The sequence below is a fragment of the Perissodus microlepis genome, chromosome 7 (genome assembly GCF_051167445.1).
Source record: "Perissodus microlepis isolate ML-2025 ecotype Zambia chromosome 7, ASM5116744v1, whole genome shotgun sequence".
NCBI lineage: Eukaryota > Metazoa > Chordata > Actinopteri > Cichliformes > Cichlidae > Perissodus > Perissodus microlepis.
In genome coordinates, this window is record NC_140467.1 from 45,035,108 (window position 1) to 45,179,286 (window position 144,179).

Below are 144,179 nucleotides of genomic sequence, written 5' to 3' on the forward strand. Positions count from 1 at the left end.
TTCAAACCAAACTAACGGGTGTCTTCACTGCATTTTTTTTTTTGCCCACACTTCCCTCTGGTCTGCATTCGCAAGGAATACTGATGCAAAGGAGGTGCCAGTGAGGAAGTGCTCCAGGTGTAGTGATGGTGGATAGAGAGGCCAAATGTTTACTTCACACCAAATAGCAAAACTACCTATTGAGGTGATATCCTGGCCTGCACAGATACATATATAAACATTTCCTGTAGGGGCCCTAGAGGCAGCCAGATCCTCTGAGAGAATGAGGGGCATCAATGCATCATGGTCCATTTCCTGGTACCATTATTACCAGTACTGGGTAGCACTTCTCGCGTATTCAAAAGAGGTGTGAATGGTTGGTCTCAGTAGACACAAGATACTTTTACATTATTATACATTAAATCTGTACACCAATATGTGATATGGGAAATACAACCTGCATTTCTGTGTCACTTTTGAAGTGGGTGATTTTATTAGTTATTACTGAAGGATATCACAACTCCATTTACATGCAATGCATTCCTTCAGTTAATAATGTTGTCAGTTTTGGAATTATTCTCAAATGGTACATGGCAATCTTAGGTGCATGCAAATACCAATATTCAAGAGAAAAGTTTAAAAACTGGAGTTTATCGTTTTGACTGCCGTTAACCCTGTTTTAGGAAAATGAGACTGAGCAGAAGAAGGCAGAACAGAAATACTCATCAAAAGAAACATTCAGGTACTGGAGTTGGCCATTGTGGGTGTTGAGGAGATGGGGGACCAGCACCCTTCTCCTGAATCATTTTCTCTTAGGCAACAGGAGCTAGTGCGCTTGGCACCCTCTCTGCAGTTGTCTTTAATTTTCTTCTTAGAAAAGCCTTGCCCAGCATCTCAAGAAAGAGAGTTTCCTCTTTTGCTTTTTCTGAAATATAGGATCCCAAAGAGATGTCTGTAGTAGTAAACCCAACACTTCTTAGGACTGAGTGCGGCTTAAATAAGATACAAGGGCTCCCTGGAGAAAGGACAATAATTACTGACTTCAATCAATTAAGGGTCTGTGACCTTTTAATAATTTGGCAGAAAGCATCGGCTGTCTGAGGTGGCCCAATTCCTCAGCAGTGTCAATATGACACTCAGTGTGGGATCTCACCAACAATGACATAAAGGTCATACACCCTGCTGTGCTCCAACAACTGAGCATCGTATAGATGAGACATCAGGCACATATCAGGCCACTTATTTTTCTTGGTCCCACATACAAATACAAGCACATTCAATGAAAATTATGTGCAACCTGGAGTTGGAAAATTAAGCAACCAAAATAACTTCAGTAACTACATCCATAACATTAAGGCTGCCTCTCCACAGTATTCAAATATTACAGTTAGAATCACAGTGTAGTCTTTTGTGACTTATTTAGACTGCTTTCTTAGAACTTATATATTCCTCGTTCAATTAGGTATAACCCAGAGAGACAGGAGGAAAGTGACTTAACCAAAATTACCTGGATATGTTTTTTTATGTTGACTTATTAATTTATGTATTTTTAATAAAGTAGCCTGGAATTTTCTGCGTGGCTTGAGTGCAAAGCTCTTTGGCGTGTGTCCTGTAACTGTTAGAACAGCTGCCTCACTTACATTGTATTTGAATCAAATTATCTTAAAAGCTTTCCTTCAGTTTCATTTTGTAAAACCTATCCTTTTAGTTCAAATCACTGACTAAGATGGCAGAACAATTTCTATAAAGGAACAACCTGTGGTGAATTAAACAAATAATATATTTTTTTGTTTAAAAACATGTCGTCCTTCCATACCTACTGAAATCTTGCAACGCAGAAATTAAAAAAAAAACAAAAAAAAAACGCGATTATGTGGATAGCAACTTTTAGAGTGGTTGTGTTAATTCGTTTTAAGATAATGACGATAGCTATAGGAAATATTTAAAAAAAAATGGCTATTCACACATTTTTTTGTGATTTCAAATCCGTTTTTATCTTTGCAGAATTTCTAACTCTCAGCAGGAAAGTTTTTCCTGACTGTAACTCTGTCCATCAAAAATAATTTTATTCCATTGGGTCTTCCATTCCAGAGTGAGATAAGTGACTAGGTGGGTAATTAAAAATGTCCAACTTTGAGGCAGCTACTCATTCATTGTCTGAGAGTGTGCAAAACTAGCTGTTGGTGGTGTAGATAAGACAGAGATTACAAAGCTGGAAAGCAAATGAGGCATTTTAGGCAGTTTTCTTTTCTATGTCTTTTCCTCTTGTGTGTGTAGGAAAAAACAACTTTGTGTGGAATTTAAGCTTGGCAACTTTGAAGACTTCTAGCATGCAGAAAACACAATAAACTAAATGTAAAGTGTCCCAAAGCAAACTATGGGCTCTTTAAACTTGGATTTTTTATTTTTTTTTAAGTCATGTTTACCAGTTGCTTTATGTGTACTGAAGTATATTAAAGACTATTATTATTACTCCTTTTTCTCTTAAAGTGAACCACTAAATGCAAGGACTTGGAGCCTATCACTAATTAGTTCTATGTTTAGAATTTTGTAAATATATGTATTTGTAATGCATTTTTACCCCGTGTCATATCACCTTTGACCTCTGACCTCTCTTTTAAGGTCAATAGATTGATATGATAACAAAGAGGTAATAATGCCATGTTTCTTACTACCATTCTTTGCAATGACAACATATAAGCACGTATAAGGGATGTATAAGGATTCTAAATATCATATTACTTTGAACTTTTTCTTAAAGGTCAAATGAAGTTAGACTTTCATAAAATGTCTTTATCCTTAAAACTATGCCTGAAGCACTATTGTCTTTATTTGTATTAGCATCATTTAGGAAATGATATAGCTATAGAGGAGTTTTAAATATCTCAAAAAGCTGCATTCAAATATCATGTTCCATTTGATCTCTGATTTCGCTTTTACATTTCACATCTGCCTTTCTTTCAAGATTATCACAGAATTTTTATTGTACTACAAAATTCTTAAAGTACTTTTAAAAGATCAAAGAAAACTAAATGAATATATACAAAATACAATACTATTCCCTTAAAAGTTTTTTTTCTTTTGAAATAAAAAGTGAGACTGCATCTTCTATGCTTTTGTGTGGTCTCACAGAGGCCTTTAACAAATCAAACCCAAAACATTTTCTACCAACTTTGTGTTAGCACCACTTTTAGCCACAGAATGCTTTTACAAAAACGTACAATTATTAAGTGGTTCAGCAGATGAACACACCAGTTTGATTTGTATGATAAGAGAAAAAAAACACTGAGGTCAAGCAACAAGCAAACAAAAAAAATAAAAATGTAGCCAAACAAATAACTTATTATCCAGCCATTCATTTACCATTGCAACTATGGCAAAACTAGGTTACTTTAAAGATGTGCAAAAAACTTCATATAGGAAATTTGTACAAACAAGCATTGCTCTTCTTATTAAATATAGCATTTTAATGAGAAATAGATTATTATATGAAACATTCATTTAAAATAAGCTGATAATGATCCCAAAAGAATAGCAAAATAAGTACATAGGCAAGGTATTAGGTGTAAAAATCATTATCAGACATATCCATGGATACATATACAATAAGCAACACTGTGGTAGCATAATGCCATACAAGAAAATGTGCTTGTTTTATGGATCTTGCAAGTGGTTCAAAACTAAATTTTAATATACACTTTGACAATATAAAAACAGTCATAAATGATCATGATTCTAATTAGATATATAAGACATGAGTGCCCTGTACTTTGTGCTAATGTACTCAAATGGAGGGCCTTTTTGAAGTAGTCTTTGTATTCCCTTTCAATACTGTTATATTTTATAATATTGTTACTGTAGCAGAGCAATGTTACTGTAACAGTGTTCATATTTACAGATATATTGTACAGCAGGAGACAATAAATATCCACCATTACTTTGAGTCATCTGTTGTCTCTGTCTGGTGGTCAGCTTTCCCACATGCGCACACCTGACGGCGTAGCTGCCAGGAGGACAATAAAAGAGTATATTTCAACATGTATGGTCTTAAATTCTGAAAGTAATTCAGTGTCATTCTTCTGTTTAATATCTCAAAGTTTTACTCCAGGTCTAAACATGTTAAAGGGATCAATAACAGGCACTTAATAATAATAATAATAATAATAATAATAATAATAATAATAATAATAATAATAATAATAATGAAATGGAGACAATTCATTTGGATAGTCCAATAATGATGCTAAACAATCAAGAAATGTGTATATATAGGGCCATTTTAGGGCATCACCTTGTCAGCCTCAGCTCTGTTTGATATTTGCCTAAAGTTTTCCACTTGCATGAAAATATGCCAATGATGATATTCTCCTGACATCACTGACAATCACAAATGGATGCCTAGTCCATTGTTGCTATGTATGGGCATCTGGAGTTATACGATTTAACTTCTTTTATACAGAAACTGAAAAAGTTAGATAAACCTTGGAGAACAGTAGACTGAATTATGGGATTCTGGTAAATTCTGAACATATGTGATTCTACTTGAGTTTGCTCTGAACACACCATTACCATGTGAACATGAACTAACTGACCTAATGCTACAGCACGCAACTTGTTTTTATGACACAGCCTCGATTAATTCACCAAAATAGAGCAAAGGCTGACAAGCTGAGCTGTTGTTATCCAAACTTATACAAATCAACCTATTCCGCTATTAACAATTATATCTCCTGAATGTAATTTTAGTTTGTAATAATGCTTTATAGTCAGTTGTGATTTAAAAAAACAAAAAAAAAGCACCTCCCAGGCAATAAACATGCTTCACAAGACTGGCAACATAATAAGAAAACATACGAGTAATCTTTGTAAAACAAAGTTAGATGAGATACTGATGCTATTCAAGAATTCTGACGCAGTGAAATCTGAAGCTGAGTAAGTGTAATGACATGTTAGTCCAGGGCTTGGTTTAGGAATTACACCTTCATTGTCGTTGTCACCCAGATGAAAATCATAACTCATTACCACTGTCTACACTTACGACTGACCCCATAGACTAGTGTCATTACAATGTAAGAACCAAGTTAGGTTAAAATAACATATAATTGAACTAAAGTACTAATACTGCTAAACTATCTACATCAAGAGACTAGCACATAAAAAAAAAGAATATTAATGTTGGCGGAACACTTGGAAAATATGGATTTTTGACAGCTTTTACACCGGGAGGAATGTGTTTTTCTGTTTTTGTTTTGTTTTACAGAGTTTGGCTTAGATGACAGCAACTACTCAATGTCCCCCGTTTTTTTTTTTTTTTTTAAAGTTTGAACTCCCGAAAATGGCCAGACCAACTTGGTTGTACAACATCTTTGTTAACAAACATCCAAGCAAAGGACTAGACCTACAAAAAGTTAACAGTAGTAGAAATATTTCAGCATTGGATTACCCAAATAAAGTTTGACCATTAATACACAGGTAGTGTTTTATATTTCATTTGGATGATGAGAGTTGTTGATGCTTCCAGCAACATGCAAAAAATGTTATTGATTTCATATCGCAAAAGGAAAACAGACATTTATACACATGGCCATCAAAAGCGTACAGATTAAACACTGCCAAAAGGGTATTTTATACTTTAGTATTCAACCATTTCTTCATATTTTTCTTTTTTTTTTTCCCCCTGTGTAACAACATGAAAAATCAATGGCTTTACAAGACATTCCTATTCAATATAATATACACTCTCCTCTGTCAACTTCCCTTTTGCTGTGCTCTTATCTGAAATCAGCTGAGGGACTAAAACAAAAACATATAACTTGAACATTTTTTTCATGTGTTATGAAGTGAATAAAGGTTATGAACTTACTTTACTTTATGTCTACCTCAGGGAAGTGTATGGCTTTAAATTGTCTTGCAAACGTGCCTGAATGATGAATGCTTACATTTTGCTCTTGGTGCTGAAAAGCTCCACAAATCAGCAGTCACAACATGTACATTTTGCAAAGCTGTACAAAATAGCATTGATTGTTAAATCTTCAGACCACAATATTGCACTCACGCACCAGGAGGTACTGCCTTGTGGAAAACACAGCTTGAATTTCAAACACGGGAAGAAGCGCTCCAAATGCAAGAATTAGCAAAGACTGGAGTCAATCTCAAATGACACATTCAATTAACAAACAGCAATAAGCATCAAGCCAAATAATAATAATAATAATAATAATAATAATAATAAGGATATACACAAGCGCACGCTCTCGCATACACACACATTCAACCACATATGTATATATAAACAGCTGGCTTTTGTTTTGACATGACTATCCATTACTGCCCTGCTGTGTGCCTTATGTGTCAGAACAATGACAGAGTGCCTCATAACTCACAAAGAGCAATGCAGATTCACCGTGGGTCTGAAATGTAATAAAGTCTATCAGTAATGTGTTGACTACTTACTTCACTAGGGATACTTAATCCTTACGATGTATAAACATTTTGAATATTAAACTGTCGTTTAGCTCATTAGCTAGAATGAAGCGATATCTGGTCTGCCCTTGTGTTATCATTTCTTTTAAAAATGTTTTTTTTTTCCTTTTTTTTCAATAAAGAATGGCAGTTTCAGATATAACCTTTGATCCCTCAGAGTAAAATCAAGGCCTCTTTTTTACCAGTACATAAATTTCATGTTTTTTGTTTTGTTTTGTTGTTTTTTTCTGTCTCTTTCTCATTTTAAGTTCTTTTAGGGATTTACAGACATGCTGGGACAAATATGATACAGTCCTTATAGTTGTTTCAGTATTCTTCTTTATATGCCAGAAAAGCTTTTCATCACTGCCTTTTCCTTTTTCTCTTTAAGAATTATGCTTACAAAGTTAATATTACATCAAAAGGCAGAAAAGGTCAAAAAATGAAAAAGAGAAAAAAAGTAAGAGTAATATACCCCCATAGTTCATTTGTCGGGTGTTTCTGTTAAATTTGCTGTCCTTATGTGAATGTTCAACAGAGTTTAGCAGTCAGGTGATCAGACTGTTTTAATATCTCTGTGCTGTACATGTCCAATGCATGATTCACTCGAATCATCTCGCTGTTGTTGAGCTTGAGCCTATGCTTTAGCATACAAGAGAAAAGGTCCAGCTGGGGTTTGCCAGGTGCAGAGGGAGGCGCTAGACGGTTTATCCGATCCCTAATGTCCAATAAGAGGAGCATAACAGATGAGGAGGAGTAAAACTGTGTACCTTGTGTGTATGACTGGTTAACCTGCTGCACAGCACTACGAAGCAAGTCTGCATTAAAGCGCAGGCTGTAACCAAAAACTTGGATATCGGAGATTTTTATGTAGATCTGGCGCTTGTTCGGGTCTGCAAGGTCCACCGGGCCCTGTCCTGTATCATTGCGGAGGCCAGATGGGACCTTGGCACGACTACGCAAATAAATGTGCACCGTCTCAAAGAAGGTCTTCCACCGGTTACCCAGTACAAGAGTCCAGTTGAAGCACTGGGAGTTCTGCAGCCGTACCTTTTCCCAGCGTGGGTAACCATGCTCACCAAAGGGCATGCTCCAGCCTTCAGAGTGGCTACCACTAAATGGGTTGACATAAACAAAGAACATGGGGTCAATGCTGCTGTTTCGCATCTGGCAGATCTTCATTGATAAACCAATTATCATGTGGAGGTAGTCCATCCTGTTTTTGTTACTTTTGAGAGTCAGGGACATGCGCTTACGCCAGCGTGGGTCAAAGAATGTCTCTAGTCGGATCTCATTACTAATGAAAGTAGTATGAATGTACAAACGTGAATCCATTTTCTGTAACAGGTATTTGAGTTCCAAGTCCTGAAAGTCCAGATCAGTTTCAAAGCTGATGAACTGCTCGCTACGTTCTGAGTCCACATTCTGAGGTTCACAGCGACCACGATACAACTTGTAGCCCTTGTTGCATGAGCCACATTGTGAGATGTTTGCCAGGCTGCACATGGCACAGCTGTTGTTTCCACCTATGACACATGGTATGGGTCGCTGGCACAGTGTGACACCTGTGTGGCACACACACGTCCTTTGGCTCTCCAGGAAGGTCCCCCAAAACCCATTCTCATTGCAGTACAGGAAAGACTGAACCCTGTTGAGCCACTGCATCACAGATCTAAAGAGGCAAAAGACAGAAAAAAGGCATAAGAGCATTAGCAGTGATCAGGAAATTTTAATCTCAATCTAGTGTGACAAGAACAGCGAAAAGAACGCACACCAGTAAATGCTTTTAAAGTTAAAATGTATACATGTTAAATTCTCATCAGGAAAAGAAAGTATATTTTCTCTCCAACAAAACGCCAGCATATTAAAGAGAACCCTGAGGAGTTGATGGAGTGAATGAGGCATGTGTGAGGCATAATTTCACCCTGGTAACTTGGGTTTGTCTTCCTCGGTAGGACTATTACTATTTTCACTTAATTTTGTATTACTGTTTGACTTCTACATTACATTTTCACTTGCTGTGATTAACTAAATGTACTTTTTTGGGTTGTGAAAAAGATCATTGCTAGAGTTAAAACAGATACATCCGTAATATTAATTCCAATTGATCTGATATAAGACTAGAAAATGTGTTTGCTTTGCAGCATAATTTACAGTGCCTTGGGGTTGGATAGGGACATAATTTTTAGTAGATAGGGCCGGTTATTTCCCTTTGGTGGAAAGCATTGCTTGATATTCCTGTCTTGTCTTTGCCCCCACCAGACATCCTTCCTTGTCATCCTGACAGTACTGGAACTTATTTTCTGACTGTAGAAGATGAAATCTGAATTTTGATTTGAGAAAGTATTGCTGGTCAAGGTTAGTTTGACAAGTAAATTATTTTAAGTACTGACAATGATATATGACATTGCCACAAGTGATACCATAACAAGAAAAGATCAACCAAAGAGAACAATGGAAGCACATACTTTGATTTCTCTATAATGAGCTCCAAACTGAGAGATAGATAGATAGATAGATAGATAGATAGACAGACAGACAGACAGACAGACAGACAGACAGACAGACAGACTGACTTTATGGCAATCCCTCATCAACATACAATGACACATAACATTTCTTTCCTGAAGAATGCTGTAGAGGCATGAACACAAAAGTAGGTGAATGGGTTAGACAAAGGCGAAAAGGAATAACAATATCCCGTCAGAGTAAAATAAAGAATAGAGGATATAATAAAGAATACTTCTGAATAGAGTCAGAAAACAAACCCAACAAAGACCATGCAGGTGGAAAACCCAGGATCTTCTTCAAAGCAGTGAATAAGCTGACTTGTCATTGCAATTCATACAGCATACTACTTCCTTGATGATGTTTGGCTGAATTTTTAAGCTCTCTTACTCACAAAATATTCTGCATGGTGAAAAAGGTTAGCTGAATCTGTGTTATTTTGATAAGAATGCCTTTGTTTTCCTAAAATACTATACCTGTGTCAAAAATCTGTATAAACTCTACATTTGTATATCGGAAAAAGTCCTTAGCAACTCTTCATTTCTTCACATTTTGCTTCCAAGAAAGCAGTCTTGAGCAACAGTTCTTCAGGCTTCCTGAAGGTCTTTCAAAGGTTTATCTGTAGACATTGCCTACTTTTTCGATCAATTTAGTACTTGGACCTTTATTTTATGTACCCATTTCAGAGAAATATTTCACTTTGTAACTGTCTACAGGAGATGAACAGCAGCTATAAGCCATGTCCCTAAGAAATAGGAAAAAATCCAGCAAAGACACAGGACCTGAGAGATGCATCTGGCCCTTCAGCTGATCCAGCTACTGGTCGCTGAAGCCTCATCAGAAATGGCCTCAGTGGAAGGGTGGCTGTCAAGAAGCCATTCTTCAGGAGGGAAACAGGGAGAAAAGGCTGAGGCATGCCAAATTACACAAGGTCGGTGGCAACAGGTCTGATGGAGTAATAAATCAAAATTTAAAATGTTTGATTCAAAGTGGAAATATGTAGAATGGTGGGTGTCTACAGCCATATGTAAAACACAGTGAAGGCTATGTCATGGTTTGCACCTCCAGGCAGCTGTTGTGATCTGGTGCTATATAAATAAAATTCAATTGAATCAAACTGAATGGCTTGGGGCTGCATTTCAGTCAGTGGTGTTGGGAATCTTGTCAAAAATTCCCCAACACCACAGAACACAAAAAAGCACCATCAGATTTTAATTCACCATTTAATACCATCTGAAAACATCTGACTGGCAACAGCTTCATTTTTCAGCATGACATTGATCCCAAACATACTGCTCATGCAGTAAAAGCATACCTGGATAGATAAACACACAATAGAACAGTCAAGGATTGGCCTCTCCAGAGCCGGACCTCAGAATTAGCAGTGTGGGAACAGCTTGACAGAAAATGGAACAAAAGGTAGCTGACATTCAAAGAAGAGCCTTGGAATTTCCTTCAGGAAGCCTGGAGGACTATTTTTGAAAACTGCTTAAACATTAGAAAACTTGCCAAGTTCAGGTTGTGTTAAAAAAAAACAAACTGTACAACAATACAAACTCTATTTTGCCTTGTTTACGGTATTTTTCATGTATGATTATACATGTTTCAATAAATGGTTCCAGGTGTTTCTTGTTTTCCAACCAAAATATAAACAAATGAGCGTTGGGTCAAAACTTTAGTACAGTATTGTATACTGCATAAACTCGTCATGTCAAATTAAAATCCTATCAGATATTCAGAATATCTGTAAGTATATGTTAATAAGAAATGAGATGTGTTCATTTTCCTGTCTTTGTATGTATAAATGTGTTTATTGTTTGGGTTTATGTAGCAAGCACTAGTAAAGGGACAACGCAGATCAAAATGTATAAAATTTTTTGGTAAGTTAATATTAACAAGTTTTTATTATCATTACTTGGACTCAGAAATAAGTATACCTTCATCCTTTCAGACTGATTATCACCAGCTATAGATAAATATTCCCCTCTCCTTTAAGTTATATATGTATGTGTTATGTTTGCATTTCTGCACTATGAATGTTTGCATGATCCCAAATTAGATTACAGATTTTACTTCACCTTTTCAAATCTAATCTCCTTTTCTCTCACTCCACCATATTGCAAAAAACACGCAGCCACAGCCTTCTCATAAATTACCGATCTAATATCATCTTTGTATTACATATTGGTATTTGCAGCTAAGATACTGATATTAGATTTGTCTTATTAGCGTTAACAAATCTAATGGAATGATTTCCCTTTCTCCCTTTCTAATCTTTGTTTCACTGAGATACTTGTAATTTAATAGCATTAACTCTGCTGTCACATTGCTGTATTTCTCCTTCCCAACAACAGGTAGCACCTCATAATGCTCAATATTAAAAAGTAGTTTATGAAACTTTTGTCAGTAGCGTGTCATTTGTTTTAATTGTTAACAGACAATAAAATGAGAATGAATGTTTAGTCATTTGTGATGTTCGAATTTATGCTTATTTGTTATATTTTATGATACAAATTTACATTCTTAATTATATATTATCAGTTATAATCAGTGTTGGGCAAGTTACTTTGAAAAAGTAATTAATTATAGTTACTAGTTACTTCTTCAAAAAAAGTAACTGAGTTACAAGATTCTAAAAGTAATTAATTACTTGAAAAGTAACTATTGCATTACTTTAAGAAAAATGTTTAACCCTCTGGGGTCCAGGGCAGGGGCGGAGCGTGGGGGTGGCTTACTGGGCTTAAGCCCGGGTTGTTTTGTCAGAAGCCCGGGGTCTTTTGGAGTGTAATTTTTTCATAGTTAGATGCCTGGCTGACAACTGTATAAAACAAAAAGTACACACAATATTCGAAGCACATAGTGCACACTGTGGGAATTTACGACTGTGCGTGAATTCCCCCCTGATATTGGTATGATCCGAGCTCAGGCACTAAGCGACTGAGCGAGAGGGCGGGGCAGCTGCTGCCTGTGAGTGCGCTGTTGGAGAAACGGAGAAAGCCATACTAAGGAGAGCTTAAGTTTGACCAGGTACCAAAGCAAATCATTCGTACCATACAAATAATGTAAATATGACGGTGTATCACGAAAGATTGATATCAAACTGATCACTTGACCAATATTACGTTACTTGCTCTTCAAGTGAATCAACAAATGGCGAAATGAAAAGCCGAACAAATGCTATTTTTTTAGAGAGTCTTAGCTTACGCGTGTTTATTTCATATTTTCAGTTCTTACCCTCCCCGACTAAATAGGTTTGAGTTATGTACTGAAATATAAGAATGGACATTAGAGGGTTCTTTCAAAGAAAAAACTCAGGTAAATGTTATTTTATATATTATGCTTTGTATGTTGTTCAGTATATTTCTATGCAAAACAAGAGGGATTTCAGTACACAGCAGGATATTCACATTGGTAACCAGATATTTACATACACTTTAGGGAGAAAACATAAAACATTTTTACTGTACAACATCAATTTAGAGTAAACTTTTGTTTTAGATAAATATTGAAATATCTTTTGAATTAGTTAAATGTCAGAATAAAGAGAGACAGAGCTGTCTATTTTTTATCACTTTGATCAAATTTAGGAGTACATGTACACTAAGTTTATTGTCCATGTGAGTAAATTGGTGGCACAGCTGTGGATGCATATAAGGCAAAACACAGAGCCTGTTTCTTTGAAATGGGAAAATCAAGAGATATCAACCAAAACACCAGAAAAAGAATCGTGGAGCTCCATAAGTGTGGCTCAATTTTGAATACAATTTGGTGCCATTTGTAATTAAGAAATACAGATAGTTTCTCTCTTTACTCTTAAAGTTAACAAATATGTTTTTTATATTTATCAATCTAAAAAAATAAACATTTAGTCTGATTTGATGTTACAATTAAAAAAGTGTTTGTGTTTTGATCTGAAGAGTGTGTAAATATCTGGTTTCAACTGTATATTTGATGATTGTCAGCACAAAGAGGGAGAGAGAGGAACAGAGAGGGAGATGGAGAATGAGGACAGCACAGAGATGGAACAAGAGCAGGTGAGACACACATGTTAGTCAAATGGTTGTTTACCAAAAGTATCACCGTATCATAGGTCCTCATGTATCTTGTACCTAGTGTTTCTTTTTAGGTTTGCTATTTTTCAAATTCTACATTTACTAAGTTATGCAGGCTTGTTTGCACAACAAGGCTAAATAATTATATAAACTTTTCTCAATCTAAATAGTGTACTTTGGTAGAATTAAAAAAACAAGTGTAGTACAGGTCTATGATGATTTTTAGTGCTACTATCATCTAGTTCTGATTCTGGTTCTGTCTTGGTTAAGTCCTCAGTAGTCCTGATTTTGAACTGTTGTAGTCCTGTTTTAATTCCGGATCAGTTCTTGGTCTGGTTGAATTGGGGTTTAGTCCTCGTGTCTTGATACAGCCCCGACTTTGTTCTGCCTTGCTGCTTAATTAAAAAACTAGTTTAAGGTGTCCTGCACATGTGATCTATATTTTTCCCTATATGAAGTCATTCTTTTTTGAACATAACTCAAAACAGAGCCTATTAATCTTTCAGTCATTTCTAACCCCCCCCCCCCCAAAAAAAAAAAAAAAAAAAATCCCACATGCATACTACCCTTTAGGGCTAAGCCCCGGGTGTTTCAAATGTCTGGCTCCGCCTCTGGTCCAGGGTATAATTTGCCATTTTTAGGTACTTTTGATTTGACCTCATTTCACCTTTACAAACTATTTACTTTGCCTTGTTTGGTATCATTCTTTTCAGCACAACCTCACGTGTCTGAATTTACAGTTATATTTTCATTTTGACATACTGTATTAACACAATTGATCTAAAATCAGGCAAAAAACATAAAATCCGAGTAGAAAGTTATATTTTTACTGTAACAACCACAAACATGTTTAATGAATCATATTTTATAACTTTAAATGTAAATATAAATTGTCAATTTTAAAATCCTATGCACAGGTTTTGCAAACAACAAAGTTGTTTGCAGCCATTTACCTTACCCTTTTTTAAATAACCATTTCAAACTATTTACAGAACAATCAGCTGTTCTGCATCAATAAGATGCCACACAAATTATTTGTGCCACTCCAAAAAATAATTTCTGTCCACTATAAAGGAGAACATCACAGCCTGATACCTGCAGGTCTGACAGCAGCAGGTGTATCACTCCTGTTTCTACCTGGAGACAGCAGTCGCTTCATTGTTCTGACACACAACACAAAACTATCCACAACACTACACACTAACTACACAAGACAACACATTAACTACACACTCCAAACACGCTGAACGTCACAAATCTCTCACATCTCCAAATTCACTCTCTCTCTTTTTCTGCTGTCTTTCTCTCTCTCTCTCTCTCTCTCTCTCGCCGTCACTCCTGAAACTTCCCCCTCTCCCTAAACAATGTCATGTTGCATTATAATTTTTTGATTGGTCGACATGGTGCATTTTTCCACCAACAGGAACGGGCTGTTTTTTGGTTCATTTTTTTAAAATTTTTTTGCTCATAAGCAGAGAGTGTCTGCTAGCGCTGTCCATAGACAGTAAAAGTGGCAAAACGATTGAGGAAAAAACGCCGCGTATATATTGTTTATCATGACTCTAGTTTTACGTCCACACAATTTAAAAACTGGTATATATCACCTTGTTGCTTTGTCATCTTGAAGTGGTCATGTGATTGGCTTACCACGACTACTTTATTCTTCCTCAGTCAAACAGCAGCACTCGTGCGATTGCTTTGGCCCCTAGCTCGAGGTGTTGTGCCAAAAAGTAATTGTCTGCCAGAAAGTGATAACTGCCCGCGGGAGCCCATGCAGCTGCTTAAAGCTGCAGCGTCCAGATTACTTACAGCTACTTCCGTGCAACTGATATAAAATGCGGTAAGCTGAAGACAGCTTCAACCGTCTGCTTGTTGAAAAATAGTAACGGACCGCATTTTCTTGTTAGTAACTGTAACAGCGTTGTAATAATAGAAATAGTAATTAGTTAGATTACTCGTTACTGAAAAAAAGTAACGCCGTTAGTAACGCCGTTACTTGTAACGCCGTTAGTAACGCCGTTACTTGTAACGCCGTTATTCCCATCACTGGTTACAATGTATCAGGTATTGCTTCATAATCCTGATAAGCGACAGTAACAATTACCTGAAGTATATTTTTTGTCAATTTTATGCATTTCACTGTTATTAAGGCTTCATAATGAAGACTTACATGGCATGACAAAGAACAAAAGTGAAGTCTGAATGCACTAGATAATCTTAAGCCATGCAGGGTTAAAAACCATTTACCATGATCTTTTCCTTAACCTAACCAAACAACTAAACTAAAGAAAAGCAAAAGTGAATCCTGACTAGATGTATATAAAAAAGAAATACAATAGTAGTGGAACAAGCAGTTCCAGGTTTATTCAGGTTCACAGTCCAGCCACCCGCTCATATGCTTTTAAACAATTGTAAACTTTAACTTAATATCAGCTGAAATAATGTTTATAGGATTTGTTAACCTTTCACAAACTATTAACTGTTAACCTTAATTTATCAGTTACATATTGATGATGGGTATTATCAAGGTTTACCTTTGTTACACTGAATCATAGTTTGGTAAGGTTAAAAACATTCTGGGTTAAAAGCAAGCTTGTACAAATACAATTCTTTCTTCAGTAAAATATCTCAGAGGTTGATGAACACAACTCTCAAAGTAGAATAATGCAAAGTAGCAAGTGGATCCTTCCCACTAGGGGTCTGATATACAGTATGAACTGGGGAGGGGCCAAATGATCTCTCACAAGGGATGTGTGTTGCTGTCATTTCGAATCCCGATGCACCAGTTTTTCATCTCTGGAACCAAGCAATATAGTTTTTTTTCACATCTTCATCAACTCACAGGCTCACTGACATGAAGATGCGTTGGAACACATCTTAAACACACAGGCCTTCAACTTTGCCTCAGTCTCTTCATTGACTGATTATCTATTATAGTTTGACTGGAAAAAATGGAAGGACTGGAGTCCTTGTTGGTAATATCTTAACGGAAAAGAAAATCTTAATGTTGTATGTATATATGAGGTGCAAATGCACACAGTTATAATAAAACCAAATAATTCCTCCATCTGATGCAAAGTTGTCTTACACAAGCAAGCAAATAAACATGCAGCTCTTATTTCCAGTGCCATCAGGCACTCTTGATGCATACTCCATGGACAGGGAAGCGCATACTGCAGCTCTTTGATAACACTTCAGAACAAACCTTTGCCAACTCTCACGCACAAATGTGGGTGTGCTCTTTTTCTGTCAGTGACAGTTGACAGCGGCTCATTTTCAGACCACTTAAATGAATATTTTACGGATTCTGTTTCCATTTATGTGGTGACATCCCCTACACATAACAGTTTTGGGGGTGTTTCATGTGGAAGCCAGGAACTTTGCATATTTTGCATAGTGTTTTCTGATATTTGCTAGAGTGGATGGTTGAAAATTCCTGGCATTTCATGCAGCGCTGACACAATGGCACATCCACAGCAAGGCTCTTAAGCTGCAACTGCAGTAGGTGGTGACAGATGTGTGCAATGACCTATCAAGAAAACTCCCACAGCTATTTTTTCCCCCCCTTTTAGATTGCAAAGTGAAATACAAGAGTGAGGTAGAGTGTTTTCGGCATGTGCAAGCCTCAGCACTAAGTTGACTTGATGGACAGAAACAACAGAACCATAAGTTAAAATGTATAATGGATGTCATCCTCACTGTGCACGCTTCAAGGAGCACCAAATAAAACAGAACCCATACATCAATCCAAAAGGGAAATTTCCCTGAAAGATGTCACTCCTCTGCAAGATACATTTTAATATCTTCTTTTACTTTTAAAAAAGCAGATATCCCAAAAATGTTAAGACCAGAAACAGCACCTTAGGCTTGTCCGAGTAAATTCATAGCTAATTTTGAACAGAACATTGAATTAAGTTTTTTTTTTTACCCACCTCTCCCTAGGCATCTGGTGGTTGGGATTGTGGTGACAGCGGATGCTGAGGCTGAAGAGCTTGCGGGCGGTGCGCTGGATCTTCAGTCGCTGCACCTCCAGGGAGCTCTGAAGAAGCCTGTAGCGGGCCTGCAAATCCCAGTCGCTGCCCCAGAGAAGATGCACACTGCTGATGGGGAGGAAATGAGTGGAGGGCAGCCTCTTCAGAAATGACTTGAACTCATCTAGGTGACAGAGAGGGAACCGTTAAAAGAACAAAAATAAACAAAAAAACAGCTGGAGACAACTGTTGTTGTAATATTTGCAACAAAGTACATTTTATAAGTTATAGTTTCCAAGTTTATATCTTCAAACGTGAATTTTGACATGGTTTTTTTCATGTCTGTACTGTGCTTTTTGTACTTCGACTGCTGTGAGTATCTGAAGAGAAATGAGACTCTCAGCGCAGTAAACACCCTCTCACTCTGTGCTCCCCGACACCTTTTCAAGATTGCTGCTTCAACAAATTTGTTCCAACCAGTGGTGATGATTGTCCTTGTGTCCCTCTTTCTGCCTCTAATAATTCTTGTTTGTCTCTTCCATAGACAACTGCTGTTTTCAACGATAGCTTCAATTTTTGGCAACAATGAGCATCAAGATGCTTGAAAAATACAAATGGACAAAAATACACATGGACAAAAAGGCTTTTATTTGGCGTGCTAATCAACTGAGTCAGTTAATTCAGATTAACTCATTGTTCATCCATCCTTAATACTAAGCTCATTAATTAAACATTTTAATTCCTACAGTTTAAACTGAATACAGTTCAAAAGTAGACGAACAACAAGAGCAATAATTTTGCATTTATAGTGTTTGTTATAAATGCAAAAAGTTTGTTAAAGCTATAAACTTGATGCAATAGTCTACCATGAAAAGTATGACATAAATATTATTGGACACAGTTAAAAACTGCTCCACTCTGTTCGTGAACAACAAATCCCATATTCAAGAGATGCAGTTGTACAGCTGAACCCTCCTGCAGTCCTCCTCAAGACAGTTTAACAGAATTAACCACAGTTGAGAACCCCTTTTCAACCATTGCCGTGAAATGTCAGAATTTCCTCCACCCTCCGCACAGGCATATCAGAGCTCCTTTCCTCTTCTTCTTCAAAGAAGCCAGATTTCTTCTCCTCCCCTGTTTTGAACTTGCCATATCCCTCCACCCAGCTTTCAGAGATGTCAGGTACCTCCCTTTTCCTAGAAAAGCCGGGTGTCTCCAGCACTCAGTATTCAGATATATCTGATTCTCCCACCAAAAAACATCGCTTTTATTGAGTCACTCCCAATGCCACTTTAATAGTTGCCAAGTCCTTTTATACAGGCTTCAAAGCCGTCAAGGACTCCTTCCTTGAAAGTGCTTCCACATAGTCCTTATCTTAAGCCATCCAGCACACCTTATCTAGAGATTAAAGCTCTCACAATGTAACCATACTTCACCCATTGTGCCATTACATTTCACTTTGTTGTTTTGTATCACATGTATTTTTCACCAGATTGTACGGATATCCTAAGATTTGTCAATGCTATTTGTATAAAAAAGTGAAAATAAAAAATAAAAATCTGAGACAATCAAAGAAAATCAATTGATGTGGCATTAGATAAACTAAACTATGCAGCAGCAGCTTGTAGATTTTAAAAAATGACCTTAAATTATAGTCAGATGTAGCACTTTATGGTACTGTAAAAAAGTATTTCCCCTCTTGTTGATTTTGTAGCTTTAATATATTTGTCACACTTAACTGTTTCAGATCACTGGGTAAGTATAATTATTATACACAGATAACCCAACTAAATTAAAAAAAAAAGTTTTTAATTCATGATTTCATTTATCAAAAGGAGGAAAAAAATATATCCAAACCTAACAAGCCCTACATTAAAAAAACAAACAAAATAAAAACCAAATGTCCCCCTTTCTAGCCAGATCCAGACCTGACCCTACCAGCACGTTGATTCAAAGAGTCAAATATAACCTGTCAGACAAAGTGAAGTAGATTTAAATGTCTCAAGAAGCAACACATCATGCCACAATTTAAAGAAACAGCGGAGAAGCAAAGTCATTGACATTGACATCTAACAATTTGAAAAGGGCTACAAGTCATTTCTAAGGTTTTTGGACTCAAGCAAACCATGATGACAGCCATTATCCACAAATGAAGAAAACAGTGGTGAAGCTTCCGAAGAGCGGCTGGCCTACTGAAAATATTCCAAGACTACATCAACAACTCATCCAGGAGGTCTTAAAAGGAACAGGTGTAACTTCGGGAATCACTGTAGCGAGCTAAATAAGTAGATAAACCAGTTTGGTCAGTGCTCTCACTCAGTGCTGAGGCAGTATATACATAGATAAACTACCTACATACTAACCACATACAGGCATTGTTTGATAGCCTGACTGTTGTTTTATATCTGAAAAAAAAACTATTGTAAAATCCAAGCATGTATTGCATAATTATGTTTTTCTTGACTAAGTTTAATGAGAGAAATTCACTGAATACATTCAACTACAAATGCAGCTGAGTCTGAGCAATATCAACAAAGCAACAGTCACAGCTTCAATGAGCATAAGCAGAGCAGCTGCACCTTTTCTCACAGCCAGTAATGTTATACTGCCACAGCTCTGTCTTTTGAAAGGAATGCTAAGCAATAAATGAATCATGTAGTGTCACATCAGCTCTCTTTTCTATAGTACCTACAGAACATTTCCACAAACCAATGTTGGTGTACCATTTAGTTTAAGCAGCAGAATACTCCAGTGCTGCAAATATTAGCAGGCACTGAATGTGCCCTGTCATTACGTTTACACATGCTGAATTATACAGATTGTCTATATCCTATGTCAATCTGATGCTTTGAGGTTTTTGAACCTGTTCTCAAGCATTTATTTTTCAAATGTTTAGCAGAGGCCGCACAACTCTTTGTGTTTTGGTCTGAAAAGAAGTTATGTTCTTTTATTTGGCTTCTTCCAGTGTTCTTTCTTTTCAAGTACTTCTTTGAAGATGTACTGCACTCAGTGACCTTCATGACTAACATTAACTTACCCCTATGGTGCATAAATATATTTATCTGTTGCTGGCAGGTTGTATCGAGACACTTTTATTTCGTATTAATAATAGATATACATGGTGCCTTGCCATAAAACAATAAGGCACAATATGTGTTTTTTCTCTGCTGTGTCCAAAATTCTACTGTCACCTTTGTGCCTGCATTTGCACTCACTTCTACAGATACCTTTACATTGTGTAATTAGCATCTGGTTACGTGATCATTTTGCTATTTACTGTCATTAAAAAAAAGAAGTCACAGTCCCGTGTGAGTGTTTTTCTGATCTCTTCCTAAATGTATCGATTTAGTTGAGGATGAAGACTGATCATCAAGATTGCCAAGGCTACTGACCCTTTGCAGCGGCATAATATAAATGTATGCTAGTTTTAAAGGTGCTCATTATTTTTCATTAATATGGGTTGGGGGGGGGGGTGGAAATAACACGGAGCTGCCTCAGCTTAAATTTTGATAAGCACTTCAGAATTAAAGGGTCTAAATGTATGACAGTTTGTCTCTCATAGAAAATTGTAAAACTGAACAAAACAAAAAAGAAGAAATTTTAAAAAGATTCATTTTTAAATGCATGGACATGCGATCTGATGATTCTTATCATATTTAGAAGGATATTCAAGCTTACCAGAGCTTTCAAAGTCTTTGTAGGAGGCTGCCCATGACTCATACATCCCCAGCAGGGTGTTCTCCATGATCTGGATGTCGGTTATAGGACAGTTGCATTGGGGATACTCCTCGGCACACTGACAGATGCATTGGTTGTTATGGCACACATATTCCCCCTCTCCATTGCACATAATGTAGCTCAGAGCTGACTGGACAAATTTCTCTTGCAGGTATTCTGGGAAAATAACCTGCAGGCCTGAAACACAGATAAATGTGAAACAATGGTTTAAAAAACATAATGGGATAATAAATAAGATACAGAAGAAAATATAATAGAAGAAACCATCTTGAAAAAGACAATATCTAGAAATATGCTGAAAAATATGAGGTAAATGTTGTCTGTCATGCTGCTGTATCTTGAGATGTATACGGCATCTCTCCACAGACCAAGTTACCAGAAAAGAGGGAAAAAGCAATGAAATGACTGACTGCTCTACTAAGATTGCTTTGTGTCATAAGTACTCATTTATTTTTTCTAAAGGATGTGCTCCAGCAATCTTCTCTGTTCAGCTAGAACTGCTTGTTCTATGGTGGGTCGCTCACGATGACAATGTATAAATCCTTGATTTATGCCTGCTCTTGTGTGTCATATTGGTTCGCATATAGCAGTGAATCTATCTCCCACAGCATTCGTTTTCTAGCATGCATGCATGTACTTTACTGTGTCTTACCATTCATACTTGCTTGTGGTTTGCATACCCAAACTATGCAGCATTCTGCTAATTATAGAGAAATCTCAATAGCTGAATGCGTGTTCTTCAGCCCAATTTAGAGCTGAAGCTGAACCTCTTCAGCCTTCACTATCACTGACAAGGTATTTATAATTTCTAGACTCCAAGCCAATCCATATCTCACCCTGGGGATCTCACACAACTGAAGCCTGGACAACTAACAGTACAGGCTTTCTCTTCAGTCCAAGCCTGGGGAAAATAAATCCCTAGCTCTACAAGCCACTGGATTGGAAAAGAACTAAATAGATTTTTTTCCTTCTTGTATGAAACAGAATCTTGGTGAGGCCATATTTTCTTAATGGCTTTTACTTGAGCACAAACAGCGCTTCAGCAGAAAATATGCAACCAGGAACCTGAACAAAACATGTTATTGAATGATGAATGATTGCATTATTTTTGCCACACACATATTATTTTCACCTTTCGGTGAAAACTGAAATCCATTTATGCAAAGTCAACATAATGTTGCTAAAATGAAAGGGAAAGTAAGCATATAATTTCATACTGTGCTCATGAATCATTTTCAATGTGTTGTCAGGGAGTCAAACAGTGTCCCTTATTATGTATGCACATGCAGCAATTAATCCTCCTTATTTCTACTTGCAACATACTCTACAATAAACGTATAACTGTGTGCAATTGAGAAACAGATTAAGGCCTTAATAAGTGGGATCTAAAACACAAGCTGATTTCAGGTAAAAGAATTAAAACTAATGCACGCTGTGTTTAGTTATTTCAATCTGCAGTGTTTTATAATTTGTATAAAGGTTGATATTCAGAGATATTTTTGTTTAGAAACATGATGCGAATGCAGTTAAATAAGATTATGTTACTTTAGATCAAATTTCAGGCTTCTGCAAGTATTTTTACCTTTTGCAACAATTTAATTACTCGCATATTCTTTGTCCTAGAGTCTGTACTTGTAATATGTACCTATTTAATAATAAGTGCCTTTCTCCTGCACAGCTCATCAGAACCACTGCCTATCAGGGAAGAGGAGAACAGAAGGAAGGAGGGATGGTGGGAATAAAGAGGATGAATAGATCATGTCTGACCACAAAAGAGCTGGGTTGCACAGGGCTTTTTCTCCATCAGGCCTGTCTGGATCCAATATTCATTTAGCTTGATGTATTCCTGGGCTTGAAACTTTAATGTGATTTGTGGGAAAATCCAGATGGCAAGTTCACGGATCAACGCTGCTCACTGACAGTGCTGGTGCCAGCGGCCGGGTGCACAATAACACCGAGTGCCTCAGCCCTCCCCCCTTCCCTCGTCTGTCTAACCATACCTCATACCTCAATCTCTGCATCAACATGTACATATTTTCTTTTTCCGATATCACTCTTGCAACAGGACAATTGCAGCAGGAACTATTTGTCTTACAGTTTCTTGTTTTCCAGTCTCTTCTTTCACTGTTTATGTCCCGTTCTCTCTGCCTCCCATAGATCTCCACTGTCTTACTTCATTACACTCACTCCTACTGGCCACACACACATGCACATACCCTTTGACTCTTCTCCATCATCCTTTGGCTCGCATTCACTCCATCAATCACTCTCCTCATTCCCGTTTCTTCACCTCGTCTGCTCTCCTCTACATTCTCGCACTGAGCATACACTCAAGAATTGGAAATGTGGTGTCTTGTCCTTCTACTCGTGTGCAGAATGATGTCATGAACAGAAAGTAAATCCATCAGCGTTTGTTAGTGCATTGCAGAATGAGAGAGAGAATTAAAACCTGCAGGCCAAAAATGAAATGAGAAACTAATCAGAGTAAAAACATTTATCTTTGTGACTTACTCGGCTTCGCTGTGTTAGTGCAACACCACGTGAATGCACTCAAAATGAATGAGGTTTAAACCTTCTCTCTATGTGGCTCTAAGGCAGGTGCATGTCAAGGAAAACACTACATACTGGAGCTACACTTACCATGATTAAGGAGAAGATGCTGAAATGAAACTGTACTGTATTGGAATTCCTGTGCAGCTCTTTGATAACCCCCAACTTCATGCTCTGTCAGTGCAAATAATTCCCTGCAACCCATGTGCCTGGCTTGCTCTAAATAAATAAATAGCACCTCAAAATGGCAGTTAATCTCATTGCATACATCCGAGGCTGATATATTTTCTTCACGTAGTTTGGAAGATATAGGCCCGCTACCATTACATGAATGCTAAAATCTGAGACTCTGCAAGTGTGACTTCGCCTTTTCATTGTGTCTTTTTCGAGAGTGCTCTATTTTTACATGGTGATAGATAGGGTGTGTAGGCCGCAACTGAGGCTTGTAACTGCTTTGGCAAGCAGTTGCCTGCTTATTGGAAAGCCACGCTCCGCCTCATAAGTTACAGTTTCATTAAAGATTAATTGACCATTGTGTGGCCACAATTTCACAAAATAATCATTACTTAATCCACTGGTGCAATAAAGTGCATTACTTCAATGGAGGCATTAAATTACCATTGGAGGTTATCGGTACAGCCATGATACAAAACCAAAGACCTCTGAACTGGATAAGAGTCTGTTTCTCCTCAGTCTAGGCCTACCCAGCCATTCTTGCTGATCCTATATACTTAATACACCATATGAGATTTGCTGCGTTTGCCTATTTCTTAGCAAGCTATGAGGTAAAGGTGCAGCTGAAGTAGCTATTTATCCACTTTTCATTTCTTTGCATAAAGCGCTTTAGGTCTCTGCCTCTGTGTGTGTAGGTGTATGTGTGTGTTGGGCCTGACAGAGGATAACATGTTCCACTGGAGCTATTCTAAGCTCTCAGAATATGTTAGCATTTTTTAAAGTTCTGAATGAGGTGTACTTAGCATTCAAATGGATAATGTGTTGGTGTATCTTTGGTGAGTAGATTATCGCAGATTATCGTAAGTGTTCTAAGCACTTTAGAGGGAAGCAGCTTGAGATGTCAAAATTTAGCATTACAGTAAGTTTAAAAAAAAAATGTTGTGGATAATAATTGTTTGTGACAGTTTAATTAGTATTTACACATTTAAAATGTTTTTTCCTCCCTTTCCTGTGGTTTTTGTGGTACAGAAGTATACAATAAAATGTGTATATTTGAAATAGCAAAAAAAAAAAAGATATTTCATGAAATGACAACATATCTCATGATGTACTGAGATGCAAGAGCCTGCAAATCCATGATATGTGTCCGTGAAAAGACCAAACATATGTCCCACATAATATCTCTATATAAGTTTAGCTTTGATGAAAAGCCACCAATTTAATTTTAACACAAAAAGCAGGCAAGGACGCAGGTGCAGCAATCATTGTAAAAGCATAAATTACTTATAAAAATGGTCTTGGCCTTCAGAGCTCGCTGTCCCTGCTATCTGAAAAAAGAGGAATTGCTGAAATTGCATGCTGAAGCAGTTGCTGAATTGAGCAGGGCAGGCGGTCTAGAGAGGTGGATGAGCTCGACATGATGCTGAATTATTGTCAGTTGTGCTGCACACAGCACACAGATATACATGATGGGTCAGAGTAAAAAGTAATTTGGTGATTGCTTTTCTCTGCCCACCTTTGACTTTGTAAACCATCACAACAGGACACCAATGCAGACTTGTAGTGTTTCTTTTTTTTTCACTTTAACACTTTAACAGTGTTCATCCATTTAAGTAGAATTTAGAAATGATTTTTAGTCCTAATACAAAATCGGCTTCAGCAAGTAATTAGATAGGTGGTTGCTGTTGGCTGCATGTGCACTTCAGCTGCGCTGTTCAAGCTGTTCTGTCATGTGCTGCCTTGTATCCCTGCACAGCAGTTGTAGTAGTAGGCTTCGGCTGGTGAGATATTGTATTAGTCACACAATCGTGCGCATGCACACAGAGAAACGCATACGCCCATGTACATGCGCACGTGCACACCCTTTGCAGACTCTTGCAGAAATCACATGTTTTACAAGAACCCCAGAGAGGAGGGGGGGCAGACATATGACAAGCTCTGACATTCCCATTTCAGTTATAAAACATACAACTGCCCTCAAAGTGTCACGATGGGCTGTGTACACACATCAGGTCAAAAGTCCAAATTTTACATCAAACGTCCCTAAACGCAGACATATTTTTCATCTATTTGTATTGAGAAATGCCTTTTTGCTTTACACTCTTCTTATTATAAATAAATCTGCTGAATTCTAGACAATCTACTGTACAATAACTTAAATGAGCCATGTGTTTTCAGGGCTGTATTTTAATTATTTCAAGACAGCTTTCAAGACAGCCGAGATAATATCAGGAAAATTACAGTTATATGTACTCCTAATAGTCTAACAGCATTAACACCAATGGACAATGCAGTTTCTGACTTCATAGGAAATCATTTAAAGTGTTCCTCATTATTATAAAGTAACTACTTTTCTGTAAATGCACATCAACATTTCTTTCCATTTGAGCAAATACAAAAAGTGTTTGCAAAAGCACTTCCCGTGCTGCATGGGTCTTTCCAAATGCAATAATAAATAAATAAATGAATAAATATATACATAAAATTCTAACCGAACTGATGAGAAAAATTCTTTTTAAAAGAATGACTGTGTGGAAAACCACAGCATTTTCAAAAGCGGCAGCTAGCAAGACTAAGCAGAAAAGAAAAAGAGATTTATGATCATGCTGGCCCAAATTGAAACTTTCTCCTGAATGGCCACTTCCAATTGAAAGCTGACCTCCAGGTCAACATGGAAAGATTTCATCAGGTTTGGGGTTTTAGCATGTTAGAGAGAAGTGAAAAACGTGTTCGCAGCCATCCACTTTTAAAATGATCCTATGTTATAGCTTGTCTTGCCAAGAAGCATGTGTGTTTTAACAAAGGGGAGAGTTGCCTCAGGAAAAATGCATGGGTCCTTCTGAGAGGCAATTCAACAGACATTCGTGACAAACCATGGGGTATAGCCAAAGTTACCCTGTAATTTCTAAACGTCGTCAAATAATTTTAGTTTTGCAGGACCCAGCGAGAAAGAGATGAATGTAGCAGGACTACTATCTCTGTGCGTACAGAAAAAGAAGCAGAGCAAAGAGAGAGAGGCTGACTGAGTTGGGGGGGAAGATGATGAAAACGCCTCTGTAGATTTATTGTTGTGCTCCTCTCTCTTTATGATTTACATCAGATATTTTTCTTTAGTAAATTATTCACTGGTAACCAGAACAGTGTGTTTACTAATACACTTATAGTCCCCAAATCAATTTCTCAACAAGTCCATCATCAAAAAAACTTAATTGATTTGTATGCTTGTTTGTCTTTCCCCGTTTGCAGCATTTTCACTTGAAAAGAGGGACAGGCATCGAGCGACAGAGCAATGAGTATCTAATTCATCACTCGGTGCACGACTTGCCTACAGGGCCAGTTTAATTTATTTTCACTTCACCACTTTGAAAACTGTTGGCTCAGGCTATTCTAACATATTCATAAATCTTCCAAGATAGGCTCATGGCTCTTCCAATTTAGGCTCTTGAGGAAACCGGAGAAAGAGAAAAGCATGCAGTGGGGACTGAAAGAGGCAAATTAGTTTGCTTTTGTTTTGGTGCTAATTTATGACAGCCATACTGGAGGTGATTGGATCCTTGCAGGGTAATGGGTTGTGGAGGTTGCTGGGCCTTTTATCGTTCGTTGATGCAGTTAATATAAGTTACCAATTTGCAATTTTCAGCCCCAGTACACGTTTTGTCGCTCTGTGTAGGATATCACATTGCACAAACAATATTCTATGACTTTGCCCTAATGCATTTAAAGCTCCTACTGGTTTGCCACTTAAAAATACATTTTCTAAATTAATAAACTATAAATACTATCAGATGGCAGGGAATAGATTTGTTATTCCTGTCTCGCTACCTGAAACACACTCTGCAAGAGTTTAAGAAAACCATTCAAATCTAGACTATTTACCTACCATGTGTTAATCCCCTCTTTCATTTAATTCTCATTCCTCGGTAAGCTATTTTTACTTCTAGGTCCCAGAGGAGGCTGAAAGTGAGAATTCAGCCAAAACCAATATCATCAGGTTTTTAAGCGTTAGCCTAGAGAGAGGATGAACAAATAAAAAACAAATTGATGAGGAAGAATAAAAGCATATTTAACTCCCAGCTGTAGTAAAACTAAATAGTGTGCATCTTTCAGTCAGATCTAAAATTTAAAAAAAAAACAAGCCAATTCCTAAAAAGTGTATGTTCCAATCATTCAAAAGATTCATTAAAGGTGAAAGCCTTTGTAGGTTTTATGTTATAATATTATTATTAATTATAATTGATTAGGTTGTAACAAAAAATACAACTGTATCATGCCAAATATTATCACTGGCTGCAACTTAATACCATAATTTATGTTGAATCTATGATTTCATCATGGGTGTCTAGAAAAAACACTTTTTTTTATAACTCGTCCTCCAAGGACTGCCAGTAAAATACTCCATATAGCATGCACTCAGATGCCAAACCAGGCAAAATGTAATACTGAAACCTTCACAGTGATATTACATTTAAGCAATGGGAGGGTACATATTTAACAGATAAAAGCTTTGCTAAGTCATGCATGAATTTTAATTCTGGTGATTGCTGAAAAGGAAAGTGAGAAAATAAGGAGAGCGAGTACAAGAGTTATTTGAAAAATATTGTACAAAGCAAAACTGTGGGAGAAAACTGAGTTTAGGCTTTGATAGGTAGCTGCCTTGATGTGAGATTACACTACAACATTCTAATCTAAATTTAAGTTAAAGCAAAGGGAATATCCAGGGAGTGTCATATCCGCAATGTGTTATCTTTGGCTCACAGCCCCACAGCTTACAAAGAGCAGACCACAGGGGTGGGAAGGAGGGGAAAAACATTCCCCCTTGAAAATTCTTTTATTTTGGAAAGGCAGTCTAGGTGTCTTTAGGAGAAATTTTGACCACAACTAGATTCACTAGCTTGTATATGACTTGCTTCCTTTCATTTTTTAAACTTTTTTTTTCCAAGTCAGAGTGTGGTTCTGGACCAATTTAAACCTAATCCTACCGAATCAAATTACTAAAAAAAAAAACTGGAAAAAAAATAGATCACAGGTTTGTAATTGGTTATTTGTACATATGGCATGTATGCCTGTAACCTGATAAAAGACAGAGGTCTGGATTTAAAAAAAACAAAAAACAATAGTAAAACCAGAAAAAAGTCATGATTAAAAGTTTAATTAGAAGAATGAAATAGAGTGGGTTTTCTATTAATGCATCTGTGTTGTAACTCATGTGGCCCTGCATATTAATATGATCCCTTTATTTAATTCATAAGCAATTAAAATGGCTGGTCTAGATTACCCTTTTTTCATTTCCGTCTATTCATTCACATAAAATGAAGAAGACGTGGCATAAGCATCACACATAAATGCCCAGTGTACACAATATGGAATATGATTTGGATTGCTGAAGAGTTAAATTAAAAAATAGCATGAAAAACAATGGTAAAAAACACAGAGTGGAGAGACTGAGAAAAAGGTGAGTTAAGACAAATGAACACAAATATAATAATAACACAAAAAAACACAAAACTGAGAACAAAATGTACTTGAAAAGTCTTATTTTGGATCATCACAAATGACTACAGTTTCATCACTTACATATTAAATAGACCGCAAACAGGAATTCTGGAGGTGTACCATCTAAAAGTGTCATTCAGAATTGCTTTCTGTAGCCAGCTCCTTCAAAAGCACTTTCCCCATGCACTTCTAGTGCAGATAGTAAAGAAAATATATGTAAACAGGAGAAGCTACATGGAAAAATCATAAAAACTTGAATAATGGAAATGAACCACTTTGCGTATGTTATCTTTCTTACCATCCAGACTTCATCAGGATGCAAAAAGATTCAGGCTGAGTCAGGCTCTTTTTTTATTTTTAGAGAGAAGAGATTTTCTCCTGGCATCTCAAACTAACAACTATGCTCTTTCAGTCTTTTTCTAACTGTACTGTTATGAACTTTTAAATTTAACATGCTAACTGAGGCCTGTAGAGTCTGAGAAGCAGCTCTTAGGTTTTTTGCAATTTCTCTGAGGATTGCAGGGTCTAACCTTCGGGTGAATTTGCTGGGATGTTTACTCCTGGGATGAATATTGTGTTAACACACACCTGAATGGTTCAGGCCAGCAAACTGTCAAAATGTCTGCTTTTATAGAGGTGCTCACACTTCCCGCTGATAAATGAATCAAGTACGTTTGATTAAGACCACCTGTTTGCTACTTCCTCTTCCTCTGGAAGCAATACCGGTATACTTAGTGTCCCCTGTCCTTTGAAGACTTATTTTTTTAATGACTGTATGCATGTTCACATACTACTGTGATATTCTTATTTTACATCGTACAAATGAATATTTTTCAACAAATGTACAATAACAAATACACTTTTTAACACTAGACAGTGTATCCTCCATCAAGGCCAGTTTGGGTCCAATGTTGGAGAAATTGGGTTTTCATAAAGATATATGAAAACCCTATACATATATATATATGAAAACCCTATACACACACACACACACACACACACATATATATATATATATATATATATATATATATATATATATATATATATATATATACATATACACATATATACATACATATATATACACATATATACACATATATATACATACATATATATATATATATATATATATATATATATATATATATATATATATATGTACCTTGAACACATCAAAGAATTTCTATATGCAGAAATCAGGTAGTTTACCATTTTGTTTGACCTTCAACTATTGTCACATCAGGCAACTAGGTATAGGCATGAATGCATTAAATTAAAAAAAAAAACTACACTGTTAATATTACTTGTTGAAAATACTTTTAGTAATAACTTTAGAAATAAGATCATTTCAAACTATATGTTGCATGGTGATGTGTATTTTCATATTAGATAGCAGGCAGTGATCTGCGATCTTCCACATTGGCCAGTTGTGACTCCTCCCCACAGTTTAAATGCCAAAAGTTAGCATTTTAGCTAATTGTCTGGTAAAAGGTCAATAGGCATTTGTAAATGAGACACATGGTGGGCGTTCATTAGATGTGCTGAGAGCTGCTAGTGCTTATTAGAGTAGCACTGGACCCAGCCAATGTCATCCTCCTCAAGGGACAGTCTGAGAAGTTCATTTATGGTGTATTGTAAAAAGAGGACAATGCTGTCAAAGCTGTTATTTTTTGGGCCACTCAATGTAAATGCCAGTCTAGGGACACAGTAAATCTTGCAGAGAATTGAACTGTGTTTGTCTAAAGAGGAAAAAAATGCTTTTGGAGCCACCATGACACTTACAGTCCTCCCTCACAGTGGAGAAACAAGAAAAACATGCTGCTGAGATGACAATTTATATTTCGTGTGTTCTGATTATGTATGTCACTTCCACTTATCTAAATGTCATCGGTATCGGTTCAGCTGAAGGAACAGCAGAACAATGAAAGCAATTATCCCACTGAACCCATGGGGCTCCTGGATTTTATATGCATTGTCGTTTTTTTTCTGCTGAATATGTTGTTTGCTTGATGTGGGTGGTGGGATTAGGAGAATCCGGGATCATTTACACATTCATTACCCCTTCATTTATTAAGAGTTGGTCCGAGACAGGCCAAATCACGGCTTCTCACTCAGCTCATCTCTTGAAAACCAGTGTTCTCCGCACCGTGTGGTACTTGAAACTAGATATAATTCATCACTTCCCACCAGCAGTTGAGACCAAAGCCAGTTCTAAGTGCCTACTCTCCTTCACAAATACTCTTTTGGTCATGATAATGATTTTGGTAATTTACACCAAGACCTTTCTTCTTTTTTTTGATGAACCCTCCACCAAAGAGAGATGTCCATAAAGACTTCCCTTTATATTAATATAACCTAAACTGTTTGAGTTTTAAAGCAACACACTGGCGTGATTTTTGTTTTGTTTTTAATCTGACCATCACGTGACAAACATTTAAATGACATAATACAATCCTCGTAGTAGCAGCAATGTGAAATAACCTAACTAGCCGAACAATAAGTAGTATACCCTAGCAGCCATATATTAGTCACAAAAATATGTTCAGCCATTTATTTGCTCAACTATTAATCAGCTACAGAGCAACACTCCTGGTATTGTCTATTTCTAGCTATACATTTTTTGCTTATTGACTTATTTTACAATTGAAAAAATAATATTATTTTTATTTAGAATCATACATGAATTGTATTACAATTATGGATTGATTGTTTTAATTCCTACACTTTATTTCCACTCTAAAATTACTTTATAAATCCATAATTTTCCCCACATTAACTGTGCTATCCCTGCGTGTACAACAAGTTAAACATACAGTCACTGTGCATACATCAAGCAAAGGCCACTGTGCAATGACATCAGAAGACCAGTTGCTGGACTTTTTAAAGAGGAATGCCGTCCCATTTATGTTTGATAATTCTAGAGGCGCTATAGTCCCGAGTCTTCTTTGTCATATTTTTTTATTTATTTTATGATGTATCGAATGTTTTGAGTCGATAAAAGTTCTGGACTGCGGGCAGATCAGTTCAGTACCTGGACAAAGCCACAGTGGTGTAACAGCTGCACCATGCATTTAGCATTGTCTTGCTGAACTATGCAAGACCTTCCCTATATAAGACATTGTCTGGACGGAAGGAAGTGCTACTTCAAAACCTGCATACGCCTTTCAGCACCCTTTCAGGGTGGGCCATTTATATGGATACACCATAATAAAATGGGAATGGTTGGTGATATTAAAATCCTGTTTGTGGCACATTAGTATATGTGAGGGGGCAAACTCCTCAAGATGGGTGGTGACCATGGTGGCCATTTAGAAGTCAGCCATCTTGGATACAACTTTTGTTTTTTTAATAGGAAGAGGGCCATGTGACACATCAAACTTATTGGTAATGTCACAAGAAAAACAATGGTGTGTTTGGTTACAACGTAACTTTATTCTTTCATGAGTTATTTACAAGTTTCTCTTTGTTCACAGCCATTGACATGTCGAAGAGGTTAACACGTGAGGAGCGGATCGAAATTGTGTTGATATCTGGTGAACGCAGTAACCCGGTCATTGCAGCAAATTTCAATGCAAGACACCCTACGAGACCACCCATCTCCCATGCTACAGTTAGCAAACTGCTTGATAAGTTTCGTGAAACTGGTTCAGTGTTGGATTTGCCAAAATGTGGACGCAAGAAAACTGTCACTAATGAAGAAACATCAGTGGCTGTCCTAGCTTCATTCAGCAAGAGCCCACAGCGTAGCACTCGCCGCATGTCACTGGAGAGTGGCATTAGTCGAACATCGCTTCGGTGGATATTAGCTACTCACAAATGGCACCCTTACAAACTCCAGCTACTGCAGCATCTCAACGAGGATGACCCAGATCGGCGCACAGAATTTGCAGAATGGGCAAAACAAAAATTGGAACAGGACCCTCAGTTCACGCAGAAGATTTTGTTCAGTGATGAGGCAAACTTTTATGTGTATGGTGAAGTTAACAAACAAAACCACCGCTATTGGTCTGACACTAACCCACATTGGATGGATCCCTCCAAGACTGTTGGAACAACAAAAGTGATGGTCTGGTGTGGTATATGGGGTACAACGATAGTGGGTCCATTCTTCATCAATGGAAACCTCAAGGCCACTGGATATTTGAAATTGCTAAATGATGATGTGTTTCCCTCTTTATGCACTGAAGCTGGCACGTTCCCTGAGTTTTTCCAGCAAGATGATGCACCACCACATTATGGGTGCCAGGTCCGAGCATTCCTAGATGAACAGTTTCCTGGAAAGTGGATTGGTCGTCATGGGCCAGTTGAATGGCCCCCAAAGTCTCCCGATCTGACCCCCTTAGACTTTTATCTTTGGGGTCATCTGAAGGCAATTGTCTATGGTGTGAAGATACGAGATGTGCAGCACCTGAAACTACGGATACTGGATGCCTGTGCTGGCATTTCTCCTGCGGTGTTGATATCAGTGTGTGAAGAGTGGGAGAAGAGGGTTGCATTGACAATCCAACCCAATGGGCAGCACATTGAACACATTTTATTTTTATTTATGGTCAGAAACTTGTAAATAACTCATGAAAGAATAAAGTTACGTTGAAACCAAGCACACCATTGTTTTTCTTGTGACATTACCAATAAGTTTGATGTGTCACATGGCCCTTTTCCAATTGAAAAAACTAAAGTTGTATCCAAGATGGCCACCATGGTCACCATGGTCACCACCCATCTTGAGGAGTTTGCCCCCTCACATATACTAATGTGCCACAAACAGGACTTTAATATCACCAACCATTCCCATTTTATTACGGTGTATCCATATAAATGGCCCACCCTGTGTTGTAGAAGACAATGGTGTTACTGGACATACGGCATCTTCTTTGCATGAGAGAGCTTTAACCTGCATTTATGGATGGCACAGCAAACTCTGCTCACAGAGAGTGATTCCTGATAGTGTTTTCTGAGCCCATGCAGTGATTTCCATGACAGAATCATACATGTTTTAAATGCCATGCTGCTTGAGAGCCTGCAGACCACAGACACCCAACACTAATTTTCCACTTCATCTCTCAGAAAGGCAAAACTCTCTTGCTGAATTTCTACATATTCTCAGTATCTTTTTATATTATGGACTATAGATGATGAAAGTCTTTGCAATTTTACACCGGGGAACATTATTCTGAAATTGTTCCACAATCTTTAAATGCAAATCATTGCATTTTGCATTTATTTGTATTTTCCTCCGAGTCCAAACTTTTTCTGAATTAGGATGGCAAAGAGTCCAACTTTTTTGCAGCAGTGCCTCACAGATCAAGATAAAGACTACCTCGATGTTTGTGTTTATGTTGTTAATGACGGAAAATGGCATGTAGGCATGTAAAGTGAAGCCATACCGACTCTTAGATTGCAAACAAATGTTCTTTACAAAAATAGATGGCTACTCTAATCTGAGAAAAATATATTGTTTAATAAGAGACAAAAAAAATAAAATAAACTACAACTAAACTAAAAAAATAAAGTCATCTAAACTGAACCATTTTCTTGACAACTATAAGTTGTATTAAATGGTTGGGTCTCATTATTAACATATTTGATCAGCATAGACCTTAAAAGCTCTCTACTGACTACATCCCTCTTCATGGGCTGAGTGAAGTGCCATCACTTTGAAGAGCACCACAGTTATTGAAGAAGTTACACCATCAGCTGTCCTCTAATTAAAAGCAGAAACAATGATTGCTCTCCAAAGAACACATTTTCAGACAAACTCTTAACACCCCCGCCTCCACCACCGCTCTCTGGTACACATAAGCATACACACTACACACACACACACACACACACACACCAATATAATTTAGTTTAATAAAAATTGCTAAGCCTGTAACCAATCATAAAAGCATTCACTTTCTAGAGGAGTTATTATCAAACCAAAAGAAAGAATCTTTTCCGGGCCTGTCATCTATCAATTCCGTGACAAAGCACTCTTCAAAGCACAAGGCTAATACATTTGGTGCATGACAATAAAGCTTTTCCCAAAACCTATAGAGTGCTTTGAGTAAGTGGCAGCCAAGGACTTAAAAGTGTTTCTTTGACAAACCACTTAGTTTTCTGACTTTGGAGAAGGAATAATGATCCCTTCTGAGAGGGAGATGGAGATGTGTGGATTAAAAATAGGCCTATGTGATTTTCAAACTAGTTCTAATAACCTGCATAAACTGAAATAAATCAAAGAAGCAATCACACTTCTCAAACACTTGACCACAGTTACAGAGTCTTTCATCATTTGTTTTCCCCTGGGTGACTGACACTGCATGTAATTCCTCTCTTAAGCTAATTGTTACTTCTGTTAGAAAGACAGACCTATTTTAATTTAAAAGAACATTCACCATTCATAGGTAAATTTGCTGTGTGCACTGACCAACATATGATCCATGAGCAAAGTAGATTCATTTTCGAATACTGACAAATCCTAAAGAAAGAAACTCCTGTATAAATAGCGAGTTTGTTCCTATAAACCATAATATGGCTCTAGCACTGTCAAACATAAAAAAACACTGTCTAAACACCTTGTTTCATTTGTCCTTTTACACATTGCAGCTACACAGAAAGTGCTACTTTGTACTCTCATGACTGATTAGTTTGCACTGTTCAAACAACTGTTTTGGAGACCTGTCTTTGATCAAAGCTTAGAAAGACTTAAGACACAATCACATTAGAACACAAGCGCACGTCTATAACCAGAACATTGTGCTGAAATCCCCAGATGGGAATGGGGAGCAATTCTATCCCCATCCCAGTGCCAATTAAAAAATGCATTGACTTTCAATTCTTCAAAAACCACAAGCCATTTCTTTAGTCCACCTCAGACTATTTCATCTAAGTGTATAGATGTCATTTCATTTTAGAGGTCAAGCGAGAGTTTGACCCTCCTTCTTTGTGACAGCCAGCATTCTGGGGATGAATGTGGGCAGTGTTTACCTTGTAGATGAAGCTTGCTCTCAGGGCTCTGCAGAAGGATTGAGCTAACTGAGTCCAGATTGTCATAGCTACTGCATCCCAGCGGGCCCGTCCGTGTCTCTGTCACCTGCAAGAGAATTAGGACTCAAATGAAAAACACATATCAGATTCACTTTCTGTACTTGTGTGCGTGCGGGCATGCAAACGTCTGCGTGCCCGTTGTGTTCAAGTATTACTACACTATTACACGACTACATATCTTTGTTTCATCTATTGTGCTTTCACTGTACTCTGCTCGATGTAGTATTCCTCATTTAAAAGCAGCCATCACACAACAAACCACCCTTTAACAATGTTTAGGTGTACTATTATGTTTGAGCTACTTAGACTCTCATATATACAGACTGTACAGCATTCACACTATTGTTATTACACCAACAGGCAAATAATGTATTGATAACTAACTGACTCAGTTATTTTTCCACAAGGCTGATGTTCATCTTGCCACAAGGATGTGATTTTTTTTTTTTTTTTTGGGGGGGGGGGGCGTAATTAAGCTGTTTTGCAGGAGGAACATTTTTGAACTATGGGATTGTTCTGTTCCAAACAACAAAACAATAAAAATCTTTATCTATGACAAAAAAAAGAGAACGCAACAAAAATAAAACAATGTAAGCATAACAGAAAGTATTGAAATCAGAAATCTGTCCAGGCTTAGTCAAACCTGTGTCAAGGATTTTGAAAGAATCTTTTTATCTCAGAGGCATAACAAATGAATCAATAAATATAAAGAAATTTAAACAAAGCAACAAAATTTGCAAACAATGATCCACATGTTGCAAGTCCTCAAATTAGTCATTTTTACACATTCCAACATCTGAAATGATTGAAGGGCTTCTGAAACTACCCATTTAAGCAAAAAGATCCCTGAAATTCCTGACATAAAAGACTGTTTCCAGTTTTAAATAGTGCAATAATATTTGTTAGGAGCTATGTGGGGTAGAGGAGGCGCAGACAAACCTGCCTTTGAACAGTGAAAAATATTTGGATTGAGAATATATCACGGTTTGGATTGAAATGCAACTTTTTAGAATATTTTACATATTGTATCAATGCTTCATTTTTAGATTTGGTTTGAGATTATGCCAATTTAAAAAGTTTTGTGCCCTTACAAGATTATATATTGGAAACAAAAATGATTTAAAATTGAACTCATTAAAATGTGTGAAAAACAAGGTGAGCTTTTGTATCCACAGAGGGCTTTAGACAGGCTGGGGAGGCTGAGGGAACGTTGAAGACAGAACACAGAGACAAAGGCTACGAGATGACATGACAACAAGACTGACATCTACAGGACGCACTGAGGACAAAACACAGGGAAAGGGAAACACTAAAGGGAACTAAACCAAAACCACAGAGATAAACGCAATAATCAGAAAACTCATAAGTGCAAGAAAACTAAACAAGGAAACATAAGACACTCACACAACAATGATTAAACAAGATTCAAAACACTGGGTCAAGACGCAGAACCATGACATTCATATCTGTTGTGAGATGAATTTTCACCACAGACAGCTTCAGTAACTTATATTGCACATTTGTGTGTGTGTGTGTGTGTGTGTGTGTGTGTGTGTGATTGACAGTGTGATATCATTTTTTCCTGTCTTTAATTTTGATACCATACCAGATGGTGGGCTGACAAGCACGAAATTAGACAGATGTAAATCTACCCCTGGCATCAGGCGGCAAAATCAGAAGACAGACAGGGACAGACTGGAGGAGAACTATATAATCTTCATATTCAATCAATATGCTCTTGAATAAATCTTGCTATATTAGGGCACATGCTAGAGATGCAATAGCTTTTTGTTTTTGCTTTGTTTGTTCTTCATATTTGACGATAACACTGACATTCTTTATCTGTAGATTACGGTATGCCACTGTTGCATATTATTTGTTAAAAATATACAACATTTTAATGACTGAAATTAAATGAATGGAGTGTGAAAGAAACATACAGAGATTGGAAATACTATTTAAAAATGTCGCGCTAGCATTCTGGTATTGCTACCACCAAATGTTTTACTGGTCTTTTCCTTTAAGATACAAATGGGAAAAAGTGGTTGATCCACTTAAGCTTTACTATTTTAAATTAAAACGCATACAGTACCTGCTGTTTACAGCACTGTAAGTAACTGAACTCCTGCTTTCCAGATTAGAAATTCACATTTTACTGTCTTCATAATATAAGGGCTTATTCCAGTTTAATTTTAATCACATTCAAAGAAATTTCCTTTCAACAAAGGTTAGCATGTATGACTTTTAAAAACTATTAATGAGGTAATAATGATCACTTCCTTGCAGTTTTTAGCCACAATTCATTAGTTTGGTTAAAAGAAATAAAGAATTGAATGGTAAAGGTTTTGAAGTTTTGAGGTGCTGAGGTGCACTTGACTAATGTGTGCATCTGAACTGATAACAGAACGACGCAGTCACACTGTTCCATTCACATTTTTGCTGACCCAGCTCTTTTCCTCCCTTTTTGTTGTTCTTATTGTGAAATGAATGACCTCCTTCAAAAGGTTGTATTGCACGACCCAGGGTGACTGAACAAAGGTGGATATCTGTCCCCTGTCACTTCTGGACATCTCCCATGTGACAAAATAGGTGATTTCATGGGCAAGCTAAGGCATATTTAGATCTTTACTTTCACACACATTGTGTGCATATATATGAACACTTGCTTCTTGCCATTTTTCTTCACAGCCAGTTTTCTATGGAGTTATTTGCTCCAAGAATTATGGTTCCAAATTAAGAGCACACCCGGCTTTAAGGATTAGAGGCTGACCCTTGTAATCTGGATGACCTTAGGAGAGCGTAGTGCATTACTTGTTAGGCTCTGTCTTTTCATTTTCTCCACCACACACCATAAGAATGCTATGCACCAGATTATGAAAATGGAGTGTAACGTAATAAAAATACAAGGAGCAATCAAAGGACTGAAGTGGGCCAAGGGGGACTTAGAGGATTTGGATTATTAAGCAGAACACAACAGTGGAATCCCACTGGGCCCGGACTGTATAACAGTCCACAGACAGAAACCATAGTTCTGGAACAACCATCTAATTGTCATCTGTCACCAAGAAAATCATCTAACCAAGTAAATAAGAGATGATGCACAGGAGATCTAAAGTTGCAGGTTCTGTTGGTGACTTAATGCACATATATTATTCCCCGAGCCCCATATATTTAAAAAAAACAAAAAAACTACGTTTTTCCTGTGCAAAGTTCTCTGTATTTCAAAATGCAAAATATAGCTTCATGATATACATACCAGGCAGCTGCAGTACATCAGGTGCATGTAGGAGTATGTGTGGGTACTTGTGGGTAACGTGTGTGTTTGCATACAGTGTGTCTGTGCATTCAGATTCAATCATGTTGCTTGTTTCTTGGGAACCAGTTGCATATGTAATGATCAGTGGCTAAGTAGCTACCCCATGAAACATTTTGACCTCAAGCACATCTGAAAATTTTGATTTACATGTTTACATCTCAAGCTATGTATTTATAGTCCGTCATCTTTCTCACTTTATTTGATTTGAATTGGCCTAGTTAACTTGCTTTAATTGGGTATCTGCCTTTCCAGCACAAAGGCCCATTCACTTCACATCTATAGCTGACCTTTCTAATGCACCTGCCTTTCATTAAGCGCCAATTGGAATTTCTTTAATACAAAGAGGAACATTTGGCAGTTAATATCATAGGTAAAGGTCATTTCGTGAAAACTGTGCAATAGAAAAAAAAATCTCATAAAATTATTATACAAAATAGACTCTAAAGCACTGTGAATTATTAGGGATAAAACACGGAAAAGGTAGCTGTAAAACTGCTATTATGTGAGCTTTGCTCATAGTTTGTGCACACATGTATCAAAAGGTAAATGCATCCATGAGTTTAGGCCAGTGTATACCTCTCTTTTTATTAATACATCTCTCCAGATGTATCATAATACAGTCCCCTTATGCCTTGTATTAGATAACTTTGTCATTTGTCACCTAGAACATCTCCCTATCTCTACATATGATTCAGTGTGTATCAACTGCTTCAGCGTGCAATAAAACCACTTTTTGTCAGGTTCATTAAAATTACACAGCATAGGAAGCTGTCATTATTTCTACAATTCCTTGAAGTTGTCATGGGAGTAGTATGATCTTACTTCTATACTGCTATACTGAAAAGGATGTTTCTCTGAAACCAAACCACACATTATTCTAGTCTTCGTTGCAAGAAAGAACAAGGAGAAATAAAAGGTGGTTTGAAGCTATGTGAGATAAGGAAAACAATGTATGAGGCAATAAGATGGGTGAGTGGGACAGGGAAGATTACTGTAAGGTTCAACTGTCTTCATTACACGTCTCTTCTGCTGCACCATCCTAATCTGCCCATCACATGCCATTTTCTTAATGACTTGCTATTTATGGCTACATAGAAAAGAAGAGACGTGCTCCTCTGTAATTCTTCACCCTGGTAGTGAAAACTCTCTCAGGACACTTTTCTGCCTTCTTCATATCATTTTTCGTGTGGCTAGAGTGTTCCTCTAAGTCACACAGGAGGCACGGAGCAACCACATTTTTTTTTCTGTAGTAGCACATTTCCCTTGAACATTTATAAAATTCTCTGTATGAATATTTAAATATCTAAATGTGTCAAGTGTAAAAGACATTGTTAATGTAACTCTTTAGTTTTAAGTGATACTGAAAAAAAAAGATCAACTTTAGGGCATTTCTAATTATAAACTTGGTACCCTCGAGTGTTGTAACTCAAGCAACACTGAATATAAAATCTGTCATGCTTGCTTGTGGCAAATGCAAATTAGATGTAAACTGCTCTGAACTTGGCTTCTGCAGACGACAGAAATCTGGGTCATATTGTATACATGTTAAATTTCTCTTGCCCTACACAAGGCTCACAAGACTAGACTGAGAGATGAGAAAAAGGATCATATGACTCTTGCTGGTACACTACCACCACCCACAGCACTGCAGCATCATCAGGAAATATGCATATTGATTGCTGGTGTAAATCTGCCCAGAGTAACTGTATGGATAGGTGACCTTGTGAGGGATGCAGTAAGCACACCCTGTAGGAATGCACACTTGCACACTTCATGCATGAATGACTATAGAGTACGCGACACAGTCAGCCGCTCAGTCACATGCAGACTCACATACAGTCAAGATAGCATGCAAGCACACATTCACATAGCCAGTTGCTCATCATACGTCTTGCTGCATAATCACACATTTCCACGGGAACACACTCATTCGTAAAATTGACATTTTCTTTCTATTAAAACACTCCATTGGGTATCTTATTTTCATTCCTAAATGACCCTCCCTCCCCACTGGAGTCCTAGCTTGCAGCAATGAAGTTCAGCCACACAAAGACAAACAACCATATGTCATCTTTTTTCTATCAGCAAGGTATGATTTTATGCACAGTGGGAAAAAACCTCACTAACGATTTGTATGAAGGTCATATAAATACATATAAGTACCTTAAAAATAATGATAGTAATGCATTGATATATGATTGAAAAAATGTTTATATCCATTAATGGCAGCTTTTAGCAAAGTTTTAATAGTGTAACTGGTTGAAATAACATATGTATAAGTTTAGCATTGCACTGCTTTTAGGTAGCATTATTCTACATATGCAGCAATTATATTTTTCATATAATTGCTAATAACCCTTACATAGTGCCTAGAAATGTTTATATAATAGCATTTTTAAAGTAATTCATTAGACTCGGACTTTACTTTCAAACTATATTGCTGACTTACACTCATCATAAAGTCTCATTAATGATCACAGGACATTACAATTACATTAACCAAAAGTATTTTAGATGCCATATAATATCTAAAGAATGAGCTTAAATCTTCAGTATAGCCATTACATTTTTTATGAAGACAACTCTTTGCACTGAAACATCCCAGTGGATCACAAACTAAACGATAAACCTAAATAGCCATACATGCTCAATGTATGATACAGTTAAACAGTTAACATTTGGATAGATGCTGTTTCATGGATGAAATGCTTAGCTGCCCAAAGGGATTCTGGTCTTGTTTCAAGATGCAAGAGCGAAAGACTTTGAAAGAGGGTTTATTGTTGGGGCACAGATGGCATGAGTTTCAATCACAAACACAGCTGGACTGGCTAGAGTTTCAACTTGAAAAGCGGCTAAATTAAATCTGCAAATAGATCTATGGGAATTGCTTCAAGGGTTGGCTGTTGGAGATGATGCTTGTGTGAAAAAGAACAACTGAATGAACTCTGTGCAGCGCATGATCAGATGACTGCCAGAAAGAACAGTGTCGACACTTACATAGAGGGAAATGGTTAGTAGTGAACAACTTATGCACTGGGGGTTTTGCTGGCATGAACTGGATTCGCTATCCCTTTAGAGGAAATGGTTATTACAAATTAATAGGATGTTTTTCTGAGTTATCACCTGTATCCTATTTCCTGTCTGTGTGCAGGTATCCCATGCAACCGCCTGTATGCCAGGGTATATTTCAGAAGATGTAAATCTCCCACTTACTGGCTGCACAGTCAAGAGCTGCACTCACATAGCAGCAAGACAGTCTTTTGTCATCCAAGTGTTGCAGGTCATGTTAGCAAGTTTCCATTGCTGTAAGCATGTCATTGTCTAACAGGTCATTCCACTACTGCTTTTTGTTCAAGATTTGGTGAAAAAGAACCTTGACCCTATTAGTAAATCCTGTGAGAAATGGGGGCAAAGGGAGGAAAGCAATTTAGTTTATAGCACAGCGTATCTGTGGGATGTGGGATGACCAGCACAGTCCCAGGGCAGGTGTATGGGGTACATGTCTGTATGTTTAGCTGATGATCTTCTTGGGTAAACGGCTAATGACATAGCTAACAGTTTGTCCACTGTCAAAGCTAACAAGTCATTAATAAGTTAATAAGCCCCTCTGTTTGTTTATGACATCTTTGGCCTTTCTGGCAAACAGAAGCTAGTTGTTTACTTTGAAGTGCTTGATAGAACAGTCATCATTTCCCTGATGGTTGTGATAATGCATAGCCATTAGCTATGGAGTATATATAGGGCACCACCTGGTGAACACATATTCCCAAACAGGAAGATCAACTCACACACTCTAGGTAGGAGAGTCTCTCACACCCAAGAAATCACTATATAGGCCGATCTTCAGGCAGCAATCTCACCTGATGAAATACTTCTTTGATACATCCCCAGGAGAGGGATGGGCCTGGCAATAGCCGCTCATTTGGGATTTGGTGGTTATAGGTGAAGGAACACTAAAACACAACTAAATTTTTGCATGTGCCTTGCAGTTCTTTCAGTGTCTTGGCAGTAAAGAGATTTACATTGTGGAGCACGTCAAAAGGGTTTCCCATGCATGTACTACAGTGAATACTCAACCAGTAATGTGTGGTGTGGTGGTGCTAACCACAGTGCCAGGAGCAGTTGTTCATCTTTACCTGTGTAGTCTTCTGCTGTCTTGCCAGGTGCCTTAAGTTCATGCAATGATCCAGAAAGTGCTGTGTATTGTAATGATAATTAGCTTTGAGCTTGTTGAGAATTTGGGGGGGATTTGAAGAATCATTAGAGTACACACTGAAGGAGTGAGCATTTCCCCACCCTCTTGATAACCATTTCATTCACAAGTTCCATTGCCACTTTGCTATCTATGTTATAGCTTGTAGTCTGTGGTAGGTTTGTCCCCTTTAACCATCTATATCTATCCAAGTCAACATATTTTTCTACATCTTCACTTCAGGGAGTATAATCCATCTCCAACTCATAATAGCTGCATTGGACTCAAAGGACCGGTTTGTGGCAGAGGCTCTAAAATGTCATACTCACTGCACTATGTCACAATTGTGGAGTGGGCATCTGTAAGAATTCAGTGCCTATGTTCCTCTAAGACTGGATGTATACAAAAACCTCTGACACAACTGACACAAGTAACAGGCTAACTGCCAAAATAAATTGGCAAGACAGCACTTAGCTAAGCCGCCAACCATGCCCCTTTACAGCTAGGCTGGCAAACAAGTTGTCCTACTCTATCTTCTAAACATTTGCAGTTACTAGATCTCAAATTAATTGAACATTTTGAGCTGACATGTATGTAACAGCGGTAACCTCAGCCAAACCCAGCTAAAAGATCAAATGAGTAAAAACGTCATGGAAACATGCTCAGTCCATTCGGTAGAGTTTTAGAGACATATAGAATCAGTGCCATGCTGTTGGGCTTTTTTTTTTCCTGTGATAAATTTCACCATTAGACCATGTCTACTTTAGCCAAATGCAAGCATTTGTCCATCAGTGATTTTGATTACCAAATTTTATTTAGCAATACAATCAGTGGTCCTAGGGAAAATTTCTTATTAAGGATTAATAGTGTTCTATGTGTTTTAGTATTCCAACCATTGTAACTTGCACAGCATGTGCAACCTGTAGGAGTCCAATAACAATCAAACAACTGTTTGTATTTCTCATTGATGAAAAAAACTACGTTTATAATGAGGAAGCTTTGCATTAGTGCCTGCACAGATGTCTGATGTCATCAAAGATTGATTGTGATATACCCTGCTGGCTGTCCTGATGTTCACGTGCTGTTCTGCCGCCTCATTAGTAGTCTGATAATGACACAGTTAATCAAGTATTGCTTGCCAAAGTCATACACAGCATAAATTCTGATTTGGGGTGCTGCAGATCATTGATTTTCTTTTTCTTTCTTACTTAAAATCATATGAGGATTTAGGTATGGAATCAGTGTATCTGGTAGCATTCTATATCTGTATAATGTGTATACCTCTATAACTTAATAGAGAGTGTATTCAGAGTGTATAAGAGTACGGTGTTTTAAAAATGTTTGCGTCTTATTTCTCGTAGTAATTCTGATTTTTGCAAGTGATTACATTTTCTAGAATACTTTTGTTACCTTTCCTGTTGATATGAATCCTATCAAAGACAATGTGAGTGAGAGTGAAACAAAAACAAAGAAACAACAGCAATGAAAAAGTAGGGAAGAAGAAAAACAACTTTTTATCATCTTGATCAAACTAAATTAAAATATACAAAATAGACACATGTTCAAGGTCATTTGCTGTCTTCATAGGGAAATTTGTATTTGACTCATATAATAATATATCACGGTAAGAAACACATACAAGACTTTAGAAGCTGTCGCACTTCTCTGGTGATTCTCTGAGCAGGGCAGTCAGGGCACCAGCATCTTTCTCATGAATGCCCGTCACAACGAATATCCATATAAACACTGTTGATGGAGCTGTTCTACTGCTGGCTGAGGGTCTGTCTCATCCTCTTTGTTAAATTGGCTATTCGATTAGGCAGACAATTGACAGAAACATGGTTTTCATTTTAAGAAAATTCTTCATTCTCCAATGTGGAGGACAGTTCTTTCAGTAGAGACACATTAGGTGTCTGTAGCTTTCATAATCATTTCAATTGTGTCTTAAGGATACAGTTGTTTTGCCATCTATCATTCCAGACTTATACACTGTGGAAATATGTCACATAATACAAATACAATACAAAGCTACTTATTTATTTTGCCCTTCACATTAGAAATTTAAGTATAATATTAAATCCATGAATTCATAGTTCAAAATAATTGATACATTTAAACATGTTTTTAGTATATACAGTGCTTTGAAAACATATTTGTGTCCTAAGATTAGATATTTTTCATATTCATTAAACAAATTCTAATATTTGTTTGAATTTGCGTGATCGAACTAATTCTACTAGTACAAAAAGATAACCCAGGTAAGAATAAAAAATACATTTTTATGAGACTGTGCGTATTCAAGCTACTATAAATACTCTGGGTAATAAGAGTGTTAGACAGATGCTGAATGAACTAATAGTGAATAAACTTATTAAATATTGAATCCCACAGAGGTCAAATTTTGAACATTTTACAAACTATTTCAATGGAACTGACTTTCAACCTGCTTACCTGCAGATGGGAAATGTGGAAAACATTTCTGCTGTATTGATGGATGTTTTTTATCCTGATTGTAAGTTTGCACTCCAAAGCAGGACTTACAGCCATACTAAATCAATATTGGAGGAGCAAAGCCCTTGTTCTCTGTGTTTATAGATCCGTGCCTTCTGATAGACTTTGCTTCCACTGCACATTTTGATCACTGTCTGTCTGCAGCCGACGTGACTGGAGAACTGCAATTTAGGCTGCCTTTATTTATAGTCAAGTAATAGGAAAATACAGATTTATCCTAAATGCATTTTGTTTTGAATATGTTTTGCATTTTGAATATCAGACAAGGTTAACATATATTACCAATGTTATTAGTATTACTAAAAATATGTATAATGCTGAATGTGCTTTTACATGCTCATTTTACATGCTTTTACATATGTATATGTATACATACATATATATATATATATATATATATATATATATATATATATATATATATATATATATATATATATATACATATTGACAAAACTTAAGAACATCTGAGCTGAGCTGTTGTTCTACTTGATGATAAAGGTTGAAGATATTTAACAGTACAAAGAAAGCATTGTATGTTCAAAAATACTAATAGGTATGAATGTTTTAACCCAGACCTTCCCAAAGTGTGTTATACAGTAAAGTTACAGTGGGATCCAAATAACATCAGGCTGATCCTGCCACGATTTGTCCCCCGGTTCAAATCACAGACAAACAGTATCCCACAGCTGTTTATGTTTTTGAACCCATTTTGCACTGAGAGGCATTTTTTGAAAAATGTATTGATAGCAATGTTGAATATTATTACACACGAAAAAAACAACTACACATGAAATAATTACATCGTGACGCCTCTGCCTTTGTAAATGGAGGGACAGTAACTGTGTGTATATGTAAGCATGTAATACCTGCAGATAGTCAGATTAACAGTATTTTGTCTCTATCTGCCATTCTGCAATTCATCTCATGTAAACAATAACGTGAAGCACAGCGTGACGTGAAAAAAAGCACATACCTTTGACGTTGCGTGATGAACTCTGTATTCCTCGTCCACACGTAAACGCAAAAAAGGAGTTTTAAAAAATCTCCGTTTCGGTGATTCAAAACGCCGTTTACGTGTGGACGAAACAGCTGCGTTTCGGGGGGGGGAACATTTTTCTTGTAAAACAAAGGGGGGCCTGGCAAAAAGAGCTTGGGAACCACTGTTTTAAGTTAAAACAGTGGTTTGTTAAAACTTTTAACCAATAAAAGCATGGATTTGTGTTCCATTCTTTTATGTAACTGCTGGATTGCACCACCCACGCTACAAGTTCACTGCCATTCTGACTGTGCACAGCCATGTTTGTTTCACTTGATAGAACAGACCTATTAGGTGGCTATTTTATCCTGTTAAAAAGCAAAAGACATCAATTTTGTGTCTAAGACAACTCATTACTAACCCTCATGCAGTACGTGATAAGCACAAGAAACCCTTCTTGCATGACATTAGCTCCTTAACTTACCCATCACCAATCCATTCCCACCCCTTTCTCAAGTTAAAAAAAAAAACCCTCTCCTCTTGAAATACGCTATTGGTCCATCGGTTTGGATCAGAAGACATGTAGCCCTCTCAGCTTTCGATGTGTGTGTTTGTGCGTGCGTGTTTGTGAGTGTGTGTGTGTCTTTGTGTATGTGTGCTATATGGATGGTCTCTCTTCTCCACACGCCCTGCCTTCCTTTCCTGAGAAACTGATTCAGCAGCCACTGTCAGGTCTGCTTAATTTTGTCATGCTTGACTTCCTGCTACCTGGACTCTCATCTGCCAAACCCCCTTAATCCACTTGTCACTCACAACAACAAAAAGCTCGGGATCTGCTCCTTGAATGAAGATAGGGAGGTGGAGCATTGGTGGGTGTATAAGAGAGTTATTCTGCAGATTTTAGTGCAGGTGTGCAAGCACAGGTGCATCGCAACTGCTGTGGGAATTTTAGAGTTATGGGGATTTCAACACTATTTCTAGCCATTACCCAGAATAAGGCAAAGAATCTGTCAAAGAATTTGTCAAATATATATATATATATATATATATATATATATATATATATATATAGATAGATAGATAGATAGATAGATAGATAGATAGATAGATAGATAGATAGATAGATTCGGGCACACATTTTGAAACAGGCCTTCACAAATGAAAATGCAAAATTTGTCCAGCTGACCTTGTATAGTTATATCTTTGATGACATTTACAAGACAACATCCTATTTATATATTAGGTAGCATTCGCTGCCTAATTTCTCATCTCATCACACTAAGAATTGTGTGATTGCAAATGCCTGGAAAACTACAGAAGTCTAAATAATTATGATCAGCTGGGCTTGAAATTAACACCAGCTAACTCACTCAGAGTAGTTAATATTTGACTGCAGCAGACACAGTTTTACCTCAGGGCTTGTTAGCTTCCTGCTCTATTTCCAAACAAACACAACTTTTCTCAGTTCTTTCTCCGATTGGTATGATTTTATATGGTCCTTCCCAATCTACAATTTCTGTTAAATAAACATACATATTTGTACAGCTGTCATTTCAGGGCACATCTACATGTTTTTACAACTGCTGCTCCTAGCCCCCTCTCCTCACTGAAAGGGTGAATCAGTCTGAATAAACAGTGAGCAAGCAGTTGCATGCAGCAGGCTCACACTACAAATACAGTTGTGTGTTTGTTTTTCCTTTGTTGCTGTTGTTTCAGTTATTCGGTGAACACTGATGAAAACAAATATATTGTCTTTAGCAGTAAAATCATTCCTGTGCACTAATGCACATTATCATGTGTGTATGTGTTGCAGATTATCATCTGACCCTGACTTCTCATAAGCATCCATATAGGAAACTTGTCTGTCCAATCAAAGTGTTTACTATTGTATGTGTATAGTATATCTACTTTCAGTCTTCAGCCTGTGGTGCCATCATTAACACTAGTTATCTATCGTCGTGCTTGCTCCTCTATACTTTGGCAAAATATGCTAATTAAGACACCCAGTATTACATTCAGATTATTTTCACCATCCTTACAGTGGCTAATGTATATTCATGAAATGCACTGTGTTTGTGTTTTTGTCTTTTCACTTTAATTTATTTGTATTATGCAACATATGTCTCTCTAGAGGAAGAGAAAGTAAGTGTTTCTCTGACTGTCTAAGTGAGCACACGGGTTATTTATTCCCTATGAAATTCACTTGTCAACTTCGCGCACTGCCTTTGCACTGAATATCACAATACATCTATACATGTATTATGAAAAAGCATAAATTCATGCACAACAAATCAGGAACCAAAAATATTTGTATGTGAATGTGCATGTTTAAAATCTGCTAACCTTGATGGCATTGGTGGAAATCTGGATCTCATGCAGCTTCCTCATTGTACCGTCACGGTCAATGAAGTAAGACGAAGCCAACTGATGAAGGGCTTCCACATTCTGAGTAGCGTTGGCAAGCTTTCTGTCCAGCTTGTTTTTGGCCAGGTACATTGTTAGTGCCTCCTCCCCTGCAAGTGGCAAAAAGAAATGGAATTATATAAGCATGTTTTTTAAGAACTTTTTAAGGCAATGAAGACATTATTTTTTAATTCAGTGTACTACAAAAGCGAAGCAAGAGCTGTACATATATTGAATGTGAAAGTTGTCATATTCAGTCTTATCTTGGTTGCCGGTGGAACTCTCAATATAACAGAGAAGTCAGAGATGAATACCAATGCTAGGAGCTTTAGCTTGAGAAACCAGATGCCTTAGGTTTCCCAGAACAGTCACATATTTGCTGCTTCATCCCCAGCTGGCACCATCCCCGGAAAATGCCCTTAGATTTACCCCTATTGGGATTGCATTATTTCCAGAAGAGGTGTAGTGATATAGAATTTTTACCACAATACCACAGGAATTTCATCCTGTGGTGTTGTGGTAAATATATCACATCCGAATTTTTCTTGGAAAAGAACCCAGAAAGGGAAAAGGATAGGCATGCTACAAACACACAAATAATTGATGACCAGCATTTAAGAATGCAAATATTTTAAAAGAAAAATACAAAACGGGTAAAAGTAAGTAGTGGAACCAGTTTAGCTACCTCAAGAAGACTGCACAAATCCCAGATCCTCCCCCAGTTATATATTTTTACAAAAATACTGTATTCAGTTCAATCACATTACTGATCCTATACTGATTACATACTTCATAATTTAAATGCTATTATCAAAGATGACAAAGTAAGTCCGTCTTTACACTTCAGAAAACACTTGAAAAAGAGAAGTAGGTCTGTCAACTCACTGAATTCAACCTGATCTTGCAGAAAGTGTCTGTAAGGTCAAGAATATGAAAGTCTAGATCAGCAAAGGGCCTAAATATTTACAGAGCACCAGACAACCATTTCAGTTTGCATGTCTTGTGCTCGTTTGTTGACTCACTAAAAAGAGCTGAACTGCTCAATCAGTACACATCATATTTCTCAGTCTTTCATTCCCACAAGGAGAAACAGATTCATAAAAAGCAAACAAGCAAATATCAGGTCACTTCTGCAAGCTTACACAATCTATCCTGCAAAGATTACTGTTCAAATGGCAAACCATATGCTTGGAACTATTTCAAGAGCGTGTCACATATGTTCAGGTTTACAGTGCTGTGAATGGTTATTTGGCCCCAAGCGATGCATTGGAATTGGTCATTTAACTTGTGGTGACCGTGACTAGGGGTGGGTAGCAGTCAGGGCCAATGTCTCATGCCTGGTTAGAGTACAAACACTGAGGGGACGAGGGACGATTCTCCGATGCTGCAATGCTCTCTCTCCCTCAGGGGTTAGCAAAGTTACTTACATACACTCGACTTACACCACTGCACAAGAATAATAGTCCCACATTAAGCCCTTGATCTGCCATTTTTTATCACTATTTCAACTTAGTGTAGCATAAAGGTCTTCTATACATAAATATTTTGTGGTTATTGCTAGCTGGCCAGGAAAAATCATTACCTCTCTGGCTTTAAAAAAGTCATTTGTGTGCACCTTTCTATAAGTAATACATTGTGTTACATTATTGCGGGGCACCTCGCTGGCACATTGCCAGAAATAATCAGCTCGTGTAGGGTGTATGTGTTTAAAGCTGAGAGGTATTTTAAACTGTTTCATCTCAAATCAGTGTTTCCGTACATGTTTACAAGCATGTTTTCTGAATATCTTTTTCTTTTTTTTTCACTTTCCTTGTGTTTGCATGAATGTAGAGGTCACGGAGGATATGTGACTGCCTAGTGTAATGGAATGGTAGGGAGAGTCCCATTTTATGCCAGTGGTCATTTGTGGGAAACCTTTTCAAAGAACCCAAGTGAGTGCTTTCAAATGACTTCATAACCTAGTCACAGATTCACAGGACACACACACATACACACACACACAAACATGCCCTGCATTTGCTGTTTGGTGCTGCTGTCTTCAGTTACTTTAGTTACTTCGTTAATCTTCTTCAGTTACAGAAAAATTACATCTATTTTTTGTACTTAACTATATATACATATGTTTGATGACATTGTGTAAATAATAAACCAGTATAGGATGAATTCTATTTCACAACCCAACAACTACTCAGCTCTATTGTAAACATCTTACTTATCTTATGAATAATCTCGTCATTAAAATAGGTTAACGCTTATAATAAAATGTACATGTAACACTCACAACCAATTTTCTACCCTTCTCTTCAGCGGCATAACGCTATTGCCAGTTACACATTTGCTTCGGGTTTATGCAAGATATATTCTGGTATAATGGAGTAAAAGATATTGCTGTTGACAGAAGCGTTGGCAAGTTTCACTGGGCAGTTTTACTCTACAACCAGAGGCACAGCCATAGTTCTGCATATGAACTTTAGCCTTGGGCAACCATAAGTCATTTCAATAAACTATTTCTTCTTTTTCATGGCAGAAGATATGAGACACTGAATAAGTCTCATTCAGTCAGTCTGTGTATTCACAACAGAGTGTTGGTGGGCAAAGGAGTCTCCTCAGCTAACATGCAGTTATTAGTGCAACAGCTCTAACAGAGCGTAAAGTAAATGCACTCTTTCTCAGTTAACTACAAATACATTTTTAAAAAATGCACTGTGGTTGTTGTTGTTAATGTAGATTAGTTCTTAGTGGCAAAAGCTAGGCAGAAATGAATGTTGTCAATTAAAGCAACAGTGTTTGCTGTTTTGCAAAATGTTTGAGCAGAACGTGTATTTTTTAAATCCCTCCACACAAATGTATGTAGGACAATGAACTCTCCAAAGTAGCTATAGTTGTCTGCTGAATTTAATTGGATGTGTCTCCTTTTAAGCTTTTTTTCTCTATTCCCTGACTCAACTCAGATGCTCTATAGTTGGCTGTACACACACCCATGGAAGTCACAGTGAAACAGCAGTTCTCTCACTTAAAGTGGAAAAATGATTTCAAGCATGTGAAGGATAGAAAATGACAGATGTGCTAAAATATATTCCTTACAGCTTTAGCAAAATGCAAATCTGTCCTTCACATTCCCTAAAAGCAATACCTCCTCTAGCATTTATATACAGCCTTACTTTTGCAGACGTCTTCACTACTGACACACCGAAAGGTTGAATTTTCCTGTCAGCAAATGTGCTTCACTTACACTATTGTTCTCAGGCAAAAAGCCTGAGGTGTTAAATATTTGTGCCAACTGTTTTATGTACATATTATTTACTTAATTATTAATTCATTTATTTCATCTTCAAATTCAGTTAAAACATAAACTGAGGTATATTTTCACTTTAACTGCTTCAAGTCTTTTAAACTCAGATCTAGGGCTGCCACAAACTATTATTTTGATAGTCGACTAGTCACCGATTATTTTTGCGATTAGTCGACTAATCAGATCATGCATCCATTGGACATAAAACGTATAGATTATTGCACCAGCATGCATCTGCTCTTATATAACTATCATTAGCTTACAGCTTTAAGTGTTTAAGGTATGTGCTAACTAAAAATAAAGACAAGATGATAGTTTATTAAATTTTAATGAAATTTGCAGATTGTTTCGGTGAAGTTTAATAAACTCCTTGCTATCTAAAATATAACGAGACACCGGAGTATATTCTCGAGCATCTCACACTTCTGATAATCAGTTGTCTGCTTGACGTTTATTCAGCTGTGTAAAAACTATAACTTTGATCTCAGCCAAACCAATTTACTCAGGAATAAATAAAATACTAAAAAAAGCCAAACAATAACATTTTTAAGTTATCTAAGTGACTTATATGTGTTTAACCTGAGTAGCGAAAGACGGCGGTGGGTTTGAAGACGATTTGCCGGGAGTCCGGTGTTCTCACCGGCTCTAGTGAGCCTTGCCCCCAGCTAGCTATCGAGCTAGTGGGTAACAGACGTCTCCGAAAACGTCGGAGCGCTTTTGAAAATATGTGGTGTCTTGATAAACTGAGCAGATATTTGAGGTTTACACAGCTACATTCTCAACTGAAAATATGTTAAACGTTTATTTTGTGACCCAGAAAGAATAATAAGAGTAATATTAAAACTAACTAGCTGCCGCCATTGTTGGAAACTGAGCAGGGCTGCGCTATGAATTCTGGGACAGAGCTACTTCCTCTTCTTCAGGGTTTAACGGCAGCTGGCATCCTTGTACATGCTATTAAATCAGTCGTCGTCGATTTTGATAGTCGACGTAATCGTGACTAGTCGACTAATCGTGGCAGCCCATATTTGCAGGCAATTAGTAACACAGAAAGCTAGTTCATTAGCATTCATTAGCATAGCATTGATCCTACCTCTTTTACATGAAACTCTTTAACAACAACAAATATAAATGACAAACTACCCAACTGAATTAATTTTGCCTTTAATTAAAAAAAGTAAAAACAAAAGATATTGAGAAGAGGCTCTAACTATGTACACCTTTTTATTAGCTCTTTAGAGCTCAAAGACAAAGAAAGAAAGAAGTAACGACTCATGCTAGGTGACATAACAATGGTAATTCATTGTAACATTTTCTTTCAGTTTCCGGGTGGGGCGGAGGGGCTCTAATGGCGCTCTTCTTCACACTTGAACACTCAACTTTAAGTTGCCTGGGAGAAGGAGAATTCATTTCTTTCCTCTCAAGTGTATAATGACTCATGAGACCACAAAGTGTAGGTGGCTAAAGAGAGAATTAGCCTCCTCTTCTTACTTCATCTCTAGTATTGAATGCACATTTCTTGGTTCATATAACCGTGTTCTTTAATGGGCAATTCCAAGATTGACATAAGAGTGTGCTGACCCATAAATTGAAACAAAGGCCTGAAGGTTAAAGAAAACATGATGATAACTCAGGGGCAAAGTAGATGAGCTCGGGGATATCTGTAAAAATATAGAGGAACCACATATAGTGATGCAATTCAATAACCTTAAGGAGGATGCTGTGGGTGAAAATGATACTGTGGTTATTTTCAACTGTTTTAGCCATCAATGTACCTGGTGTATTAGGATTCTTCCTAATTTTATTTCACCCCCATATGATGTTTCAGCTCAATATTGTATTTCCAATTTCCAAAAAAAAGGTGTTGCAGGATGAATCACTTTACAGGGTGGGTTATACAATATCCCAGTTCTAACTCTTCACATCTAATATTCATCTGCACAGTGTAACTAAATAATTAAAGCCGACTTTATATTTGAAAGTAAAGAAATCTGCTACCAGGTTTACTTTTTTCCCTTAATGCTTAAGCATCAGTTCCACTTGAAGATATCACTTCTGACATACAAATATAGTTTGAGGTTACATAATTAAAAATTAAATTAAAAGACACCAGTACTCTCTGAATAATTGATACTGGGGTACATAAATGCACATTTCCCAAGCTTTGGCAAGTCTGGAGCAACATGACCCAAGCCTGTTGAACAGCATCATAATAATGACAAAAGTATAAAGAATATTTTTCAGAGGCATTCGATCATGAGCTACAGTACAAACGGCAATCTACACAAGTGAAGCGACTACTTGGCAATGTTTCATGCATGCAATTATATAATTCAAGGTTTGAATAACAGAGCAGATTATCTTACTAATTATATCTTTAAAATGCAGTTGGGAACATAATCAGAGTTAGCTGCCTTCATCCATCCCTCCGAGCTTGTGATAAGATAAGAGATAGCGAGGAGAAAGCATTTATTGTTAGGCTAGGAGAGCACAGGTGCTTACCTTTTTTTTTTAGGGTGAAGTACATTCAATATACTTTTGATGCTTTTTTTCTTTTCTTTTTCACTGTAAATTAATTGAATTGATTAATTCTATAGAAATTTAGAACAGTGTTGATATTCATAGTAACTAACAGTAGCTATAGAATGAATCTTCTATAATATATGCAATCTACACTGAAAAGTTCTATTTGATGATCTGTCATGCTTATAGATTAATCACAGAAGTGCACACTGTGTCCCTTAAAGTAAAGGTAAGTTTGAAGATCATATGTAAGTTGAATTATACTTTTTGCAAGGGTTTCTGATTCAGCTACACCTCCCCTTACACCTCAGCTCTTGCTATGTTTATTTATGTTTTTGGTGCAACAGCAGCTTACCTTCCCTACTTAACTTCTTCGGGATTCCTTTACTAATACCTTTCAAGTGCCCATGTAAAGCGTCATCATAATCACATTTATTGGTTTTCATACAGACTGATAATCTGTTTTCTGAGAAAAGTGTTCACTGCAATGATCAATTATCATGAACTGAAAATAGAAATAGGGTATGTAGAGCTTGTTTTCAACATTTTGCCCCATGTAAGGAATCTAGTTATTTTTATGAAGTTCTTGTGTCTTTGTCTCTCTACTTAATACATGTTTCTGAAATTGTTTCCAGATGAAAAATCTAGCAGACAGCATGCCATTTCCATTTCGTTGATTGCCTGCAATTCTGTACAAGTTACTAACCATGGACAGCTGACAAATCAAGACACCTGGCAATTTCCTGTAATTTTCTCATTAATGTTTTGTCTTTCATATAGTCATAAACTGTTTATATATATTCTTAACTCTTTCCCCCCTGGATGCCTACTAGAGTAACCCTTGTTTCTGTTTTCTGAACTGAGCGGCTGCTGTTCAGACCTGCCTCCAGAACAAAATGACTGGGTGCACAAGTTAGTGAAAGTGATTTCTGCATATACAGCTTACTAGGGCTACCCTTGGAAAAACCTGCTCTAGTGCTCATCAAACCACGTCTTTAATGACACATTCTGAGGTGTTAAAACTCATCATAAAGGACACAGGGGAGGTCGTCAAATGTCATGTTCATGGGAGAAAGAGTTAAAGGTTATATTTTCTCTGTAATGAAACAGCTACACTTTAATGGAAACACTTATGCTCTTGTTTGTTAGTCACTTGAAAATCCCAGCTTTTTTGATTTGGTTGGAGAACATTTTCACGTCCGCTTTCTTCTGCTCTTTTGTGATGTAGCTGCGGCTGAGTTTTTCAAAACCACGAAGAAAGAGTTGGCCTCAAGCTGCTTCACAGAGTTGATGTGACATTGTTAGCAAGCTGGTAAATAAATAATCCTGGACAATATTAGGTTGAATTTTCACAGTGGAAATCATGCAGGGGCATTTGATCGTAATATTAACAAAAAGGAATAAAACTTACCAAAAACTTGCTTTTTTTTGTTATACTGTGTATCATCAGATTTTTTAAAAATACATTACATATGCATGTCCAAAACTCCTAACAGACCTGAAAGACTTTTCTTGAAAGAAATCCTCCCTTACATATAAATTCTTTCATTGACATGAGCCATTTAAGCAAGCCATGTGTAATAAGCTTTTTCAGCCAGTGTGGAAAAACAAGTAATATTGTTAATCAAGCATGGAAGTGAGCAAATGAAACATGTGAACCTCTCTTACCTCCCAGGGTGGCTGAGATGAGAATGTGAGTTCCATATTTCTTAATGATAGTGTCAATGAACTGCTGAGTAGTGGGCCTGCGTCCCAGCAGGCGTACACTGCGCTGGAACTCAGGCATGAGTGGCACAGGGTTCCGAATAAGATCCCTCCTTTCAATTGCAGTGTTCCTCACCTTCCAACGTGCAAATTCCCTGCAAAACACCAGGAAAAAATTGCTCTCAACAACATACCTTATATTACACTACTAACATTAACAATTAACATTAACAATGCAGCTACATTACTTATAGAAATTCTATCTGAAAAGCTAGTGCACACTGGGGTCTTTCATGTGAATACAACTGTATGAGGCAATAAAACATAAAAAAATTTAAAAAACAGAGGCCAATAATGAAGATGCACTGTATTCTCTTCTGTTTATTCAGTCTGGCACAACCATGCATAATCATTGTTGCTTAGTTTGTAATCTGACCAGCTTCCTGCGATGTTCCTCTGTAATGCAGTATGTTTTCCTGAAAACTGCTCAAGGTCATTTCCTCTTCATCATGCTCTGACTTAATTCTCAAGAAAGAAAATATAAAAATACACAGTGCACTATCAAAAAAAAGCAACACTGACTTAACTACAACTCATTCTGCCCTTGATGTTTTCATGTTTTTGCAGTGTAAAAAGATCATGGAGAATAAGTGTGAATGTTTATGAAGCTTGTTTCTGTCCATCGAGACCCACATCAAGAAAAGATTTCACCGAAAACATTACAAATATCTCTATTCAAGAATTCCTGGTGTATTTTTTAACTGTAATTGATTGTTTATTGCTATTTTAATCAGAAACTGCCATTATCATCTTCCATTCTTTCTGTAAATACAAAATCATTTCATCCTTTTATTGCATACATTTCTTTTATGTGAATGTGTATCTAGAGGTTTATTTAGAATTTAGGAAAAACACTTTTTTGATTACTGCAGTGTGTTCTAATCGTCAAATGCTGCAAATTTCCATATGGCTTTGACAGATTACATCATTACATAGTTATGACGTTATTTTCTGTTCAGTGCATCTCTGAGAAACAGCAGCTCTGCCGCCGATTTTGTTTGTCATATACTTCATCTTAGATTATTTAAAAACCACGTGATAATTTGATTGGTCTGACATCCAGCTTCTCTCTCTGGTGGAAAATATACGTCTAATGAGGCCACGTTTGGTCCCAGTGCCTCCACCTGTTCCTAAACCCATGAGGATTTCCAGCTTTCTCACTGGATCTTGGAGAGCAAGTCCCTGCAGGGAAAACTAATGTCACCTCATTTGGTCATTACCAAATTTCACGAGATCCTAATGACTAAGCTTTTTTTAAAAAAATAAAAAAACAAACAAACAAAAAACCTCTTGGGTCCAACAAGTCTGTGAAGGTTCTCAGGCATCCAGGTCATCGTAGTCTAAGCACCTTGGAAAGAGATTTGGCCTTAACTCCCAGACGCTTTAATGCCCACTCACATCCTGGACCATTTGACCTCAGGAAATCACATGATAGGGTGGGAGGCTAGGTTTTCACTGTGGGTTCACCGGAAGCCTTGGCTGATTGTGACCCACGCCCGTTTTCACACCTTGGCTCGTGTGATTAGGTAGAGGATCAATAGGGGGTCCACGACCCCCTTGGGGACATTCCCATAGGACTTAAAAATGGTGGATTCTCCACCAATTGCTCTTAGAACTGAAGACGCTTCTCGGATGAGAGTTGAAATGTCTTCAAGAAAATTAAAGAAGTCCAGTTGCTTTCCTTTCCAAGCTCCTTAGACTCTTTGCTCCGACACTTCCCAAATGAAATCATGGAATATATATATGGCAGAAACTGTTCTTAGAAAGTAAAGTATTACAAGCTTGATATTAGGAACCCAGGTTTTTGAAACATGCAGATATGGCAGGTGTGTGTAAAATAATGTCAAAATGTTGCCTTTGTTTTTTTTGGGTTTTTTTAGATTGAATACGATAGTATACAGCTTTGTTATCACATTTGAAAAATGCATTGTTGAATGTTCAGTTAAAAAGTAAGTGCTATGAATAAAAATTACACAAGAACACTTTATAATAGCCTAATCACAAGCTTTCCTCCTGAATACGTGGGCCCACTCCAATTGATCGGTCACTTAGTTTGATTTTTCTGACATGTAGTCAGCAATGTGTCTGGCTTGATGGAAGCAATTTTTACTACTCTGTTCAGCACTTATTAGCATTTAAAGTTCAATTTCTTTTCTGCCAGTGGACTGTTATGTCATTTGTAATGTATCAGACATTTCACAGGTAATATCTTGACAGTGTCCTCACAAGGCACATTTTTTTTATACATTTTGAACGCTTCAAACAAATTGAAAAGCATTGCTAACCATATATGTTTATGCATTGTCTTAAAGCCAGAAATTAAATAAATAGAGGTCTTTGCTGCTGATTTGCAGAAGTCTTTCTTATGAACTTTGCAATTCCTTTACGCAGCAAAGACACAAGTGCTCATCTGGCAGGACAGGACACACCACTCAAGCTAGTACATGCTGATTCAGCTTCCACTCTTGTTCCATGACTTAGCTCTTTAAGGGGTACACGTTGCTGTTGTACCTCAAATCTAGAGCAAACTTTTAAGCTGAAATAACTGCAAGATTTTATTTGTAGTTATGCAACTGTGGTACCAAATTTTATCTGTCTCCACTGCCTGCCAGGCTCGCTCACTGTGTCTGTTATTCGTTTCTTTCTCCCTGTCATAGATGTCAGTTGATTGTCACAGAATGTCTCTCATAGTTTGGTCACTATCCATTTTAATATAAAACTATATAAGGCAGCTATATATGCTTCGGCCTTTCTGCCCCAGATAAGAAATGCCAGAAGATGGAACCTACAGCATGACATGATTCAGTGCTTTGTTTCACAGCTCCAAGACCGGGTTTAATGACCTATCAAAGAAAGTTAAGAGGAGATAAATGGTATCGTAGCTGCATGGAAGGAAGACAGGGATATATGTGATTATTGCTTTATGGTGTTTAAGTAACTCATTTGGGAGGTTGGGTAGATTATGTCTGGCTGTATGAAATAAAGGATAAAATATAAGGGATAATATGGACATCCACAAATAAATACTTAATAATACTTACTTAACGTAACACTTAGATTGAATGAAACTATAAGTCCAATATTTTGAGTAAAAAAAGCATACATTGAGGCAAGAAAAGGATACCCAAAGGTTGCACAAGTAGCATTGATTTGTTTGGGTTTCTTGCCTGAAATATTGATATGTCCAGTATGTTCTGTCTGTAATATAGTCTGTCCTTGCTACAGCCAAGGTATAGAGATTGCACATAGACATGAAAACCATCATTTAATGATCCATTGGATGGGAAATACAATGTGCAACAGATTTACACAGAATTAGAGTAAAAATTTAACTGAATGAATTAATGAATGAATACATTTCGTCCAGCAACAGTCATAATTTCTGTCAGTTCAATTATATCTGTTTGCTAAAGAAAATAAAGGAGATTCATTTCTCATACGTTTGGTCTATGTTCAACCTGAAATATGTTCACATAAACTAATAGTAACCTATTCAAACCAATCAAACAACTGATTAAACTTCATAACTGATGGCTTTTTTCCCTGTAAAATTGGTGCTATTTCACTGCCATTTTTCTGAAAAGTTGACTTTTCTAGCTCTCACCTACAGAGGCAAGTTAATCCAGTCAAGGTGTTTAACTGGAACACAGTTGATTTTATTGTGAAACAGTAAATGGAAAGTGTATTGTATTTTTATTTGTTTAAAAAAAACATTTAAATGTTCTATAATGTTTACAGAAATTTAAAAAAAAATAGTTTTGTCCATATGGAGAGAGAGATTGGTAAGAACAATGTTGCAGCTGCATTTCTGTGTCCTGTTTTTGCCCAACTTGCAGTTTCCAGGAGATATTTAAATATTGTTTAATTCATCACAGGTGGTACATTTAACATTTGATCTTTGTGAATTCAATACTAAATGCCATGAATAAAGCCTCTACAAAATGGAATGACACCACAAAAATTAAGCAAAACTGTCCTATACATAGACAGCTGTTGGTAAATGTAGAAACAAATATAATTGGATCTAAAAGGGGAAGAAGAACTGATCCTTTTATTTGTCAGATGACTATCAGCTTTACCAATGAAATGCAGAAATATCAGGGGTTATTGCATACTTTTTAGCCTTGTGGGACTTGTGTCGTTTCATGATGTGTCTTTTAGTTTTTTTTGTTGTTTTTTTAAAATATATATGTTTGTTCGTTATTGTTCCTTTATCAGCCTGTGTTGTTGTTTTAGAAAAAAAGAGGTCAGGTCGCTACCATAACTCACAACCAAAATTAACAAAAATTTGCAAGCAAGACCTATTTTTGTTTCAACCTGGTGCTTCAAGATGATAAAGCTGGCTAAATTGTTACAAATCAATGCCTGTTGGGCTTTACAACAACACTTTTATATGTAAGATTTATTTCCAGTGCTTACTGTAATTGTTAACATAGTATTTATATGTTTTGAATGACTCAATAAGTGGTATGACTATTATGATGCACCCTGAAAACATAGTGGTGGAAAGTGAGAATATGGCATGTCATAACAAGTTCCAGGCAGCATGTCGTCTGCTTCAATTAGAGTTGGGGGCTGTATTGACATCCACTGAATATTCCCTAAAGCTCTCGCAGGGGCAGGAAAAGACCATCATACAGTGTGTCACCACAGGCACTTAGCTGATTTTGATGCTGTAGCCCAGATTAAAAAACCTTGAGAGAGCATGACAGACATTCAAAGTAGAAGTGTGGAAGCAAAGAATAAAGAGAGACACATCTTTGTTGAAAATATCTAACTAATTGAGTGGGAAACTGGCAAGGCCCATACACAAAATGTTCTTTGGTGCCTCATAAATGACATGGAAAAAACACAACAAAAAGTAGGACTGTCAGTGAAACACAGAGCTTGTCATGCCGAGCTTCCTCTTTCCCTTTGCCCTCCTCTAATACTATAGATCAAAGCCTTTGCAGTCAAATGCATTCATCTATATTTACATCTTGACCTGTGTCAGTGTGAGGTATAAATCACATTTACATCTGTTCTGCTATCTAAAACAAAGTCTGTGTCATTTTATCTTCAATTAAAGCAAACAATACTGACTGATCATGAAACAACAAAAAATCCGGCACCAACTGTAAAAGTGTTATCAACAACTTTATTTGGAATAGATATGATGCTGTCAGAAAGGGTAGCACTATGGCCCTCAGCATTTGACAAACATGATTTAAACTGCAACGATAAAAAGAGGCCAGAATATTATTTTTGTCTGGCTATAGATGTTTAACAGTTGCAACTGAGAGTAGTGTGGTGTTTAAAAGAACCCTGCCCACGTAGATATGTAAAGCCTATTATATTCAGACAAATGTCACCAATTAAAATGAAATATAAATAATTCATAGGCAGCTGTAGCTGTTTACGTTGCTGGGTATGTCAAATGGTTGCAATGCCCCCAATTTCTTGACCCTACAGTTAGATAAGTATGTATTCTGTTTAATCTTTTCAATTTGAACCAGATCATAACAATGAGAACAACGAAAAAATGAAGATGATCGCTAATGCAAGTAGGCAATAACAGGGCAAAATCTTGGAAGTCTGTTTGGAAACTGCTCCTCTGTGTTTCAGAAAGTGACTGGGTTTGTTGTTTGATGGAAAAAGTTGTTTGTGGCACCATATGGATTATTTTATGTATTCCACTAATGAGGAATTCCAGACGTTAGCATCCGCCACCGTTACATTAGGCTACTTTATAAAATACAATTTTTTTTAATGGAAGAGAAACATGCCACAGCTTTTGTTTTGTGTTTATAGATGTCTTTTGCATTATGATGAACAAGGATTTTTAGGCAGATTTGCCACAATTGTGATTTTTTATGGGTTGATCTCATCAGTCTTCATGATTGGGAGAATGCAGACCTACAACAACACAAATACAAACACTATTGTTTAGAGATTTATGTTACAACAGAAATGGATGGATATTGCTAAAGAAAACTGCCAAAAGTCAGTTTCACTCTGTTGTGGTCCTACTCAGAATAGAGTGAGAACACCATTTGCCATATCCTAGGATTGGAAGTCTGCTCTACTGTTTTATCCAACTCAGTTTCATGTTCACATGTGTAACCATGGTCCATAATTACCAATTAATGCAAATCACCTGGCAATTGTATGGCATCTGACATGTCTGTAGTCATCTCTGTCTAGCTGTTGTACTAAGAGTACATTTACATACAGATTGCTGAGCTGACTAAACTGGCAGATTGTCAGGTTCCTCATGTTATCGTGATCGTTGGTTCACTTTCACAATCACCAACTGGCAGTCTACTGTTTGCAGAACATCAACTAATATTTTCTGTCTTTCATGTTTCTCAAAGTGATTTTCAATTACTCCCCCCGAGAGTGCTTAGAGTTTTTTGACAATTTTAGGCACAGTGTTGGTTTAGTTGCTGCCTGTCGTGAGCAGCGTTTGAGCTCTTTTAGTGGACTAAATGCATCAGATGTTTTGGGAGAGAAGTGTCGAGAACGTAACTGCAGGTCTTTTGGAAGTTGTCTTTGTCAACAAGCACTTTCTCACTCTTTTCTCCTCTCCTTTTCAACAGTGAAGCCGTTAAGCCTAATATCACTTTCATTTTTAACTTTCAACCAGAAATTACGACAAAACAAGAGACAGCGTGACTGTTTTTTTTTTAATTTTCTTTTTGATACTTTGTGTTCTCTGGGCTGTAAGAAATAAAAGCTTTATAACATAAGCAACCAGTTTAATAAGGACATTTTTAGCACATTAAGTCACACCGGTTAGTACCAGATCAGAAAATTGTAATTAAATTAGTGTTTACGATGTTAAAAAACTACAATTTTACAGTAAAGTATATTTAACAGCACTGTTAATGTGTTTGGTTGTGTTTGATGTATATTGTTGCTTGAAATATGAGGTAACCTTTTTTTTCTACTTAAAAATGTGTTAACAGGTTTTACTTTATTGCATTTGTTAGATACTTACAGCCACTGAACTAAGGCTTTATTTCAAACCTTGTAAAAGACAGAAAAAATGAAATTGAATTGAATCTCAAAGTACAGGTTTGGGAATACCTCGAATGTCTTTCATCAGTACTTTCAGAAGAATGCATTGCTGTGATAATCCCTCAAAAATGACACAGATGAGAGAGCAAGGAGAATCAGTGTCCTGTACATCCATACAGCGTTTACAGTTGTGAAGCTTATAATGGTGATTTTTCAGCAGAGTATGTCAGAGAGGTGATGATTCAACCCTTTGTAATTTCTGTAGCTGCTTTTTGAGGTTATTGTACTGAATTACATCATAAATTAGCAGTAGCTCTATTTGTAGTAAGTCTTTCTATCAAAGACACGTGTCATTTAGTACACGTCTATTTTGTTTTGAAAATGTAATATTTAGAGTGCTTTGATGCTGCAATTAAACAGCAATAATCACTGCATGAAAGATGCTTCAATGTCTGTCTGATATTTTTAAAGGGTACAATGTAGATGACAGATATCAGCATTTGTTTGAATAATGAGACATTTGAAATCATCTTTAGTAATTATTCAAATATGCTCAATAATAGAACAAATATTCTGTTGAGTTCCGAATATTTAGAAATCAGTCAAACATGTCTACAAAAAACCTCCTTATTTTACAAAAATATTCTAAATGTTGTTAAATTACACTCAGGATCTCCTCTTGGCTCCAGATATGCCTAAATTTGTGGCATACAGTGAACAAAGTGGTGGAAAACATCACGCAGGTGCTGCAGATTCATAATGCAAATCTCCTATTGCACCACAACACAAATATGCTCTATTAGATTGAGTTTTTGTGATTACAGAGGCCATTTGAATACTGTTAATTCACTGTCATGTTCCAGAAACCAGGTAGAGATTATTTGAGCTTTGTAGTATGCTGTGTTCACCCCACGAAAACAACCATAAGGAGATGGTTATGCTGTGGTCGTAAAAGAATGGCCATGGTCAACAACAATACTATGGTGTTTAAACAATGCTTAGTATTAAAGAGCACAAAATGGAGAGGAAAATATCACGAGCACCATATACCAGCACCAGCATCCTGAATTATTGTGACGAGATAGGATCAATTGATGGGGTCCATTTTTTCATGTTGACCCTGCCATCTAAATGTTGCAGCACAAATCAAGACACATCAGACCAGGCAAAAGATTTGCAACCTTCAATTGTCTAATTTCGATAAGTACGAATGAATTGTAGCCTCATTTTCATGTTCCTAAGAAGACAGGAGTGATGCGCAGTGTGGCTGTAGCTCATTTGCTTCCAGGTTTGATTTGTTGTGTATTCAGAGATGCTCTTCTGCATACCCTGGCTGTAACAAATAGTTATTTGAATTACTTTTGCCTTCCTATCAGCTAGAAGCAATCTACTCATTCTACATTTACCTATAGCATCAACAGAAATTACTGCCCAGAGAACTGCAGCTCACAGGGTATTTTCTCTTTTTCTGACCATTGTAGATTTGTTTGTGTGAGAAAATCCTATCAGATGAGTATTTTTTCAGCAGGGCATATCAACCATGTCTACATGTCTAAATGGTTATTGGCTAATTAGATACTTGCATTGAACAAGTATACCTAGCAAAGTGGCTGGTGACTGCATATATACAGATTTACATGATTTTGTAAATCCTTTTGCTCCTTTGCCTCTGCTGTAATATCTACTGAAAGCCTCCACAGACAGCAATTTCCTCCTCTCACATTTATTCTGGACTTGTTTCTAGTTTCTCACATCACCTTTAACACGCTGCTTTGTTTCATATCGGGTGAGTCAGTTTCTTTGCTATTGTTATCTATAGCCTTGTGATACATGCTGGAATGGTTACCAAAAAAAAGAAATTCAAATGTGTTTGCACGATGAATAATTGTCATCCAGTGTTCAGATGTGAACATGAAAGTAATGCAATAGGCACTGGAAAAGGTCACTGATGTCAGAAGTTACTGATGAGTGCAACGATCAGCAGAATCAGCAGGCATCAGAAAAATCGTATTTTAACACGTAACTGAAGAGTGCTTTCTCCCTTTAAGAATTCACTTGTTTTCTTTGTACCTGTCGCACACAACATGAATGAGGTGTGTGATTTTGGGGCTGCTGATGCAGTTTTGTACAAGTTCTTCTTCCTTCTGATGTGAGAAGGAACAGACTGTTTTCAAGCTTTGATAAAGGGTGAACCTTTCAATTTCAGCCGTTTGTTGCACTACTTTGTTTGTCAGGGATGACTTCATATTTGCAGTTGAAAATGATACGTTATTTTGAATTACCTACTTAGGTCTAATTCACTGCTATAAAAACAAATCACTCCAAGGGGTAACAGTCCATTTCTAACAGCCAATCAAAGCAAAGGTATTAACTGCTGTCTATCAAATCACTGACCTTAAAGTCTAACTCGAGTCGAGTTATATCAAGATACTTTTGCATGTTAAAAAGAGATGCTTCCTGAGGATTGGAAGGCATGCATACTTACTGTTTTACATGAGAATTTAACAACTACTTTTAAAAATACAGTGTTTATGCAAATGAGCTCCTGTGCTGATAATGAGCTATCAAAACAACCATTAAATGAAAAACAGAACACCAACAGAAATAGCAGTGATCTGTGCTCCCAGTAAAAGGAGGCTCTGACATAGGCGGGTCATTTTGAATTTTGTATAATTAAGAGTGATGAGACACAAGTGAGAAATCTTATCAGGTCTTGCAATGTATTTACCTGTTTACACTTACTCTGAACAGAAAGGAAACCCCATATGATTGATGTAGCTTTTTTTTTTAATGATGGGGTTTTGGTAGTATGAGCCAAATGACTGAGAGTGGAATAATGCTTATTAAAATTAATGAGTAAATTGTCCTACACACTGGGACTTTGTTTTATAGCATTCTACTCTGTTTTTTTTTTACACCCATTAAACATTCCTGAGACATTGTTGATTGAATCTTTGCCACACTGTCTTTACAGAGCCATGCTCAGCTGAGTGATAGTGGTGCACTATGAGGGCTCAACAGAAAATGCTGGCAAAGTGCTAGGACGGGGGGAGACTTTGATCCAATAATGGAAATTCCCCCATGAATGACTTTGTGAAGCGATTCTGTCTTCCCACACAGTATTGACTTATTCTCTTTTATTCTGTACGTGGTGTTCTCACACAGTAACAGTGCTGCATGATCACATCCACTCAGATATGATATCTTTTCAGTGATATAGGATAAATGTTATATTATTACCAATATGTGGCCCAGCAGGCTTTATGAATGTCCATATTTCAGAGACTGTCTTCTTTGAAGACCACTTGAACAAGAGGCTTTCATGAGTTACAGCTTGCGGCTTATTTAATTCGTCTAGTTCATGTGATTAACCAGTGATCCACACTTTAGAGTTGATATTGTTGGAGTTTGACCTCTAAAAGGTTGGACACCAGGGTTGTTATCACCCAAAGCTGTCTGTGTCCCTTTCTCTGTTATGAATTTGCTAAGAGGCTAACTCCATTAAGCTAGCCTCTTTACTGTACTTCACTAAATCTTTGTGCTTACAACGCTCTCATTGGCCACTTGTGCCAGCAGTCCCAGGGTCAGACCTACATGAACTGCCGAACAGATCGGCTATAAAGTATAACACTGTTACCATTCTGAATCTATGTTTTTAAATTGTGGGATAACTAATGGACAAGCAAAATCATGTCTTAACAGTTTAATGTTCTGACAGATGAAGTGCCTAATAGGTTTTATCTATATGATCCAGCTAAACTAGGGTACAAAATACACTAATCATCAGCAGTGTATTAACTCAGATTTCCATGTTTCCGCTCCCTGATGGGCAATGATGCCAAAGTATTATGTAGCATTTTGACAGAATATACGGGAAAAAGGAGGCAGAGGAAGGGGTAGGGAGATATTACCGATAATAAAGAGGCAAAGCTTGGCAATAAATCAAATAGACAGAGATACAATTGAAGTCCTGCATGAATTTCAACCACTGAGAATTATTCAGAATAGACAAAATCTTAATCCTATGCTCCAGTGCACAGTGAAGGACTATGCAGAGCTGTTTGCTTGTTCTTGATTTATTTATTTATTTACTCTTCAGTACAGGCATAGGCTGGATTTTTCCCTTCTTTTTTAATAGAGTAAATAGTGTGGGGAAATTGGAGGAGTTATACGGAAATAGTGGTATACCATCAGAGTTCATATAAAAAAACCCAAGAGACTTTTCCTTGCAGATAGATTTAGATACAACTAGGTGTTAAAAGTGAACCAATTAAAATTAACTGTCAGTCTTCTACCTTCTCTTAGGGTAGTTACAATGCCTGATAATCCAAATGTACTTATGTAATATTCTATGAATGTATATGCCCTCTCACTGGCTGTGGTGTACTTTAGTACTGCTCTAAAACATTATTGCTGCATTGTAATTATGGTTTTGAATACAAAAAGCATTATTATTTTAAAAAGTATTAAAGTAGTTGTAATTTGTTGCTATCCAAACTGAATAACAGTAATTTTGTTTTAGGCCAAAAAGCCACAGTAGTATATGCATACAGCTAGGTCCACATATTATTTTAGATTCTTTAGACATTTTAGTCACAATTTCTGTTATTACATATCCTAGTTACAGTTAGGAGTAGTACAGCAGACTCTCAGCATTAATTTGAATATTGCATTAATTATAGGGGAATTAAAGTCCTTTTTTATGCACAGTCCCTTATTTCCAATTCAAATACAATTGGAAAAAATTAACATAAGCGTAAATACAGTTCTCAGTTTTTTAATACTTTGTCAAGCATCCTTTGCAGGTAAAACCTGCCTGAACTCTAGAACCAGTGGAGATACCCACAATGCTTTTCTTTTCTGTAGTTTTCAGTCCTGTAAGTCAAATGCATGTTGATTGCATGCTCAGTCGTGTTAAATTAAATACTTCAAGTACTTAACTCCTGTGGAATAGCCCACTTAGTGACCTTGCAAAGTTTTGAATTGCTTTTGAAGAACGCTTTGGCTCATTTCCCTCCTATGCTATGAGTCGATGTCCAGTCAGCTTACTGCATTCGGTCCATAATTATTGTACTGCAGGTTGAATATGTTTTGGTAAAATAAAACCAAAAATTCTCAGTCTCCAAAAGAGGAATGCTTCAAGATGCAACATCATGCGTGTTCCTGTAGAAGTCATCTGTGTGAAATGTTTGTATTTGACTGGTAATGATGACAGTGAGATGAAAAAGTACATAATCAGTTGTGAAGGAAAATTATATCAGCTGTGATGTGCAAGAGCAACACCCAGCAACTAAAATGCAGTATTAGATTTTTTTATTTCTTCGGGTAGATTTTGCTCGAGCTAACATAATTCAGTTTCACTGTTATTTTTTTCTTTTTTCTAAAGCAAAATCAGCAGTAATCTGCACAGAAAAGTCAGAGAAAGGGAGGATAATGAAATACATGTGTTTTTCTCAATCATTCTTACATGATTGTGGAAATGATTTTTCATCCATTCTTTCCAGTGAATGTGCGGCTGTTGGAATAAAGCCTCTCAGAAAATCATTTGACTCGGTCATGATTTTATTCACTTCGGCGTCTGCAGAATAATGGGCTGACCCTAGAAAAGAATCTCAACAGTTTGGGTCAAAGTAAGGGGGAAATAAAAACTACAAATTGAATTAACATGTGACCACAATAACAGTAAATGCAATGAAGTCTGCTCAGTGGCAGCATAGTGAGAATGTATACAAAAGTTATTTTTAGTTGTTTTTTCATAGAAATAAATTTCGAAGCTATGAAATCATACTCTTTATTTACTGAAAGACAAAAATAAATAAATAAAAGCTTTCGAGGGCTATGCCATGATACCTAAATTCCATCTCCATATTCACATGTAAGCTTCTCTGTTAATAACTATTAATTAGAGCATATCAGCAAATGGAACATGATTGTCTAAATGGAATATGATTGCTGGTATAATAGCTTTGTTAGTACACTTTGTAATTGTGATGAGGCAATGAAATGAAAATTGATCTAATCAAAAACAATCTCTTAATTCGCTTTAATCTCAAGAATTTGATGGGACATTGTGCCAGAAGCGAATGCATGGGTGAGTGACATGAGCATGTGTTTGAATCTAATTAACTGTGTAATGTGAGAAGTACTGCTGATGAACTAGTCTCAATGTGTGGGCAGGGAAGAAATGGAAATTATTACTAGCTCACGCAGCATACAACTGGATGAGAGAGAGCACTTGCACAGAAATGAAAGCCATATAGAATCTCTAAATATCTTCATAGTCTTATAAACACATTTTCTAGATTGCTATCCTTTGTTTGCGTATGTATCCACCTGACATATAAAGTCCCTTTGTATGCAGATAATAAAACACTTCATCATCTGCTCTATCCTGTAAACAGTGACAAACAGTGCTCCCCCCACTCTACACATAATGAAAACCTTCAAAGGTCAAAACATTCATGCAGTAAAAAGAATCAGCTGGTATTGTTAGATGCCGCTTACTGTATCATATCCATTTACTGCTGAACTCAGCTGACCCCATATTAACTGTCAGTCACAGCTCAAATTAAAAATAAAAGCATTATGTTGATGGTTTTTGTGGACTGCATTTGTTAAGAGTGTAATGGATAAAATTACTAAGCTAATTCATTTCTGTAATCCCAATGATCTTTTTACCTGCTGGAAAAAAAATATTGCAATTTACCTTCCTTATTCCATCGAAATTGCCGTGTGAATGAAGAATTTGAGACCAATTTGAATACGGTTTAGATTTTGTCTTGCAGTGATATAAATAAGTGATAAACTGTCGCCTTTATGAGAACTGCAAATAAAACTGTGACGAATTTTGAGGCAAATAAGATGTTTCAGGATATTTTTTTTAGCACTTTGGCCACTATTACAGCTCTAAAAATAAAATAACTTTGAATTAATATCACCAGCATTTAGCATTTAATATCACGTAGGCTGACAAACAACATTCTGTGACCAAGGGGGGAAACAGATAAACAAAATAGATCACAGGTTTTATAGCGACATAACAACATGCAGGAATTAATCCTTCTGTGTCCTTTTTTAGACACTTGACCTCCAGTTAAAAGTACTTTTCTCCTGCGCTTTGAAATCATACTTCAGCTAGATATCATGTCACAAGCATGCGCTTGTCAGTAGTCTTTAATATCATTGCTGCTTCACTGCTTCAAGTCTGAAAATGAGAAACATGTCATTACTTGTTAAACCCACTTATCAGGCCTTTGCTATGTGAGCCCCAAGAGATGAAAACAACCTTCCAGAGGTTGTCAGGTTAGCTAACTCGGTGTCCTCCTTCTAAAACTTCCCTTACACACACATTTTAGTAAAAGAACTATTCTTTAAAGCAAATTGGCTTTGGTTTTATATTTGTGAAGAATATGTACAACAACATGCTTTCCCTGTGGACAGATGCTTCAGCACCTCAATAAATGCGTGAAATTAACTGATTTCCCTTAGGTCAGCTTACTCTTTAGACTCTCTAACGACAAACAGCGCGTACAGTTTTATCTACAAACGACAGAGAAAATCTGAAGGTATTTATGTTTTCTACTCATTATAAAAAATAGGCTGAATGTTACAACATTAGGAGCATTTTAATATAAGAAATAATATAAAGACTAAGTACTGACAATATCTAAACAGACAGTTTCATTTCCCAGCAGTATATCCAGTCTTTGAATGATCATGAATCTAATTTGCAAAATGGCTACTTTAAAAATAAATTGAGTACACGCGTCCACTGGTGGCGTATCCCCTGGATCACCATGCAAACTGACACAATATTGCAGTAGGTAGCAAATAAAAGCCCACTTGAAAATAATTTTAGACATGTAACACACAGTATAAGAAAAACCTGTGATGCTACATTTCTAAGACAGCCCAGATAACAAGGCCAACAGATTCAGTGTTTTGCTGCAAGTGAACTGACTCAGATGTTCTGCAGGAGGCTGAGAATAAACCTTTTTTGTGTTTGTGTAGGTCACAAAAAAAACAGGGAAAAAAAACCCCACCAAAGCCATGTGCTGACTACAGGACAGAGGGGTAGCAGAGGAAAGACACCTCTGATGAGGTGTTTTAGAGAGGCGATGCTGTGCACTGGAACATATTGAGGTTGTGTATTTCAGATATTCAGACTTTATCGTACAGTATTTATCTCTTGTTTGTTAAGTGAGTAGTTTTGCCTGCGATTATTGTTGATTAGAACTATTATTTGCAAGATAAATGGCAAATAATCTTGAATTCATTCTAGCGTTTGAAAAATGCAAAGATACAATGACGATACCAAAATATTATTTAACTGAGTCAAATTCCGGTTCACTCAATAGAAACAAACTACCGTAGAAATAAACTACTGTCTCTGTACACACAAATGTTTTCTGTTAGTTTGCTTGATTAGAGCTTTAGAGCTTTTCTCTGTATGTTGAAGGCTCTTTGTAGACTTTATATTTGACAAACATTTCTATCTTAGCTTGATTGTGCTATCCATGTTTGCTCTGTTACATATATGGAATTGGATTTTAAATTCTTAAAACATGAATGAAATGTTTCAAAATGCAGTTGGTGAATACTTTAAGTTTATGAAGTTTATGAATCTTACAGCCAGCATTAGTGGGCCGTGTGCTTTAAACTGAAATCCACTCCCCAGAGTTTGTGTCCTGGAACTTGTATTAAGCAAAGTGAACAGCTTTCTTTGAGCATCTAGTGTGACTAGGCAGCGTGGATCACTATATCAGAAAAATAGTCATTCGATGCATGGTTGCGCTGTTATCTCATCTTCAGTGCTTGTTGCTGCCTGTTGATGTTATATTGCCAGTCTCAAGGGAGAGGGGCACAGGCGTCCCACACAGTGAATTAGTCAGTACTTAACCCTGACAGTTTCTTCTAGCCTCCTGTTTCTCCTCTAATTACCATCCCTTCCTAGCCAGTAATTAAGTCATCCCACAGCGGGGGCTTTTTACCACTAGGTTGGAGAAGGAAAGTGGCATAAAGTCCCTCCCCAGATCAGCTCCTGTTGATTTTCCCAAACCTATATAAAGCTGAAAAATGCAGATCAACGCCCAGTTTCTGCAGTACTCCAGTGATTGTAATTGCAATAGCCCCAAGATGACTTTGTGTTGTGTGTGTATGTGTGTGTTTGTGTCTTCCAAGTGTGTATAAAAGAAACAGATTAGAGTAGAGGGAATAAAGACAGATTAAAGTTAAACTGATATTTTCTGTGCCCCACAGTAAACAACGCTTCCAGTGTGTCTGTCACGTAAAAGTTTTTCAAAAGAAGTTTTAAAAAGAAAATAATTGCTCATTCGATGCACAACAGTGATAATGGCAACTCGAGAGATTTTAGCAGTGCTGGATTTTCAGCTTGCCTGATTGGCTGAGACGAGTGCTCGAAATCCAAGTGCTGGAAGTCGTTACTGCTTCAGTCAGCAAATGGGAATTCGTGTATGCTGCCAAAGCACGAGAAGGCAGCCAAAATCCTTTTGGTGACAACATGTTCGTGAGTCATCTAATTTGCTCAATCACTAAAGCATCACTAGGAAATGTGAAATATTTATATATACATTACAGCATTTATCTGTGATTTTTTTTTTTTTTTTAACGTAGGCAGCCAACTGTGGAGAGCTGTCAGAAAGTGAGAGATGACTTGCAAGTGGAATCCATGGCTGGACTTGGGGACATTGCAATTACATGGTCAGCATCTTAAACTTTGAGGCCACCTGGATGCACTTTTACTGTGTTCTGCTCAATGACAATACAATAGAACAGGTGACATACGGCTTCAGACTGTACACAATAATACTGCAAAGGTGCAATATAGTGCTATTCAATTGTTGATTAACAGAAAAAAACAACACTAAGCTCTCTTTTTGCTTCATATTGCAGGTGGCATTGTTATTTATCTTATTATGTTTTCTCATTACATTCATTCTGTCTGCACACACAGTCTGTCATTATTAGACGGTCTCTGTCACTGCCTCACAGCTAAAAACAATAAATGAGTAGCAGTTACCTGAAAAAAGTGTATGTGTATTGGTAGAGTGCATGGATGAATAGAGATAGCCGAAACTCTACGCAATTTTCTCCTGGTCCACAGAATCTGTGTCTAAGTGAATGTAAGTTTAAAAAATGTTGGCAGATGAAAAACCCATCATTTTAGTAGTAGAACCATGATTAGATGCAGAGAATGTGTTAATAATGCAGGCTTTGGTTGTTGTTGGGTTTTTTTGTTTTTGTTTTTTTGAGTGCTGCACTTTGCTTCATGGTATTTGTGAGTCATCTGAACCACTCCAGTGCGTCTGTGTTCATCCTCACCTTGACTATGACCTCACTGCCAGTTTACCTGTCTGCTCCCCTCTTCCTTGTTTTGATACTGAACTCAGCGGATCCCCTTCAGTGTCTCTAACACTTATATACATTTTCTTTATCACACACTTTTAGCACCTTCCTGTCTCCCTGCCTAATGGCAATCCAGACCCCTCAATATCTCTGTCCTCTTTCTTCAGTCTGTTTCATCCTTCCTGACTTCCCGTCTGCGTCCCTCCATCACTTCCTTTGGCTACAGCATGCTGAATTAAACATTTCTACAGCCTCTCTCAGCAAATCTGCCGACTACATCAAATCCTCCTTTGCTCACTCTATTCAATTACAGATGGCTCATCCAAACTAATTCGAAACCTGAGTCGGACAAATGTAACACCTTTATATCTTTTTAAAAAGCAAATGAGGTACATATCAGCACATTTACATATTCACTCTTGATGTATGAGTTAAGTTTTTCTTTTAAAATGTACAGATGTTAAGATATTGCAATTGAAAAAAAAACGTAGGGGTGGGAGTGTGGTCCGAGATTCAGAGCTTTCTGTTTGATGAACTGTTTAATTTTAGAAATGGAGGAAAATGAGTTTGCACATGCAAATTAGAATAGCAGATTATTCATTTTAGTGCTGATCAAGTGGTCGTCTAAGAACTGATTACATTTAGGAATAATTAACATCATGAAGGAAATTTCCTTTGAGAAGTATTCCTGGTAAATTTAATTAAATAAAAGCCTATCGTGGTTGCAAACCCTAAATCGAACTAGCCAAACTGGGGAACATAAACTTGAAAAAAAGAAGAAAAAAGCCAAACAAAAACAAGCTATGATGGTGATCATGGCTCAGTGCAAATTCTTTTTAGTTGTTATGTTTGGTATGGTGAAATACATGATATTTAATGATAACACAGTTGAGCTCCAAGCTACTCATATCATTAAATGTGTATCCTTCTGTTATTAGCTAGGATTAGTAAACCATTAGTGACCTGACATTAGACCTCGTATAATTCAATAACTTTTTTTTCCACTCAGCACTCAGCTCTCTGAGATTCCTCAAACTATTTATCTGCTTTTGTAGAAAGAGTTTCGTACAGTATGATGGACAAATGCTTTAGTGGGAAATTAGTACGACCTTGTAGTCAAAGTGTTGTTGCAGACTCACTGTGGAGATGTGTGTTTGTCTAATTGCCACAGTAACATGAGAGTGCTGCAGCTGCGTAACAAAAACAAAGCATGGAAAATAATAATGCCATTTGGAGTGCACAGCACGTAATATTGTCTCGGAACAGTCAAAATATGTGTAATGAGTCGCCAAAAGGGAAATGAGACTCGGTGAGGAAATCACACATGTAGCTATGACACTTTGGCGAAAGTAGTTCTCCAAACCAAATTTCCAACTTGGAAAGCATGAGGATCTCTGGGAAATTATTGCCATTGAGCTCCTACTGCCACAGGTAAGGAAAAGAGAAGAATTGCTACATCTACCAGATGCTGGTGGTTTGTCCAGATGTCCAGATTTACAAGCAGCTTTTACTGCTGGATTATCTTAACAGTCAAGAATCTCATGAATTAAGGAACAAAGGAAAAACACTTGCAATAAGAGGCAAATACTTTCATGTTTTCACATGAACCCAAGCACACAACTTTGGACAATGTCGAAAAAATCAGGTCAGGACACTGTTTGAAGTTGCCCTTTTCACATGTAGCTCACAACAGGAGATAATGTGCTTCAGAGGCTTTCTCACTACTGGTTTAGGTGCCCACCAACAAGCTGTAAATTCTTTAGACACTGACTCAATAGGGTATTGCGCAGACTTTGTAGGCAGCCGAAAGCAAGTTTGATTAAGATTCAATCTGACTGAGCAGGACATTTCTTAAATAGAGCTTTGACCGATGATGATGAGACAGATGTAGGGCTGGAAGGGACGAAAGTACAGTGAAAGTGGGTTTTATAGTCTTTTTTTCAAAAGGCTTTACTAAGTCAGTATAGAGACAGAGTATAACAGAGGAGTGCAACAAAGAAAATCTAAATTTCCTTTGTGAAATAAGTTATAATACTTGTGTTCAACATTTTTGAATCAAAGTCCAAAAATTGAACTTCCTTTGTTATGAGATTTTAATTTAATTTAGCATAATATTTTCGCAGGTTATTGCAGGATTTTGATCGGATCCTTGGATACATTTTGAGGGTTGCTGAGCTCTGACTTAGTGACAAGAGAAGCTCTATCAGACCTCTCTATTCATCCTGCACAGCTTTTCAGAGTACAATCTATGAGAGCCATGCATTTTAATAAATATTTTTTATTCTAAATAACAACCCTCATCCTGCTTCTTTGATTACAGTGCAATGCTGATTTGAGGCCTTTAAAATGCATTAATGGCTACCAGATTTGCATTTATATTGGATTTTTTTCCCCAAACACGCAAGAACCTGAGATTGAGCTCTGCGAACAAAGACCAGACAGAGAACACGCATCATCTGAAACACATTCGACCCTATAATAGAGTACAAGCAGGAGCACGAGTGATGCTAGTGTGAGCAAAACAGGCCATCGAATTTCACCACTAACACCTTATTCAGCTGAGCTCTGATATAAAAAACTGTATGCAGCCAGCAGTTAAAGTGGCTTTTTTGACCAAAATACAATAAAGGAAATATATATGACAAAGAGTAAGATTCTGTTTAAAGACTGCAATCAGCAGGGAGAGAGTGGCGACAATTACTCATACAAAGAACACTCCAATAATTTCTTTAAGACACATAAGTCTAGAGGGAGCGGATAATTGGTGCCTTCCGGTGTGTGTGTCTCTCCCCTTGAAGCGGCAATGACCTTTTCAGAGCACTAGACGCAGGGCTGGAACCTTCTAATTCCGTGTTTATCCTTCAAATTAGGCACACTGCCCATGTTATTAAAGATGGGGGAGATTTGTTTGTTGCTGATCAGGTTGGCATTGTCCACACCGCGTGCCTCTGGGGTAATCTCTCTTGATAAGTGAACCCGAAAGGAATGGATGCTTTGTCTCTCTGCAAATCTGATTCAACCACTTTCCACCACTAAATTGTTGAGGCAGAGAAAGTCCCCGGGGAAATTTACAAAGCGATTCAGTCCTCATTGGTTGTTAGAGCAGAGCATGCCTGGGCAATCATGTGCCAAGCAGGACCAAGGCTATGTATGATTTCATTCCAAACAAACACTACATCAGTCGATGTCACTCCACCTTCCTGGTTGAAGATGCGCTAATCACTGAAATTATCTGAAGGTCGAGGTTGGAATGATTAAAAGCTCTTGACCTTTGGCGACAATTTCATGCATTCCTCTTAAATATTTGGGGTTTTTTTTTTGCAAAATGTATATGCTGTACCTAGAAGTATTTCTCATTTTTGTACACTAATAGACAGCACAAGATCATTTAAATGTCAGACGGAAATAAAAAAGATCTATCAAAGTTTGAATTGTTTACAGATGCCTCGTATAGGTATGGATAGTTGATTGTTTTAATGAGAAACACATCATTTTTTCATACTTTAGGTTTAATTGACTTGTCATGATGAAGGGGATATCTAGAACTCATGGCTGAATTTGATGCCACTAATGGTTTGTTAAGTGTGAAAAACAACAGGAGCCACCTGGGCCCACCAATAGTCCCAGAAGCACCTGACATACATACACACACTCTGTTTTAATAAATCACTGCAGCATCACAGACAGGACTCGACGGCTGTACACTGTCTGCGGAAAGCAGCTTCTGAAGTTTTGCCTCTGAGATTCATGTCTCTGTGCAACATCCTGCTCTGTCAAGTTACACATTATGCAAATGCATTGTTTACCGTTCATGTGACAATATCAAGGAGTGAAAGTCAGTGGGGACCAAGGGCTGTGGCAAGTTACCAAGTGAGACGAAGGAAAGCGAGACAAGCAAGTCTGTGAAAGAACTGCCAAAGAATGAGGCAAATGATTCTCTTACTCTGTTTGCAGTCTTTCTATAATTCCGACTTAGCAGACTGTAGGGGGATGATAGGAAATCAAAGCACATCATTCTGAGAAAGATAGATTTAAGCCATCCAATTTTTGTACTTCTGCTTCTTTGTGTGAGCACTGAGGAGGCTGGTGATGTAAAGCAACAGAATGTATGTTGCATGTTATGGATTATGTTGCAACTAATGAATGTCAAACTCTATGATTTGGGCATAAATAAGTAAGTGGTGCAAAATTAATATTTAATTGAACTGAACTGATTTGAACTGGGCTGAATCAAAGTGAACTGCAGTGCAATGAGTTTCATTTAATCGAGTGAATAATACATTTTTGTGGGCCTAATTGCTCAGTCAAACTAGAATAAAAACAGGATATTAACATTCGTGAGAGTTTGAAAAATTAGTGGTTGTTTACAGAATTGCTGGAATTGCTGAGGTCCTGGGACAGATTGGTAACTAGTCCACGCTGTACCCTCGCCACGAGGTTAAGTGTGCAACGCCCTTAATTTCTGGGTGATTGCTTTTGATCGCAAGGTGATTGCCCAAGTCACCTTTGTCTGAGGCATCTTGTCTCCAAACGGCTGCGGTCTAACTGAGGGTAAATGCAGCAAATAATGACCATCTAATTTATAAACACAGGCAGATCTATCAGACAATCGATGAGTCCAGCTCATCTGTGACATAAGTCTTTGCAATAGGGGACTCGACTAACCTGGCTGCCAACTAGTTGTATACCGGTTATACTCCTATTTAAAGCAAGCTTGCCAAGCACCTATGTCCTTTTGCAGTTAAATATTTTTGCAGTTAAACAAGAAGTTGAAGAAATTGAGCTGATATTTCTCTAATTATGAATAAGATTTGACTAAATATAATGGGGAAAATGATTCATTATTCCCCTACTGAATTTGTTAGTTTGCCCACTTACAAAGACATGAACAGTCTCCAATTTTTATGGCAGTTTCACTTTACTAGTGAGAGGCAAAATATCAACCACAAATCCAGAAAAAGCACATTACATAAAAATTATAAATTGATTTGCACGTTATTTAGTGAAATAAGTATGTGGTCTTTAAGCAAAACATAGCTTAGTACTTTTTGGAGAAACCCTTGCTGGCAAGCAAAGCAGTAAGCCATTTCTTATAGTTTGTCACCAGGTTTGCACATATCTCAGGAGGGATTTTGGCCCATTCCTCTTTTTGATACTCTCAAAACTCTCCCTTTAGCTTTTTGGCTGCCCCTTGTCAACTTCAAGCTTTCACACCCTCCTTTTGTGTTCTGGCTGAGAGAAATAGGTTTGTCATCCAGGATTTTATGGTAGATGGCCCCATCCATTGGCCTCTCAATGCAATAAAGCTGTCCTATACCCTTATAAGAAAAACAGCATAAGGTTTCCACATTCGTGCTTGACTGTGAAGGATAGTATTCTTTGGGTCAAATTAAGCATGTCTCTTCCTCCCAACATGGCGGTTCAAGTTGAAGCAAAAGAGCTCAGTTTTGGTTTCATCTGACTGCACCATTTTATCCCAGCCCTTTTCTGAATCATTTAGATGTTCACTGGCAAGCATAAGACAGGCCTGTACATGTGCCTTCTTGAGCAGAGGGACCTTGTGGACTTTGCAAGATTTCAACTAATTATGGTGTTATGTGTTATGTAGTTCTGGGATAATCCAACACCTTTCTCACATTCTCATGATCATCCTCACCCCATGAAGCAAGACCTTGAATGGAGCTCCAGAATGAAGGTGACTGACGGTCATTTTATTTCTAATTCTCAACAAGCTTTTTGCTGTCTTTGAGCACATTACAGCCATGTGCAGGTCTACAGTCTTGTCTCCGACATCCTTTGACTGCTCTTTGGTGGTGGAGAGGTTGTAATGTAAGAAACTGAATCTGTTGACAGGTTTTCTTTTATGGACATAATGAGTTATGAATCAAGATGATGAGTATCTGTATTTGACTGATTCTTTGTGATCTGTTTATCACACGGGCACACGGCCAATCCGTTGGAGCCAGAAATCTGTCTGATTTGAAGGGGATCAAATACTTACTTCACTCAATGACATGCCAATCTATTCATAATGTTTATGGAGCGTTCTGTCTGGGTTTTTGGTTGATGTTCTGTCTGTCTCAATTGAAATGAAACTACAATAAAAAATAGAAACTGTTCATTTTTTGTAAATGAGCATGCTTACAAATTTATCAGGGGATTAAAAAATCATTGAAGGTTTTTATTTTACTGGTTTTATAAATTATTTAGATTATCATAAAGTTAAAAATTTGTATTTCAATTTACTAATAAAAATGGCTCGCAACATCACACAATAATTTCACTATTGCAGGAGAACAGTATGGAAAACCTAAAAGATTATTTTTGCGACACAGGTGGTATTAGTTACATTAAAATAAAAAAAAGTGCTCACTGTGAAACAGACTGAACCAGCCATTTAAAAAATAATCACAGAGTTACTGTAAAAGTACAGCAGTCAAAGTTTATCACACCATTCACATCTGCCTCTACTTTACCTGACCTGCATCTCTGTCATCCACTGTCCACACTGCTCAATCCACACCCCTCCTCAGCCAGGCTCATCAGGCTGAAACCCATCCGATTCGGCTGCTCTGCTCTGGATTTCACTCTTTATTTCCTAGGATTAGTACTCCACACTCTGGACTCTCTGCTCAGTTCAGCTACAGTTCCCCTGCTGCTCTGCACAGCCGGTAACTTGCCCGGTTCTCCATGTGTACCGTCACGCGCTCCCCCCACTCTGACCCAGCTCAACATCCCATCGGTGACCTGTTTTGCCCTGCAGTAATTATTCTTCTTTTCTCTAGATATACACTTCACACAGTCTTGTAAGTGTATGAGTAAGCAATATATGTTGCTAAGCAGTTTGGCATGCCACAATTGCTGTTTTAAATTAATTTCTGTGGGGTCAAAATAACGTCCTTGAAGGTTCTAGGTATACGTGGCTGCATTTTTTCTTTTTATCCCACAGACCCCAAAAAATGACTTAATGATAAATAAACTAATTTTAGGAAAAGTTGTGCAGTATGTTGATGGACTAATTTTAAAATATCAATTCCAACCCAGTTGGTATTCCTATATATGTAGATGACAACAAATTTACAATTTCTAATGATTTATCACAATTAATCACCATGTGATTCAATTCAATTCAATTCAACAGTAACCTCATGACCCTTTATTTCTTAACGCGAAGACCTAAATATATTATAGCAAAAAAACAACATTCAGATGACCCCCTGTCAGCAAAAACTTGGTGATGATGGGAAGGAAAAACTCCCTTCTGCTAGGATCTTGCTCAGGGACGGCCAATCATATACTGCATTCGGTTTGCGGTGAAAGGAGGATGACAGAACAAACAGACTGGATGTAAATGCCAAGTTCTGCCTATGTTATTGTAGGGTCAATATAAAGCCCCTTGAGACAACTGTTACTGTGATTCAGTGGTATGTAAATAAAATTAAAATAAATTACATTGAAAATTAAAATAAAAATTCACCAGAAACTGATAGCTGACTGACTCCATTCTCTTGCCTTTTTTGGTGTCTTAGCACTAAAGTCATTTTAAAAATACTGCTTCAACATTAAAAACCTACTCTGTTGTCTACAGTGTATTGGTCTACAGTAGCAAGCTAAAGCAAGGAGTCTTATCTGCACTTCATTAATATAATAAAACAATTTCACGGGGGTGAGACTGGCTGCATCTAAATATAAAAAAGTACACTTAATGGGTTAAAGATGTACAGAGTTCAGCTTTTTGCAACTAAAATCTCAAAATCTGAAAATAGCAAAGCCATAAAAAAGACATTCCCCTAAAAAGCATGAGTGGCATCAGTACACAGGCTGAAAGTGAACTCACCTATAAATTTTATATCTAGTCGTAAATCCTTGGCGGAATCTTTCCACAAAGGACAGATAACTCCGAGAGTGGTGGAAAGGTCCGCGGTCAGAGATGAGCCAGTCATATTGCTTGGTGACATGTTGTTCAGTGGCCAACGGATCCTGGCGGGAAGACTGAACTGTTATATGGTCCCATATAAACAGGAAGCAGATGACCTCAATAAACCTCCAGTTCATGCTTTTTTTTAAGCCGCTCTCTGTTCATTCTCGCTCCATTATGTGGAGACCTGATGGGAGAGAAGAGCAGAGGGAAGGGGGGGGAAGGAGATGCAGAGAAAGAGAGTTGTTACATGACAAAGTCTATTTTAGCGGTACAAGAAGATGTCATAGAGTTAGGTTAATTGTCTTGTACGGAACAAATAAGACAGTGCCCTTGTCATTGTCACTTCACTGTGACATGGTGTATATTTATTTTCTGCTCTTTCTTAGCTTTGCGCCCCCTTCATGTCTGGATTTTTTTTTTCTTTGTTCTTGGGAAAATATGCACATTCTGCCTCTTCATACATAGACTGTTTTTTGTTTTTGTTTTTTAATTAACACTTTCTCCAGTTATGTAATAGCTGTCATTATAATTTCTGACAGGGTTAGAGGCAACTTTATGACTTGATATGACACTCATCCACTAACATGCAAGATCAACATCACCCTTTGACCAATGGTGGCAGCTATTACCAGAAGAAACTTTCAGTTAGACCACTGCTTTTGTCATCACACAGATCTTATTATTACATATAATGTTGTTCTGTAAATATGTCTCAAACAATACATAATAAAAGCAAAAGAATCAATAGGAAAAGTTCATCTAAAAGCACCAGTCAGAAACCTGCCTCTCATTGAGAAGCATATACATAACACATGCATGCTATAGCATTACTAACCCAGTTTAATACTTAAATACTGCTAAATTAAAAGTGGAAAAAAAAATTTTGGACATTAAAAATTATTAATTTTCTCCTTGTACTCCTTGTGCTTTTGAATGAAAATATCTATTTGACACTGAAATTATGCCTTGCGGTTTCCGATAAGAAAAAAAAAGATTTTCATCAGTAATTGCATTTAAGAACTCTGGCCCCTGGCCGTGGAGCAACAGTGTGCTATTAAGTGCTACTCTATGCAAAAATTTCCCCTCCCTTCATGGTTTATTACACAATAACACATCATAAAAGAGCAGGGAAAATTTAATGGGCCTAATCTTTTCCAGTTAAATACATGATGAACTGCTTGATTGCCAAAGTTAAACTAATCATAGTATACGGATGGGGAGGGTTTTTTCTTTTTTTAATTATTATTATTATATTTCTTTTTCTTCTGTCACGTCATGGCTCAAATTAGCATGTCAGTTAAATTAATTCTATATTTTTTATTATTTAAACAATGTTTCATCTCCTTGCAAAAATACTTGGAAGAATCAAAGATCATTTGAATATCAACTTATATAACTAGCAATAATCACACTGCCATATTTGAAGTATAAGCTGATTGTAATGAAATTTCAACTTTCCTCCAATAACACTTTATTCCCGCTTTAATAGCAGTCATGTTTTATGTTAATTACGTTAGACTAATTTGAGCTTGGCTGTCAGAATGAAACAATATAATGAGACAGAGAGGGGAAATACTGACCAGGGATTAATACTTTTGTGATTGTGCTAAAATGGGCAGTGAGAATTTTGGTAATGCCATGTCAAAAGAAAACGTGAGAATTTTCAATTTCATATTCATTTTTTAAACCGTTTATAGGAGTGCTGTCTGCATACAGCAGTCTACTTTATAATTAATAACAATTCTTTAATGAGTTATGAGTTATATTGTTATCTGAGACCTACATGCACATCCAGCACGACAGGCCAATAAATAATGGAAATGACAAATCAAAGTTTCTCCATTTTTAATTGCTAATGTAGAGACAAATGCTGTGTGCATGATGCATTTTCATGAAAGTTTGTGCGTAGCTCTTTGTGTACATTACTATGGTTGGAGAGTGCATTGCTTCCTTCACAAATGTGTTTGCTTTACATAAAATCAGTGGATATTTTTCCTATAAAGTAGCTGGTATAGTGGTTTTCAGATAAAGGCTGACCTGCTGTGACGGCTCTGTGCATAACGCTCATGGACGTTTTAAAGTTTTAATTTATTACTAATTAATTAATTAGAATTAATTATATATTCTGGTCATGAATGAATCAAAATGCGACTAAATTGAAAATTAGTAGAAAGCAATATTACTATTATGTAGTTAATAGGAATATTCCATACTGTATAGCATGTGTATTTTCTCTATACTGTATATACATATAACATTTCATACATGTGTATGTATATGTTACATACACCAAACACAGCAAGCATAATTTGGCAAGTTGGGGATTTATGAAGAATCACAGGATCACTGTACAGTAAAAATATACATCTTCTTCATGTACAGCATTCACCTTAGACGTCCTTATGTGCCTATTTATTATATTAATGACTAACTGGTCGTCTTTCTCACTATTACTTACTGACTTACTGCAACACTTGATTTAGTTACTTTGTGCTCTTAGCAGTTGCACTACCATAAAAACCATGTCTACAGCTGACCCAGTACTCTGTCATTTCCACCACCTGGAGCATTAGTCTGAAACCTCTTAGTGAGCGCATTTACATTCATATGGCCACCTGACAGAGTAAATCCTCAGTCAGGTTTATTCATACGTAGATAGCTGTCTCTCTTGTACTGCCAAAAAAAATTATCTCACGACAGATTTTTTTCCTGCTGGCTTTGTGAGTTTCCCATCTGAACATTTTCACACTCTGTACCAAAATGTATTACCTGATAAAACTGAGTCTCGACCGAGCACGAGTAAGTGGTTATACTAAATGCTGAGTAACTATGTGTAGTCGGTCAATTTATATTAAATTTCTTACGATGCTTTTTTATTAGTAGTACTGTGTTAAAATAATAGTTTACGCATTAACTGTGTGAAGCCTTTAAAATGTGAGGGCCGCACCTTCATGAATCAGTGCTCATTGGTGAAAAGCAATGTCCACATGGGGCAAGGTGATGGACTTGTGGTATTTGAGGGGCTGAGCCATGTGGTGCAGTGAACCAGCTGCACAGCTGGAAATGTGATGGGATTAGGAATCAGATACACTCTTTTTTGAAGGTTTAAAAGTCTTTCAGTTTATATATGAAAGCTATAGAGAGCATTTGCCACACAAACATTTCTCCCATGAACACGCTTATGCTCATGTGCATGAAATGCTGATTCACAAGGAGCAAATCAAAGTAAATAAGCCACTAAGGACGGTGATGTTAAATTAGCTTGGGAGACGATAACATACTTGGTTAATCACTATTACCCAGGTCCTAAGAGAACTGTTCAGTGTAGGAAACCGATGAATGTCATCACAAGGACAGCCAAATAATTTGGAAGAGAACCACAGGGAGGGTTTAACAACTGGATGGGGTGTCAACCATCCAGTCCCTCATTGACAGAGAGATACTGGATGCATTTGCATGCACTAAATTATGTGAGGGAATATGAGGATTTTGAGAACAAATATCAGAGATAGCCTTAAGGCAAGAAAATACAAATGGCATGTTGTCATACATCACAGAGGTCTAGCTCTAATAACTTACTTTTAGGATTATGTTAGACTGTATTTAAACATTACCCACAAGAGAAAATAAAACATCATGGCCTCACTGATGATTTTTTTCAAACATCTCATAACGATTCTCCACGTTTTGATGTAGATAGATAGATAGATAGATAGATAGATAGATAGATAGATAGATAGATAGATAGATAGATAGATAGATAGATAGATAGGATCTTTTTCTAAAGTTTACTCAGTTCTTACATACTCATGTCTCCAGGTTTTGACCAATGTTTCAGCCTTCTGAATTGGTTTATTGATCTGGTATCTCTACAGCTGGTACAATAGCAGACAAAAACAATGCAGACAGAACTACAGATTGTTAGTAGATTTCCAGCATCCTCGTGAAAACACCAAAAAATCTGAGTACATAGTATGCATCTGCACAACCATGGTGTTGCTCCTTCAATCCTGTTGATTGTTCAAATCGAATCCCAACCACTAGTAGTTCTGAATTATTCCAGCCTCCTCACCTGTGCTTTTCATGGGCTTGGTCACAATTCTTTTCCCCCTAAAATCAGCCATCATTTCCTCTTTCTTGTTATATTTAGGAGCAGACAATCATACTCTCTGAGTCAGCACTTTAAAATTGTTAAAGAACTTCAGCAGATTGGGGAGTTATAGTAGAAATCTGAGATGTACAAAGAAATAGAACCGAGGACTGAGCAGTCCCAGTGGCACTCCTGTGTTACTAACCACCACGTCAAGCTGGCACTTCCCCTGCCACACAATCTGAGACCTGTCTAACAGACAGTCAGCAATCTACAAGATAGTAGATTGCTGACCCCTATCTTGCGTAACCTCTGACTCAGTGGAAATAAAGGCACTGAAAGAAAAAAAAAACGGTTCCATCATTATCACTGATGTTAGAGTCACTATGTTGCTGCATGTGACAGGCAAACCGGAGATGGTCTTTAGCATGTGGTCCAAGGTACGACAATTTTAGTCTCTTTGATACTTAAATTGCATTTGACTTTAGGGCAACTTGATGCAGGATACCAGATATCTATGCAGCACAGAAGTTTAGGACACTGGGACTGATAGAATAGCTGGGTCTTCTTGCACTGGGAAGACCCAGCTCAGGGTCCTGTGCCCTTGTAAAACAGACTCAGCTCACTGATTCAGTCCATATTGCATTGCTGCCGCTCATACTCACAAAAAGAAAGCCATATGAAAACTGTTAAATGGCAGAGGTCACCCCAACTGTCCCATGTCACTTTGATTATATATGTATGTATTTCTTTGTTAAGAATCTGGGCCTCACATGCTCAATACACATGCAACTCTATTCCTGTACCAAGGGTCACAATTTGCAGGGCTGGCCAAGTCAATCAATTTTAATCCATGAATGGGAACAAATTACATTTGTTCTCATGTCAAGAGTGCTTGTAACTGATGAAAAGATGTGTGTACCAGCAATGCACAACAACACACTATCCTTGATAATGCATTTATGCAAAGGTAGAGCATGAGATCAAAACAAATGGCAATCTAAAATCATACTCACATTTGCTTGGTCATCTGCGCAAATATATGTAGGGTTTGTTTTCACTTTCTGTTATATATATATATATATATATATATATATATATATATATATATATATATATATATATATATATATGCATATGCATATATAGATCATTTGAGGTATTTATTTTTGGGGTGGATTAACAGAGCTGAGAGGGGAAGAGACAGCGAGTGGATCACGTTTACCCTTGAATAGCAGGGTAAAAAGGGGAGGATGTCTGCTTCAGGAAATCACAAGACAGGACAAGGGAGGCTTGTTTTCTCCATCCTCTTTTTAAACAGCCTTATTCATACTGCAACTCCTCCTCCATTCTGCTTCTTTCAAGGGGATTCAATCCCCATTCTGGTCCCGTCACTAGCTTTGCCAATCAATTCCTCTCTCCCTAGTGTGGGGCCCTAAGTGTCTCTCTTTATTCTATAAAGTTCATAAGAATGGGGAGGCTTGTTCTGCTTATTTGTATTCTAAATCCCAGGGAGGCAAGAGATCAGGATAGAAAGAAGCCTACTGCAGGGACAGGTAGACTCACTGGAATTAGAACAGATAGTGTATTCTGTATTTTTACACTGTCCATTGTTCATATGTGACATCTTGTCACCAGTATGTATTATTTATTTTCTACATTTTCAGTCAGAGGAATTGTATGGATATTAGCAGATGGGATTCTCTCTGAACTCTTATCAGCACAGCTGCCTCAGAGTGAATTTATTCCCAGTGATACAGGTATAATGCGCATAGTGAAGCAAAACCTTTGACGCGAGGTTATGGATGGCTGGCAGCCTATGAATTTTTATACTCCTCTGGGTTATTTTACCATAGTTCATATTAATATGACCTCAATGGGACCAAAGGGTATGCAGGATTCATGCTGGGGAATGACAGAATGAGGAGTGAGAGAGCAGAGTTGCATCTATATGCCAAACCGCTGTCGTCTGAATTTGGAGAATTATTATTGCAGAGCTCACAGTCATGTCTGGAAAGGCGTGGTAATGGTCTGCCACTTGCAATTGCTGGGAAGCAACAGAGGAATGGGAGGAGCAGCCGTGGCTAACTTCATTTGTACTGGATTCTTCCCCCCACCCAATCTCTCGCTTTGGTCCTTCCGTTTCTTTAAAAAGGACTGCAGTGGCACCCTGACCTTCAGAAAACATGGCTGAGCAAGCAACACTCTGTTTGATAATTAAATTCTCTGGTTGGTCAGCAACCAATCAGCTCAGCTCGGGGATCAATGGCTGATTTTAAAGAGCAAACTAATTCACTAATGGTCAGAGTTATTCCAATTTACCTGGCTGCTGAATTATTGTGTCCACATCTATTCTGGGAGGGGAAGGATCAATGCAAACAGGGGAGAGGAGTAGCAGAGGAGAGCATCCGTCATGTGATGTAGTGCACAGAGTGTGCATCGAGGTTGATTTGATGACTGCCCAGCTGAACAGAAGCTATGCGGGGGCAGTTTATGAGATGTTTCTAAACAGGGAATGTCTCTGTCATAAAGCAAGCTAATTAATAAGGTTTCAGTTTAAGTGTGAGCGCGAAGACCACGGATGGTCTTAGACACTGGGGTGTGTGATTGGGGTGTCAAATAAATTAAGCAAGCTGGCAAACCACAGGGCATAGAAATTTAGCATGAAATAAAAATGGAATTCATTTACATCCTGGGGGATTTCTGAGCAATGGAAATAAAAATATTGTGACAGTTGAATAATTTTTTTTCGCTCTGGGTTTTTTTTTCCCTTCACTCATATTAATACCTTACCTTTCTATTAACATTGCGAATGGGAGTGCTAACATGATTATCAACAGAGTATGTCTCTTAAATAGCACTTTTAGGCAAAAAGGAGCATAGCATTACTGATTTACTTCCATGTTCATCTCATTCCAGGAAAACGTGTTTTAAGCTGATAGGGAAAAACAGCAGGATTCTACCTCTTTAGCCAGAATCACAGTCGTTCACCAAAGAAAATTAGATGGTACAACATGCGAGCCATTTGTCACCACATCCACCACTGATGTTGCTGGCTACTGTGGCTGCATTACAGATGAAGATTGATCATTTGTCAACTTGCAAATTGGCTTTCAAGTGCTTTCTCTAATTACTCTGTGGTTTTATTGATGAGAAACCACTAACTGCTTTCCTTCGATTTACCTCGCTGGGCACAGTCGTTGTTTTGAATATGTCGTCTCTCACCTTCCAATAAGCCTTTAAAGGGGAAAATAAAAAAGGGCGCAATCCTCCAAGCGTAACAGAATTTGTATGCTACTTCTTGTTCAAAAGTTCGACTGAAGGGATATGAGAATGAAGGCAAAAATGCCAGAATTAATTTCAGTCCCTGAGCTGGTCATACTCAAAATGCACCCAGAGGAGCCCCTGACATGAATCAGAGCCTGAACAGCAGTTGCTGGGAGGATGTAAATGACACTGTTCGCACTGCAGACCTTCCGTGCTCATGCATGTAAATGTCAAGTGATGTTATCCACTGTATGGTTTCCAGTGACTAGCCCTAAAAGGTCTAGACCAAAGCAATGGACGAGCAGGGAGGAAAAAAATCTCTTAGAAGGCTGTTTATCTGAGATCAGCTCATATAAGCTGCTCTAAGATAAGAGTGATGTAAATCTACCTAACCTGCTATCGTGCTTTACTGTTTTTCACGTATGCACACATTTGTTTTACTCAAAAATCTGAAACAATTTAATTTATGCATTTATTTGAAGAGAATGACCGTAAAGTCTCACCGAATTAAACAGCTGATCCTCCTTCGTTGTTTCTCCATCCTGTGACTGATTTGTCATAATTGCCAGTGACTGTAACATTGTTTTTTTCCAAATCACACTATGAGGGTAGGGTGCGAAGAAGTGTTGTTGCGAGGCAACTGTGAGACTGCAATTGGATCGCAGAACTGCATTTTATTTTAGAAAGACATATGTGAGGAAGTATCATCTTATCAAGGTGAGAGCATGATTTCCTCATCCCATTTCAATATGTGTGCTACAGGACTCTGGCAGGAAAAGTAATGTTTTCTATATACTTTATCACTGTGGTGCTTATCAGCTCTAGCAAAAGATTAAGCTCAGACAGAATGATGTGTTTCACTCTTAGTCCCGCCACCCCACCTTAACCTCCTAAAACTGTCTTTTTCTACTTACAGATGTCCATATATCAAGTTTGCAACAAAAAAAAAGAAAGAGAAGAAAATGTTTTGCCAGCATAGTTCTAAGAGTTAATGCTGTTTCACCTTTTCACAACAACATTCCCCTTTTATACTTTTTTTTTATGGGGAGCTTCTTCTGAGAGAAATACATAACAGCTGCTGTCCTCTCAAGAGAATGGACCACTGGCATTATGTGGAGAGAGGTTTACTCCAGCTGCAGTGGGTTATTTTTGTTTGCTCTTGCAATCCCCATTTGCTCCCTGCACTCTGATGCAATGCCATCTCTGAATTTATTGACCTCATTTTCTTTCCATTTTGATGTCGACTTCCTAATTCAGTATTCGACGAATTGTAAATCACGAGACTTTGGCAAGAGTTCCCTCTCTGACCGGCAGCCTTGCTCTTCAGCAGCAGAAGGAATGGGACATTTAGGCGACGGTCACCGGTCCTATTGTTTCTAATTCAAATCCATATATTTGTGTCAGGGAAGGGGGAAAAGGGAGGAGGAAACACAGACTGTGTTCCATAAATCAGCAAAATCTGCAGAGACGTAGAGCAGATGGTGAAATTTTATTTTTAAAAAAAAGTTATCCCATCTCAATTCATTGCAGATTAAGCACTGCAAAGCTAAACTGTTCCATATTATGCATGGCTTGGGTCAGTACTATTATCAAAATTCTAAAGATATTTTTGCTCGGTGCCAAGCTCGTTCTCCCACACAGTTAGAACGAGCCTACCCACTGCTGAGTGAACTGTATTAATCTATCGACATACATAATATATGGCTTTTGTTGGATTCTAGCCTCCAGATGAACTGGACGGATTTACCATTTGACCCAGGGAGTATTTATAGTCACTGTCCTGAAGTAGGGGCGCTTAAGTGAAGAAACAGACTTGAAATATTTGATATAACTGCAGAACATTTCCATTTGCAGATGAGAATATCATGAAGCAATAAACAGAAAGGGAACATCACTGGTACGAATGGGGTTAAAAGGATATGCAGCTTCTGTATTTATAACGTTTCAGTTTTGCTCCACTTCAACCTGTGCTGATACTTGTTGTCACATGATGTGTTTGGGGAATTTGCGGGGGGTTACAAAAAAGAAAGAAAGAAAGGAGTGCTTTGGGAAATGCTCTATCACATACACACACTCAGTCATGCAGTGTATACAGCAGATCCCCATGCACAAAGGCATCCCGAGCAGACATTTTCAGGACTGATATGACTAAAAGGATAGTGGAATTTTGCTGAGAAAAGCAATTTTCTTTCCGCACCATACTTCGTCTGCTCTTCTTGGGAGGTTATCGTTTGCAAAAATGTGCCCTTGATATGGGTTAGTGCAGCCAACATGTACCTATTCCCCATGTTAAGTTTGAAAATAGAGTGCTCTTGACCTTTTGCCTTTGAAATTCTTCCACTGTCACTATATTCCGCTCGTAAGCTGTCCTCTTTTTATGCCGTAGCTCAGAGGCTTTCGCTACAAGGTTAGCGCTTTATTTTTCCCATCCTCCTTTGCTTCTTTGGCCTTCTTCCTTTCCAAGACAGAAGCAAACTTTGTCACAAGCCTTGTAAAATGCATGGCTTTATACACCAATTCAAGTCAGCTGTTGTTATATGCACCTCAATGCATGATTGCCAAAAACAGCATTTCCTTTTGCTGCTGAATAATTAACAGGCCTCTTTTGCCAAAATTGCGGTATGAGCCTCAGAAGAACAGGAGTAAATTCCTGAGGTCTTTTTCAAATGTTTACATTAAGAAAAGACAGGAAGTGCTTCTTCACAATTTAATATTTAATGAGTTGGTTTAGATATAGGTAATCCTTTCCCTATAGGGTATAAAGGATTTAACTCTGCTAATAATAATTAAATCAAGGCTACAGAAATTGAAAAGTCAGCCTTCTCTTTAGCGATGGTTGAAATTACAGGTTTTTATATAAATGCATCAAAAATGTTTTCATAGAGATCAAAATCTAACAATAGACGGATTGACACATAAAATATATTTGCATATATAGAAGAAAGGAGAAGGAAGGTCAGCTGACACAAACGAGACACTGGTAAATGTAGATGATGCTCTCATTCAAGTAATAAAATTATAAAATGTGCACTACTTTTCCACAGATAAGTAGGTTTTACATTCATACAGTAGGTTTTTCTAAAACATTCCAATAACACCATAAAATAGGCTAGCTGGAACGTCAATGGTGTTTTCTGCTGACAATCTTATACCCAGTTAGGGCAGGGAAATATGGCCAAAAATATTTATCACGATATATATTTGAAACTTTGAGGTAACGATATAACCGATGATATAATTGAAGCAAGACAAAATACAACTCCACAACTTTATTAGTGCAAAAAAAACCATCAATGTATTTTCACTTAAACAAGCAGCTTTTTTTATGTGCATTAAAGTTATGTAAAGATTTAACAGTACAAATGCAAATTCCTTGCTGACAGTTTAACCAAAAGGCATTTCCAATGGAAACTGGCTGACATATCCTCAGTATAACCATGTATAATATCCACAAAACTTAAAAAGAGGTTATACACACACAATACGCTTATATTATGTTGAAGCACAGTACGTATCACTCCGCGAGGCTCCTGACTACAATAGCCATAATGCTCCGGCAATCCATCAAGTGGTGCGGCTTCGTAGCTTAGCAAAGTCCTACTAGAACGTTTTTTGACAAAGTTTTGAGCGCCGTGTACCACATAAAATCAGTTCGGTAATAACGACGGCCTGCTAGCATGCTCTACCAAAAAATGTGCTTTGGTGTGTATCTGACGGACGAAAGCTAAACTAGTTCCACACCACTGAAGTTGCAGCATTTTTACAAACCAGTTCTGGTTCATCTGTTTCATTCAACGATTCGCTTTCGCCCTTCTCATTCTCCGTCGCTGCCATGCTTTTTCTGCCATGTGCATATGTAAACAAAGGCACTGCGCATGCACGTTTTAACCATATTTTATCGCAATATTTCATTTTCTTATCATTGCCTAACATTATACCGGTATTACCGTGAACGGTATGATATGACCCAGCCCTATACCCAGTCATTTATTTTTACAGTTAAAAAGAAATGTTTTTACATAACTGCATATGTTTCTACATCTATGACATCAGCTACAGAGAAAACATTTTGCTTTATTGAAAAATGCTTTGCTTTTTTAACAACATGCCTAAGTGAATTCCACAGTAGCAGAAAAATGGTCTGCAATTAAAAACATGCTTCTTTTTCTTGCAATCCTCTTTTTCGATTGAGCGCTTTTTGTGTTTGTTTTGGCTTTTGCAGGGTGTGTGTGTGTGTGTGTGTGTGTGTGTGTGTGTGTGTGTGTGTGTGTGTGTGTGTGTGTGTGTGTGTGTGTGTGTGAAGTGCGTCGTATAACGGTCTGGTATAACTTATGACTGGAGAAGCAAGCTTGTTTTGGTAAAGTGGAAAAGAGGACATGGTAGTCACTCGGAAGGAATGACCTCACAGTTGAACGTGTTAATCAAGAGAACACTGATTAGTGATTAGCTCCCATGTGGGTAAGAGAGAAGGAGTGAATTTTAGGCTTGCTTGATTGGATGATGAACTAAGAGGAGTTTGCCTCTTGAATTTTAAACTGATAGGATAATGGAGGGAGGTGGAAAAGAACGGATGTCAGCTGAGAGGTGTGGCTTAGAAGGAGTACTAATGATTGAAAGAGTAGCCTAGAGGTGAAAGAATTAAAAATGAAGTAGTCTCCTTTATTAAACTTTTGCTAAGCTCAATTACAGTGATGAAAGACTTCCCTGCTGAACCATCTGAACCAAAGAACGGGGGGAAGCATCAAAGTAAAAGCACATTTTGTGAAATCTCACCCTATCCCAATTATACATTGACAGGTCACAATCCACTTTTCTTTCAAATGTGATTTGTTTTCAAGAGTTACATTCAGATTAGTGTTGTCAGATTCCAGTCCAGGAAAAACTACAACGATTGCACTTTTATTGCTCGCAAGTGTGACTTGAATGTGCCATGTTGCCTCTTCCATGCCCTACATTGTTGTCTTGTTGGTGTGCTGAGAGCACAAAAAGCACCAGAGAGGATACTGCACAGGCAAGCTTCACCTGGACTGGCCTCTCCATCATTAAAATTAACTACATCAGCTCCATCAGCAACACACCACTGAGCTGTTTGGGGATGGTATGCATTTTTCTGCTTTTTGATCATAAGTAGGTACAAAAAAGTGCTTTTTTTGCCCCCTAAGACTCAACCTTTTTTTGTGGCACGCACACTGTACAGAGGTGTATAGTAATTTTGTAGTTGAGTGAGCAGTGATACAAAATAAAAATGGGATCAATGAAACACACACTGGTTCATGACAAAGCATAGACAAACACCTACATGGATCATCTGATGCATGATGAAGTAACACAAATTTGAAGTTCCCATATCAATAATAATTCTGTTGTCTTTGATTACTTTAGCAAAAATTATTGTAATTATTGAAATCACCTCTAAAACTACAGCCACATAGGTTCTGAGGTTAGTTTAGGTTCTGGGGCTTTGTGAAAAACGAATCGTGCCTAATTGTGAAAATAAATTGCCAAATAATCAGTGTAGTATTACATACATCACTGATTTGATGGGAATTTATATTAAAATATGTTCATATTTAAAGAGGCTAATGAAAGTGGTACTTAAGTATTTATAATGCACATCACGCACCATCTCTTTGTCAGGATACTGTTTAATATAAACACACACACACACACACACACAAAACTCCCCCTGTCTGGCTGTCTGGCATGCTTGTTGGACTTTGTAGTGGTTTTGTGCTAAAATTGCATTTCAGCATAATAAATAGGTCCACAGTGTGGTGATCTGGGATTTGTGATTTTTTTTTGCTTATTTTAAACACTTACTATTATATATCTGTCTTCTCTGTCTAAAGAAAATGTTAATACTGACCCAAAAAAATCCTGGCATTGATAATTTCATGTTACTCCACAATTAGGAGAGGAGTGTTAATGGAGTGAGGTGCCAGATTGGCACAGCATCGGCAGCACTGCACTCAATTGAGGAGACAAATTATTCATAGTAAGAGACTCAATCAATGTGTATTTCCAATGTCTCTGATTTTTTTTTCTAGAAGGCAGTAAGTGTATCGCCCTCTGAAGTGTTTCAGAAATAATCAAATTGGGTATGGTTTGATGTATTGTTTCCTGCATATGGATCGACATACCAGAGCAATTATCCTGGAACATTTTTTTAAAAATGAGCTGTACAGTCTGGCTTCTTGGGTCTGAATGTGAAAATGGTGTTTGTTTTACTGAAGCGTTCAGTCTACCAGGTGTAGACTTGAACTCAGATCAAAAGAGGTATTAAAATACAGCGTTTAGGCTTGTCTGGATCGCCATCACCTGATTATGTTATCTGATACACAATCATCCCAAAGCAAAGTATAATTACTTCCAACATTGTCTAGACTGTGTTTGACTCAGTGTAAAGCAAGCCCAGAGGTGACAGCACAAAGACCTGCTCTACTTAACTACTATAGTTCACATTTTTCACATCCTTTCCCAACCTCTCTCTTACACACACACAAATATATATATATATATATATATATATATATATAAATATATATATATATATATATATATATATATATATATATATATATATATATATATATATATATACACACACATATATACACACATATATACAGCTTCACTTCTGCACAAATCCTCTGAAGTTTTAAAAGCCAGTTCTGTATATTGTCGACACTACTTCAGCCTCCATCTCATGTCAGAGCCTCTTTCCCTTCCTCTTACTCATGTATCCCTATACTCACCTTTTCTGTCACCCCAAACACCCCTAAAATCAGGTGAGAGGTCCCCTTCAATTTCTCTCCACCTCTAATAGGCACTTCCTTGTGTTACATGATCACTGGGTGTCAAGATTAAAGAATGGCTACTGCTTCCCAGGGCAGACATAGATGGGAGACAGAGAAAATAGCACTCCATAATTACTGATAAATCGAGCACACAGCCTCCTCTCCTTCCACTTCCTCCCTATCCACCTGGCCCTGATGTCAATGTGAGGGGCTGAGCAAGTTAAACCGAGAAAAACTTGACCACGCCAGCCACTTTTTTGCACTGCTGATATTGCAGTTAAGTTCAGGCAATTCAGAGCCAATTGACTGACTTGGAGCTTTTATTCACCCTCCAATCATCACTTCTTTGAAGTGGGACACACAGTGCTGGACTAAAACAGCTGCAGCCAAAACACAATGCCACCAGTCTACAGCCTGGGAGAATATACCACACTACACTCTCGACCAAACACAGGTAAGCTGCCATACAGCACATTTTCCTTTAATCTCTGACGGGGTTATAACCTACAGAGAATGATGAATGCACCACAGATCAAGCATTCCCCTTTACTAAACACCACACATGTGCATTGTAAGTGACAGTCGCTGGAACCAGTGGTAAAAGAATAAAGAAAAGGCCAGATGGCTGGGTCTCACCCCACCACCAGGCAGTTGTGATGGATTCCCCAGTTGCAACCCTTTTCCATTGTTTGTTAGCAATCCTAATAGAATTGGTGGAAAGCAAAGCCTTTTCTGCAGTGACAGTGTTTTGCTTTCTAATAGTATTGCATAGTAATTTTAACAGGCAAGGAACCAGGTGGTAATAAGACTCTGGAGATTAAACATTTTTCCTGTAGTAATGATATACATGTGCCACAAAGCTTTATCCCGAGTAGCTTAGTTAGGCAAAATCAGGCTCACTTAATAGGTGTATGAGCTTTATTAGACTGATCGTCAGTCTGAAGGGCCACCTCATTTCACTGTGATATACAGCTTAATTTGATATTCATCTGTGCCACTTTATGCTTAGGACAGGGAGGAGTGATCAAGACCTACATGAATCGCTGAATAAGATAATTAGATGTGGGAGGTTAATTAGCGATATGGAACCAGGCATTTGAACTTCCAAGTGCCCCAGATCTGACTGGTAACTTGTATGTTAGGAAACAATACGGCTGACTAACCCTGAATTGTTTGGCAGCATAATGATGTTAATGATAAATGATGTGATTTACTTTCATTTACATGCATCAAAAGAGAGTAAAGTGTGAACTATAAGTACTCTGGCATTTTAAAGGATGCCTCCCTTTCTCTTGCACTGACCCTCTTCATTGCTATCGATTTTATGCCATGTGAAAAACTGTGCAATGGATCTGGGGAATATATGACAGTGAAAAGAGCAGTTGCTGCCGCAGAGCATAAACCTTTGACCTCAGCGCTAAGGACTTTCATGGTCAGAAGGAAATACCAAAATTACTAAGCATAGAGCTTAAAACATAAAAGAATACATCTGAACAACTCCCCAGTGTGTCCCATAAACGTATCCTACAAAGTTTGCAGATAATTATATTCAACATCTGTTTATTATCGCTAGTTCTCTGGCGACACTTCCCTTTCTACATTTAGATACCCAGATGCTTCATCCTCCTTTCCAGAAACCATGCTGACAATTGACCTAACTGTTTTTCCTGCAAAATGTGGGTGCTTTTATAGATTAATCTTTGGATTGAGGGATTAGAAAGAAAACAACAAAAAAATAACACACAAAAAAAAGCATTAATAACACAGCTGGTTGTATGTCTGATTGACACTCGTCACATAATGATTTATGATCAGGAAACCTCATCATCATTTGAATCCATTGGCTACCTTTCTAGAGTTTTTTTGGTTAGGTATAAGAAACAAGTTTACTTTAAGGATTTGGAAAACATCATGGTTTAGACTGAAATACAGCTTAACATTAACACTTTTCCCAAGTGTAACAAGCTTCTCAACTGTTGTCCTTGTTTCTATAGTGACTCTCGGAGCACCGATGATAATTATTCTAAGAGGGCGCACATTAAGCTTAAATGTGACACCAATGGCTCCTGATCAAGTGGCAGTATCTGACCAGTTGAGAGCAAGCCGAGTTGGAAAATAATACTTTTTCAATAATTGTTGAAGAAAGAGGCACTCCACCGTGTCTCAAAATGAACAGTGACTTTTTATTAGGGAATGAAATTAAGTTGTTAGATTTATGCGTTTTACAAATACGGCCAAATCAAAAGGTTGTTTTTGAGTGGAAGACTTTTTCTTGAGAAACTGTGTTGGTTTAAGATACTTTCTCTATCTCAACATCTGCCTCTTTGCTTCTTCTTCAGCAGGCACTGCATTTGGGATTCAGTAGGGATCATTTTTAGAACTTGCTTTTATAAGATGTTTAATCCCAGTTCATTTGATTTCAAATGTAAAATGTCATTAAAAAGCTAAGCATTTTTTTTTTTTTGGAAAAAGAAAAAAGGTACAGCTTTTTGCCTTTTAACCCCAGTGCATTTCTTGTCCATTTTTATTCCGTCCCTTCTACAACTTTTAAATGTCACTGGAAGCATTTTAAAAGCAGAGCATTTAATTTGAACAAGGTCTTTAATTTTGAAAACTGACTCACTATGTAATTCCTGTGTATGATAAGTAGGAACACTGCGTAGCTTGGAGGAGGGGTAAAAAGAGCAAAGGTGGGAAGAGAGGTATGACATAACCAACCAATGGTACTGTTACAACTATTTGCATCTCAAGCCACCTTCACAGTTACTTGTTAGCTTGTTAACTGAAGTGTATCAAGCAGCCTTAAGAGTAGGGCTGTTCCATATAACGATATATATCGGATGACGATATAAAAACGTCTATCGTTTCATTTTACGCTATCGTTTGTTTCGCGGTGTCGCAAAATAAACTGTTTACGGCAATTTTTTTTCATCGTTTTGATGGTCACTGTAGTGGCTATATTAATTTCTTAAAGTTCTCTCTTTTTCTTATATTTTATATAACCACACTATGGACGGACAAGCGCCTGTTTTTATGCTTGTGGTTAGCAACAACGACGGTAAAACCATCGCGTGTTGCTTGTTTATGTTCCACATAAACCTTTCACAATAAAGCTCAAGATCCTGTTGAGACTTTTCAAAATAAACCGAATCACGTGAAAGAGCAGATTATTTACGGATGAGAAGTAAAAAAGAGCCGCCAGGTGCTAAAAAATAAACCTTAGACTCAAACGTTAGAATAGGCTTTTCCCCGCAGCACGCTGTGTAATAAACACTCACAAAGAAAACGGCGGCCTTTGCAACTTATGTCTAAAAATGTATCGTTTCATGCATCGGTTAAAACACTCGACTCCAGCTACATGACGCGCAGCTGGAAACACTTCCTGCAAGACGAGCTGCCCGAGATTCACAGAATTTACAGAAAATGTTACATTTTTGTGATTTATATCGTTATCGGACGATAGAATTCTTATATCGGGATATGAGATTTTGGTCATATCGCACAGCCCTACTTAAGAGCATCTAGGCACACACTACCTGTTTAACAGAATGATGCCCTGCAGCTAGTCCCCAATTTATAAATTCCAAAACATGCATTCAATTTAGCAGGTTTCACTTGCTGTCTGTAAATGTATGCATTTCAATGCCATGGTTACATGGCATGTTGGGTGTACACTGTAACCTTTTTAAAAAAAAAAGAAAAAAAGAAAGTCAAACTATAAATAAAATATGAAGTATTTACCAAAACACAGACAGCATTTAGAGGCCAAGTAGAGACATAATATATTAGGAGGGCATGCAGACACAAAGGATCCTGAAATATGTCAGGGAAATGAAGATGATTGTTGTACTACCACTGCCCTCAAAGACCTAATCAACCGTTAAAATTGAAAATCTGATGTGGCAGTTACTACATCAGATGGTAGTCAATGTAGTCTCACAGGTTTTAAAAGCTGTGTTGAAAATTTTTACACCTCAACCTTACTGGATTTTAATGGCAATTCTGTATATGTTCTTTTTAAGTCCCAGTGGCCACTAAGTTATAGCTTTTTGTTTCCCATTCATTTATATGCAGGCATCAAATAACCACCTGGATTCGATCCAAACTGGCTGCCGAGCTCCAGGTGAAACTTCTGGAAGGGCTTCTGGCCAAGCAATACCACCAACATATAAAGGCCTTGAAAATGGCATATTTTATTTACTAGCTTTTAATCATATTCTCCATCTTGGGGCAAAACTGGTTCATATTTAATAATCCGCAACAATATTGTAGCCTTCAGGTGCAAATTTGCCTCTAAAACATAAGTAGTCATCGGAAAAGACAGGTCATTATAGGAATCAGATATTTATTTATTTTAAATGAATGCATCCAGTAAATTAAATATAAGAATTCCATGAGTGATAAAAGTAAAATAAGGCCGACCAAATGTAAGAATGCCAGTTAAAGATATGAGGTTGCAAGAGCTAACAGAGAAAATGCCTTAAAGGCAATGTCAAATGATAACAAATATGCATAAGTCTGTAGTCAATCAATGTTTTCCAAGCTAAATGTGACAGGAAGTGGTGCTTAGGCAGTCAAGCTCTCATGCCAGGAATGCAAATGTATGCATTGGGACATGTAAGATTGACATTAGTGTACACAGAGCTTCTATGTTTAGAATTCTAATTAATATACATGTCTGCTGTTATACCTGATTTTGGGCCTCAGGAATTCAAAAAGATGCTTAATGTGCAAGAGACAAACATACACACACACACAAATTCTGTCACAGGCAAGGCAAGGGCAGCTATATAAAAAAAATCTATAGGTTGGTACTTTTGTGAAAATGCTGTGTCAGGTCATTTCATGTGCTACTTCTGGAGTAGCCCAACGCCTTTTACAGCTCAGAGTTGTTGAGGAAAATGAAAGCTGTGTTATCCAACTAAATATGCTCATGTTGTTTAATGACTTACATTTAAGGGGAAACACACTAATGCTGTTATTGCACTTACCGGCCACATCATTAGATACACCTTACTAGTACTGCACTGGAGTCCATTTGCATTCAGAACTGCCTGAATTCGTCTGCCATAGATTCAACAACGTCCTGAAAACATTTCTCTGAGATTTTGGTCCATGTTGATACAACAGCATCACACATTTGCTACAGACTTGTTAGCTACACATCCATATATGAATCTCCCATTAAGCCACTTCCTATAGGAGCTCCATTAGATTGAGATCTGGTAACTGTGGAGGCTATTTGATTAAGCTGAGCTCACTGTCATGTTAAAAAAAATGTTTGGGATGATTGGAGCAATCTAACTGGTGCACTATGGTCATGAAGGGATGGATATGATCAGCAACAACACGCTTTGTGGCATTTAAATGGTCATTTTGTACTAAGGGGTCCAAAGTGTGGTGAGAAAATATCCCCCACACCGCCAGCAGCACCCTGAACTGTTGATACAAGGCAAGATGGATCCATGCTTTCATGTTGTTCATGCCAAATTCTGACCCTATCATCCGAATGTTGCAGTAGCAATCAAGGTTCGTCAGACCAGGCAATGTTTTTCCAGACTTCAATTGTTCAATTTTGGTGAGCCCGTGCAAACTATAGCCTCAGTTTCCTGTTCTTAGCTGACAAGAGAGGCACCTGGTGTAGTCCTCCACTGCTGTACCCAAGGTTTTGTGCATTCAGAGATGCTCATCTGCACATCTTGGTCGTAACAAGCAGTCATATGAAATTTAATTGAATAGTAAACATTGAGTTTACACCAGGCATATTTTTGTTAGTGAATAAATAGACCTTTGATTTTATATTTCAGTTGTTCAAAATTTTTGAGTCATTGTTTAAGTATGAAAACAAACACAAATGCAGAACCAGTAGATTTATGTAGGAAAGGCTAGCTAGAAAAGAATATAAAAAATCTTTTTGCACCTCATTTTCAATATTCTCCTCTGATCAGCGATCTGCTGGTGTGTAGGCTGCCACTGCCCAGGGCTGCAATATAGGTCAGTGATGCTGCAATCTTCTGGCATGGGCCAACAGCACATTGACTCACCAGCATCACAAAGGTCATGGGTCAGTCCATGACTCCACTCTCTCTCCAAAAAAGCCCCCACTGTTTAATTTTTCAAAATTGGGCCATGGTAAATCTACTGAGAATGGCAGCTTCTAATCTCAATTCAAGCTTCACGTGATAAATGCCAGAGAATTTGAAATGCTTGTTTGAAATATTTTTTATCTTCTTAAGAAATAATTAGGGGGCACCTAAAGTGCTCCAGTAGGGAGTACTTTACACTTGTTAGTCAGCACAAGGAAGGATGAAAAAGATTAAAACCTTCTCTGTGTGAGATCCAATTAACATTTTTTTTTTTCAGAAAGATTATCTTCCCGTGATTGTTCACATTTAAATTATGACTTTTACATTGATAGGCAATTCAGTGGAACAATTGAAATTGTATGTTTGTTTATCCATGTGAATGTGAACTAGAATGTGAATTAGTTATTTATGGCAGGAAAACTGAAGGTTCTTTGGGTGACTTTAGCCTTTTGTGATAATTTTTCATGGGCGAAAATACAAGTGGTCAGGCAAGCGGCTGTGACACACTTCAAAATGACTAAGAATCTTTTTTTAAATTTATGGTCAATCAAATCTGACCTGCTCAGTCCTTTACAAGTTAGTAGTGACAGTTACAAATGCGTCACACAAAGGTCACACTGATTGCTTTTTCAACATGGGTTCAATTTTCTCAAGATGTTGAAATCTGCATTATAAGCTTTCCCAGAATCAATTGTGAAAGACAAAATCACAGTACATTTGATTTGTAGTTAAAATATCAGCATTGTTTTGCTGAAGGTGTGACACACAAGTTATATCTGCATGCATGCAATGACTCACATCATCCAAACAAGTAATGTGGATACCTGATGGAACATCCAAGTATAATTTATATTTAATAGTTTAAATAGTTGCTTCTGTTCCCTTCCCATGGTATAAAGAGACTCCCATCTTTTAGTCATTAATTTGTTTTGGTATTCCCAATATGTGAAAATTTGGTTTTAACCCAGGTAGTGACAAGCTATCAGGGGGATATCACCAAAACCTATACTTCAGGTACCTTTCAATGCAAGTATTTAAGTGCTTTTTTTTAATCAAAAAGTAGGCTGCTTAATAGGAAAAAAATTTATTAAGCTGCAAGCTATTAAAGCAAAACAGTGAACCATATTAAGCTGAGGAGAAACAAGATGGACAGTAATTCTCTATGCCTAATGGTTTTGTGTTATAAAGTACAGGTAACTCAATTCATTCTTAATATTAAAAGTATTTATTAATGCAGCTTTATTTAGTTATCAGATGTGGCTAGTATACACCTTAGAGCTGAAAAAACAATAATTTTTGTAGGTAAGCACGTACGTAAACACATATGACGCGTCAACATACCGATAGAGAACATATGCCACACCAAACTCAATTATGGAACACACTTAACAGCAAATGGCTGCACAGTTATGTTGCTGCCCACAAATTTACCAAGGATTTGCAAGTGAGGAGGAAAATCTCAGCAACAAAACAAAACTGCCAATTACTGGCCAGAGCTGCACATTATTGCTATACAAACCAGACCCAGAAGCTATACTAGGAGGTTTGCATTTTGCAAAATACCTCAGACACATCTTCTAGACAAGAGCAGATCAAATTATATAGCAGTGGTAACATGGGAGGCTGGAGTGAAGCAAATTAAGTTAAAGGCTCTATGTATAATCGTCGACCAGTGCAGACCTCTGCAAATCAAAACATCTTTCTCCTTCTCCACAAAAAAATCAAGTAGATGTACAACACTGCTGTCACCAAGCCAGCAAAGACCAAGGCAATGTCAGGCAAAATAAATTACTGTAGTTATTACTGTGTTGTCCGAGTTATCATATTTTAGGGAGTAATAACTAAGCTTCCTGGCAGTGTTTAATGACACATGGGTCAGGGTTGCGGAGGCTCAATTTAGCATCACTTTTCTATCTAGTGTCTCCTACTTGGCAAACACCAAGTGCTAGGTCAAGATGCATGGTGTGCAGAGGAGTGAGAGTGTGTTAACCCAATATGAAAAGGCCACTTTTGCACTTTTGAAGGCAAAAGCACTGTGAGCAAGTATATGAGAAAAACTGTTATAGTGATTTTTATGCCATCCATGCTAGCATTCCACAGGTGATCTGCAGAGAGTGAGACATCTTTGTGAAAGCAGCTTGTGCAAATAGAATTGATCTGTAATGATTGTTAGAGCTGCTCAGCTGGTCGATTGGCTATATCTACTAAATTATAAGTGGCTGGGAAACAAATGCTTCATTAGCAGCCTTTAGAGTGGATCCTTTATTCTGCAACTTTACCCAATGAAATATAGCCAGATAACCCCAACTTCTTTAGTGTTTATGTTTCCTAAATGTTTATTCAGACTTGGCTCTAAACTAAATGACACCAGTGTTAAAAGAAGACGCTTCAATCATCCACATGCAATATCATCTAAAAATGGTAGGCTCACTTGTTTGCATTAGGATAATGACAACTTTAGTTTTTGGTACTTGGGGCTTTGAGTGTGAATGTTTCAGAATTAGCATATGTCAATATATTTGGTCTAATAAATGTTTTATAAGGCAGCTTCACCCGCTACAGCAACAACCAGTAGCAGCAGCTACACCCAGACCAAAGTCGATGTGGAGCCTCCTCTTCCCTCAGTGCATAAAAATTGTATCACATTGGATTTGTCAAATTCCTTGCTTGGTGAATTAGGTTAATTAGCATTACTATTCAATGGTACTTGTGCACAGCGGCTGATTTAGGTATCTTTTCAGAATTTATATGAATGAAAGCAGGTAATTTGCTTCAGGTCTGTTGTTCATTTTAGTATAAAAAAATAGGTTAAAATGATTTTATATGCTGCCAACACTAATTTCTAAAAGTTTTAAAAGAGCACAATCAGTACACGTTAACTAGTAAATTAAATCAAAGGATGATGCCCTGATTTTTTTTGCTCATCACCCAATTTCTTTCTTTCAAAATTTTATGCAATCAAGATACTCTTTGGTATATCTATCTATCTATACATCTATCTATCTATCTATCTATCTATATGTATATATATATATATATATATATATATATATATATATATATATATATATATATATATATAGATATAGATATGGATATATATATATAGATATAGATATAGATATAGATATATATAGATATAGATAGGTAGATACATAGATATATATATAAAATTAACTCCAGATTCATCAGTAGTCAGAAAGCAAGCCAGATTAGACTTACATTAATTTAATAAATAATGTTTTCTGTTTGCTTTTGAGGTTTTGATGTATTATTTAATTCTTGAATGCAACATAAAATGGTATTTGTGTTCAGTCGCAACTATTAAGACTCTGGCCCCCTGCTGTGAATAAAGCAAGAAGGAGATAGAGAGAACCCAGACACGGGCCACTTTACTTAGTTGAAGAATTACGTGTACTGAATGCCTAAATAGTTTATAAAAATAAAACTGTCACCGTTATGGTGCTCCCCTGAGGCTTTGCACAACACCCATATTTTTCTTCACAAAACTATGGAGACCTTCTTTGCAGATTTGTGTCACTCCATGCAAACGTTGAGATAAACGTTGTCTTTAATGGCCATCCAATAAGTAAAGTAAAAATTCCTTCTGAAACTGTGAAATCCTCCTAAGCATTAATATTTCATGACATGCAAGAATAAGCACTGGTAATCATCTTTAATTATGAGCCTGTGGCTGCGAACGGCTTTTTGAACACTGCATTATAAGAAAAGCATGTTTAGACCCATGTACTTTTGGGACTGATAGCACCAGCACACAGGTCAGAAAACCCTCAGTGGAGATCAGCTGTGTTTCCAAAATACTGTAAACGTGACAGGATTTCTGGTAGAGTTTGTCACATGTCATTGTGTGACCCTGTTGTTTGTTTCTGATAAAAACAGATTTTCTTTTCCTCCAAACCTCTTAGGAGGCAGCCTTCTGGTCACTACAGCTGCAGCCAGCACCCACATAAAAACAATGCTGTGCCAATACAAGAATACAAAGAGAGAGATACACAGAGAGGAAGAGCAGGAGAGAGCTGGTGCCAGTACAAGACTGGTACTGTTCTCTATCCAGCACACAGACTGTTGGAAAAGTAATATCCTTATCTTTACACAGAGTGATAAAGAAATGCTGTGCACATATGGTCAATGTATTAAGTCTGTCATCATTTCCTCCTAATTATGTTCATGGGTGTTTATTTCCTTGTCTTTTAGAATCACAGTCACATGATTTGCAGACAATTTATCAGTAAGTTGCACTGCCAAGCTCTGTAAAAGGACCTCTGCTGCTGAATGTTCTCTTTTCAGTCCTTGAAAGCATTATCAACATTGGGTCATCTAAAGCCACGACACAAATATAGCTTTAAGCCACTGCAGGCATTTTCATTTTGGCAGCGTGATTTAGAATGCTTTCCCTCTGAATATGATTACATGTTGCCAGCATTTTGCCATTGAAAAGGCCACCAGATTGAATGAAGCATTCGGAATGAGGGAGCTTTTCTTCTGCAATTTCCGCTGCCAGTGCAATTTTCTCTACTGTACATGCAGAGGAGAAGGCAGAACAATATCACAGAGTTAAAGCACTTGCTTTTAGCGTAATGCTCATTTAAGAAAAAAATTAATAAATAAAGCTCAACTTACATTTCAAATTCAGTATGCAGGGTTAGTTACAGTGGGGTGCCACACAGACCCTTTTCTAGCATGCTCATCAAAGGCTTGATTGTGCAGTATAGACTGAGATCCTGCATTGTTCATTACTCATATGTGTGACTTCAGTATTATGAAACTAATGCTTTGCACTCTCAGCCTGGTAATTATAACTGCAACTGCGTTTTTTTTCTGTTTTCTTTTTTTTTCTACGTACATTTGATCAAGTTCCTTAAAGCTACTTTGGCTAGCATTTCAAAAAGAAACATTGACAAACAAAGCAAAATTTGCAGTGGCAGCCGTGGAATTGCAGATAAATGTTTCCGGACTAATTTCAAACAGAAGCTGCTCCTCTAATTTCATAGACTTGGTATCAGTATCACACACAGTAATCTTGCCTTTAGCCACACAATGACACCTATAGTGTAAAAGAGCATGAGCTCCCCTCGCAGTTAGCCGGTGGAACAGCAATCAAAGCAACTTGAGGGAACACGGAACGGCAACTTTGCCTCACTGGTGACACGCGCGCGCGCACACTTACAACAAAACAAACACGTACGTGCTTGCTCTCATGTACGCGCACCCTCATGCGTCCAAAGCTACGTACAGGACGGGCCAGCGGGCGCGCACAAACACTGATCCGTCTCATATCAAGCAGTGAGACGAAACAATGGGAAAATATTCATAATAATTATTAATAACATGCAAATAAAAACACTAGTAATAACAGAAAGAATGGACGCGATTGATTTACTCTTTATTATTATCATTATTATTATTATTTTTAATCCGGGGTGACTCTCATTTAAAGTTAAGAGCAAATGCAGCTTTCAGAGTGAACTAATCAGCGCTAGATCTGGACTCCAAAGAGAGAGAAAAAGAAGCTTGAGTACAAATGTTGATGCTGACTACCGCAGGCCTGATTTACACCCCTACTCTGAATGTTGCCCCCCGGACTGCCACTCACTGAAACAGGTCTGCGTAATGTGCCAACCCCGAATACTGAGATCATTGATTCCCTCAGTGTTTCGTGCTCCTTTTACATCCGCACTTCTGCAGCATCACCTGGGGAAGATGCTGCCTCACAACGTGCAGCGAGAGCGCAGGCGAACGCATGCAATTTGTGAGAATAAGTCATTTTCCTGGTGGTCTAAAATGAAGGCTTTATACGGCAAATTGTATCAAATTTAATACCCTCCGAAGGGCTACGTCGACATATAGTCCGGGCGGAGCTTGAAAGGTAGCTTCGCCGTGAGAAAGAAAAGGGGGAATATTACCTCCATCCTGAAAAGGACACCACCGGCCACCCTAGTTACATGCTGACCACGCAACATCGCCATAATTGTGCCACAATATAGCCCTGCCTACCAGACCACTTCCTCGTGGTTAGTGATAGACAGGAAAAATATACATAAGATACCTTCACATTCTGTTAGAGGTCTAAGCCAGCATATACCGTACTTACCTAAAACTGACTCTCCCCTCTTAGCTGTATTTGTGGTCCAAGATTTCTTAGTTCTCTCGCCAACAACTTCTGCTGGAGCATATGTATCCAGTGCTCATGCTGGTGGCTCAGTCGGTGATGTTGGATTGCGGATGATTTGGCAATCCTTTTCATGCTCAAGGGAAAAAAATCCTCCGTTTCTGCGTGGTCTCGGGCATTGGCGCGCAGATGAATAAAGTAATGAAGTCCGTCAGGAGGGAAAGGAGAAAAGGGAGCTGTAGAAGTGGGATTTATGTCGACGTGTTTGAAACAGTTCTGCTCTCTTTTTTTGTCACACTAGGAGCCGTTTGCGGGTAGAGAGGTGTGGATGGATATCTAGGAAGGGAGGCTGGGATCCACAGACGGAGGGCGAGAAAGGGGAGGTACAAAGAATACAGTCTCGTATTGTAGAGGACGGTCATGGCAGGCAGTGAGGGGTGGGTCTGGACTGTATGAGGCGGAAGGCGAGGTAACTGAGGGTGGATGAGGATAAGAAGCCGCGTCGTGACTTTTTTCAGCTGATAGGTATGCTAATTCTTTACACCGAGGCTACAGGATGAGCACCATAAATAGCCTGGTCATTGCTCATTAAGGTGTCAACATTTGGGTACGGTGTGGGCTCAGAAGGACACAGGCTTATTAAGCATACAAGGATTTTTGTTGGGTTTTTTTGTTTTGTTTTTTTTGAGACAACTGAAAGCGCAACAAAGTGAGAAGGCGTTGAGTTGCGCAGAAGGTGTCACACAATACCACGTGTAGGCTGTGTTCTTTACATAAAAAAACAACGTGACTGTATGTCTGTGTTAATGTGAACTTATGATGACTTGCTGAGAAACTCATCTTCATAAAAATTCAGCATAGCTCTGTGGACCCCGTTTCACGTTGCATTGGAAGCGAAACCATGGCAATTTATGCACACATTTTTGTGGAGCAAAATTTGCTCTGCTGTCCCAGGTGCTGAAACACAACTGAAGTGAAGTTCTGGTTACTGTCCATGGTTCTGAAAAGCAGCAGGGGAGATTCTGTTGTTCTGTCGATGGCTGTGAAACCTGCTCAGTAGATCTGTGGTGATGTGTGTCAGGTAATAATGTTAACTCAAAGTGGCAGGTGTCATGGCTGCTGAATTCATTAATGCAAACACTGTATTAAACGTATAAATTCACTTCATTAATGACTGATAAGGTCACAGCTGCTCAATGTAGTGGCTTTAACAGACAGTTAGGGCTTATATTCTATAATAACACTTTGGGGGCTACATCAAATTTGTATAGGCACCCTTGCTATGGTGCTGGTGAGTGGTGTATTCTGACAACATATGGTCAGCATACGCATGACATAAGATCATATTTCCTTAGACCAAAGGCTTAGCCAAAAGCGCTCTACTCTACTGTGTTAGATATTACATCAAAATTATATCAGCTTGTACCTCACTTCATGAGGATATCTCCAGCACTGCAAAATGTAGTGCAGAGTAATAGGTAGAATCTGCAGTCAAATTTCAAAACAAAGACTTTTGAGAGGTTTTACAAGCCATCTACAATTCTTAACATAAAAATGCAACAAATCCTCCTCAGGTCATTATGTATTCTTCTACATCAGCATTCATCTTACCACAGCTTGCTCTGTCTTTCTGTCTCCTTCACATACATTTTTACTGCTGAGATTCAATAAATATAAACATGAACTGTGCATTGAAGCTGGCAACATAGCTGCTAAAATTTTGCCTCAAACCATCTTTGGTCAGGTCAGCTAAGGTTACTTAATATTTAAGGTACCTTGTGGGCAGTTTTTTTCTTTTGAATGTTAAAGGTTCCATTAGTTTGGCAGTATCATCCTGATTTAGTGGAAATATGTATAGGTGTGAATAGATATAACCCGAAAAACCACAGATGGATTATGCCTGATTTATTCGGTTGAACCCACCAGTGTACTTATTAGTTAAGTTTACTCTTCCTCTCCCAATGTAATAGTTGTCAGAAATGCAAAGCACAAACAAACACACACACACACACACACACACACACACACACACACACACACACACACACACACACACACACACACAAGAAGAAATGGATAGTAGACATTAACATCTTGGCATACTACAGTGTGTAGTATAGGAGCTAATACTCTATTTAATAATCCAAAATGGATACTTTAAAAGTATATATTTTAAGGGGGGGGGGGGGGGGGGGGGTAGATTTTGGAAGCTCACAGTCTTTATTGTAGCTCAAAGCTGGAGCATGTCAAATGGATAACTTTTGAACTGATTTTGACATTACTATATCCATTGCTGTCACAGAGGGTTTTGCAACTCACTAGCTCTCCAATGGTCCACTTGCAGTGAAGTACTTGAAGCATCCACCATCGGCTAAAGAACCTGGCGGGTCCAACATTGCGTGGAACTCAATGAGGCTAAATGGATAAATGGTGCCATTACAAAGTCATTAGCCTGGAAGTGGTGGTGACACGTGACAAGTTTCTTTTGCAGTTGCAGTCATAAAATGCTCCAGGGATCATTGATGTTACATTTCACGATTCAATTGATAATAGCTTTTAATTTGAAATTTCCCCCCTTTCCTGCCAAGATTTACTGTCACCGAGGGAAATTACTGACATGTTCAAGACGGCTCTTGCATTTAATTATTCTCATTTTGTTTTGAAAATCTGGATTCCTGCTGTCTGCGGTGGAGTAACACTATAATATCAAACAATAACTGAACAACTCACACCTTTTGTCAGTGGTTACGTTCCAACAAAGTAAATATCAGCCAGTCTGGGATACATAAGCCACCTGATTTTCAGTGGCACTTTCTGAAAGTGTGTAGTTGCATACTGTATTGCTGTCAAAGCTTCATCAAACACAAGAAAGCAAGAAAAGTGCTTGATGTGGATTTGTAGGTATGCGTTATTCCATGTGTTGCTGCAATACTGCAGACAAAAGCTGTTTTGTGAATGCTGGTCATGAATACCACACAAAAAAGTACCACTGTTGCTTTGGGTTTACCTATGATGAAATATGTACTACTCTAGAGTGTTTGTGTGACTGGGTCATGGCAAGAGTGTTGGATAGATGCATATCTTGAGTTTCCCTACGTCCATAGGGTCAATGCTAGCAGAGCTGTTGGCCTACTGTAAAGAAAGAGGCAATGAAAGAAAATCAATCTTTTATTTGAAATCTGTGGTCAGAAGAAAATTGTGTCCAGCACAGTAACACAATATCTTGGAATCAAAATACTTCTTAACAGACTTTATGTCAAAAGTAGTTTGATTGAAGACTCAAATTAAACCGAAATCCAAACAAAATTAGATTGTGCAGCATTTTTCCATCTGCTTTCTTGTTTCGTTTTATTTGTTCACTTCAGATTTTCTCAGTAAATTACATGCAATTTAAGCATATTCGATAAATCCAGCCACTTTTGGTCTCAGACTATATAAATCCCACAAGAATAAATATAATCAGACTTTGAAGACAAACACAAACACAAACACAACAAACATACTAATATAATTATTGGGTCACAGAAAATCAAAACCGTGGATACTCAGAGAGAAAAGTCCCCTTTTCTTGGTGTATTGAGATCAGTTTTGTTTTTGGAGAAAAAGCAGTTACCCAGTTAAGCTTTTTGATAAGATTGTTGGCAGAAACTAAACTTAAGTTATTGCCAAGTGCAGTTCATAAAAGGATATCACTCACCATTCAATTCCTTCAACTCAGTCTGCTTTAACAGTCTGTAATTATGAAAGTTATGGAATCACTGACACATTCTTCAATAATGAATGGTGAAAATAAAGAAAATTTACTTAAGGCTTTAAAGAATGTTGTAATTACACCTTTGCCTTTGACTCACATTTAAGCTTCATTATTTAGGTATGGAAAGTAAATGCCAATGTCTTTAAAGTTTGTTTAAGTAATCACACTTTTAGAAGAAAATCAGCCCCCTCTATTGTTTCTAACTATTGGCTTCATTGGTTTCACTTCTTCCTTTTTTTCTCCACAACATTAGAAAGATAGTTTTCAAAATAATGGGAAAATATATAATATGTTAATATATTTGATATATTTATCATTTATTGTACAACTAAATCTCAAAAAATGTGAATATTGTGGAAAAATAAATTTATTTTCTGGATTTAATTAAAAAAAGGTAAACTTTCATTTCACTTTACCTCATTAAACTAAAGAAAACTGTTTCTCTATTACAATATTTCCTAAGATCAATCAAAATCATGTATAATAGGGATATGTCCACCTTATGAGAAGGATGTTTATTTATACACTCATTACTTGGCTGGGGCTACATTACAGCCTCAGTGCAGCCTGGCATGGAAATGATCAGCTTGTGGCACTACAGAGGTGTTACTGAGACCCAGGTTGCTTCAATAATGGTCTTCAGCTCGTCTGGAATTTGGGGTCAAGTCTTTCTCACCTTTTTCCTGGCGAATACCCCACAGACTCTCTGAGGCTCACATCAGATGAGTTGGCTGGCCAGTCAAGCACAACAATATCGTGGTCAGCAAACCATTTGGTCGTACTTTTGGCACTGTGGGCAGGTGCTAAGTCCTGCTGGAAAACAAAATTGGCATCTCTATAAAGCATTACAGCAGATGGAAGCATAAACTGCTCTGAATCTTCTTGTAGACAACTGTATTGACTTTGGATTTGACAAAACACAGTGGACTGACCACCACCAACTTCAGCAGATGACCTGGCGCTCCAATTCCTTGCAGACTGCAAAAACTTCACGCTGGACTTCAAACACCTTGGATTGAGTGCCTGTACAGACTGCAGTAGCCTGATTTCCAAAGTAAATGCAAAGTTTTCTTTCATCTGAAACAGGCTTTGAACCGCAGAGCAACAACTACAATTTTCTTATCCCAGGTAAGACACTTCTGATATTGTCTCAGTCCCAGGAGACAGCTGATCTTGGAAATGCAACAATTGGGAATGCAACAGTTGTAGGCACCTTCCTGAAGATTTCTTTGAATCGTGGCTTTTCAAATGGAAAGGTCGAATCTCCAGCAACACTTGAAGTATAAATAAATCCTGATAATCTATCCAGTTATAATGGAAATAGAATATAGTTTAATAGATGGGGCGATCGTGGCTCAAGAGTTGGGAGTTTGCCTTGTAATCGAAAGGTTGCCAGTTCGAGCCCCGGCTTGGACAGTCTCGGTTGTTGTGTCCTTGGGCAAGACACTTCACCCATTGCCAACTGGTGGTGGTCAGAGGGTCTGGTGGCGCCAGTGTCCAGCAGTGCGCCCCAGAGTGGCTGTGGCTACAATGTAGCTTGCCATCACCAGTGTGTGACTGTGTGTGCGAATGTGTGGATGACTGAATGTGTAAAGCGCTTTGGGGTCCTTAGGGACTAGTAAAGCGCTATAAAAATACAAACCACTACCATTTAGATTTACATTGCAGACAGAACTCTGATGTACTGCAGATGTCATTTAAAAAAAGTCTTTCACATCTGTAGTATAACCTGCGGTGCCTTTGCGGTACTGAACATTGTACATGCAGAGTTACATAAAATTATAAAAATATTACTATAATGATCGTAACGTATGTATATCTCTTCCCTAAATCCTCCTAGGTTAGTCTGTCTGGATGAAACTTACTTATTTAAACTGCCTAGAATACCAGGATTATAACCATCTATATAGCTTTTGGAAATTATGTTTATGATATTCAAATCCTTTCTATTTCTTTTTTTTTTTTTTTTTTTTTTTTTTTTTTGTGTCCCGTTTGGATCTTTAGCCATCAGAATTGTTGTCTTAAGGCCAAGAAAGATGCCAAGCGGATTTATTTTACCAAGTGGATCATCATGGCCTTGCGATATTGGTCCATTTGATTGACCTTTATTATAATTATGTATTTATTTTATTTTCGGTTGCTACAAACGGGACAGACGTGACTGGGGGATAGGACAGGGAGAAAGAATGAAAGAAAGAGAGGGAGAGAAAGAAAACCAAAGGGGAGAAGAGACGGTGAGAAGGGGGGGAAGAAAGGAAAAAACAAACAAACAAAATGCCTGGATCACCTGTATGGAGAAAAAAAACAGAAGAGAAAGCAAACAACAAAGAGCAACATAATAAAAACAGCACCATCACAATAAACTAGCTAGCAGTAGATAACAGTAGATACTAAATAATAAACGATATTGTGCAGCACGCAAGATAGACAGCGCACAATGTGCTTTGAGGCAGCAGCCAAGAAAGGTGTAGTCCGCGTCTGTGAACACCCGTGTGTACACCTGTGTGCATACCTGTGTGGATCAGCATGCTTGTATTCCAAAGGTTTCTCCATGTAACGATCTGCTAGGGAGTGTGGGGAGCCATAGCCCCGTCCACCAGGGTATGAAGCAGGTATGGAGGAGATCCAGGCCCCAGATATCCAGAGGCCCCAGAGTACAAGGACCCGAGGAGGACCACCAAAGGGGGGGGGAACCGTGCCACCCTCCTGGGAAGAGCTGAGTAGAGCCCCAAACGAGAGGTCACCCCGCAGCTACGGAGCAGAGGCCAGAGGGGGTTGCAGTGGCGTGCCCGCGGGCTCCGCCGGCAGCCAGCTGTGCCAGAGAGGACCGAGCTTCAGGCCCAGAGGCCAGAGGCCTGAGGGCATCCCACCCCCCGGAAGGAGCCCAGCCGGGCCACAGGCGCCCGGCCCCGCCAATCGGCCACCAGGAGTGAGCCGGTACATGCATGAGCGCCCAGCCCCAAATGACAAGGACCACCAACACACCAACGTCTAAGGGCATCAGCCACCGGCAGGGAGTGTGGTGAGGGGAGATAGGCCTCCGTACTTTAGAGGGCCTGAGATGTACCCAGAGAGGTTGAGTCTAAGACCCAACCTGACATATAGACACAGACAAACAGGCACACGCGGACATAGACGTGCATTCCCACCCCCATATGCACAACCAAATACTCGGCACTCACCCAACGTGTAGACAGACACAAATAGACACTGCACAGACAGTCGCACTCCCCAAACATACTCTATATCCCAGGTCCAGGTACCCCCGCCCCCAGAGGGGCAAGCCGCACCTAGACCCAGGAGATGTAACCCTTCTCTCTGGGGTGGAGGCAAGCAGACCACCTCCTTATCTGCAGTAGCAGGGAGGCCCCGCATCCCAGACCCCAGTCTGACGGCCAGCACCTCCTCCCAGCCCCCCAGCCCCCCAGCCCTGACGGCTAACAGAACCGGGGTGAGTGAAGACCTCAAACCTCCCTACGCCCGCTCATATGTAATGTTGTTGTGTGCTGTTCTAAAGTGCATTTAAAACTCAGGAGAGCATAGTACTAGCTTCCTCTCAGAGAGCAGCACGGCTCCTCCCGAAAACCCTCAGTGTCTAAATGCATTTAAAATTGAGGGTAGGGCACCAGCGCCAGAGGTGGGTTGGAGTACAACGACCATCCTCTGGATGCTGTAGAACGTGCCCACCCCCAAGGCCCTATATGTATGTGTTATGTGAGAGTGTGAGTAATGTGGATGTCTAGGTTGCAGAATAAAATTGAAGCACAGGCGGCCAGAAGGGGACAGAGGGGGAGTGCCTCCCCTGCACCCTGGTGACATACCTGCACCCCAAGCCCTGCGTGTGTGGGTGGGTGTGGTAGAGCGGGAATAGGGAGGCAGCTGAGGATGGGGAGGGAAGAAAGGGAGGGGCAAGCGGCCCCTCCCTGGGGCCAGCTCCCCCGCTTACCCCAGTAGGCACCCCCACGCTCTGGAACCCACCAGGGCAAGGAGGCCCAGGCCCATCCGGACCGGGGCCCGCAGCAGCAGCACTGCCCAGCCCCACAGAGTCCGGGGCAGCCCACCCGACTCCACCCCAGAGAAAACTGCACCCACCCCATCATCCAATCATCTCCCAAACTACACAAGACAATAGACACCCAGGTTGAGTTCATTCTCCCCCTCTCCTATATCTCTCCCCCCACCTGCAGAGTGAGCTCCTGTAGTGAGGAGACCACCTGCAAAGATGTAACAACCTCCCCACCAGTTAGAGAGCCCCCTAGTTGGGCCGATGCACCAGAGGTCCCCTGCACTGGGGCTGAGCCCCCCTGCACCCACCCGCCCACTGCTCCGGCGACACAACAGCCAGGACCCAAGCCCCCAAGGCCCGGCCAGCACCCCAGACCGGGGGGCGGAGCACCCCCAGACCCCCAAGCCTCCACGCCCGTCCCGGACCCTCCCAGGGGCAGCCAGGCTACCAGGCCAGTAACCAACGTCCGCCAGCACAGACCCTCCCCCATCTCCGCTGTACGCAGCCACAAGGAAAACACCATCCAAGAGCCCCAGAGCTTCTAACCAGGTCATGGCCACAGCCCCCAGGTTAGGCCCTCCAGGGAAACGTCCCTAGGGACTCCCCAGACGCCTTAAGGCCGTCCCTACCCCCACATCAACCACAATAGCGAAGGCAGGACCAAACCATGACCCCCCACCCCCACTAGGTGATGAAGCCGATCAAAGGAGCCCAAAGGGATTGATCAAATGTGATGGCAGAGGTTGTATCAAGACTAATGTGATCTATTAGATGGTTTTTATATTGGTTAGAATTAGGATTATTTTTATTTTTCCAGTTAATGAGGACCATTTTCTTGGCAATGCATAGGGCCGTAAAAACAACATGGGCTGTGTTTATTTCTGCAGTGACCTCATCCAAGTTGCCCAGCAAGCATACTAAAGGGGAGGCTGGAATGTTACATTTCAGACACTTTGATAAGTCTTCACATATCTCACGCCAAAATTTCTGAACTGGTGGACAGAACCAAAGAGCGTGGATGTAATTGTCCGGTGTATTTGCTGTGCAGTGTGAGCAGTTGTTGGAAGGCGTATAGCCCATCTTGAACATCCTATGACCAGTATAGTGCACTCTGTGTAATATTTTGTATTGTATTAATTGCAAACTGGGATTTCTGATCCATTGAAAGGTTTTTAAGCATATCTGAGACCAAAGGTTTGGGTCTAAGTTGACTGATAAATCTGCTTCCCATTTTGCAATAGGAAGGGATATTGATTCATCTATTTTAGAAAGTGTTCTGTATATTTTAGACAATAATTTGGGGGGTTTTAGACTAAGAAATTGTACTACACTTGGTGGTGTTTGTAATTCAGCTTCACTGGGATTAAATTTCTTTTTTACTATGGATTTAATTTGTTGATATTCCAAAAATCGTTTCTTGTTGATCCCATATTATATAACTAGTCTGTCAAACGAAATAAAGTCTGTTCCTTCCAATATATGTTCCAAGTATTTAATTCCTTTGCAACTCCAATCTGAAAAGTTTATCATATTATTGTTTTGTAATATGTCCGGGTTGTTCCAGATAGGTGTACGTTTGCATGGGATTAATGAAGACTCTGTCATTTTTAGAAACTCCCACCATGCTGTCAGAGAAGAGCTAATATTGATGCTTTTAAAGCATTCATGTCGTTTGATGTTTGAGCTGATAAATGGTAGGTCTGAAATTTCTAGGTTATTACATAGTGCCTGTTCTACATCTATCCAAGGTTCATCTAAGAAGGTGTGTTTAAACCATCTAGAGATGAACTGAAGCCTGTTGGCTAAAAAATAGTGATTAAAGTTAGGCAGATCTAATCCTCCTTTATCCTTGGTCCTTTGTAGTGTTTTTAAGCTGATACGTGGGGGTTTATCTTTCCAAAGGAATTTAGAAATGTACGAGTCTAGAGATCTGAACCAATCTTGTGATGGCTTATTTGGGATCATTGAAAATAAATAGTTTATTTTTGGCAAGATCATCATTTTTATAGCGGCGACCCTTCCCATGAGTGATATGGGTAAAGATTTCCATCTAGCCAGGTCGCCTTCTACTGTCTTTAAAAGTGGGATGTGGTTTAATTTAGTTAATTCTGAAAGTTTAGGAGAGACATTGATACCTAAATATTTTATATTTCCACATTGCAGTGGGGAAGGAGAAGAATTATGGAAGGAGCAATTAATCGGAAGAACTGTTGATTTCGACCAGTTAATTGAATAATCTGAGACACTTGAGAAGGAATTTATCAATGCAATTACCCCAGAGATATTGGTTTGTGAGTTTTGGAGAAAAAGTAACACATCATCTGCATAAAGGCTGATTTTATGTTCTATATTCTTACATTTTATGCCCTTAATTGTTGTAGCCTGTCTAATTGCTGCTGCTAATGGCTCAATAAAAATTGCAAACAGTGAAGGGGAGAGTGGGCATCCCTGTCTGGTGCCCCTCAGAAGAGAGAAGCGGGAGGATGTTTGGTCATTTGTTCTGACACAAGCTGTTGGGGAGTTATATAATATTTTTAACCAGTTTATGAAACAGGATCCAAAACCAAATTTATGTAAAGTTGCAAATAGAAATTTCCAGTTAACTCTGTCAAATGCTTTTTCTGCATCTAAAGAAAATATTATGGTTTCAGTGTTTTTACTGCATGAGTAGTCTATTAAATTAAGTAATCTACGTGTATTTGTTGATGAGTGCCTACCTTTTATAAAACCAGTTTGGTCAGGATGAAAGGGGGGGTTATTTTCTCTAATCTCTTTGAGAGAGCTTTGCAGATTATTTTAAGGTCTACATTAATAAGGGATATTGGACGATAGCTTGAGGGATATACAGGGTCTTTGCCTGGTTTTTGTAAGAGACTGATATTTGCAGAGTTCATATTTGGTGGTAGTCTACCATTTTCTTTGATTTCCTGCAACATCCTGTGAAAAACTGGTGCCAGAATTGTCCAGAATTCTTTGTAAAAATCTGTTGGAAAACCATCTGGACCTGGAGCCTTATTATTGGGCATACTTATCAGAGCTTCCTGGAGTTCACCTGGCGTCAGTGGCGAATCCAGTGCTATTGCTTGGGTGTCTAATAATTTTGGAAGAGTTATGTTGTCGAGAAATTGATCAATTTCGTTTTTAGATGGGTTTATTTGTGGTGTATATAAAGTTTCATAGAAATCCCTAAAAATGTTATTTATTTTTTTAGGATCATATATTGTATTCCCAGATAAATCTTTAACAGCACATATAGTTGTTTTTTCTTTATTGATTTTTAACTGGTTAGCAAGAAATTGTCCGGATTTGTTACCGTGTTCATAATTTTGCAGGCGAAGTCTTTGTACTAAGAATTTAGTCTTTTTATTAATAATTTCATTTAATTCTAGTTTTGTCTTGCGTATTTTGTTTAATATTTCTTGATCTTGGTGTGACACATAGGCTTTTTCTAAGGATTTGATGTTTTTCTCTAGTTCCTGAATTTTTTTGTTTTCTTCTTTCTTCTTATGTGATGAGAAAGAGATTATTTTACCTCTCATCACGGCTTTCCCTGCTTCCCAGAGGACAGATGCTGATGTTCCAGGAATGTCATTAAAGCCTAAATATAGAGTCCATTCTTTTTTAAAGTATTTGATAAACTCTTTGTCTTTGAGCAGTGATGTATTAAATCTCCAGTTTTTTCTTGGTGTAGTATTATTCATCTGTATTAGTGTTAAAGATACAGGAGCATGATCGCTGACAGCTATAGGATGAATCTCAGTGTCTGTAATGTTACTCAGCAGTGAGCTGCTGACCAGAAAATAATCCAGACGAGAGTAGGAGTGATGGACATGTGAGAAGAAAGTATATTCCTTACTATTGGGGTGAAGGGAGCGCCATGCATCGCAAAGACCAAAGTCGCTCATATACTGTTTGATTATATTTGTGGACTGCCAGTTGCGCTGAGTTCCTGCTGTATTGAGCCTATGCATTTCTTCATTTAGTCCCAGGTTGAGGTCTCCCCCCAGAACAATTGTGCAGTCTAGGTGTTCGGAGAGTGTACTAAAAAAAACCGTGGAAGAATGAGGGGTCATCAACATTTGGACCATATATACTTACAATACCTAGCTTTTGGTTAAGTATAGATAGTTTGACGATTAGGAATCTGCCCTCTGGATCTATAACTGTATCGAGTACTGTGAAATTAATATTTTTATGTATTAGAATTGCTACTCCTCTTTGTCTAGAATTATAACAGGCTGAGAACACATTAGGAAACTCAGGTGTTTTAAGTTTATTCAAACCTGTGACAGGCATGTGGGTTTCTTGTAATAAAACAACGTCTGCCTGTAATTTTTTAAGTTGGTTAAGTATTTTTAACCTTTTTTCCCTAGAGCCAGCTCCATGCACATTCCATGTGACAAATCTTAGCATGCCCATAGTTGTGTGTTTGTGGCTAATGATGTACGCTGTGTGTCTCGCTTAGACGGGTGAGGAAAATGGAAACACATCATTTTTTTTTTTTTTTTGGTAAGTAAAGAGAAGAAAATGCGCGGCAAGAAGCTCCATAGGTCTGACTATGTGTGTGCATAATAACTAATATGAGCAAATGTGTGCATGTGTCCTATATCTGTGTGCGCTGTGTGGCTGTTGTAAATGTGTTGCCTTTAAACGCATGTGTGTGCGTGATCGTGCAGAGTAAGCATGTAGAAATAGACAGTGTCGTTTGTGAATGGATAGGGAAACAGGTGATCGACATAGTGATAGAAAAGAGAAGCAAATAAACCAAAGAGCAAGGTGCGCGACAAGAGAGAGAGAGGAAAAAAGAAATAAAAACGGAAACATTCCAATTAAAGCATTGGCGGAGAGTGACAGTGACGTTATACTAAATTAGCAAACTGAAATTACATAGTTAAGCAAAAGTTAATACAAGAAAGTGTGAGTGAAGAGAATAGTGTAGCGGATTCTTATCTGGTGTGCGGTCAATACAGCCATGGAGTGGTGCCAGGGTCGCGGTAGAGTTGTCCGTCCACGTAGAGCCGGTCCACGGCGATGACAGCCTGGGAGCCTTTCTGGATAAAACTACGTCGGACTGGGAAGAGGACCCTGCGTCGTTCCAGGATCTCTCTGGGGAACTGATCGTTCACGCTGAAATCCGTTCCTTTCAGCTCTCTGCCGCGACTCTTCACCTGCTCCTTCTGCTTGAAGTGGCCGAATTTGGCTACAATAGGACGTGGTCTCCCACTTCCTGTCTTCGGAGCCCCTATGCGATGCACTCTATCGAACCCTATGTTTTTCACCGTGTCCTCCGGCAGCTTCAGGTGGATTTTAATGAAGCTTCTCACGGTCGTTTCCGGGTCCTCTCCGGCAGACTCTGGAATACCAGAAAACACCAGATTATCTCTCATGCTACGGGCTTGTAAATCTATAACGGTCTCTTTTATTTTTTTATTTTCTATGTTTAATTGGGTCACATTATCGGTTAGAGATTTGACCGAGTCCCGTAGCGTGGCGTTTTCCGCAGCAAGTGTTTCCACCTGCCGCTGGCTGAACTCCAGGGACTCTTTTAGAGATTTAAATTCCCGGTGTAAGATCTCCACCAGGGACAGCCTTGCATCGAAACTGGACAATCGCTTATCGATTGACTCCAGGATGTCGACGATATCTTTGCCGGCAGGCGATGTTGTGCCGGGGGAGTCTGCCGGGCGATATCTTTTAGATGACGGCGTCTCAGCTTTGGCCGGGGAAGACGCGCTCTGGGCCTTCTTCATTACTAAATCTTCAAAGCACCGGTCGATGTATTCTTGGAGAGCGTCTAAACTCTCCTCGTTGTCCTCCAGGGTGTTAGAGATGATAGGACAGATGTTGTTAGTTATATGACAGTTGGTTAGTTTATTTGGCAATACTGAAGTTTAAAGAAACTTTGTTAAATTCTATGCTACCATTCGCTTTTTTTTTCCCGCCAAATCTCCGGCGTCTGACGTCACCTACAACATGGGTCGCTTACCTTTCCCCGTCACTTCCGTCACTTACCTCTCCTCCTCCTTTCTATTTCTGTATATCAAGTGTAGTAACTTATCTCAAAACAAACTGTGACAGCACGTGTAGGCGCTGAAATTACAAGCATGTAACGTGTATGTTGTTGCTGTTTGTAAATACATTTTGCTAGACAAATTTTGATTCCAGTGGCACTTTGGGGTAACTGGAATGTGTTTTAATGCATATCTCTAAATATAAGTGTTAGTCAAACAGTGATTCTAATAGTGCCTGTCATTGATTACTTTGTCTTATACAACCAATATTTAGCTTAAAAATAAGGAGACATATACTTATTTATAATTCTTTTGTTTGGTCATTTTTGTCATCTGACTAAATACAGTAAGAATGAAGATAAAAAAGAATAAAATGATAAACTAACATAGATATCGGTCTTTTAATACATGAGGGAAGCCAACAAGCACAATAGGTCTGGCAGAAAGTGCCCATAGGGCATGTTTTTACAAGTAATAATAATGTTATCAGTTATCATTAGGATTAAGCATTATTATAATACTTAAGAAAAGGCAAGTGTGCTCAATTCAACAAAACCCGATGACCTCTCAAACATTTTGAAATTGATGAACTACATCATCAGCACTTGTACATGATACTATTAACGTGTAATGTTCACCTGTTTGATTGGACTGTTTGATTATTGATATTGAAACAGGTTTTAATCAGGTTGGCACAGTTGCTGTTCTTAGTGGCACTGCAGCATGTGACAATTAAAAGCTACACTTTGGCTATTAGCAGCAGGTCATGGTCAAAGTAGCCATTCATTCTACCTGAGTCCTTGAATCTCTCCCTTCCTAATTATCTCCCTCCATCTATTTTCTTACCACGTTAATTTCACCTTCTCTACAGCTGCTGGTAGCAGCAGAAGCCTCTCGTGACTGTGAGGCCTGGTTACTGGTTGTTGCTGGTGTTACTGGTGCAGCAGCCCCAACAACTAACATGCCAATTAATTTGACACATTCGGCTGCATCTATTTTTACTTTCTTTTCATTGTTTTCTCTCAGCTTTCCAGCTCCACATTCTCGCCACTTCTTCCATACTAAACTTTTTTACAAGGTGCGAAGCTAGGGTAGGGGCTGGTCGTGTTAAGAGATTTGATTGGGCAATCCGCTGTCAATCCATCAGCCCAAAAGTGCGTACTGGGTATGCCAGATTACCAGTCCTGCCCTGATGTTCACTAATTGGGAAATGGTCTGGTACCTCTATAGCACCTTTCCAGTCTAAATAAACACTCTAAGTGCTTTTATCTACAAGACACATTCCCACAATGCAGTGCTTTTTGCATCTGCCACACACTAATGCTTCAGTGGATGCATCAGAAGCAATACAGGGTTCCGCATTTTGCCCAAGGACACCTAGACATGTGCACCGGAGGAGCCGAACCACCAACCTTCCAATCTCTACACAACATGTCCTGCATCCTAAACTACTGATTCTACTGCAAAAAAACAAATAAACAAACTACAGTCTAGAATAAAAATAAATAGGATTTAATTTGGAATCACTCCATTGCAAAAACTTTCTTGGATATACACGTTTAATCTCTCTTAATAATATCCTTAAAAGCAACATGCTTCCATGCACCACTACTCAACATTCAATTATTTGTCAGCATGAGTTCCTCATTGTCGAAGTTTACCAAAGTTTGTACAATGCAGCATTATGGATTTGAAGGATATCACTGTCAGATAAAAATATACTTTGCAGATTTGACTCCATTAGCCACATAACTACAGTAATTGGGTCATATTCAACAGCAACCCAGGCACAAAACCCTTACAGGTGCTAAATTTATCAGGACTGTAATGATTTCACATCTACCTCCTTGTTGGAAGCCATGGGTTGAATCTTCCTCCTAGCTGCCCAGAAGACTATTACTGCATGCTAGATTGACAACTTACTAATGGCTGATCTCTATGGCTTAGGCCACAGAAATGTTTCTACCCTGGTGTTAGTGCACGCTGTTGCGGAAGCCTGTCACACTGTACCCAGACCTCTCCCTGCCAGTGCTATGAAGGAGAAGACAGATGTCCAAATAGCCAGCAGGTCCATCAGTCATGAGTTTGTGTTTTTTTTTTTCTTGCAAGGCCCAGAAAAGGGGGGTCAAATTGGAGAAACACAGATGAATGAAGATGACACCATTCGAGCCTTACTGCTACTATAATGAAAAACATACTCGGTTTTTGTGAAGCTTCTAGATAATAAGACAGCCAGATGGATTCACACACAATAGCAACAACTTTTAATACTTTTACTTACATGAAAACTGATGTAAAAATCTGTATAAGAGTGCTTATTTGTTAATTGAACAGCACTTTAACTTCACCCAAACACAACAATCAAATCTATTTATTAACTGCAAAAGAAAGAAAATACCAAGAAACATAAGTACAGATTGGTGACTTTAGTAGGGTGTAGCCTAGCCTTGTATTGTACAAACTGGACATAAAAAATTGATTAATGGCCAATTAAAATGAAAGAAAAAAGAGGAGCTAACGTAACACTAAAGCCTTGTGTTTAAACGTAAAGCCTGGCAAATGCCGCGCTAAACACATTCTGTTACAGAAGAAAATTCAGCAGGGACACATATGTGTTGTGTTGTACTTTATAGCTATATGCAAACATGATATGGAACTGATGGCACTTCAGTGTTAGACATCCTTCTGTGGTATGAGGCATCACCAACACAGACGCGTGGTATTTCATTTCAGTTTGTCCTTGTGATCCATACAATTAGAAAAATGTTTCACAGAGATCCAAAATAATTGACATTAAGCTTCACTCTAAATGCCAGTGTATTGCTTCAAATCAACATTGGTGACGCAGTCATCAGTTGAGCGTGTGTGGTGTAGAAGGCTGCAGAACTTTAAACAATTTGCTTCTAGACTGATTACCTTTCACAGGAAGGTAGATGTATGAACTAAAAGCTACTGTAATAGGGTTTTTTTTCCTACGCAGTGTTTAAGGTTAAATTGCAAATCAAAGAAAAATATATTTTCATCCAAAGTAACATCTATTTAAAACCTGCTGTGACAATTCGAAGAAAGTTTTAACTTCGTTCCAAAGACCTTGAATGAGGCATAAAATATAGTAAGAGTGCTGTTACAGGTTAGCTCACCACATGTGGCAATGTTGCAACCCGTATGTGGGTGGCTGCTCAGCATGCACTTACCATACATCTAATTGCCCATCTGGCACAAAAGCAAAGGACTGAGCACAGTGTGGGTGCTCGCCACCTTAGGGTGTTGCAGATAATTAAATGAAAATTTTAAGGGCTTCTTTGAAGATGTATTTTTGAATGTCTGTCAGAATTTTAACAGTTAAAATAAAGTACATGGCTGCTCAGTTTTTATGTTACCTTAAAGTTATCGCTTGGTCGTGCCATCGCTAATTCCAGTCAGTTTCCACAGTACGTGGTTTCTGTCACTAATTAGCAAAGGAAAAGGGTAAAAATGGTATTCATTTTACCAGCTCAGCAGAGTGGTTAGCACGCGGAAGATTGCATTTAGATCAAAAGGGAGTAATTTTATGGGATTAGTAGGATGAGACAAGTTCACTAAATTGTTCATTTGAATTCATTGAATTTCCCCTGATGTGCAGCAACAGCAAGAATTATGTAAATAAAATGAATTTTGTATGATAGAAAATTACTGCTGTAAAAATTTTTGTTAACGTTTTAATCAAGATGAGCAGGAATAGAAGCAATAGTTATCAGCAGACATCTAACACTGTTATAACACCGCAATAGCACTAGATAGTCTTAAATGTAATTTAATGCATTTCAGATGTAATTTTCACGTGACCGTAATCTTCAGATAATGTTTTACATGTCTGAATGTTTGATGTTTTGTATATAAAAACAGGCACTAAAAAGTTTATCACTGGGAAACTTCAGTACAAATGGGGTCCAATTTAAAAATCCAACTCCTTCAAATTGCTGACTATAGGGAGTTCTCTGCTCTTATTGCTCTTGGCAAACCATGCAATTAAAAAAAAAAGTAAAGAAAAGAAAAAAAGAAAAACTGGGCTTTGTTTGTTTCTCACGCCAGACAAAAAGGAAGAATAAACATATGGAACAGAATTCCAATTGAAAAGAAAACAAAGCTGCCTTGAGAGCAGTTGTTCACTCTAAATAATTAAACAGTGATTAGGATGTGACCAGAGGCTGTCTAAAGGGCTCAGTAGCATGCTGTGGACTGGTCTGAAGCTCTCTGTTCTCAAAATATGCGTTATTCTAGCCAGCAGTGACGGAATCTCACGCCTCCCACTTTTCCATTTTCCACTTGACAGCAACTCTTACTGTCCTTAGCATTCTCTTCCCCCACTCTAACTCTATATCTGCAGTATGTATCTCTGTGTGTGTGTGTGTGTGGTTTTTTTGTCTCCTTTTTCAGATTGGATTTTGCTTCTCTGCCCTTTTTACGTGTTTACTTGTTCATCATTTATGTTTTCAACGTAGCACTGTGAAAACATCCTCAGATTTGAACTCTTCTTGAAGCGTATTGCTCTTTAGTCTTCTTATTCTTTAAAGTCTAGTGTTTTATTTTTCTCACAGAGTGCTCCATTGTGAAATTACCAGTGTTACTAATGAAGTGCTAATTTAAGCTGTGATGATATTTTAATCACCCAGTGCACAAGGATGCTTGTAGATGTCTGGTCCTTGTGGACTTTAACACATCACAGAAGCTTTGGCCTTAAGTTTAGAACATTTTTGATTAATGTGCAACTAAGAAAAAAACTGCATACGCAAATCCCTGTATCTATGTACTTGTGCTTAGTCCCAGATTCACAAAACACTGTGCACACCTGTTTCTCATTACAAATCACAGCATGGAAGCAATCAAGAGATCTGTGTTCGAGATGAAAATTTGAGAACAAATGTGGACAGTGAAGGAGAACTGCAGTACATTACTGAATGTGAGAGAGTAAATGAATCAGGAGGGGGAAAAAACCATATATTGTGGAAGATTGAATTTGTGGATCTCGGATAAAAGAGTTATAGAAGGTCAGCGAGACTGCTTGCTCAAAGTTGTGTGCTGTTAAAAAGAAAGAAAAATAGTGGCTGAAGCATGCACAGAGCCAGGCCTAAAGGGATTGGGGAAGGTGTCAGAACTCCTTCCATTTGACTGAAGCATTGCCTTCATTCTGGGTCAAATGGCTGTCAGTTCCATTATGCCTGAAAGAAGAGCGACAAAAAAAATGCCCACATGCAGGTGTAGTTGGTTCAGTGCCAGATTGATTAGATTTCCCAATTTAATAAATAGACAAATTTGCATGGCGTTCCCATGAAAGACAAATGAAACCTTTTGGCACTTTCTTTTGTTTTGTTCTCGTTTTTGCATTTATAAGTCATCATGTAGACCTTTATGGTTTTACCTCATACTTCCACCAAGAGGGGATTGCAACGATAAGGTTGCCAGTCTGATTCCCAGACAAGTCACAAAAATATATTTGGGCAGAAAAGAAAAACAATCAGTGCTTTTTTTCTGCCTTATTCTCCTTGCTCCAGTGGCAAACAGACTTGGGTGTTCTACTAGGCAGCTTAGAGCTCCCATCTCTGTGATGTGCAGCGCGACTATGTGTGAAAAGGGCCCTCCTGAAAAATGAAGCATTGCTCTGCATTTAATTTAATTGTCCTGGCTTTGTGGTTTATATTCACGATGCTTAATAATGCTGTGCGAATGTGCAAATAGTGTGTCTGAAGCAGACGTCTGAAGGAGAAAAAGTTCACACCAGATAGCAAACAACATGTCATAAATATTGACATCTCACTGTGACAGCTGCAAACTACTAAGTTCCTGTCTGTATCCCCTCAGTAAACACTGACGAACACACAGACGCAGACAAAAATATACACTCACAGACACACAAACACCCTTTTGTGTCAACAGAAGATTCAGAGTTGTGTTGAAAAGCTTGTACAGTAGTAAGAGCGACACTCTGTCTTCTAGGGAAAATACTGCCACAAAGCGATGCTGGATTTGCTCTCCGGGACCTGTTTGAGCAGCCTGGTATTCCTGGAGCTCACTGTGCCAAGCATCTGGAGAAAAAAAGTGCAGAATACAAACAGAATGGGTTTTGCATCATGATGAGAGTCTTGTGACAATATTAAAATAGCATGGGAGAAAAGTCAACTCCAAAGTCTGTAGTGACAAAAAAAAAGACTTTTCTACGATGTGTGTTTGCTGTGGGAAAATTCCTAAATACAGTACATTTGGATTCTGTTCACGGACACGTTAATGCTCTTGTTACTTGACAATTTTTCACCCAGTCCTCGTCTGATATGATTTACTTACTCAATAACATCTGCTGCTTCATGATTTCACTATTCGTGTTAGTAAGGGTCTGTAGCATAAAGACTAAGGCAACATCTTAAATGTGACTGATGTCTGGATGAAAGCGCAATCTCATAAACAGCTGGGATGGGCTTGAAGTTATTGAGCACTGTCAGTAAGGCTGAGAGTTGCCAAATCACTTCATCCCATGTGCCAGTCTTCCTCCAGCTCTAATGTAATTAGTGTGCATCTCCTCTGCCTTCTCTGGCCTTTGTTGTTTGATAAATGTAATTAGATAAAATGAGCACGAGTAAGCTAAGACCCCAATAGTCTGAAAAATGTGGCATGAAAGTCATTGTCATTAACAAAGTGGTTCAAAACATTTCTCTTTGAAGTAAGGTTAGAGCTGCATGTGCATGCAAATTTTCCAAAGTTGTTCCAAAAATTTTCCAAAAGATGTAATTCCACATTCCTTTTTATGTACAATACATTTAAAGTACTTTGTTTACTTTGATTTTTCTTAAAAATGTGTTATCATCATCAGAGTCACAATAATTAGGGCTGTACAAAAATCTTGAACCACCTTTAATTTCCCCATATTTTGCTTCCAAGAAGATGTTGTTCTTCAAATGATGAGCAATAATTCTCCAGGCTCTCTGAAGGTTTTTCAATAATTTTCTTTTGTATCTTTAGGCACTTTCTTACTCGCAGCATGTTTCAAAAACACATCATTTGTTCAGATTTCTTTTGTTGACTCTATGAAACAAATCAAAGTTAACATAGATAAAGTCTGACAGGCATTAAATAGTATTTTGCACCAACAAGATGATTCCTAAAAACCTGGGATAGCTTAGCATGTTGTGCAGAGTATCTTTAAAAAAAGGTGGAGGACAAAAAAAAGTCATGTCCTCATGTGTCAGGTGTTCCACAGGACCTGAGAGAAGCATCTGGCGTTTAGTTGATCCATCTACTGTTTGCCAAAGCCTCATCAAAATGGCCTCAGTGGAAGGGTGGCTGTCAAAAAGCCATTCTTAAGCAAGGGAGAGAAAAGGCTGAAAAATGCCAAATTACACAAGACTGCAGGTCTTATGGAGTGATAAATCCAAATCTGACATTTTTGGTTCAAATTGTCTGGGGCTCGGTAATGATTTGGGATTTCATTTCAGGATATTGAACCATGAATCCAAATACAAAGTTTGTGTTTGAAATGGTATGTATGGAGGCGATTAGAAGAGAGATTTAATAGTAAGTGTCTACAGACAGCTGTAACACACAGATGGGGCTGCATTTCAGCCAGTGGTGCTGGGGATCTTGTCAAAATTTATGGAATTCTGAACACAGAAAAGTACGATCAGATGTTTATTCACCGTGCAATAACAAGCATGGATTGACAACAGCTTCATTTGACAGCATGACCATGATCCCAAACACACTGCCAATGCAGTAAAAGCATATCTGGAGAGAAAAACACACAAAGAAATAGTGTTTTAATAGCATACTGCACCTATTTCCCATTTTCCTAATACTAGGTAGCTCGAAACATTTGCACAGCAGTGTAGAAAAACACAATCTGACTAACCTAAATAACACAGAGATAGTTGTACTTCATGTAATGAGTAGACCTGGAACGTTCCTCTGTAGAGAAAAAAACATATTTTTGTTCATCAATATGTCTGAGAGAGTTTTTTTTAAACAGTTTTCCTCTAGTCAGACCACAGCTTCTAAATCAGGTTAAAGTCAGGGCTTTGACTTGACCTATCCAAAACATAAACTGTTTCACAACTATTCTTTTGTTCATTTACTCAGTGCTTTGGGTCATTTTCTTGTTGCATCAGACGTCCTCTCCTAAGCTTTAGCTCAGGGACTGTTGAACTGAAATTCTTCTTTAAGTCTCATAATGCAGTTTGTTTTGTTGTTTTTTTATTCATTGTTTGGTCAGTCATAACAAGACACCCAGGAACTGAGACAGAAAAGCACCTCCAACAATAACACTCTCTCCACCATGGTCATGGCTCAATTTGGACGAGGTTTTGTTGTTGGTCTGCAGAGGCTTTTTTCCCCCTTCAAAAGCAGTTTAGTACATGCCAGAGGATTGTGAATTTGTGTAATTTTCTCTTAATGGATGAATAAAAAAGACTCAAGCAAATTGTAGGCATCTCTTGCTGTTTCACTTTATTTTGTTCAGCATTTCATGTTGAGTTGTTTGTGTGATCTTGCAGGATCAACAGTCCTGAATTTCCTCCATTTTTAAATAATACCTTACTGTGGATTGATGAACACCAAAGTTTTTGTAAATGTTTTGGTAGACCTTGCCAGCTTTTTACGTTTCGGCTTCTTTAAGGGCCTTCAAAGTTGAAGGGGGATGGTTGAGAACAGCCTCTAATTCTACAGAAATATAGACCTCCCCAGTAACCACACTTTCTTTGCCTTTATTTTCAAGAAAACATGCACTTTGGGAAAATAAGTGGAAAACCATGAGGGTAGGTAATATATATTTTGACTTTAAGCTTCTGCCAAAAAAAGTGTGTTAGTCCCCCCTGAATGACACTTTTATTATGTGCATGCGCCAAATCCAGCAGCGATATAGTACATTCAAAGCTGTTCCTGAGGATTAATTTGACTGGGTGGATAAATCTGACTGTGCAGTTACATAGATAGCCAGCAGTGAAGTTGGAGGGTAAACAGTGTGTGAGGGACGAACTCAAAATGATCCCAACAGAAGATAGTAAATTAATATCCAATCGGAAATAACGCTATGCAGGATTAAGCTAGTAAAAGGTTTTATCCTTTAGACTAATGCAAGCAGCACCACACAATTAGCATCTGTGTTATCTCTGTATTAATACCATTTATTTTATTTTCATTTCATATATGTTATAAATATTTAATGTCTTCATTTAGCTGTGTTCCTACTGGGACTGGCAAAATACAAGGAACATGCAGTAAAAGCATTATTCCCAATACCACTAGCAAGACTTGTGAAACAATGCAATTAGATTCAAACAACCCTATAAAGAAAAATAAATACATTTCTATATTTTTTTCCTCAATTTTATCCAAACTGTGTGATTGTTGTTGGTAGGCTCTTCACCTTCACTTTAAAGAAACTAAAGTGTTAGCGATGTTTGAGTGTCTATAATCTTGGATATGTGGGCACAGCTGTAATAAAGCTACCAGGTCTGGTAAAATATTGGAACTTGCATTAAATTATGCTGCAGTGAAATCAAAATTGATCACCCTTTAGTTTAAAATGTTTGTGTGTTTATTTCCTACTAGTATGCTTACTTGAAGAAAATACCTTTTTTTCTGTGACATTCCTCGGGGCATTGCACACAGTTTATATCCATAACAAGTATAAATTACTGCAGGGACTAGAAACTGTTTAGTCCTCCCCGAATTATTTTCTTTTTGCATTTTTGAAAAGACAGAATTGCAAGACATGTTTTCAAAAATCCTTCAGCATTACCAAAGGTGATATTCAAGAATACCGACCAAATAACTATTAAAAAGCTGAGAATCGAATTGCTGAAAGACCCTCATCTTATCAGAGACCCCCTCTAAGGTTCAGATCCACTATCTTCCTTTCTCTCCTCTACCTGTGCGAGTGGTTTACTTGGATTACCTCCTCCCAGGAATACACGTGACTGCCCCATGATGATCTTCATCAACTATCACCAGCAATATATAACCCTGATTCTCAGATTATTAAACTATTCAGTGTGGCAGTGTAATTCAAACTTCTTGGTTTGAGCCCTTGCCTGCTAACCTGTCAACTCATGCTCTGTGCTTACATGATCTATCCTACATCGTTGCAGCTTCTGTCCTGGTGTGCCTGTCTGCCTTGTTCCTGGAGAAAACAGCCTGATCCATTCCTGCTCACAAAGAAATACTCACCCAAGTTCAAACCTGTGGATTTGGAGAGACCTTACCTGCGTGTGAGCCTGTGGAGAAAAAGAGAGTCCCTGCAAATATACAGTGCTGTAAAACAAAGTATTTCCCCCCTTTCTGATTTTTTTTTCTTTGGGACTCCAACAGACCACGATGAGAGTCATCATTAACAAATGGAGAAAACTTGGAAGAATAATGAACTTTCCCAGGAGTTGCTGGCTTTTGAAAAGTTACTCCATGAGCGCATTAACATTAAAAACACATCCATGGGAGAGTTTGAAGGGAAAAAGAACGCAAACGCTTGCTCAACATCATCTTGATGATAAAATATTCTGTGGACTGATGAGACGAAAGTTTTGGAAGGCTTAACTCACCATTACATCTAGCATGAAACTAACACAACATTTGATTAAAAAAAGAAAAAGCAACACTTGTTGTGTGATGGCCTAGGGCTTCTTTGTTCCTTCAGGACCTGGACAATTTGCTGTAACTGATGGAACCATGAAGGATCCAGAAGGAGAATGTTTGGCCATCAATTTAAACCCTGAAGCTCAAGTGCACTTGCATTATGCAGCAGGATAATGATCCAACACACCTCTGAATGGAAAAAAATGAAATAAAACGGCCTAGTCAAAGTCCAGACTTAAATCTGATTGAGATGTTTTGTTATGACCTTTAAACAGGCCGTTCATGCTTGACAACTGTCCAATGTGGCTGGATTCAAACAATTCTGCAAAGAAGAGTGGGCCAAAATTCCTCCCCAGCGATGTGAAAGACTCATTGCCAGTTATTGGAAATGCTTGACTGCAGTTCCTGCTGCCGAGGGTACACAACAACCAGCTATCAGGTTTAAGGGACAATAACTTTTACACACGGGTTCAGGTAGGTTTGGATAGGCTTTAATAAGTGAAATTGTTATTCTAAAAACATATTTAGCATTTATTCAGGTTATCTTTGTCAGATATTTATTTATTTATTTTGTTGATTTGAAACATTTAAGCATGAGTAATAAAAAACAACAACTGAGAAATAAGAAATCCTAAAGCAGTAAACACTTTTTCACAGCACTTTACCCGTGGAAGACGAAGAAGTCTCACCTGCAATTCCATCTGTGAAAGTAATAACGAACTAACTATACCCCCAAACTGTGAGGATAGTGAACACTTACCTGCCATGTCACCTTGTGGTAACCGGACTTGAACCTGCAAAAAGAGAGAGAGCCTTGAAAACCCCACTTCTCAACTTCAGTAACATTCTGCATTTTTCCGATTGTTCATTTAAGGAGGTAAACAAAGTCTTTAAATGTTTTCCAGAGTGTCCTGTCATTGAGTCTGTTGCATTGACCCTGACGCATATTTTAACTTCTCCACAAATATTGGGTGCAACAAGAGTAATTCTTAAGTCTTCTTAAGACTTACGTGATATGAATTTACATATAATACATTTTATTACTTGAAGAAAGGAGAAAGCTTTTAATTTGCATGTCAGTCCTCTTCAATCTTATGCATAGATTGCTCTGATATTTCATTGTTATTCTTAATGTTCCCCATGTTATATTGTAGGTACACCACTAAATTATTTTATATCAAAGAATCAAGCTGTGGTTGAAAAGCAGATTTTCTGGGGGTGGTTTCTGTTTTAATCTTGCTACTTCTATTAGAAGTCACATCATCAATAAATACTAGTGGTCTCCCTCTACTGGCAGCGAGACATGCTATAACATTGCCTTCCCTAGACTTGACAGATGATGGGATATAATTTGGATTGTGAGCTATTTTTCTCCTTCTCAATGCTTTTCTATTCCCATTACTCTGATACAAGTTCTACAACCTCAAATATAGATTCTTGGTCTCATCTGTTCAAAGATGTTTTTCCAGAACTGAGTAACATCATTTAGAGTTTTTCTGGCAAAGTCTTATTTGGTCTGCATGTTCTTGAGTGTAACCAGTGGTTTCCATCTTGTTGTAAACTCAAGAACAACCAAATAACTGTATTTACATCAGTGATGGTGTTTCTTGGTTGCAGACTGTGATAATGATACACCTACCACCTTGAGACTCTTCTGAAATTGGTTAGATGTTGAGAAGTTGTTTTTCTGAACCGCTGAAATATGTCTGTAATCATCTACTTTAATTGTCTTCTTGTGGTCTAAAGCCCTTTCAGTGCTGCTGAGCTGGTGCAGTGCATTGTTTCTTTTTAAGAATATATCACTCCTAAAGTTTTTTTTACGAGTGAAAATTCTATTTTTGATGATGGCCTCACTTCTATTCAGCTTATGTCCAGTCAAGAGGGACCAAATGCAAGTTTATCACTCATCTGCTTAATAATAAGGTGTAGTAGACTAGGAAGGCAAATATCCAATCATTTTGATGCTTTTTCAAATTATGTACAACATAAAGTAACAAAAAGTCCAGACCTGGAAAATGTTTAAAATGATTATTTAATGCTAATGAATCTAAAAGTTCAGTCTTTTTGCTATTAAAAGTGTTTAATTACATACTATTTTTATTTGATTAGTGTTTATTAACTCAAATTTCATCTTAGCCTGCCCAGTTTTTATACTCTTTTTTTGATGATTAAAAACTGCTATGTTGTTGTAAACTACTCTTAATCAGCAAGAACAGGTCATCTTTCTGCTTAGTCCATGCTCGTTGATATTAACTATGAACTCGGGACCCAGCTTCAATAAATTTGCTATTCCAAAACTGAAAAACATAATAGAACAAAAATAGAATAACTAATTATGATAGAGTAGACGAAATATTTATGTAAATTTCAATAATTTGCTACCTAGAACTGTGAATTTCCCTGACACACCCACTCACATGGTACAAAATAAACTGGCTAGTTTGTAGACTATAGCAAAGTCACAATGAAAGAATAAGTACAATGAAATGAAACATGTTAGAGTCTACTTAATCCACAAAATAGTTCAGTTTTCCTTGAATAAAAAAGCAGAAAATTGCATTTTTCACAATACTTTCATTATTGTATTTTTAATGTTTGTTTGTTTGTTTGCTTAAATAGACTGACAATTTGAAAAGGCCTTTTTCAAGTCTTCCTGAGCATTTAGAGTGCTCTGCACTACAGGTCACGTGTACCTTTTTCACCCACATGTAGCACTTACGAACATTATCTACCTTGCATCAACACCAAGAGCCAATTTAGAATCACCAATTAACCTAGCATGTGCGACTATGGGAGGATGCAGAAATTAGCAGGCCAGGAGCTTCAAATCCTTCTTCTTACAGACTTTCTCTAAGTCAAAACATGATGGTCAAGGAGTGAGGGTTTTTTTTTGTCTTGGTTTGTTTTTTTCCCCCAAAGACATATTATTTCACACAGCATCATGCCTGGTCAGGCGGCAATCTCTTACCATCGCACCTTTGTTACCTGCACCACAGGTAACAAAGGTGCAAGTATGAGACAAATGACTCACACAAGATCCGAATACGAACTAGTCTAATCTAGTGCATCAGTTGGAAATGTCTTGTGCGGCAGCATAGTACTGTGGTACACAGATCACGTTTGCTTATTTTCATTGTTAGATGATGCATATATCTGCAAATACACTTGCAAATTTCTATACATACTACATCCTATATGTTAAGTTAGTATTTAATAGCAATAAAGAGACTTACAGCACACTATGCTGACCTTATCTGCTGCCTTAGAAATTAAACATGGTAACCCTTCAAATCATCTGCTGCTGTCTGCCAGTGCGCACTGGACCAGTTCCCCACCCCCTTGGCTTTAGTGGCAGTAGCAGATGATTTATAATATCCATCCTGCTCACTACAGAACCAGTCTTCATCATCCAGAGGTGTATGTTCTGGCTTCATGCATGAAAGATGAAACCCAGGTACCATTGCTGAAAATGCTTCTGCATTACACCCTCACTACTTCTCTTTGAAATTTGAAAAAATTAAAAAAGAATGTTCATTAAATGCAATACCTGCTTAGCTCTTATTGGTGGTGGTTTTTCAGTGCATTTACTGTACATGTTTTACATCCTGCTTTTGATTGGCTGTGAGCCATGGCATTTTCTCCTTGAAATATTTGTCATTGTACATGGCACTTAAGAGGAGCTGTGATAAATTCATTTCAAGCCTGTGGATCATTCTAAAACTAAATAATAGATGCAAAAAGAATGAGCACTTATAGCAAGATATTCATAAGTGCTTTATGATGAGAGTGACTGTGTGGCAATAATAATTGTCTCTTTACCTGCTGGAAGATAATTTCCTTTTGGAACCCTACAAACGCCCTCACAAGCTGCTCCAAATGTATAACAGGAGTTGCACTGTTGCATCTGGCATGAAAACAGTGGGCCATGTGCTCAGTGCTGAAGCCATCGCCACAGCAGAGGACAGGCTGCTGAACATTATGGAGGAGCAGTATGAATCCTTGGCATCAATCTCAGATTTTCAGAACTGGGGACTGAAAAGATCACACCAAGGCTTACCTGCTCAGGGAGCAATCTAAAGAGAGAAAAACCTTCTATTTTTCAGATCTGACAAGTTCTTCTCAACACCCCTCTACCTTAGCTCAGTCATAGTATTGAGATTGCATGAAAATTAGGCAACTTTATGAAAAAAAAATGAAAATGAAATCAATGAAAATTAATTCAGATGGTTTATCCCTGTGAGAGCCAGGTAATTAACAATTAACTATAAACAACAGTTAAATAAAATCAAGATGTTGAATGATGTAAAATTTCTGTGTATATAGCCGTATAATAGTTTCTTATTTATTCAGCAGTGTTAAATGTTTTAGAGAAACTCTTCAGATTAAAAACCTAGTTTCTAGAGGTTTAAAGCACTTCTCCTTGCAAGTGCTAAATAATTTTTTGCAACACTACAATGGTGCCACACCGCTTTCATCTTTGTTCCTGACAAATGTGATTTTGCAGAACCACAAGAGATGCATACCAACATAACACAGAAAAACATAAAAATAGATTTTTTTTAAAGGTCTTGGAAATAATCAGCAGTTTTTCTAGTGAAGACAGTATCCCTTGGAAAGATTTTGGGACATTTCTAAATGTGTTTATGTTTCACATTACAATGAGGCTTAATAAGAAGAGTATACCATATGCACTGAGATTAATAAGTTAGCAATTACCCTGTCTATTCTGTGTGGAATGAGAGTCAAATCTTGTATCAGATGTCCTCCTTTCATGGTAGCAGAATGAAGCCTGGGAGAACAAAGACAGCTGATTGCCATGTTCTTCTTTCCTTTACAGTCAATGTAAAGAAAGTCTAGCTATGCTTAACTTGCTCTATAGCGTACCCCTCAGTTCTAAAATCATAGCTAAGGTAACCAAAACCAAAAGTTAATTACAGCTGTAGATTACCTCATACACTCGCAAACAAATTAATCTGCTTGGGTAAATGAAGGACTGACTACATTTAGTGTTAAAAGCCAACGAGGCCTTTTACTTAGCATATCAGCATCACACTGATTCTGAGAGATTATTTTCATTGAATCATTGTATTGCATAAGCCATTAGGTATCAGAATGATTGTGTTTCATCAGGTTTTCTGCAATAACAAAGAGATAAAACTCAGATTTTGAATTTCACTGCCACAACATCAATAATTTCGCATCATATTCTTTTCTTTCTTTTTCAGCATTTTGATCACACTCATACCGCATTGTTTTGTTTTAAAAAAAATAGTATAAATGAAGGCAATGACAAAATCCAAATAGCATGCTCGCGCGCATGTGTGTGCATGTGTGTTAAGCAATACAGAGCAAATCAGTCTTGCACATTCTGCTTCAGGGATGCTTTGCAAAAGAGGAAAAGACATATTTGTGACTACAACTGTGGAGATTTTATAAGAATATTAATGCTCAAGGGGAAACAATCTCATGTGTATGTGTTTGGGTGGATGCATAGCAATGAAGAGAGACAGCATGTGTACTTTTCTGTCTCTGAATGTGGCAAGTATATGTAAAATTCAAGTGCAGGAAACAGGAGGGAACTGAAGTTGAAAATTGTTAAACCTCAGGCTATTCCAGTTAGGTATTCTCTTTGATACCCAGGAGAACCTGGATGAATTGAAGCTCAGTCTGGTGATGCATTTTCAAGAGAAACATCTGTCATAAGCTATATGCTGTATCTCACTCAGACTGCAGCCCACTGGGCAACATCTCTGCACCACAGCTTGATCCATGGTCATTCCTCTCCCGTTTAAGCTCCCAGACCATCCCCTCCTCCCCTTTCCTCCGCACATGTACCTGAAACGATCCTGGCTCGTGGTGACTTCACCAAGGCCAGTTTTGAATTCATTAGAATTCTTAGAATCACAGTCAAGGGAGGGCTGGTTGAAGGGGTGTTGGCTTCAAGTAATATGGTGCCTCTTAAGGCACAACAGCTTCCTGAAAAGCAAATGACTTTGCAAGTTGTTCATGAACCATAGCAGATTTTCAAAACTGAAAGCTAAGGTAAGTGGTGGATTCACTGTGACATTTCATTATCCCTTAGTGAAATATCACAGTTATAGAAACACTTTGTACTGACAGAAAACCATGACTGCTGCATTTTTCTGTTTCACATTTTAAATACATATACCTACTGCTGGGATTTAACACCACCTTCTTATTCTGCATAATTTTCAGGCAACCTTTAGATAATACTGAACAACCTTTAGCATACTGGAAAGCTTTACTTTATGGGTAATCTAACTCATCAACATTAAAATAATTTACCAAGTCAGAGGCTGATAAAACCTACCTAGCTTTGATGATACCACAAGGGCAACAGCAATTTGCAGATCCAAATCAGAAAATTATTTTGCATTAGCAATCATCTCTGTATACGTGCAATTGCTCTGGGGAATGCAGAGGGAAAATATGATTACATGCCATATTCTGCACTTCAGTCTGTTTTTAATTGAGGGAAAACTGGCATTTAATTAACAATTGACCAAAAGGAAATGAGTTTTATTGATTTGTTTGCTAAGGGACAGAATTCATCTGTGCACGGGCAGCTCAGTCGTTGGGTCCTTGGAGGAAACACGCAGAGGTTGAGTTGTTTATCAGCAAACATCATAGCATATATTATATGGTGAACACCCACTGTGTGAACACATGTATACCAGGAAGAGAAGTCTAACAGTGCAGCTGGATCAAATTTATATACTTTCTAAACAAATATCTTGTAGGACAAATGTAAGCTCTGCTCTTATTAAAATTAGTGTTAAAATGTATCATATTTTATTTATTTAGCCCTTTTCATATTTCTTTTTCATTATATTTATCCACGATTTAAAAAGCATAATAACAATAATATCACAATCTGGAGGAAGATCATGAGCATAACCCACATGGTTGTAATTTTAAAGAACATCCAGTGTTTTGTTCCTCTTGCATCGCATCACAAGCGTTAAATACAGAAGCTACATTGTCAGCAATAACCCTAAGGGCTCAAGGTCACACAGGCCCCAGTGGGCTGGCTATATTTTGACAGTTTATCACATTTCACAGCTGTGATATGCTACTGCATTATGAGGTATTTTGTTGTCTATTTTTAATGCCCGAACATGAAATTTAAATGTATATATTTTAAAGAGAGCTCTGTGGCAAACAAGTAGGAAGGTAAATTGTTAATTAAAACAATGAAAATTCCTCAGTTTGAGTTATACAGGCAGTAAAAGACTTTTAGTCTGATAAATGTATATCCTTCATGGAACATGTTGTACAAGACAGCACAATGTAAAAAGGTAAGCACAAGTCTAAGCAGCTACAGCAGCTTCTAAGCTGAAGCGAAATACTGGATAAAACAGCTGCAATTACAACTTTTACGGGAAAAAGGTGGGACAGTGAAGAAAAAGACTTTGCATTATTGCTATGCTATATTACTCTGCACACTCACACTCACACTGTACAGCTACTTGTTAGAACATTGCTGGGTGGGTGGTAAGGACGGTTCATTCCAGATCTCCTCGCTAGCAGAACTACGTGGGTGGAGGAGCATGTCTGGAGTATAAAAACAGTGCCAAGGTTGTAGCTCATAACACCGGGTAAACACATGGCAGTGACACACAACAGCTCATGCACACACACACACTGCAGGGGACACAAACTGACCCTCGACATGAAAACACACATTTTCTCGTGCCTTGCTTTGCTTTGTGTTGACAGGACTCCTGTCTGCAGAAAATGGACGGCAGCGATTTCACAACAACCAGCCAGCTCCAGTTCTGATCATTACAGTTGAAATTAACTTACCCTCCCATCGCCCCAAACCTGCTATTTAAGCTCCCTTTAATTTCTTTTACCCCTTTCTATCAGCTATTTCTAAAATGCTTCAAGCTACTCTGAAGTAAGGACTGTGGACTAGAATATGGTTAATGCGATAAGGGCCAGATTTCCTAAGGAGGGCAAATAAGCATGACACTGCAATGAGCAAACAAACACATACAGAGCCAGCTGATTTTAATTATGACCAACACAGCCTACCAAGAGCTGTGAAAACTAACGCAGGGTCACAAACAAGCAGATCTGATGAGGGTCTCTTAACAACACAGCGAAATGCTTCAAAATCTGCTCGCAACAAGTGAACAACATTGTTGGCAAAGTAAATGCGGTAGGGCAAAAGGTGCATACCGCAGAGGAAATTATAGCAAAGATGATATGATGTAAGGACGCACACAAAAAACTACATTTTCTGAGCATTCTGACCAGTAACCTACAGTTGCTGTGTATTTGTTTGGTAGGCTATTGCTTTCAGTCCCCATAAAATGTGACAGAAATGGGAAATGAGATTGATATTTAGCTGAAAATGTTACCTTTTTAACAGGCCTTACCATAAACGCAATTTTGAGAATGCTGATGCACCATGTAAAATGTAAATAGAAACAGAATCCAGTTATTTTGCTTTATTCCAGTTAAATCTCAAAATTTTCTTCATCATAGGACATAGAAAAAAAAATTCAATGTTTAGAATGAGAAATTGTAAAATTTTAGGAAAAGTGTTAGTTCATTTTGAATTTGATGGGAGCCCTGCATCTTTAAATAGCTGGGAAAGGTTCCCCATGGTTACCAGCTTTCACTCTTGTTTTACCAATTCATAAGTGTCTGAGTTGAGTTGCTCGACTTTCAGGAGAGCAATGTTGATTCATTCTTGTCTGATTTTAGCTGCTCAACAGTCCTGGGTCATCTTGTTGTATTTTTCATTTCACAATGCTTTAATTAAACTGTCTGGACGGAGCATATGTTGCTCTAAAACCTATATTTACCTTCCAGCATTAATGGTGCCTTTCCAGATGCCAGTGCTAGCTGCTAATTCTATAGGAACTACAGTAGGCTCATACCATGAATGCAGGCTTTTAAACTCATTGCTGATAACAACCCCAAATTTCGATTTGTCTGACCACAGAACGGCTTTCTGGTTTGTTTCAGACCATTTTAAATGAGCTTTGACCAAGAGAAGATGTTTCTGGATTATAATCATTTCTGAGTTCTTTTTTTTTTTTTATGATTTATCCTGCATTTGAGGAGAGCCCTGTGTTCACAGACAATGGTTTTTTTGGAAGCGTTCATGAGTCTGTGCACCGATTTCCATGACAGAATCCTGCCTTTTTTTTAATGCAGTGCCGCCTGAGGGCCTGAAGATCATGTGCATTCAATATTGATTCTCAGCCTTGTCCCTTGCACACAGATTCTCTGAATCTTTTGATGATGTTATGTGCTGTGGATGATGAGATATTTGAAGGCTTTGCAATGTTACACTGAGGAGCACTATTCTAAAGTTGTTCCAAAATTTATACATGCAGTTTTTTTTTAAATCAGCGAACTTCTGCCTGTATTTAGTTTTGAGAAATTCTGCATTTCTTAGACGTTGTTTTTTCACCTAGTCGTGTTACTGACCTGTTGCCAATTCATCTAATTAGTTAGGAAAATGTTTCTCCAGCTGTTGCTTTTTAGTAGCACTTTTTTTCAGCCGTTTGTTGCTCCCGTTCCAACTTTTCTAAGACGTGTTGCTACCATCAAACTCATAATGAACAAATATTTTTTCTTAAAATGGTATGTTTTCTTATTTTTAACATTAGATGTGTTTGTAGGTTGTATTGTGAAAAATATATGAGATTGTGAGATTTGAAATATTGTTGTATTCTGTTTTTATTTACATTGTACACAGTGTCCCAAGTCTTTTGGGTTCTTAGTGTTATTACAGGTCTTCTTGAGTTCTTAAAAGGATCAAGATGCCATAAAATCGATTGCAAGAAGTTTTGGTGGCATGAGTGCTGCATGACTTCTTGTAGTTGAGGGTTACAAGTCATCATAAGTGTCCCTTGGCATTCAGTATGTGTAATAATAGCTCACACGAGTACCTTGCATCATTCCATCTCAGTTCTCAAATCTTCCTTTAGGTAGGAAGACTTAACTTACTTAAATTACTTCTGACTTAAATGATTACCATTTAGTTGATGACTAAAAAGATGTAAATCATGTAGAAATTGTGATTTATTCAAATATTCTGCTTCCCCAAATTTGGGATTTAGAAAGTGAAACTCATACAAATTCATTTGCTCAACGGACAGTCGTATACTTTTCCATCACTAACTGTAACTGAATGTTCTTGACAAATCTCAGCTCTAAATGTATTACTTTAAAAGAGGATTGTGGGTAAATCTCTTTCTAAGTGTCTCCTCTATTTTTTTGTTACATATTTCTGTTGCACCGAAGTAAAAATAATAATAAAATGCCCGAAAGTGTTTGAGAATAAATACAGAATACTAACAGCAAGTAGAAGCGACTGATCTCTTGTCTCTTTCTCAAGCTTGTGCTGACTACTGATTAGCCTGACAGATCTATTCTGACTTGGACTCTGGTTTCAAAGCAGGCTATGGTCACAGGATGTGTGTGTGTGTGTGTGTGTGTGTGTGTGTGTGTGTGTGTGTGTGTGTGTGTGTGTGTGTGTGTGTGTGTGTGTGTGTGTGTGTGTGTGTGTGTGCTTTTCGGTTCTTGTCTTTTTTTATGTATGAGCATGTGTGTTTGCATAAATGAGAGGGTCAGTCAGTCATCATGGTTTCATTTTTCAGCTTCATGAATAATGTGAGTGTGTATGGATCTATTTGATGTCTGCCACTATAGGACTGCAGTGCAGATTAAGGAATCTCCATTCGTGGTAAATCAAAATGAATCAATGAAACAGCATGGACTGCACCACAAGCTTTGCGGTATTTATTCTGTTAAACTGTGCATTCCACTAAAATGGAAATTATAAAGCATGCACATGATCACTTCTTAACTGTTGATTGCATGTAATTTTATTGTATTGGATATATTGTATTGTTTTGAAGGTTTTAAATTATCCTATTGATATTCATGGGAGGTAATGGAGCAGGGAAAGCACTAAATTGTGCATATCAATTGATTTTTAAGAATAGAGTTGTTTTCGTAGCAAGTGAATAAGAACTGAGTGTTAGCTGTAAATAAACAACAAAGATGGTAAATGGAAAAAGGTGGGGGGGAAGAAAAAACTCCACACACATTACATCCCAGCTTCTGGGTTTTACTCAACTCTTGATGAGATTTGGGATTTGACATTTTATGAAAAGTGGAAAAATACAGCAAATTAAAAACTACATCCCTGCATAGCTAGAAGATTTGA

General features: G+C 37.9%; 1 protein-coding gene across 2 annotated transcripts; it reads right to left on the minus strand.

The window, feature by feature from the left end:
- Positions 1 to 3,425: 3,425 nt before the first annotated feature.
- Positions 3,426 to 109,054, minus strand: brinp1 (bone morphogenetic protein/retinoic acid inducible neural-specific 1). Of its 2 annotated transcripts, none has more exons than XM_084935336.1 (8): positions 108,583 to 109,054; positions 82,147 to 82,414; positions 56,850 to 57,040; positions 49,307 to 49,476; positions 35,906 to 36,011; positions 20,651 to 20,887; positions 16,934 to 17,156; positions 3,426 to 8,113 (listed from the first exon to the last, which is right to left on the minus strand). In XM_084935336.1, exons 2-8 carry the CDS (start codon positions 82,362 to 82,364, stop codon positions 6,973 to 6,975), a joined length of 2,286 nt encoding a protein of 761 aa, XP_084791462.1. In that variant the 5' UTR covers positions 82,365 to 82,414; positions 108,583 to 109,054; the 3' UTR covers positions 3,426 to 6,972. The 2 variants fall into 2 exon arrangements, with proteins under 2 accessions (XP_084791462.1, XP_084791463.1); XM_084935337.1 differs by lacking the exon at positions 108,583 to 109,054 and adding an exon at positions 108,395 to 108,500.
- Positions 109,055 to 144,179: the final 35,125 nt, after the last annotated feature.

Excerpts from the sequence above, each read along its gene's own strand:
- brinp1 (XM_084935336.1), bottom strand. The coding sequence starts at position 82,364 with ATGAACTGGAGGTTTATTGAGGTCATCTGCTTCCTGTTTATATGGGAC. Across the intron at positions 20,888-35,905 it reads GAGCAAGCTTCATCTACAAG|GCCTGCAGGTTATTTTCCCA; the intron begins GTAAACACTGCC and ends TCTGTGTTTCAG. Across the intron at positions 8,114-16,933 it reads CACCAGATGCCTAGGGAGAG|ATCTGTGATGCAGTGGCTCA; the intron begins GTGGGTAAAAAA and ends TTGCCTCTTTAG.